This window comes from Ranitomeya variabilis, chromosome 7, assembly GCF_051348905.1.
Source record: "Ranitomeya variabilis isolate aRanVar5 chromosome 7, aRanVar5.hap1, whole genome shotgun sequence".
NCBI classification, from domain to species: domain Eukaryota; kingdom Metazoa; phylum Chordata; class Amphibia; order Anura; family Dendrobatidae; genus Ranitomeya; species Ranitomeya variabilis.
The window spans coordinates 8,639,163-8,783,341 of record NC_135238.1 but is presented as its reverse complement, the minus strand read 5'-3'; the positions used below and the strand labels follow the sequence as shown (position 1 = coordinate 8,783,341).

Sequence of the window (144,179 nt, the reverse complement as noted above, 5' to 3'; positions counted from 1 at the left end):
TATAAATGTTACAGTATATCACAGCGTTACAGACATCATCATCGCTGACCCAATCTACATTCCCTATCAGTCTTTGGAGTGTGGGAGGAAACCGGAGAACCCGGAGGAAACCTGCAAAACATGGGGAGAACATACAAACTCCTTGTAGATGTCATCTGAAAAGTAGTGATTGTGTGATTGAAATGAAGAAGCACTATAATCGCAATGGTCAATTAAATCTGCATTATTCTCTTTTCCTCAAACACAAATCTTCCTGATTGGTTGCATTGTCACACATCTATACTGTTTCTTCAGTGTTTACGGCTTTCTCTCCCTGTGGCTAAGCTGTGAGTTTTGATGTCCTCTCACTATCCAAATTAATTTTAAAATGTCTGCTGCATTCCCTGCCTTGGCTTTTATACAGGTGCTGATATTCCTTCTTGATCAGCTGTGCTATACCATGTGATGTGATAGCAAGACATGATGGGGAAAACTGGCCAGCTGAGGTCCTGTTATTCTCCTCTAGATGATGCAATTTTTGGCAATGTATAAAATAACAACAGCCTTTCACATATTTTTAAAATTCTCTGGCTCAAATAAGCAATCATTCTCCTCCTCCCTTCAACCTTTTTATTCTTTTAATATATTGCAGTCATCATACTTACAAACTTACAATTGCTCATTTTGCCCTTCTACCAGCTATTTCTTCTCTTTTCTCTGCTCTATGTAGAAACAGGAAGTCTCTTGTCCCTGCAGAAATCATTCCCCTCTTCACTCTTGAGCCAACTGCTCCCTTCTCCCCCCTGCCACTGACTTTTGCAGTGATGACTCATGCAGGGAAAATTCACCTCCTGTTTCTACATACAGCTTAGAAGGATTCAGCTCATCAGTTATTAATCACGTGATGTCATAGACCTAATGGAAAAGAGAAGAATTATCTGGTAGAAAGGAGGAATTAGCAATTGTAAGTACACAGTGCTATATAATATGGTGACTGCAATATATTAAGAGGATAGCAATTTTGATGGGAGGATGAGGAGGAGGATGATCTCAGTGAATTTCTAAAAATTTGACAGAAATTTGCATTGTATCGAATTACTCATCTATAGTAGAAATTGCTTTTAACATGATGAGATGGCAGCAGACTTCGGCAGTAAACCTGGTATAAGATGGTTCTGTCAGTCATCGACTGGCAGCTCTAAAATTGCTACCATGAACAGGGTTGGAGCAAGCTTCTACGTTGCCCAGAGCCCTGGGGTTGTCCTGGCCTTCACTCTTTAACCCTTATACAAAGATATGGACCTACACAAGGGTCCCAGGGCAAGGACCACAGAGCCAGCTGCTGTTCCGTGTCGCAGATTGGTAAGAAGGATAGTTAGGGAGCCAGGCCAAACCAAGAGGGCATCAAAGGTACAAAATCGTCAGGAAGGAGAAACGTCAATAAATAAACCAAGGTCAAAACAGGAAAGAACAAACAATATCTCAAGAGCAGAAGACACAGACCAAACCAGGGAAGCACAAGCTATATCTGGCAGCTTCCAGGAGTAAGCTGAAAGCTTAAATAGGGTGTGGTGCTTTCCAATTGGTGGGAGCAGGGAGCTGATAATTCCAGCTAGAAAGTACACACACCCACACTGCTGGACTGGACGGCTCTGCAGGTCTCAGCCATCCAAGTCTAAGAGGCCGGAGAGAGCCTGCGTCTTCCAGAGCCTCTGGTCACCAGCGCCACCCGCAGAATGAATACAGTGCCACCCGCCTGGTGACAGAAGCAGACACTGCAGGAAAAGGTCCTGGTGGAGATGTGACACCATTCGCCCATCTGCGTTACTCAGTCCATCATAAACATGAAATTACAATCCATAAATCGGAGGGTGAACTCGCAGCATCCAGAACAAACTTCTCACCTTTATTACATCCAGATAAAAACTTTTAAGCGCAAATCAGATTTACTGAGGAGTTTTTGATCTTTATGGTCCTTGTCATACTACTGTAAGAACCTTGTCCGCACAGGTCAGAAACGAGGCAGATAAGTGGAGAGCAACTAAACCTGCCAATATGTCATACGCATCAAACTATGTTACCCCACAAGGTTTATCACCAATTCTAAAGGTGCTAGAAAGGGTCACATCAGTATCAGAGCAAGAAAGCGCCTAAGCAACAAGATAGCGAGCCGCCATAGCAGTGCCAGGGGGATTACTCCATAATAATGTATTATTATAGACCATCAAATAATTTTCTGGTAGAATCCACATCAGGAAATATTCTGCATTTAAGGCGCACGTCTTTTTCAGGAGGATCTGCTCCGAAACCGCCTGAAAAAGCTTCAACGAAACATTCAAAAGAACAAACATATTCACTGCAATGTAGAAAGCAATGACTCGGAGATCACATGTTCTGCCTTTTCAGCATCTTTTAACGGCTTCAGGTTTCCAAAGAAACCAACCGGTGAGAAGAGACCTGACCGTTCTCCAGGAAATTCCCTGAAGACACCTCATAATATAAGACAATGGGAAGCCTCATAGGACGCCGTGTAGACATCCGGGATATTCATCAGCGTTTGTCAGTGTTCTTGATTGAAAAAAGTGCTGGTGTTTTTTCATTGTTGATTTGAGTTAAAAAAAAATGTGGACAACACCAGTAAATAATATGCCACAAAAATGGTGGAAAAAAGAAGAAAAAAAAGTCAGGTGGCCAAAAACTGCTGAGGAAACGACCATAAATATGATAGAAAAGAAACAGGAAAAAATGGCGGAGCTTCCTGAATTACAAAACCTGAAGCCCAAGAAACACTGAAAAGACCAAACAAATGAACAGCAAAATGGTTTAACTATAGCAATGAATGGGACGAGCTTTCAGAAGGTGTCAAACTGTGTTTTTCAGGTGTTTTGGGGCTGGACTGACTCAAAATACATAGTGTTACATAGGACTGCAGGTGGCATCTACTACATTATCTGTACTGAGTTATCACTGTGTTATCTGTGGTGTTACATAGGACTGCAGGTGACATCTACTACATTATCTGTACTCAGAGAGTTATCACTGTATTATCTGTGGTGTTACATAGGACTGCAGGTGACATATACTACATTATCTGTACTGAGAGAGTTATCACTGTGTTATCTGTGGTGTTACATAGGACTGCAGGTGACATCTACTACATGATCTGTACTCAGAAAGTTATCACTGAGTTATCTGTGGTGTTACATAGGACTGCAGGTGACATCTACTACATTATCTGTACTCAGAGAGTTATCACTGTGTTATCTGTGGTGTTACATAGGACTGCCGGTGACATCTACTACATTATCTGTACTCAGAGAATAATCACTGTGTTATCTGTGGTGTTACATAGGACTGCAGGTGACATGCACTACATTATCTGTACTCAGAGAGTCATCACTGTGTTATCTGTGGTGTTACATAGGACTGCAGGTGACATCTACTACATTATATGTACTCAGAGAGTTATCACTGTGGTATCTGTGGTGTTACATAGGACTGCAGGTGACATCTACTACATTATCTGTACTGAGAGAGTTATCACTGTGTTATCTGTGGTGTTACATAGGACTGCAGGTGACATCTACTACATGATCTGTACTCAGAAAGTTATCACTGAGTTATCTGTGGTGTTACATAGGACTGCAGGTGACATCTACAACATTATATTATATTATCTATGTTAATATTATATATAATAGTGCAGTACCAGTTCCACTACAAGTACACTGAGTGGCTTGGCAAGTGTTTCTGGCCAGCGACCACTGCCATCGACACCAATAACAGTTGATCGGTGGGGGTACCGGGTGTCAGACCCTGACCGATCAGACATTGATGACCTATCTTAAGGATAGGCCATCAATGTAAAAGTAGTGGACAACCTCTTTAAGGAATGACCTCCATACTGTGCCCCTCTACAGCCCTCCCAGCAGCTGCTCCCCAATCCAAGTCTTACTGGGGCCTTGTTCTCTGTAGGTGTCTCTTCTCCTAGGTGCAGGCCTTCAATGGAGTCTTCTTCTGGGTGCAGGTCTTCCTTGGAGTCTTCTCCTAGGTGCAGGTCTTCCGTGGAGTCTTCTTCTGGGTGAAGGTCTTCCTTGGTGTCTTCTTCTGGGTGCAGGTCTTCCGTGGAGTCTTTTTTTGGGTGCAGGTCTTCCTTGGAGTCTTCTCCTAGGTGCAGGTCTTCCGTGGAGTCTTCTTCTGGGTGCAGGTCTTTCGTGAATTCTTCTTCTGGGTGCAGGTCTTCTGTGGAGTCTTCTTCTGGGTGCAGGTCTTCCGTGGATTCTTCTTCTGGGTGCAGGTCTTCCGTGGATTCTTCTTCTGGGTGAAGGTCTTCCGTGGAGTCTTCTTCTGGGTGCAGGTCTTCCTTGTAGTTTTCTCCTGGGTGCAGGTCTTCCTTGGCGCCTTCTTCTGGGTGCAGGTCTTCCGTGGAGTCCTCCTTGGTGCAGGTCTTCCTTGGAGTCTTCTTCTGGGTGCAGGTCTTCCTTGGTGTCTTCTTCTGGGTGCAGGACTTCCTTGGTGTCTTCTTCTGGATGCAAGTTTTCCTTGGTGTCTTTTTCTGGGTGCAGGACTATCTTATACTGGGTGCAGGTTTTAATTTCATCCTTTTTCCATGTTGATATCTTCCGTGGAGTCGTTTTCTCTATTTCTGACGACTCGTCTTCTGCTGTTACTTGTTTTCTTCTCATTTCTTTACTCCTGGGAGAAACAATGAAGGAGCAGCTGCAGCTCAGTAGTTGCTGCCCTGTGACCACGGCGCAATCAGTGAGATCCCCGTTGGCTGCTTACATTACACTCCGCTGCCCCTCGCTCTTTGTTGACAGGCTGCAGCGGTGGTGTGATCCCTAGTTTCAGCAGTTTAATGTCGACTGCAACATCCTGACCATTGAGCACAGTGATTGACTGTAGCGCTGACCGGAATGCTGCTGCCAATCAACAGCAACCATATCCCGGGTAGAGTAGGTACAGCTCAGGTTGTTATTTACATATTTCTGACCTTATGTCAGTAGCTGCACAGATCTGTTACAATGTATCAGTCGGCAGCTGTTGTCCTGACTGGGTAGAATTTTCGCCATCTCTCAGCAGAGATCAGGACGGCTGTGTGCAGAGTTACTGCCTCTGAATGGAAACAAGAGAGGTCTCAATTCGCTGACAGCAAGCAGACACCTCCGCCCTGCAGATCTCCTGGGGCGGAAACTTCTGGCTCTTCTCAAAGTGAAAGTGAAAATTTCTCAGAGATGAATCATTCAGCGCAGCCTGCAACGAAGGGGGGAGGGGGATAATGACCAGAAACACGAAAAATATCTGAAAAAGATCAAGTGAAACTAGACAGATCATACAGTCATGGCGGAAAGTGTTGGCACCCTTTACATTTTTCCAGAAAATGAAGTATTTCCCCAGATGATTACAATTCCACACGTTTTGTTATACACAGGTTTATTTCCTTTTATTGGAACAACACACACAAAAAAAAAACAGAGAAAAAAAAGCAAATTGCACATAATTCCACACTAAACCCCCAAAATGGTCCGGACACAATTGTTGGCACCCTGACCTAAATATTTGGTCACTTCCTTTGGAATAAATAACTGAAATCAGTCGCTTCCTAAAACCATCCACAATCTTCTTACCCCTCTTACTTGGAATTTTGGACGACTCTCATATGTGAAGCCGCCTTCTCCCAACAGCAATTGTAAGATCTCTCCAGAGGTGATCAATGGGATTTAGATCCGAACTCACTGCTGTCACTTCAGAACTCTCCAGCTTTTGTTTCCAACCATTTCTGGGGACATTTTGAAGTATGTTTGGGGTCATTATCCTGCTGGAAGACCCATGACCCAAGGTGCAAACCCTGATTTATTGCCACCCAAAATCAGGGTATCTTGCACACAATCAAGGCCCCCAGTGCAAGAGGCAACAAAACAACCCCAAAACATCTTTGAACCTCCACCGTATTTGACTGTAGGTACGGTGTTCTTTTCTTTGTGGGTCTCATTCTGTTTCAGTAAACAATGATGTGCTTTACCAAAAAGCTCTATCTTGGTGTCATCTGTCCACAAGACCCTTTCCCAGAAGGATTTTGGCTTACTCATGTACATTTTGGCTAAATGCAGTCAAGATTTGTTACGTCTCTGTGTCAGCAGTGGGGTCCTCCTGGGTCTCTGGCTATAGCATTTCATTACATTCCCATGTCTATGGATAGTCCGCGCCGACACTGATGCACCCTGAACCTGCAGGAAAGCTTGGATTTCTTTGGAACTTGATTGGGGCTGCCCATCCACCATCTGGACTATCCTGCGTTGCAACCTTTCAGCAATTTTTCTCTGTCGTCCACATCCAGGGAGATCAGCTACAGTGCCATGAGTTGTAAACTTCTTCATAGCGCTGTGCACCATGTACAAAGGAAAATCAAAATCTCTGGAGATGGACTTGTAATCTTGAGATTGCTGACATTGTTCAACAATTTTGGTTCTGACAGTTCTCTTCTCCTCTTTCTGTTCTCCATGCTTAGTGCAGCACACATACACACAATGCAAAGACTGAGTGAACTTCTCCCCTTTTTATCTGGTTTCAGTTGTGAGTTTCTTATTTCCCACACCTGTTACTTGCCACAGGTGAGTTTGAATGAGCATCACATGCTTGAAACAAAGTTGCTTACCCACAATTTAGGAAAGGTGCCAGCAATTTTGTCAGGCCTATTTTTGGGGTTGTGTGTGAAATTATGTCCAATCTGCCTTTTTATCCCCTCTGTTTTTTGCATTGTTCTGCTTCAGATAGGTCCTAAATTGGATCGAAGTGTTGCCATCACTATGGGCGATTACAATTTTCTACTTTGGGAGTGTTGCCTTTATTTTCGTACGTAGATCGATAGGTAATAGATGGATAATACATAAATAATAGATAAATAATAGATAATAGATAGATGATAGATAATAGATGATAGATAGATAATAGCTAGCTAGATATTAGATAGACCGATAGATAACAGATAGATATTAGATAGATAGTAGATAGATAATAAATAGATAGATAACACAGGTCAACAAAAAAAAATTTTTTTTCTGGTGTCCAAAATATTTTAATGAATTTAGGGTATTTTTGGGGTGCTGATTCTGAATATGTCATCAGTTTTGCCAGATTGGCTCAAGTTTTTGACATTTTTGGTATCTTATTTATAGCACTTGTTGGTAAATGCGACGCATCATCTCATTAATTTCTTTGGATTAGTACTTGAACTGAGCAGTTCTCAATATAGTTTTGTGTTAATTAGTGTTCTAAAAGTTTGTTCATAGCTTGATTTTTGCACTAACTTTATGTTGTTGTCTGTTTTCCAGTGAAAAGCATGAACTCATCAAGAAGAAGTTGTCTTAACGATCCAGACTCATTCTGTTACATTTGTGGTGAATACACACTGCCAAAACATAGAAGAAACATAACAGACTTCGTAAAAAAAGTGTATTTTGCCTATTTTGGGGTTATGCTTGGGGACCAAGACAAGTTTTGGGCACCACACATAGTGTGCAAAGCATGTATCGAATTATTACGAAAATGGAGCAAAGGACAAAGAAAAAGCTTCAAATTTGGTGTTCCAATGGTGTGGAGAGAGCCAAAAAATCATCATGATGACTGTTATTTCAATAAAGTTAATGCGCGTGTAGCAAATTACGTCTTTTTTTGACACATTTTACGAAAAATCTCAAAAACTTGAGCCAATCTGGCAAAACTGATGACATATTCAGAATCAGCACCCCAAAGTTACCCTAAATTCGATGAAATATCTTTGGCACCAAAAATGCTGTTGACCAGTGTAATAGATAATAGATAGATAGATATATAATAGATAGATGATAGATAGATAGATAATAAATAGATAGATAATAGATAGATAATAGATAATAGATAGATAAATGATAGGATAAGTAGCATCTGGTGGATGCCTATTAGTTGTGATGTAAAAATTGAAAAATCGTCTATATCTCGGCATCCATGAAGAACGGCCGCACACCGATATTCCTGCAGTAAACATTCAGTCGTTTATTCGTCCGTGTGCAGCAACATTTCGTCTCTCAGCAGCCGGGTGTTTGTAGAGTAAGAACATGGTGGCTACTGATGACGTGTGAGGTCCATGTCACGTCGTATACAGCCAGTAGTCATATATATATAATTACGTAGTAATCACATGGGCCAAGAGCATCATGTGATCTCCAGCTCTCCCCAACTCATACAACTATAATAACTCCAATATAACTATGAATACAAGGAGTAGACAAACACACTGCCAGAAGGAATAAAAGAGAAGTCTTTTATTAAGTAGATGTAACAAACAGACAGGTACGACCTTTAAATACAAAGGACCACAAGATAAAATAAGGAGGAGACAATGCGAATACCCTGAGGGGATCGAACCAGTCAATAGTGTAACATGGGCAGGCAGGGCAGCAGCACTCGGGTGCAGACTAGTGTCCACATTATAATTTCAGTCACCCAAACACATATCATTCCATAGTGAGCACCATGTGCACAGCTGCTCCAAAATACAGCGCTATGTTAAGTGATGTGCTTATCCATAGTGAATCCAGACCGGCACGGATCTCCCCGCTACCCGACGCGCGTTTCGCATGCACGCTTTCTCAAAAGGGGAGGTAGCAGGTAATATATGTAGATGTAACATTGTTACTAAGTGAAGAACGATTATAATGACACAGAGAAAACTGTAATCAGTGATTGTTATACTGCACATATAGTGATCAGTGTCACAGCTGTACGTCATTAGTAATGAGGGGCCTCACCAGTCAGGTGACCAGAGCAAAAGTGTAATTAAATGCCCCCTATGTGAAGATCAAAGAGGCACCTACGGACAACATATCGCGGAGCTGGTGTGGATACATAAGTCCACACACCGTGTAAATGAGAAGATCTACACTGGTGCACAGGGGCGGCAGTCACACCCAGGTTCTTAGAGGTCCCTTCAGCATGTTGGAGAGGACTCATCCTACTAGAGACTTCTAGGAACGCTGTTTTGTGCTTTTATATTAATTATTTCCGCATTCTGAATTCTCTATACATCTGGCCGGCTTTAGCGTGGATCATGGTTCCCGCCATTTCGATAAGTGAGGGGGCAACAGCAGAGACCACGCTCTTCAACTTGTCAAGGACGGGCGTATACCATTGATGCTCCTCCATCTTCTTCTCCTCCTCCGCCTGCAAGTCCTGGATCTGCGCTTGGTACATGTTGGCTTGTTTCTGAAATCCCTGTCTCTCGTAGGAATCCCGCTCCTGTGCACACAATAACAATGGCTGAGTATAAAGCTACGGTAATGGAGCGTCCGGGAAGTCTAAGTCAGGCAACGTGTCGTGTGATCGGGGGTCTTAGAGGAGAATGAGTCAGCGCCGGTCCCTATCCGGGCAGCTTAACCCTCAGGATGCCACTCGCTCTGTCACCCATCCACCCCTCGCTATGTCAGTTGGGAGCCTAACGGTGACCTCCATGGCTTCCATTTTACTATTTCTATTACACAGTCCTAAAGGTTTGTCGGTGTTTTACTGTAAAGCAGCACAGAAATGCATTATACTGGTGATCCGCTGCTGCACATTCCCCGCTTATCCAGCTCAGGTCAAGTAAAATGAAAACGTGCGTGCTCACATCCTGCAGCAGTGTCGTTCCACCAGTGTTAGCCTCACTTTTCCCGGATAGCAGCAAAACTTGTTGTGACCGCTGCAGCCAATCGTCTGCTCTGATGAACTAGTAAAGGCTGCAGCTAAACAGCAGCCACTCATCAGCTGCAGAGATCACGTGGGACAGAAATTAATATCACTCACCGGGAAAAGCGATGCTGCGCTCGAGGTGAGTAGACATTGTTTCTATAACAATTGGGGTCCTCACTCGATTAAGCTGGGGTTGTGGAATAGTTTAACAGTGACTAAAGTAGAGAAGATTTAAAAAACAAACAAACTATGTAATAACAAAATGTTTAAAATTATCTAAAAAAAAGTCAAATTGCTGACAATATTAGACCGTGTGAGAACATTAAGGCTCCAGGGTCACACCGACGAATTCTCCACATCCGAGAAAATCGGTCCGACTATGCTAATCACACTTTGATCAGAGTTTTATCAGAGTGCGATCCGATTTTCTCGGACATGGAGACATCTTCTCTATAATGTCAGGCTGTAAATCTTGGACCACATGATGACATCCAAGTGCGGTCTGACTGTTTTTCACGGATCCATAGAGCTGGAGAGGCGAGTGCCATCCGATTCTCAGAGGCAAATCGCGCATGTTGTGTTTTTCCGCTGATTGACTTTGTCCATGGCCCCGTACAATAACATGCTGACGAGTGCTATCAAAACAATGGATAGCACTTGCCAACGTTATATTGTCATCTGCACAAGTCCTAACAATGGTTAAACCCAGTGGCCCATTAGTCCTGGTTTACATGGTGACTTTCTGTAGCGCTACGGATTGCTTTTACAATGACCGCTGCAGACCACAAGCTGAGCATGTCTTCAGGATATAGGTCACCAATATCAGGTAATTAGGGGACAACGTGCAGCACCCCCACTGATCAGTTGTTATCTGCTCTGGCGAGGGCCACTTCTGATCAGTGCAGCTTCCTTCAATGTGTAGTGGTCTCTGACGGATGCTGCAGATCAGCTCCTTCTCTTGACTACACTCTTGATCTCCAGTTCCCGGTAGCAGCTGCTACACAGTGAACGAAGCTGTCTGATCAATGTCTACATCTGGCTGCCGCTGAAGGAGTTATTAGGAATTAATGGTGTCATGAATGTCCTCCTACAAGGACACAGACGGCCAACACTCACCCTCTCCTTGTCTGCAATAGCTCGTTGAATTTGAGCAGCCATCAATCTATTTTCTTCGGCAAATTTTTCAAACGCGCCCATGACGTGGTTCCCTATATACGCCTTCTCGTCTTCAAGCTTCTGATTCTTCTGGGATTCATTCATTTCACGCACTTTTTGCTCCATCTCTTCAATTTTTTTCTTTGCCTTCTCCTCTGCAGAGAGAAGAATTAAGGATAGTACGGCTTTACCTGAAGTAGGGCGCCATATTGTCCGGCCCATCCCTACACAGGTTCCTAGACAAAGGGACATTTAAAGGATACTCTGCACAAGAGTTTTACATTTTCCTACTATATTACGTTTTCTCAAGAATTCCGGCCTGGAGATTTCCTAATGAAGGGACGTGGACTTGTCTTACCCTATTCCTAATTCTGAAGACAACAAAGACGCGCCATGTGAATACCGTTGGGTGGTTTTATACGTAGAAGTAATGTGTATCTAGTGTAATGTATTATGGTGCTGTACAGTATGTAAAGTGTTAATAAGCATAATGTGAGTACAGCATAAGATACAGAATAATGATAATAGGTTTATCTTATAAGATAGGAAATGGTTAAGTATAGCGTTAGTCCAGTGGGTGGGCACTAGTGCTGGGTGGACACGAGTGCTGGTAAAGGGGGGGCACTTCCTGGTAAGAGGGAGTCCAGTGTCAGTTGGTGAAGAGCCTAGTGAAGGCCAAGTTCAGGTGTGGTGGGCTGCTAGGGGCAGCATGTGTCGCTTGTTCCAGGCAGTGAGTGGTATTACTGCGTTCCTGTCACGCACGGAGCCTAAAGGTCTGGCATAGGGGCTGCCGGACACATCATGTCCTCTGAAGTACAGTGGAACATGGACAGGGACCCGCCAAGATTGAAGGGGATGGCCGGTCCCAGGTGCACTACCGAGGTGGACAAGAAATCCCTGAGACTAACAGAAACAGTGGACTTGGGGGTAGTCCAGGACGAGATAGGGACAGGAGTTCAGAGGAGTTGTGCTAAGAAGGTGGAAAACGTGAATTGCTGTGCCCTATCCCACCTGATGAATTCGGACTGTTTAGTAAAAGTTTGACTGTTGTAAAGAACTTGGTGTCCCATACATTGTGTGCAGCGGTTCTTGATGACAGAAACCTGGAGAAAGTGGAGGCCTGTGACCTACAAGTAAATGTTATGCACCCCACACCCTACTGCACACTGGGACTGGCTACCCCTTGTCTGTAAAGTGCCAGTGCGAAGCCGGACAGTAGCTCGGTCATGACTACCGCTCTGCGCCACTTTACTCTAGCTTTGCTCCACAAGAAGGTTATGTGCAGCCGGATTAGACCCGTGTACATGGACCATTACTTGGATATACTATGTGAAGATACGAGTCTCTGACATAGGATGAAGAACAGAGAAATGTACAAGAGAAATCATGAATGCAACATTGAGAAGCCAGAAGATCCTCGCAAGACTGTAAGAAGAACACCAACAACTATAAGTGATCCTTCACCTTCAAGCTCCTTCTCTTTCTCAGTCAAGGCTTCATCGGTCTTCAGAATATTGATTTCAATGGATTTCCAATAAGTCAGGTATTTCTGGAGCACAGTTTCAGCCTGCATGAATGAGAAATGTAAAAAATATAACAAATTTTGGAGAAATGATGAGTACCTAAACTATTTGAACCATGAGAAAAGCCAATTTGAATCTCGTCCATCACGCGAAGCATCAATGGCCATCAGTAGATCAACTGGAAAGAGTCAGCGATCACTTGATGGAGGCATCATACACATGTTGGACACTTAAGGTCCCCACACATATTAGATGGAAAGTATGTTGAACCTGACGATCAGGGCAGCACTGGACAACCATCTAATGTTTACAGGAGCCTCCTGACTCTCCTGAATAGATGGTGTCAGAGAAGGACTGAGCCATTGGCATTTCAGCACCTGATCCTTTTGTTTGCAGGAAAGATAAGCTGCTACCAGAAGAGTCCAACAACGGCTTTTTCTTCTCTGATAATTGAACGTTCAGTTGTTATTCTCTACCACCGACCTGAATGCCCTTTCCGGGTTCCATGTGATATTTTTCCTCCACTGCTTTCAAGTCTTCCTTGAATTTTTTATGGCCACCACGAACGCTATATGATCCTTTTGAAAAAGCTTCCTGGTTCTCCGCAGCATGCTTCTTAATCAGAACTTCACAAACTTCCCGGGACTTCTCCTCATTCATATCACAGAACTCTTTCTTCTTCTGTTTTATCACTTCCTGAAGGAAGAAAAACACAACCTGCAAATTTTAGCTGAATAATTGGTCTTAAGAGTCAAGCTCCAAGCACAACAGCCATATGCGGAGTATTTGGGACGTTTAAGGTCCAGTTGGAGATGGACCAGATTTGGTATGAAGGTCCCATTGTACATGTGGGTCATACTTTTGCATTGTTTACATCAGTTTTCCTACACACTTCTCTCGTAGTATTGATCATACAAGTTTCTCTTGACTACTTATCATGGTAGTCACCTGGACATGGTGTAGAGCGCTTGCGAGGAAACTCGAAGTACTGTGATTGTGAATTCCCAATAAAAGAAATATGACCTTCTCTAATTTTACAAAATATTTTGACCTAAATCCATTTTTTTTGTGATTCCCTTCCAGCAAAATTTTGAATCGAACTTTGTGGCCATAATTTCAGCAGATTTGTTGACCACTAGTGTCAGACTCACCATATATTCTTGGAGGAATTTTTGGTCTTTGTCTTTAAATGACCTTTTTAAGAAGATCGGAAGAGCTTCGTTCTCGCACTGCCGACTCAGCTCAAGGAACTCGCTCAGGGTGTCGGTGGGGAAGACGGCGCGTTCCTTCATCTTGTCTTCATAATATTGCGCAGCCTCCTGGATGGCCGCCTTGTTCTCGATGTCAGACAGGGTATGGGCCACGTCCTCCATGCAGGCAATATTAGACGTCATTATCGCCTCAGTGTACATATCCGCCAGTTTACCAAGCTCTGAATAAAATGGAATCAATGGATAAACTGATGAAGTCTAGAAGAAGAAGTCTACTCTCAGGTGGGGTAGTAGTCTGCTGTCAGGAGGGGGTGGGTGGTAGTTTGCTCTCAGGTGGGGGTGGTAGTCTGCTCTCAGGTGGGGGTAGTAGTCTGCTCTCAGGTGGGGGGTGGTTGTCTGCTCTCAGGTGGGGGTAGTAGTCTGCTCTCAGGTGGGGGGTGGTAGTCTGCTCTCAGGTGGGGCGGTAGTCTGCTCTCAGGTGGGGGTTGTAGTCTGCTCTCAGGTGGGGGTGGTAGTCTGCTCTCAGGTGGGGGTGGTAGTCTGCTCTCAGGTGGGGCGGTAGTCTGCTCTCAGGTGGGGGTGGTAGTCTGCTCTCAGGTGGGGGTGGTAGTCTGCTCTCAGGTGGGGGTGGTAGTCTGCTCTCAGGTGGGGGTGGTAGTCTGCTCTCAGGTAGGGGTGGTAGTCTGCTCTCAGGTGGGGGCGGTAGTCTGCTCTCAGGTGAGGGTGGTAGTCTGCTCTCAGGTGGGAGTGGTAGTCTCCAGTAATGGACTCCCTTTCGCACAGACATAACTCACGGCTTCCTGTAACTGTGATGCTGCCGATCACTTTCTTCGCTCCGGCTTCCTGGAAGACATAGTCACAGAAATTCTTTGTCTGCTGCAAAAATTCCGGTTTCAGTTCACTCTCGGAAATGTTGTCCATGTTCTGCAGATCTTCCGTATTTGCAGATGGCTGATCAAACACGAAGCACTTGCGCTTCCCGAAGTACATGCGCAGGCGTTTCCTGGGTCTGTTATAATCCTCGTCTCTGACTGTTTTTTCCGCTGCCGTGAAGAAGAGAAATGTGATGGAGAGAGAAGCCATCGCTGACTGCTGCCCCTGTAATCCGCTCCTTTATCTATAGGGGTCATCTCGATACTTACGGTTTCGCAGCTTCAGAGCGTTGTCCAGATATTCATCCTCCGTGATCGGTTTCCCGTCAACGTTCAGCTTCAAATGGAAATCTCTCACGGCCCAGATGAAGATGGGGAAATGCAGGGAGAATTCCGCCTCCTCGTCCTCATTGTCATGAGATTTCACCTTGATCAGTTCTGCCAGATCCCCCACAAATCTATTCATGATGGATAAGGAAATTACTTTTTGATTTTTTTGGCCGATGATGGAGCCAGTGGTTATCATCAGTGGAAAAAAAACACCCGATCGGTGTTTTGAATGATAACAATATTCGTTGGTTGGGCATCGGTCAAAATTCAATGAAAAGGTTGACAATCATCCATTACGTTGGAAATTGCCCATTTTGGCCAACTTTTATCTGAACTTTATTGACATTTGACCATTCGAAGGGCAACTTTTGAACTGCGCTCCTACATGGATGGCTAGCACTGTAAGGGAGTGACATAATGCTAGTTTGGTTATGCAATAGAATTTTTGCATAATTAATTGTGTGGTCATTCTGGCTGAACATTGTTTTTAACATAAAATGGTGAATCGGGTCAGTAGTTCTAAACCATCATCAATTAGAGTTTTAACCCCTTCCCAGCATAGGATGTAATTAATGTCTTATTGTAAAGGAGAGAAGCTGCCCACACTCCTCCCGAATATCTTATGGTTATATAATGCACTGTGCTGTTTTATATGTAGTTTTATCTGGTTTGAGTGTTGCAACAGCTGCAGACAGAGTTATTTATTGGAACCAGCCCAGTATGGGGGGGGGGTTACACACAGGGAAATGCAGCTTCCTATTGTTAAGGTACCGTCACACTAAACGATATCGCTAGCGATCCGTGACGTTGCAGCGTCCTGGCTAGCGATATCGTTTCGTTTGACACGCAGCAGCGATCAGGATCCTGCTGTGATATCGCTGGTCGCTGAATAAAGTCCAGAACTTTATTTGGTCGTCCGATCGCCGTGTATCGTTGTGTTTGACACCAAAAGCAACGATACCAGCGATGTTTTACACTGGTAACCAGGGTAAACATCGGGTTACTAAGCGCAGGGCCGCGCTTAGTAACCCGATGTTTACCCTGGTTACCAGCGTAAAAGTAAAAAAAACAAACAGAACATGCTCACCTGCGCGTCCCCCAGCGTCTGCTTCCTGCTCTGACTGAGATCCGGCCCTAAAGTGAAAGTGAAAGCACAGCGGTGACGTCACCGCTCTGCTGTTAGGGCCGGAGCTCAGTCAGTGTCAGGAAGCAGACGCTGGGAGACGCGCAGGTGAGCATGTACTGTTTGTTTTTTTTTACTTTTACGCTGGTAACCAGGGTAAACATCGGGTTACTAAGCGCAGTTCTGCGCTTAGCAACCCGATGTTTACCCTGGTTACCCGGGGACCTCGGCATCGTTGGTCGCTGGAGAGCGGTCTGTGTGACAGCTCCCCAGCGATCAAACAGCGACGCTGCAGCGATCGGCATCGTTGTCGCTATCGCTGCAGCGTCGCTTAATGTGACGGTACCTTTAGACAGACAGGGATGAGTACTTGAGAAGTAAATACGCAAAGTAAATACCTATGGTCTTGTTGCTCGCAGACATGTACATGAACGGGTGTTTGTGTGCCATAAGGGGAGACCATATATAGGATAGCACACTGTAAAGGAAACAAAAATTAAGTGGCAGAAGGATTCCTGATGTCAGACAAGGAGACCAACACTACGTCTGGATGAACGTATGGAGTGGGCTCAGGAACAGTGCTGCTATGGCTGATGGTGGCCTGCTGATGGGCTCCATGGCTGCCATGTTGGAAGTCCTGTGAAGCCCAGCCACATACTGAGCTTCATAGGAGATTGTGATTTTAGTTACATAGTTACAATTATCAGTATGGCAGGAAATAGAACAACTGATCAGATTAAATCAAATATTAAATAATACAATAAAAGAAAATAATTTTTTTTTTAATAAAATGTATCAATATTTTAATCACATGTTAATAAAGATATTTGGAATCGCATTGTCTGAAAAAGTCCAATCTGTCCAAATATAAAAGAAAAAAAAAGTCAAAACCTCAGACTTGCGCTTTTTCAGTTGCCCTCCTGTGAAAATGCAATAAGAAGCCATCAAAATGTTATGTGTCCCCAAAAAAGGTTGCAATAAAAATGTCAGCTCGCCACGCAGAAAACAGACCCTCGCACAAACTCCATGGATGGAAACATGAAAACATTACTCGTCTCACAAGACGGCGAGACAAATGAAAACTTTTTTTTTGCAAGTTTATGATTTTTTCCCCCCACATAAATAAACTATTAATCGCTATTTAAGACATTGGTAAATGAAAAATGTATAAACTTTTATATAACATCTTGGAAGGATACTTCAGCTTGTCTATGGCATCTTGGTCGATTGTACCCTTGCTGTTATACACCAGGGCACTACTCAGGAGGACGGCGAGGCTGAAGATCCAGATGTCATTTTTCTTGTCTCCCTGTTAAGACAAAAAAACGAGTCTCTTGGTCATAAATAATTCAAGAATGACTCGTGGATTACCAAGATCTGTCTTCCTGTGACTTCCATACAACCAAGGTAAAGACATGATCACGCAGGAATCAAATATCCTGCATATCTTATATATCCTTATGCTCTAAACATCGCTCTCGTTATTTTTCCATCCCTAAGTTATTAATGATTAGATGGTAGTCTAATAATAATAATAATGATAATAATTGAGAATGATCCCACCACTCGGGATCTCAAAATCCACCGATTTTGCGATCTCCGTGAAGACCATAGTTTCATAGTTTTGGTTAAAGGTAGACTTAAGTCCCTTGAGTTCAACCTATAGCCTAACATGTTGATCCAGAGGAAGGCAAAAACCCCATGAGGCAGACAAAAAACTCCTTACTGACTCCACATATGGCATTCAGACTAGTTTCCTTGATCAACGTCCCATCACAGAATCCAGTGCCCATAACCTGGATCTGAATATGTGTGTGGTTTCTCCTGTTGTCCAAGAGCTGATCATGGAAAACTCCTATACGTACTGTAGGGAAGCAGGAGGTAAGGTCCTGGATGGAAGGTATGTGTCACCGATGTGGGTGGTCAGGGTGATGTAAGTCCCAGAAAAGAGTGCTCTGGTAACAAGTTACTGAGAGAAATTTTAGTGGACCAGATTTTGGGTCTGGGATTTCAGAGTGACCAAAAGAGATTGGGTGGGAAAGGTCGCTCCCATACATTCCAGTCCAGGGCTTGCAGGTCCTCTATAAGGCAGCTTGGTTGGCTCAGGTGTGGTCTGTAGTGTTGGAGAGGAAAAGACCAATAACAGACTTGCCTGAGAATAAGCGGTGCCTGTACTGCTGGGTGGGTGAGATCGTGCTACTTTATGGTGCCTACCCCGAGAAAGGACAGTTTTTGTTATTGAATTTTTTTGCTAAAGAAAAGCTGTTTACTTTATTTTGAAAGTTTATACAAGAAAATAAACTTTACCCTGTTAGATACTAATAACCCGTGTCTGTGTGGACCCCAATGACTACCAAGGAGCGTGAACCCCTAGACTTCCTTACCTTTTCCACATCACCTAGACCTTCAGTGTCTAGCAGAACCAGCACGTGGTCTGGCTTCGTAGGATGAGGAACGCACCACATCCAGATGCCTTTGGTCTCGGCTTGGACATTGTAACCCAGGTTAAAACCTATGGAAATGAATTATTGAGAATGAATAGTTTCCTTTTTTGAGTAATTACATAAATCTAACTCTTCTTCTACATGGATTTTGGTGATTTTTTGTGTAAACCAATATATGCTATGATGTGGATTGATGATCTACTTCTTTAGTGAGCTCCCCACCTTTCTTGGCTCCAGCTAACTTGTTCATCAGGTAGGACTTCCCCGTTCGGTATAAGCCGACTATTGACACCACCACCACCGGCTGGGTGATCTTTGTCAGGAATTTTATGGCTTCGGGATTCACCATCAGCTTTCCTTCCTTGGTGTTCTCAATCAGACACACCGGGTTGTCCATCATAGCTGCAGTAATGAAGCGAGTGGTAATAGGAATCATAGCATTAGACACATCGATAATGAATTATATTATTACACTGTATCTAGTTTATGTACATTTCTGTAAATAGGTTCTCTTTGTACAGAGTGGCCCTTTATCTCTGTGGACAGAGAGATTAGTGCTGTCTCTTCGTGGTATGATTTCCACCCCAATATACGCAGTCATTTGGGTCATGTTGTCATTTACCACCCGACTATGGGGTAAGCGTTGTGCTGCGCCAAAATGACATGGCAAGAATGTAAAGTGGGTTTGGCGTTAAGGGACAGAGTGCGGATGATCTGATGTGGCTTGGAGTGCGTTGCACCGGGCATCCTATGTCACAATTTTCCATGGAACCAAGCCATGATGCTGACATTTCAAAATGAGGTCTGAAGAGCAGATGCTGAGTTGACCAAGAAATTAAATACTTTTGTGAGTAATGGGCTGCAGTGAGGTGGCGTGGAAGACTGCATTGTCAAACAGGGAAAGGCTTGGTTCTGGGAAGTCTGTTTGTTAGGTGAAGGACATAAGCTTAGTTAGATATGTACCTGGAAGAGGGTACAAGTTAGTGGAATAGGGAAAGTGTGGAACATTAGTCTGAGAAAAGCTGGTGGACAGCGTGTAGGGTATTATTGACTGTCCTGAGGCTTGTGGTGTGGTCAGTGAGGAGTATTTTACTGAGCAGGACTGTGTTAGGTGGGGTCCGGAGCTCGTAGAGATAGGGCCAGAATGTTAGTGACCCCCATCCTGTGTGTGCACTGCAAGTTATGTTACTGAGCTGAGTTTAGTGGAGGCAAGTGAAGGAGCACAGGTTCATAGAGAACCTGGCCTGTGTGGGGTCAACAGTGACCTGTTGTAGCGGTGGAATTCTAAAGAAGTGATGCCCCCTACTTCCTGAGGACCTGTAACACCTGATGAAGAAGAAAAGAAGACTGTCATTGCAAAAACATCTGGGTAGGAACTGATCGACTAAAGATGCCAATTTCTGTCTGATTATCACAGAGACCAGGACCCCGAGTCGTCTCGTTACTACAAGATGTCACCATAGATGTGGTCACATACACTACTACACTCTGAGACCGGAATAAACTTTGCCTCTCACTATAGATAATGCCAGCACCTAGCCTCAGCACCGAGCTTCAACATTGAGCCTCAATACCGAGCCTCAGTACCTAGCCTCAGTACCGAGCCTCAGAACCAAGCTTCAACAGCGAGCCTCAATACCGAGCCTCAGCACCTAGCCTCAGTGCCGAGCCTCAGAACCGAGCCTCAGAACCAAGCTTCAACAGCGAGCCTTAATACCGAGCCTCAACACCTAGCCTCAGTGCCGAGCCTCAGAACCAAGCTTGAACGAGCCTCAGCACCGAGCTTCAACACCGAGCCTCAGCAGCGAGCCTCAATGCCAAGCTTCAACGCCTAACTTCAGTGCCGAGCTTCAACGTTGAGCCTCAGCGCCTAGCCTGAATTCCCAGCCTCAGCATCTAGCCTCAGTACCTCATATGTGACTGTGAATCAGTGAATCCCCGGGTTAAAGGGAACCTGTCACACACACCCCCAGGCGTTTTTAACTAAAAGAGCCACCTTGTGCAGCAGTAATGCTGCATTCTGACAAGGTGGCTCTTTTAGTTCTGGGTGCTGTAACTGCAGAAATAACCAGTTTTATAATTTGTCCTAAATACCTTTTCTTCAGTCCTGGAGACCGGCGTTTCCCCCCTGCTGCAGACGCCACACAGCCGTCACTCAGGTCTTCTAGGCGCCGCCTCCTCAGAGCTGCGCTCTTTTCTCCTGCCTTGGGCAGGCACAGTGAGCGCTGCCCGTCTGGCCTCATATGCAGTCTCGCTGACTGCGCCTGCGCGGCCGCCCTGCCTGTGAATCCCAGCCCCGCAGTGACTTATGATTTATTCACATTATTCACATTGAGGCTCAGCGCTGAGGCTCGTTGTTCAAGCTTGGTTCTGAGGCTCGGCACTGAGGCTAGGGGGTGACAGGTTCCCTTTAACAGCGCAAAACAAATATGGAATTGTGGGGGTAAGAACGATACGGATGCGACGTTCCAGGGAAAAGGACGAGAAGCAAAAGAAAAAGTGATAAAATCTTATTTATGTGATATTCAGCGTTTACTAAAGGTGCGGTGCAGTCAGCGTGTGAAGAGTTAATGAGTGCTGATCTCCATACTCAGAGCGAAAGAGAAAGTGAAAGGAGAATGATCAAAGTTCAGGTCAGAGAAGAACTACAACACTCAGGAGAGCCAATGGCTGACCCTTGGGCCCTATGTCTATACATATTAGTCCCTCGCCCTCGGTGCTGCCCCCATCACTTGCTGCTGTTGTCTCGGGTCCTCACGTTACCGACCGCCAATCAGTTCAGAACGTGAGCCAGCGTCGCTCTGAGCAGCCGTCCATCACCCGGTACATGCACAGGTGCAGCAGAGCCGAGTCTGTCAGTCGGTGCTCCCCATTGTGATAACACTGCACGAGTAATGTCTGTAACGTCACATGACAAGCTCGGCTCTGCTGCACCGTCAGACAAGGGTCTCTCATCATAAGAGAGAAAACTGACAGGAGAAGCGATTACCGGAGGCCCCCAGCATGGCGATGTCCGGAGCGAAGGTGAAGACTCGGAGATCCCGATCCTCCGCCGCCCGAGAAACGAATGTGCCCAACGGAGGAGAAGGGAAAGTGAAAGGAGGGTGAGGAGGAGGTCACATCCTGATTACAGAGCATCACACCTCACTGGAAACCATAGGCAAGGCTGTGCCACTAGCCTCAGCTGCTGCAGAACATCACAGGATATCTCAGCTGCTGCAGAACCTCATCATACACCTCAGCTGCTTCAGAACCTCATCATACACCTCAGCTGCTGCAGAACATCACAGGATATCTCAGCTGCTGCAGAACCTCATCATACACCTCAGCTGCTGCAGAACATCACAGGATATCTCAGCTGCTGCAGAACCTCATCATACACCTCAGCTGCTACAGAACCTCATAATACACCTCAGCTGCTGCAGAACCACATAATATATACCTCAGCTGCTGCAGAACATCACAGGATATCTCAGCTGCTGCAAAACCTCATCATACACCTCAGCTGCTGCAGAAGCACATAATATATACCTCAGCTGCTGCAGAACATCACAGGATATCTCAGCTGCTGCAGAACCTCATAATACACCTCAGCTGCTGCAGAACCTCATATTACATCTCACCTGATGCAGAACCTCATAATACACCTCAGCTGCTGCAGAACCTCATAATACACCTCAGCTGCTGCAGAACATCACAGGATATCTCAGCTGCTGCAGAACCTCATCATACACCTCAGCTGGTGCAGAACCTCATAATACACTTCAGCTGCTGCAGAACATCACAGGATATCTCAGCTGCTGCAGAACCTCATAATACATACCTCAGCTGCTGCAGAACATCACGGTAAATGTCAGCAGCTGCAGAACCTCATATTACATCTCACCTGGTGCAGAACCTCATAATACACCTCAGCTGCTGCAGAACCTCAGAACGACATTACGTTGTGTCATATTCGGTGTTCGTATATGTGCAGCATTGTAGTTCTCTAGGCCACGCCTTCTTCATGGTCAGGTGACTAGAAGACATTCTATCTCTGCAGCCAATCACAGGCCTCAGCGATCAGGTGACCCCAGAACAGGAGGTTAGGAGCAGCAGTCACTGACAGCAAGCAGAGGTTTTCCAGCCTCACTGTGAGGAAGAGGAGGAGGAGGAGTGCTGCTGCTGCTGCTGCTTTCCAGGTAACGATGCCTCTAGTAATGTGCTGTGTTCACAAGAACTACAAGTCCCAGGTAAGGATGCGGAAACATAAGGCCAGCAGGCATCTTGTGACCGTGAGCGCTGTGGTGTCACTATGGCGACCAGTCAGATTTCGGCCTGTGGGGAGGAGGTCACTGCTAGGAGATGGAGGTCCGTGATTTCTGTCAGTTACACTGTTGTGGCTTCTAGTTTTCCCTCAGAGGTTATAAAATCTGTCAGAGGAGAATAAGATGGAGGCGGCGGGAAACTTGTTTTTCAGAGAAGTGTTTTGAATGTTGAGTGTGGACTCCAGGAGCCGCTGTGGAGGAATGATTGGCGGACTATATAGCTGGCATCAATCTCCCATCGACACCCCCACAACGCGATCTAGGGGGACCGATGAGCTCCGAAGAAGATCAAGATTGTCACCATATACCTCAAACTGTGGTGTTATAGTATATACTAAGAGTAAACGATCACGACCCCTAAAGGGACTAAAAATAATGTAAAAAATGAAGATAAAACTTTTTAAAAATGTAAAAAAAAATTAGAAATTCAAATAATTCCCCTATTTCTCCATTAAAAGTAAAGGAAAAATATATATATGCCTATGTGATATCACCGCGATTGTAAAAGTCTGATCTATCAAAATCCGGAATTAATTAACCTAATCGATAAACGCAGTAAAGAGAAATGAAGATGCTACAATTGTGGGTTATTTGGTCACTTCACCTCCCTAAGAAAATGTAATAATGAGCAATGAAAGCGTCGTAAGTACACAAAAATAATATCGATAAAAACGTCAGCTCACGAGGAAAAACACAAGCCCCATCCAACAGGAAGATAAAATGTAACAGGTCACAAAGGAAAAAAAAAAGTAATAATCTGAATTATTAAAGGGAACCTGTCAGCAGGATTGTGCTCAGTGACTACAGTGTCAGGTTGGTGCTGTTATACTAATTACACTGATACCTGTGATCAGGATTGTGCTCAGTGACTACAGACAGTGTCAGGTCAGTGCCGTTATACTGATTACACTGATACCTGTGATCACTATTGTGCTCAGTGACTACAGACAGTGTCAGGTCGGTGCAGTTATACTGATTACACTGATACCTGTGATCAGGATTGTGCTCAGTGACTACAGACAGTGTCAGGTCGGTGCCGTTATACTGATTACACTGATACCTGTGATCAGGATTGTGCTCAGTGACTACAGACTGTATCAGGTCGGTGCCGTTATACTGATTACACTGATACCTGTGATCAGGATTGTGCTCAGTTACTACAGTGTCAGGTTGGTGCCGTTATACTGATTACACTGATACCTGTGATCAGGATTGGGCTCAGTGACTACAGACAGTGTCAGGTCGGAGCCGTTATACTGATTACACTGATACCTGTGATCAGGATTGTGCTCAGTGACTACAGACAGTGTCAGGTCGGAGCCGTTATACTGATTACACTGATACCTGTGATCAGGATTGGGCTCAGTGACTACAGGCAGTGTCAGGTCGGAGCCGTTATACTGATTACACTGATACCTGTGATCAGGATTGTGCTCAGTGACTACAGACAGTGTCAGGTCGGTGCCGTTATACTGATTACACTGATACCTGTGATCAGGATTGTGCTCAGTGACTACAGACAGTGTCAGGTCGGTGCCGTTATACTGATTAGACTGATACCTGTGATCAGGATTATGCTCAGTGACTACAGACAGTGTCAGGTCGGTGCTGTTATACTGATTACACTGATACCTGTGATCAGGATTGTGCTCAGTGACTACAGTGTCAGGTCGGTGCTGTTATACTGATTACACTGATACCTGTGATCAGGATTGGGCTCAGTGACTACAGGCAGTGTCAGGTCGGAGCCGTTATACTGATTACACTGATACCTGTGATCAGGATTGTGCTCAGTGACTACAGACAGTGTCAGGTCAGTGCCGTTATACTGATTACACTGATACCTGTGATCAGGATTGTGCTCAGTGACTACAGACAGTGTCAGGTCGGCCCCGTTATACTGATTACACTGATACCTGTGATCAGGATTGTGCTCAGTGACTACAGACAGTGTCAGGTCGGTGCCGTTATACTGATTACACTGATACCTGTGATCAGGATTGTGCTCAGTGACTACAGACAGTGTCAGGTCGGTGCCGTTATACTGATTAGACTGATACCTGTGATCAGGATTGTGCTCAGTGACTACAGTGTCAGGTTGGTGCCGTTATACTGATTACACTGATACCTGTGATCAGGATTGTGTTCAGTGACTACAGACAGTGTCAGGTCGGTGCCGTTATACTGATTAGACTGATACCTGTGATCAGGATTGTGCTCAGTGACTACAGACAGTGTCAGGTCGGCGCCATTATACTGATAACACTGATACCTGGTGATGAAATCCGTCTTGTGGTTGTTATTTACTCTGGATTTTCAGTTTTGAGTTAATGATATGCTTGTGCTCTGGGGCGGGGCTTCATGTTTTCTTCTGATTAGGTATTCGTAATATTATCACCAAAAAGCCTTGCTCAAGGTATTAAATCAATGAGAGGGGAAGCGAGTATATTTAACCATAAAATGTTTTTTTTATTAAAGCACTTTTTTAAAAATAGCAACATTATTGAACAAATTAACACTACCAAGAAAACGCAGGACAAGGTGTGGGGTAAGAGTATGAGGGTATAGCCAAAAGACAAAAAATTCAATTTCATCAAATAAGTAATAATAAATAAATCAATATTCCAGTGACAGCTGACACCCCACAGCAATGCCCACGATTGGCGCTAGCAGCGATAACGGGCATTTAACCCCTTTGATGCCGCTGTCAGTAGTGACAGCGATATAGAGGGGCATCTCGCAGGGATGGGGGCTCCCTGCGTGCTTCCATCTGAATAACGCGATGTGATCGCGTTATTCTCATGGCCTCCATGGAGACCCCTGGCCCCAAGATGGTCGCAGGGTCCTTCCTGGTCCTGCAGTGAGGTGGCTTGTGAGCGCCTGCTGAGAACAGGCGCCGGCAAGCCTCCTACACTGCCTGTCAGATTGCCGATCTGACAATGTGCTGTGCAAAGTGTCAGATCAGCGATCTGATGTAATATAGTGATGTCCCAACCTGGGACAATGTTATAAGTTTAAAAAAAAATTAGAATGTGTAAAAATATTATTTTTAAAAATCCTCAAATAGAGAAAAAAATAAATAAATATTTTTAGAAAAAGGAACCGAAACGGCACATAATGAAATAAAAAGCTAAAAACACATAAAAAATGCCAAAACACGTAATAAATGTGATTTGTATAAAGAAACCCCTAGAAGTGAGTGGTGATACAAACCGGCCTATTTGGAGGTAATAATGCACATTAGTGCATAATGAGAAATAGTGCAAGAAGCCCCCTCAGGGTTAATAGTAAACGTACCTGTAGGTCATGTAGGCCACATAGGGCGGCTGTAAGTATAGAGGTGGATGGTGATATACAGGAAGCCGGGGTCCAGGTGCAGCGATACCAGGTATGAAGCTGAGCGTGGGGTCCTGCAGTGGAATGTCCGGCGTCTGGTGTGTGAATGGGATTACGGGCAGGCAAATCCGGAAATACTGCAGCACATTGGCGCTGCGAGGAGGCTGCGTAGAGCCAGGGAAAGCCCCGGCCGGTGGCATCCCTGGATACGAGCACGAGGGAAGATGGCCGACAGGGAACTGAGCGTGTGACGTCACAGCTACAGAGCGGTACTGGGACCAGATTGCTACCAACGCGTTTCAAAGGAACAGCGTCCTTCTTCGTCAGGGTTACCGGTACGTGGGTGCTCGAGAGAATTTACTCTAGTCACCTGTCAGTCAACCTCAAAAAAAGCCCGCCCATTTGCCTGGTTGCATGAATGGCTTATCAATGGCCATTCATGCTTTATGGATGGACAGAAACTATAGAATGACTTTTATTAAATATAAATTTTCCTTTAATGGCCCATCTCCATCTGAAACTATCAAACTAGGAACTTATTGAAATCCCTAGAAAAACTACTTCACACTGAAATGCGGGACATGTGGGAGGTGGCTTCCTTGGAGAAGTACGCCCAAGCCCACATTGTCCCTAAAGGCCTAACTATATACAAATCATTAGCGGGGGATTTTGGAGATTCCTCTATACAACATGAGTGGGAGAGCATGTTCAAGTCCTTTTCACTTAGAGCATTACAATTCATAATAGATGAGCGATTAGGGAACATTGGTAAAGCAAGCTGCCTGATTGAACAAACATTTGAACTACTCAATACCTGTAACCTTACTAAGGACACACAAGATTTAGCCGATAGTATTTTATATAGACTTAAGGAAAGAGAGAAGGAAATTATTAACAAGAAAATTAGAAAATTCCAAAGAGACAACATACCGGAGGAAGTACATATGAATTACTCAACACCAACTAGGTCAGGTGATATATCCAGTACCAACATAGAACAGAGACCTGAGGAGCTACTAGTGTTGGCCGAATATAATTTAACACCTACACCGAACAAAGCGGACCTTTCATTAGTATTTTCTACGTATGCCGAGTCCAATTCCACGCAGTACACACCGGTATTTACCCGGAACAAAACCCATTCTAGACCACCAGTCACCCCTAATCGAAATTCAAACCACGATAATACTCTGGAGATTTCTATATACCCCAGTACGCCCCTTCATGTGGACCCAAATGCACATGAGGACAATAATTTATGCCCTGCAGTCCCCACTCAAACCCCTTACAGATCTTCTCCATTATCTTTGGGTGAAGGCGGCGCTGAATCCACTAGACCACAAGTGGCTCGAGAAAAGCGCGCCAGTCCACGGAACACATCCCCCCAGAAGAGACCCACAAATAGATCAATAAGGGGAACCCATAGAACACCTGGGAGAAATATTAACAATGCTCTAGCTTCTGGATCTAGCAGAAACATATTACTTACAAACAGAGTTAAAACCAACATGCCTGACAGAAGCAAGAGGCCAAGCGCTATATCTAAGAATACAATAGCACCCAAGGCCCGCCTGCAAATTAATCGGGATTTTTTTCGGGTAAGACCCACAAAACCAAGTGAGGTAGGAGGGGGAGGAAACTCACCAAAGCGAAAGTGAACTCAACGTCTGATAACTCACAAAAGATATTCAACCTAAGTTCATATGAACTGACAACTAATGAAATTTCACTCCTCCAAAAAGGGCTTAAATTCGCACCCACTGCTAGTGGGAAACCCTTCGACTTGTATATATGCATGAAGAAGTTCTTGAGAAATGTGTCTGTAAAAAAACACTTTTTTAAAAAGGACAAACTTGTAACGGGACCTGTCAACCAAGATTCCGGAAATTACATTCGCACTTCCCTGGCCAATCCCTCCACCTTTAATCCCATCCAGGAACAGTCAGAGGCATTTGTAACCTTTGACAGGCTAGTTACTAATGACAAAAAGGAATTTCAATTCATATTAAACAAGGATCCCAGTGTAGCTATTTTTTACCACATCCCCAAAATCCATAAGAGCGCGACATTCCCTCTGGGGAGACCCATTATTTTGGGTATTAATAGCCTTACATCTAAACTGTCACGATACGTGGACATGCATTTGCAAAAATGCATGCAACTTATACCGGCCAACCTAAAAGACACAGGCCATATTTTACAAGTTCTTGAGAAGGTCGAGTGGAAATCCAACTACATCTTAGGCACTTTGGACATAAAATCCTTATATACGGTAATTGACCAAAAGATGGGTTGCCACATTGCAGGCCATTTTCTCCAAATACTGGGGACATATCCAGAAACCCAGGTGTCATTCATTAAGGAATGTATTGATTTTATCCTACAACACAATTATTTCTTGTATGAAGGGGAGTTCTTTTTACAGGTCTGGGGCACTGCGATGGGCACACGCTTTGCTCCTAGCTATGCCAATTTGTTTGTGGCCAAGTGGGAGGAGTCTTACATTTATACCACCAGAAATCTACGTCCAGGGTTAGTTCTTGATTCCAGCTGCTAAAGGTATCATCCATTTGATTAGCGCTTGTGTGTTTTCTTTTACACTAAATAAATATTTTTCCAATAAATCCATTTATGTAAAAAAAAAAGAAAAACAATAAAAGTACACATATTTGGTATCGCTGCGTCCGTAACGACCCGCTCTATAAAACTGTCTAAAAAACTAGTTAACCCCTTGAATGAGCACCATAAAAAAGAAATAAAAAAAAGGCAAAAACAATGCTTTATCATCATACCACCAAACAAAAGGTGCAACATGGTACCGCTGAAAACGTCAGCTTCTCCTGAAAAAAACAAGCTGCTATACAGCTCCATGAGCAGAAAAATAAAAAAGTTATAGCTCTCAGAATAAAGCGATGCAAAAATAATTATTTTTTCTATAAAATAGTTTTTATTGTGGAAAAAAGCGATAAACATAAAAAATTATATAAATGGGGTATCACTGTAATCATACTGACCCGAAGAATAAAACTGCTTCATTAATTTTACCACACGCGGAACAGTGTAAACGCTCCCCCCCAAAAGAAATTCAGGAATTGCTGGTTTTTGTTCATTCTGCCTCACAAAAATCGGAATAAAAAGCAATAAAAAATATATCATGTGCCTGAAAATGGTACCAATAAAAACATCAACTCGTCCCGCAAAAATAAAGATCTCACATGACTCGGTGGGCCAAAATATGGAAAAATTATAGCTCTCAAAATGTGGAGATGCAAAAACTATTTTTTGAAATAAAAAGCATCTTTTAGTGTGTGACAGCTGCCAAACATAAAAACCCGCTATAAAAACCAGCTGTAAATAATAAATCAAACCCCCTTTATCACTTCCTTAGTTAGGGAAAAGAAATAAAATAAAAAAAGTACTGTATTTTCTGGCGTATAAGACTACTTTTTAACCCCTGAAAATCTTCTTAAAAGTCGGGGGTCGTCTTATACGCCGGGTGCCGTCTTGTACGCCGAGTGCAGACACCAATGTGTATATGGTGGGTGGGGGGCGAGTGGTCCCGATGACGAAGAGGGGGCGTCTCACAGGAAAGTGTGAGTGGAGTATCCCCCTTACCTCATTGTAGCTGCAGCATGGGGTCTCTGTGCTGGGGAGAGGCGGCAGCTGCTGCTCCTCTTTGTGCCGCATGGGTACTGTGCTGTGGGGCGGTGGCCGCCGCCGCTCCCCAGCACCCCACACTGCAGCTACAATGAGGTAATGGGGGATACTCCACTCACACTTTCCTGTGAGATGCCCCCTCTTCATCATCAGGACCACTCCCCCCCAAAAGGCACATTAGTCACCGGCCCTATAAGATGACATACGGCATATAAGAAGACCCCCGACTTTTAAGAAGATTTTATATTTTAACTGGAAAAGTTGGGGGTCGTCTTATACGCCCAGTCGTCTTATATGCCGGAAAATACAGTATTTCCATTTTCCCATTAGGGTTAGGGTTGGGGCTAAAGTTAGGTTGGGATTAGGGTTAGGGTTGGAATTAGGGTTAGGGTTGGAATTAGGGTTAGGGTGGGAATTAGGGCTAGGGTTGGGATTAGGGTTAGGGTTGGGATTAGGGTTAGGGATTTGTTGGGGTAGGGTTGGAGTTAGAAGTGGGGGGTTTCCACTGTTTAGGCACATCAGGGGCTCTCCAAACGCGACCTGGCATTTGATCTCAATTCCAGACAATTTTGCAATGAAAAGTCAAACGGTGCTCCTTCCCTTCCGAGCTCTGCTGTGCGCCCAAACAGTGGTTTACCCCCACATATAGGGTATCATCATACTCAGGTCAAATTGCACAAAAAGTTTTTGGGTCCAATTTCTCCTGTTACCCTTGGGAAAATAAAAAATTAAGGGCGAAAATATTTTTTTTGTGAAAAAAATATGATTTTATATTTTTACGGCTCTATATTATAAAACTTCTGTGAAGCACTTGGGGGTTCAAAGTGCTCACCACACATCTAGATAAGTTCCTTAAGGGGGTCTACTTTACAAAATGGCGTCACTTGGGGGGGTTTCAATGTTTAGGCACATCAGGGGCTCTCCAAACGCAACATGGCATCCGATCTCAATTGCAGCCAATTTTGCATTGAAAAGTCAAACGGCGCTCCTTCCCTTCCGAGCCCTGCTGTGCGCCCAAACAGTGGTTTACTCCCACATATGGGGTATCAGCGTACTCAGGACAAATTGCACAAAAAGTTTTGGGGTCCAATTTCTCCTGTTACCCTTGTGAAAATAAAACAAATTGGATCTGAAGTAGTCTTTTTGTGAAAAAAGTTAAATGTTCATTTTTTTTACACATTCCAAAAATTCCTGTGATGCACCTGAAGGGTTAATAAACTTCTTGAATGTGGTTTTGAGTACCTTGAGGGGTGCAGTTTTTAGAATGGTGTCACTTTTTGGCATTTTCTGTCATATAGGCCCCTCAAAGTGGCTTCAAATGTGAGGTGGTCACTAAAAAAAATGGTTTTGCAAATTTTGTTGTAAAAATGAGAAATCGCTTGTCAACTATTAATCCTTATAATGTCCTAACAAAAAAAATTTATGTTTCAAAAATTGTGCTAATGTAAAGCAGACATGTGTGAAATGTTATTTATTAACTATTTTGTGTGGTATGACTCTCTAATTTAAGGGCATAAAAACTAAAAGTTTTAAAATTTGCGAAAATTTTCAAAATTTTTGCCAAATTTTCATTTTTTCACAAATAAACGCACGTCATATCGAGGAAATGTTACCACTAATATAAAGTACAATATGTCATGAAAAAAAATTGTCAGAATCACCAGGATCCATTGAAGCGTTCCAGAGTTATGACCTCATAAAGTGACAGTAGTCAGAAGTGTAAAAATTGGCCCGGTCATATAGGTGAAAACAGGCTTCTTCTCAAAGGGGTTAAATAGAAAAAAAAATACTAGTTTGGTATCACTGAAATCAGACTGACCTGGATAATGAAGCAGTGCAGAGGTAGAAAGGAAGTGAAGGTAACTAGCCCTCAGTTCTCATGCTTGGGGTGAGGAGGTCAGTAGATTGGAGGAGGCTGTTACAGGGTGTCAGACACATTACCATGATGAGAAATAAAGAGATAAGAGGAGTAGGAAAGTTTGTTGCAGTGAAAGTGTCCATTCAATAATATGGGAGAGGGAGCAGGTGTCTACACACTCTCCATATAGTGATTTACAGCGGTATAGCAGTGATACCACTGAATGTGCCCCCATGGCTGCCTTATTACACAGCAAATTACATATATCTGCCGCAGTGCTGGCGGTACAGTAGGGTGGGTGAGCATTGCTTTACTGCATGCTGTGCACTCCCCTCCAACAACTCTATATTTTATTTGGGATCTATTTAGCTCCGATAATAATGAGAAGGAACATGTAATACATTATTCCTGACTTCACGACAAACTGCTCACTGTCCAAAGGGTAAATAGGAAGCAGCCAGATTTCAATGTGTTCTCAGAAATCGAAACGTGACAGTTCGGCACTTCCTGTACATTCATGAAAACATCCAAGTGCCAAATCCATAGTCTGTGAAACATGGTCCAAATACTGCTGCTCAAATTTCTATGTAAAGCATCCTGGAATTAACAGTGCTTAGAGATTACTAATAATACAATAATAATAGATTGTAATGTTACATGCTATATGTTAGTTGTTATCTTGGTTTAGTTTGAGTGTGTTGTGACCGGTCGGAGCTGCAGGAACCTTGGAGATGCTAGAAGCAATTGCCTCCAAGAGAGTCTTGATTCAGAAACCAGACATATTGAAAGGAATGAGTCACCCCCAAATTTGTTTTTGAAGAAATGTAAGTTATTAATGTTATTAATAAAAAAAAAATTGGTATAAAATCTGAAAAATAATTTAGAAAGTGTTGATATTTTTCCCTTTTAAACACTTGGGGAACACGTGTGTTGAAATTTGCCATAAAAACTTAGTATAGTGCTAGCTTGCTAACGTGTCTGATGTCTCCTGCCCACCACTTCTGACTGTCTGTAGAAGGGACCTCCTGTCACTGCTCGCACTGAACACTGTGAGTGGTGACAGGAGGTGAGCTGTGAGCTACAAAAAATGGCACCTGGCACCCCCTCAGCTGTGACCTGGACAGCCCAAGGGACATACCCGGTTCACAGTTGGAGGTAGCCACAGTGTAGGAGATGCAGATGGACACTGGCCTAAGTCTACTATGCTCAGGGGCAGCTGTATTTGCAATAAGTGTCGTGATCAGACACTTGCACCCCAAGAAATACAAATTGTTACACCCAGAGGCTGTAGAAAGAAATAATAATTATACAGTTTAAGCAGTTAATTTTGTATTAGAAGTAATTGATTATCTAATCAATTATTAATACAAAAGTACAGGAAAGATATATATCTTGGTACCGTGTTAGCCAGTAGATAGAAAAATATTTAGAATTGAGAGTCCTCAGTGGTTGATACCTTTTAATGGCTAACTGAAAAGATGGTAACAAATTGCAGCTTTCGATACTACTCAGGCCTCTACATCAGGCATAGACTGAAGAGACCTGAGTAGTCTCAAAAGCTGCAATTTGTTACCATCTTTTCAGTTAGCCATTAAAAGGTATCAACCACTGAGGACTCTCAATTCTAAATATTTTTCTAATACAAAAGTAAAAATCATGGCACCTTCTCTTTAACTCATAACATCAAAGCCACCTCACATGTCCATAGAAAATTGTTGTCTTATGGGTTTTCCCTTTCCAAATCTCTATTGTTGGAACATGAGAATGGAATAACTCAGTATGAGGAAATTAAACCTACGATCCCCACAAGGTGGTGACATTCACCACTATACTAACGAGGAAGAACCACAACACAGAGAGGAACAAAACTAAATGTGGGAACAGAGCGCACAATAAGGTGACACCGGAGGGGGAGATAGTAGGAGAGGGCTGGTTACACTCACCTGGTGACAGGTACAGCTCCTCTGTAATCATTCTTGTTTCATTGTTGTTATTCGAAATAGTTGACCGGCTGGATACTTACCACTATACTAACGAGGAAGAAACACCATTGTTTAAAGGGAACCTGTCACCTGAATTTGGCGGGACCAGTTTTGGGTCATATGGGCGGGGTTTTCGGGTGTCTGATTCACCCTTTCCTTACCCGCTGGCTGCATGCTGGCCGCAATATTGGATTGAAGTTCATTCTCTGTCCTCCGGAGTACACGCCTGCGCAAGGCAATATTGCCTTGTGCAGGCATGTACTCCGGAGGACAGAGAATGAACTTCAATCCAATATTGCGGCCAGCATGCAGCCAGCGGGTAAGGAAAGGGTGAATCAAACACCCAAAAACCCCGCCCATATGACCCAAAACTGGTCCCGCCAAATTCAGGTGACAGGTTCCCTTTAATTGTTATTGTCTTCAGATCTAATGTTATCCTTGTTCCACTGTAGATTGTTATTATTCTATGTAATTGACCGGCAAGATACTTACCACTATACTAACGAGGAAGATCCACCACTGCATATTTCTTATTAGCGTCTGCCTTTACACTTGACCCTGATCATTCTTATTCCATCGTAGATTGCCATTATCTGATATAGCTGACTGGTGGGGGATGCGCATCACTATACTAATGAGGAAGAACTGCTATTGTTTAGTTCTTATTGGCTGACATCTTCATGGGTCCAATGTCCTCATTCTTGATCCATTTTAGATTGTAAAGTTCTGTATACTTGATCGGAGGGGACATTCATCACTGTGCTAAGCAGGAGGATCGCTATTACTCTATAGTGTTGGAGGGCAGGACACTCAACATTATACTAACAAGGAAGAACCACCACAGGCCCTGGACATTTTTGTTGGTCACTCCAAGTTTGTCTTTACCTCTATGTTTTGGCAGTTGTTGGAGTTTGTACATTTGGAGGATGACGCCCACAGAACTGAGTGTCTCAGAAATCACAACAAATCTTGAGGGCCTTTTTCTTGACAGTATCATTACAGCCGGCTGGAGATTCTCCCACTGAAGGCTAAATTATAAATGGAATCTAAAGATTGTCGCCAGTTCTTCAGCTCTCATCTCGACACCTCAGGATGGTTTTCCCTGGACCCTGGAGAAATGAGAAGAGAAGGTAGGAAATGAGAGTTTCTATAAAGATCTGCTGATGGTGGAAGGTCTCATTCAGGCATCTGTTTTTCTCATATGTGAATACTGATGTCTGTTGGGGTGACTGCGTGCTGGACCAGATTTTCATTAGTGTCTGGTCAGTGTCCGTTTTTACCATCAGTGATTTTTCTAGTATACAAAAGAAATTCAAAGCTTCTCCTGCGAATTATAATGTTAAAATCAGAGAGTGCATCAATTGCACACAGATGACATCCATATGCTATCCTATCAACGACCTATTTACTTCTATAGGTGATTTTGATCCATGAACAGAAAGCATGAAAACATGGACATAGCAAAAAAGAGAAAAGAGTAGACTGATGATGGTATGCACACCCGAAAATTAAACAAAATCAAAAAACTTTTATTATTACACCCCTTTTACATATATTTGAAAACATGGACATGTGAACAGCACCATAGGCTATAATTGGCATGTGATCTATCCATAAAAATACATAAACACATGTGAAAAAGGATGTCTGAACGAGGCCCTGCAAACACACGTTAACGGCCCGCTTCCCTTTCATCTATTATTTTTCAGTTTTCATATCATTGCCCTTTTACTTCTATCATTTCTTTCTGCTGTCTTTCCTGTCACCTTTTCATCTTCCTCTCTCATGCATTGGTCATTGCTTCGGGCAATGAGTTGGTGTAGTGGTCTCAGGCCCATCTCCAGGGTCACCACTGAGGTGTGGGAGGTTTACGGCCTGCTGTGGCTTCACTAGGTCTGTCTGTACTGTAAAGTAAAATAAATAAAACGACAATTATAAATAATTGATAAAATCTTTGCCCTGCACCTATATAATATTATATATCATGCCACACTAGATGCAGATATGGTCATTTTAGGTGAGAGAAATAGAACCGCATTCAGCACCATTTTCACTGACAATATAACGCACTCTTCTGCGAACCACGAAGGACCCCATTACTAGTCAGAAGGGTGTATTTGGTGGGGTGGTGTCCATCTGGGCCACAACACAGATATGAACAGTCTTAGGCCTCTTTCACACTTCCGTCGGTACGGGGCCGTCCCAAACCGTTGGCCCGACGTACCGACGAACGTTGTGCACAATTGTGCACAACGTGGGCAGCGGATGCAGTTTTCAGACGCATCCGCTGCCCATTGTGAGTTCCGGGGAGGAGGGGGGCGGAGTTCCGGGGAGGAGGGGGCGGAGTTCCGGCTGCGCATGCGCGGTCAGAAATGGCGGTTTTGACGGACGAAAAAACGTTACATTGAATGTTTTTTCATCACGACGGGCCGCAAAATCATGACGCATCTGTTGCACGACGGATGCGACGTGTGCCCATTTGTCGCAATCCATCGACAGTAAAAGTGAATGGCAAAAAAACGCATCCTGCCGGCACATTTGCAGGATCCGTTTTTTTTTTGCCAAAACGACGGATTGCGACGTATGGCAAAAAAGTGTGAAAGAGGCCTTTTTCCCACATTTCTTCATCCTTCAGTCTTCATATTGAGTTACATATAAAGTTATAAATAGTTTGTGAAAAGTTTTTTTTAAATTTTCCAATAAACTTTGTGGAGCGAGTGGATAAGATCAGTCCTGGTCACATGATGCTTGCATGGCTCGTTACAAGACATGGCTCGTAACTGGACGGTCTCAAACCCATGGGGAAGATTTATGAAGCGATTAGTTTTATGACCATTCTCACCTCTGTTTTGAAAACAGACAGAATAACAATCGGTCACATTTTCATCCTGAAAAGTGCGACTATTCTTTTCTCACCTGTCATCCGCATACAATCTGTTTTTACACTCAGCATCTATGAATCATTTACATGTTCCTAGGTTCTAGAATTGTTATGTATCCTTAATAATTAGATGCCATACTGTGGCTCTATACTGTGGCTCTATACTGTGACTCTATACTGCATCTCTATACTGTGGCTCCATGCTGTGGCTCTATACTGTGGCTCTATACTGCATCTCTATACTGTGGCTCTATACTGCATCTCTATACTGTGGCTCCATACTGTGGCTCTATACTGTGGCTCTATACTGCATCTCTATACTGTGGCTCCATACTCTGGCTCTATACTGTCGCTCTATACTGTGGCTCTATACTGTGGCACTATACTGCATCTCTATACTGTGGCTCCATGCTGTGGCTCCATACTGTGGCTCTATACTGTGGCTCTATCCTGTGGTTCTACTGGGGCTGTATACTGTGGCTCCACACTGTGACTCTATACTGTGGCTCTATCCTGTGGCTCCATACTGTTGCTTCTTACTGTCTATCCTGTGGCTCCATACTGTGGCTCTATACTGTGGCTCCATGCTGTGGCTCTATACTGTGGCTCTGAGCACAATCCTGATCACAGGTATCAGTGTAATCAGTATAACGGCACCGACCTGACCCTGTCTGTAGTCACTGAGCACAATCCTGATCACAGGTATCAGTGTAATCAGTATAACGGCTCCGACCTGACACTGTCTGTAGTCACTGAGCACAATCCTGATCACAGATATCAGTGTAATCAGTATAACGGCACCGACCTGACACTGTCTGTAGTCACTGAGCACAATCCTGATCACAGGTATCAGTGTAATCAGTATAACGGCACCGACCTGACACTGGCTGTAGTCACTGAGCACAATCCTGATCACAGGTATCAGTGTAATCAGTATAACGGCACCGACCTGACACTGTCTGTAGTCACTGAGCACAATCCTGATCACAGGTATCAGTGTAATCAGTATAACGGCGCCGACCTGACACTGTCTGTAGTCACTGAGCACAATCCTGATCACAGGTATCAGTGTAATCAGTATAACGGCACTGACCTGACACTGTCTGTAGTCACTGAGCACAATCCTGATCACAGTTATCAGTGTAATCAGTATAACGGCACCGACCTGACACTGCCTGTAGTCACTGAGCACAATCCTGATCACAGGTATCAGTGTAATCAGTATAACGGCACCGAACTGACACTGTAGTCATTGAGCACAATCCTGATCACAGGTATCAGTGTCATCAGTATAACGGCACCGACCTGACACTGTCTGTAGTCACTGAGCACAATCCTGATCACAGGTATCAGTGTAATCAGTATAATGGCACCGACCTGACACTGGCTGTAGTCACTGAGCACAATCCTGATCACAGGTATCAGTGTAATCAGTATAACGGGGCCGACCTGACACTGTAGTCACTGTGCACAATCCTGATCACATGTATCAGTGTAATCAGTATAACGGCACCGACCTGACACTGCCTGTAGACACTGAGCACAATCCTGATCACAGGTATCATTGTAATCAGTATAACGGCACCGACCTGACACTGTCTGTTGTCACTGAGCACAATCCTGATCACAGGTATCAGTGTAATCAGTATAACAGCACCGACCTGACACTGTCTGTAGTCACTGAGCACAATCCTGATCACAGGTATCAGTGTAATCAGTATAACGGCACCGACCTGACACTGTCTGCAGTCACTGAGCACAATCCTGATCACAGGTATCAGTGTAATCAGTATAACAGCACCGACCTGACACTGTCTGTAGTCACTGAGCACAATCCTGATCACAGGTATCAGTGTAATCAGTATAACGGCACCGACCTGACACTGTCTGTAGTCACTGAGCACAATCCTGATCACAGGTATCAGTGTAATCAGTATAACGGCTCCGACCTGACACTGTCTGTAGTCACTGAGCACAATCCTGATCACAGATATCAGTGTAATCAGTATAACGGCACCGACCTGACACTGTCTGTAGTCACTGAGCACAATCCTGATCACAGGTTTCAGTGTAATCAGTATAGCGGCACCGACCTGACACTGTCTGTAGTCACTGAGCACAATCCTGATCACAGGTATCAGTGTAATCAGTATAACGGCACCGACCTGACACTGTCTGTAGTTACTGAGCACAATCCTGATCACAGGTATCAGTGTAATCAGTATAACGGCACCGACCTGACACTGTCTGTAGTTACTGAGCACAATCCTGATCACAGGTATCAGTGTAATCAGTATAACAGCACCGACCTGACACTGTCTGTAGTCACTGAGCACAATCCTGATCACAGGTATCAGTGTAATCAGTATAACAGCGCCGACCTGACACTGTCTGTAGTCACTGAGCACAATCCTGATAACAGGTATCAGTGTAATCAGTATAACGGCACCGACCTGACACTGTCTGTAGTCACTGAGCACAATCCTGATCACAGGTATCAGTGTAATCAGTATAACAGCGCCGACCTGACACTGTCTGTAGTCACTGAGCACAATCCTGATAACAGGTATCAGTGTAATCAGTATAACGGCACCGACCTGACACTGTCTGTAGTCACTGAGCACAATCCTGATCACAGGTATCGGTGTAATCAGTATAACGGCGCTGACCTGACACTGTCTGTAGTCACTGAGTACAATCCTGATCACAGGTATCAGTGTAATCAGTATAACGGCACCGACCTGACACTGTAGTCACTGAGCAAAATCCTGATCACAGGTATCAGTGTAATCAGTATAACGGCACCGACCTGACACTGTCTGTAGTCACTGAGCACAATCCTGATCACAGGTATCAGTGTAATCAGTATAACGGCACCGACCTGACACTGTAGTCACTGAGCACAATCCTGATCACAGGTATCAGTGTAATCGTATCAGTGTAATCAGTATAACGGCACCGACCTGACACTGTCTGTTGTCACTGAGCACAATCCTGATCACAGGTATCAGTGTAATCAGTATAACAGCACCGACCTGACACTGTCTGTAGTCACTGAGCACAATCCTGATCACAGGTATCAGTGTAATCAGTATAACGGCACCGACCTGACACTGTCTGCAGTCACTGAGCACAATCCTGATCACAGGTATCAGTGTAATCAGTATAACAGCACCGACCTGACACTGTCTGTAGTCACTGAGCACAATCCTGATCACAGGTATCAGTGTAATCAGTATAACGGCACCGACCTGACACTGTCTGTAGTCACTGAGCACAATCCTGATCACAGGTATCAGTGTAATCAGTATAACGGCTCCGACCTGACACTGTCTGTAGTCACTGAGCACAATCCTGATCACAGATATCAGTGTAATCAGTATAACGGCACCGACCTGACACTGTCTGTAGTCACTGAGCACAATCCTGATCACAGGTTTCAGTGTAATCAGTATAGCGGCACCGACCTGACACTGTCTGTAGTCACTGAGCACAATCCTGATCACAGGTATCAGTGTAATCAGTATAACGGCACCGACCTGACACTGTCTGTAGTTACTGAGCACAATCCTGATCACAGGTATCAGTGTAATCAGTATAACGGCACCGACCTGACACTGTCTGTAGTTACTGAGCACAATCCTGATCACAGGTATCAGTGTAATCAGTATAACAGCACCGACCTGACACTGTCTGTAGTCACTGAGCACAATCCTGATCACAGGTATCAGTGTAATCAGTATAACAGCGCCGACCTGACACTGTCTGTAGTCACTGAGCACAATCCTGATAACAGGTATCAGTGTAATCAGTATAACGGCACCGACCTGACACTGTCTGTAGTCACTGAGCACAATCCTGATCACAGGTATCAGTGTAATCAGTATAACAGCGCCGACCTGACACTGTCTGTAGTCACTGAGCACAATCCTGATAACAGGTATCAGTGTAATCAGTATAACGGCACCGACCTGACACTGTCTGTAGTCACTGAGCACAATCCTGATCACAGGTATCGGTGTAATCAGTATAACGGCGCTGACCTGACACTGTCTGTAGTCACTGAGTACAATCCTGATCACAGGTATCAGTGTAATCAGTATAACGGCACCGACCTGACACTGTAGTCACTGAGCAAAATCCTGATCACAGGTATCAGTGTAATCAGTATAACGGCACCGACCTGACACTGTCTGTAGTCACTGAGCACAATCCTGATCACAGGTATCAGTGTAATCAGTATAACGGCACCGACCTGACACTGTAGTCACTGAGCACAATCCTGATCACAGGTATCAGTGTAATCGTATCAGTGTAATCAGTATAACGGCACCGACCTGACACTGTCTGTAGTCACTGAGCACAATCCTGATCACAGGTATCAGTGTAATCAGTATAACGGCACCGACCTGACACTGTAGTCACTGAGCACAATCCTGATCACAGGTATCAGTGTAATCAGTATAACGGCACCGACCTGACACTGTCTGTAGTCACTGAGCACAGTCCTGATCACAGCGGCACTTTAAACATAAGGTTCTGACAAATTTATACATAGCTCCATATGGGGCACATTAATACCCAGTGATATTAGATGAATTCAGCAGATCTGCTGAAATTGTTATACAGATAACAATGGTGTGAAATGTTGCAACCATGAAACAATAACAGGAAATTCACAGGTTGCTAGTAAGTGACTAAACATTTGCTGAAAACAGACACTGCTACTGATGAACTCTCCCAAAATAGCGAGATTTAGCATAAACATACTGAGGTGCAATGCCACAAAGCAGCAGTCACCAAGAAAATGATTTTATATGAACTTGTTAATTTGTGCATCATGTAAGTTTTTGTATCGATACAAGCAATGTATGTGTGCAGGTTTATGTATATGGTCCACCTAGATACAGTATGTCTCTGTACATACAGGATGTGAGTATATTTGTGTGTATATGTATGTATGTGTGTATATATAGATATATATTTGTGATTCTATCATGCCTATTACAAATGGCTGCATAAAATCAAGCACACAGCCACGCAATCTCGATTAATGCAGGTAGTAGTATTGGTCCTCTCGATTAATGCAGGTAGTAGTATTGGTCCTACTTAAGAGTTTGGCTTTACAGGTACCACAGTGTCATAATATTTAGCAGCACTAGGCTCCAGATTTTGAATTTGACTAAAGACTATAGTTTATGTAAAAGTCTGCACACCCCTGTTAAAATTCAATTTTTTTGCAATGTAAATCATAGCAAAAAGAATAACTTCTGAATTTTTTCCATATTTTAATGTCTCTCATAAGCTGTACAAATCCATTGGGAAACAAAGTAGAATCTTTTCTGATAGCAAAAGAAAATAAAGAAGTAAAAATAATGTGGTTGCATAAATCTGCACAACCAGAGACTAATATTTTCCATTTCTGACAGCATTCAGTCTATCAGGTGTAGAATTGGCAATCTCTATCCACTCTTCCTTGGAGTAGCTCCACATCTGTCAGATTGCGGGGGCATCTCATGAAATACATGAATGTATTACTGTGAATATCTTGCCTTTTCTAAGGGTTTCTTCTGGTCCCGAAGATCAGTTTATTAATTTGCTATATTAATTTGGGTTCTGCAATTGTTGATCCCAAACTTTTCAGCGTAGACTTTTGACTTGTTCCTGTACATCCCAACTGCTAGTTTCCACTGACCTATAACCGACCATCATCCATTCTAGTAATTTCCACTGTTTGTGTCTTGTAAAAGTCGTCTGTAGAGAAGGTGCGCTGTTACTGAGATATGTGAGATGGTTTCACACGTGGAGCTCTCAGACCTCCAATGATCAGACTTAGGATGGTTCTCCTGACAACAGCATTGAGGGGGTCTGTCGACACAGAATGACTTAAAACCTAGGTCAGGCACTTGGTGCACCCTTGGTGAGGCCAAACATTTAAGTGCCTTGTCTCACCTACTTGTTTTTCCTCTTGCTCTGTCATCCTTGTATTTGGTTGAGAGCTCTCTTTTTATAGAGCCAGAGCTGGGCAGAGATCGATGGAAAGCCGTAGATGGGAAGGTGCACTAAGCATGTGTATTAGGTTTGAACAGTCATTCTGTGCTCACAGACACCCCTTAAGTGAAATATACTCACCTTTCCCACTCCAGGATTCTTTAATTTCAGTTATTGTTCAGTTATACTGCTCCATTTGCCTTTAGGATTGACTCCATTTTCTAAACCAGCTTCTGTTCTACTCTTGCACTGGTGTATAACTCTTGGATGACCTTCTAGACTTATCCTTGGACTGCTTGACTTCTCTCTTGCCCAACATCCTTCCTAACTTCTGGAGTTGAACACAGCTATTCAATTATGCTATTAGATACATATTTTTATTAGTACTTATCTATCTGGTTCTGATCAGATTTATTGACACATTATCTCAACTCTCTCCACTGATGAGAAGTTACTCTGTGGATGCAACCCAGGTGCCCCTGCAGCGAAGGCTCAGTCTCTGAATAGAGTAAAACTAAGAGGAGTGACTAATGTCAACACTGTGGTAGCCTATTTGGGTTGACCGATACATAAAATGTAGCTTTTATCTTGTGGCTCTTTTCGCATTGAAGCTACATGATGAATCCTCTTTTGAGGAGACTTTTCATATCTGGTGGGTTAAGGTTGCTGTCTTGGAGCTACACTGAGGACTATACATGTGTGTTGGGCTCTATAAGGCAGAAAGTTATTTTCCTTTTGAAGATCTATTGCAACTAGTAGGAAGCCCTCAAGATAAATCTCCCAGGTAAAGTATATCTTTCAACTGTTTTCTTAGACCGGGGTCACACTTGCGTGTGTAATGCGAGAAACTCACAGGAGTCTCTCTCATCAATACCTGGCACTGCCACCGGCACTCGGGACCGGAGCGTTCAGCTGCATGTATTTCTATGCAGCCGCATGCTCCGGTCCGAGTGCTGACAGCAGTGCCGGGTATTGATGCGAGAGACTCCTGTGAGTTTCTTGTATTGCACACGCAAGTGTGACCCCAGCCTTAGGCCAGTCTCACACGTCCAGATAATTCCGGTACCGGAGAAAACGGTACCGGAGTTGTCCGTGTGTCCGTGTGCTCACGTGGCACATCAGTGTGGCACGTGCGGCAGCCGTGTGCCACCCGTGTGCCGCCTGAGGACCACACGGACCATGCAGGAGAGACAACGCTACAGTTAGCGCTGTCCCCAGCGTGTGGTGCTGAAGGCGGCATTCATCTCTTGTACCCTGCTCCCTATGGGAGGTGGAGCCGCATATTCATCACTGTAATGAGCGGTACCACATGACCGCTCACACAGGACAAGCTGCCGGCGCTGAGAGGAGGCATCGCGGGAGCTGGGTGAGTATTTCTCTGCAAGCGGGCGGGGGTGGGGAGGGGTGGGACACGGGAGGTGACCCCAAACTTTATTTTTAACAAAAAAACTTTATCTTTCATCCCTTCTCTCCTGCAAGCACTGTTTTCAGCCGAGCAGGACAGAAGGGATGAATGCCGGCTTCAGCACCACACGCAGGGGACAGCGCTTAACTGTAGCGCTGTTTCTCCTGCGGCGGGACGTGCACACGGAGAAGAGTGCACACTGTTCTCCGTGTGCACGTGTGCGGGACGCTTTGTGGACCGTGCTACCGGAGAAAAGCGGACATGCCTCCGTGTTTTGCACACGGACACACGGTCCGTGAAAACATGCAGGCATGTGCATAGACCCATTCATTTGAATGGGTCTACATGTATCAGTGTCTCCGGTACGTGAGAAAACTCACTACACGTACCGGAGCCACTGACATGTGAAACCGGCCTTAAGGAGAGATTTAATCTGTTAATTAGGTTGATACTTCAGGCTAGAGATATTCCTGGAAAGATAGATTAGCTATAATGCAGCAACATATTGTCTTAACTTCTAGAAAAAAGGGATTGTGTGGTCCTTGATAGCACCTTTTGAATTGCTTAATTGCCTCACATAAAGTAAAACAATATAAACGTAACTCCCAGATTGGCACCACTCATGCAATGTTGGCGTTTTGATTCCTGGCACACATATGACATTGCTTGATGTCACTTGACCGCTGAAGTCAATCTTCAGATTATTATTATTATTATTTATTTATATAGCACCTTTAATTCCATGGTGCTGTACATGAGAAAGGGGTTACATACAGAGTTATAGATATCGTTTACAGTAAACCAGTTTACAGTGACAGACTGGTACAGAGGGGAGAGGACCCTGTCCTTGTGGACTTACATTCTACGGGATAGTGGGGAACAGACAGAATGTAGGGGTGAGGTGGCGGCTCTGGCAGTGGTGAGGTGGCGGCTCTGGTGGTGGTGAGGCGGCGGCATGGTTATTGTAGGCTGTAGGCTTTCCTGAAGAGATGGGTTTTCAGGTTCCGTCTGAAAGATCCGAGGGTGGTGGATAATCGGATGTGCTGAGGCAGGGAATTCCAGAGGATGGGGGGTATTCGGGAGAAATCTTGGAGGCAGTTGTGTGAGGAACAAATAAGTTTGGAGGAGAGTAGGAGGTCTTGGGAGGATCGAAGATTATGTGAGGGAAGATATTGGGAGATTAGTTCAGAGATATAGGAAGGGGACAGGTTGTGGATGGCTTTGTTGATCAATGTTAGTAATTTGAACTAGATTCGTTGGGGAATTGGGAGCCAGTGGAGGGATTTGCAGAGGGGAGAAGCAGGGGAGTAGCGAGGAGAGAGGTGGATTAGCCGGGCAGCAGAGTTGAGGACAGACTGGAGTGGTGCAAGCGAGTTAGCTGGGAGGCCACAGAGGAGGGTGTTGCAGTAATCGAGGCGGGAGATGATGAGAGCATGCACAAGAGTTTTGGTAGATTGTGGGCTGAGGAAGGAACGGATTCTGGCAATATTTTTGAGTTGGAGGCGACAGGAGGTGGCAAGAGCTTGGACGTGAGGTTTGAAGGACAGGGCAGAGTCGAGAGTTACCCCGAGGCAGCGGATTTCAGGTGCTGGAGAGTGTGATGCCATTTACCATAATAGATCGGGTAGGGGGGATACGTGAGGTGGGGGAAAGATGATGAATTCGGTTTTGTCTACAGTGAGTTTTAGGAAGCGAGAGGTGAAGGAGGATATGGCTGACCGACACTTCGGGATTCTGGACAGCAGGGAGGTGACATCTGGGCCAGAGAGGTAGATCTGAGTGTCATCTGCATACAGGTGGTACTGGAAGCCATGGGACTTTATGAGTTATCCTAGGCTAAGGGTATAGATGGAAAAAAGTAGGGGCCCTAGGACAGAGCCTTGAGGGACTCCAACAGAGAGAGGGTGGGATGAGGAGGTAGTGTGGGAGTGGGAAACACTAAATGTGCGGTTGGACAGGTATGAGGCAATCCAGGACAGGGCAATGCCTTTGATGCCAAGGGAAGAAAGAATCTGTAGCAGTAGGCAGTGATCGACTGTGTCGAAAGCAGAGGACAGGTCAAGAAGGAGGAGGTTGGAGGACTGTCTGTTAGCTTTGGCTGTGACTAAGTCATTAATAATTTTTGTCAGGGCAGTTGCGGTGGAATGGTGGGGGCGGAAGCCAGATTGGAGGTTGTCAAGGAGAGAGTTAGATGAGAGGTGGGAGGAAAGTTGAGCATTGACATGCTGCTCAAGGAGTTTTGAAGCAAATGGGAGCAGTGATATGGGGCGATAGCTGGGCATAGCAGTTGGGTCAAGGTTAGTTTTTTTGAGGATGGGTGTGATGGTGGCATGTTTGAAGGCAGAGGGGAAGGCACCAGAAGAGAGCGATAGGTTGAAGAGTTGGGTTAGGGCTGGAATGAGCGTGTTAGTGAGGTTGGGGAGCAGGTGAGAAGGGATGGGGTTAAGTGCACAGGTGGTGAGGTGTGATTTGGAAAAGAGGCGAGTAAGCTCTCCTTCAGTGATGTTGGAGAGGGAGGTTATTAGGGAAGGGCAGAGGTCTGGTATATGGAGTGGTTGGGGTGGTGGACAAGTAAAGGTTTGCCTTGTTTGGTCGATCTTATTTTTGAAGTAGGTGGCAAAGTCCTCGGAAGAGATGAAGGGAGTTGGAGGTGGCATTGGTGGGCAGAGGAGAGAGTTAAATGTGCTGAACAGTTGTTTTGGGTTGTAGGATAGTGAAGATACAAGGTTAGTGAAAGGTCTGTTTAGCAGATGAGAGGGCTGATTTGAAGTCAAGTGTAGCTTGTTTGAAAGCGGTGAAGTCGTCTGGCAGGCGTGTTTTCTTCCAACGCCGCTCCGTGACCCTGGATGCTTGTCGAAGTTTGTTTGTGAGATTGTTATGCCAGGGTTGCCTGTTGGTTTGTCGCACTTCGCCATGCATGAGAGGGGTGACTGAGTTTATGGCTGATGTGAGGGTGGTGTTACAGAAAGCGGTGGCGCTGTCCGTGTCATGGAGTGAAGATATGGAGGACAGGGGTAGGAGAGAGTCTCAGAGTCTGTGAATGTCTAGGTTTGCGAGGATTCTGCAAGGATATGGTAATGGCTGGACCTGGGGGGCAGGTGAGGAGGACAAGGATGAGAAGGTGAGTAGATGGTGGTCAGATAGAGGGAAGGGAGAGGTTGTGAGATTAGATAAGGAACAGAGGCGGGTGAAGATGAGGTTTATTGTGTGTACATCTGTGTGGGTAGCTGTGGAGGACCACTGGGTGAGTCCAAAGGATGAAGTAAGGGCCAGTAGTTTGGAGGCTGCTGGCTGGTGGGTGTCAGTAGGGATATTAAAGTCGCCCATGATGATGGTTGGTATGTCGGCAGAGAGAAAGTGAAGGAGCCAGGTGGAGAATTGGTAGATGAAGGCAGTGGCTGAGCCCGGTGGTCGGTATATGACAGCCATTTGGAGATTGGAGGGAGCGTAAATACGGACAGAGTGAACCTCGAAAGAAGGGAGGATAAGGGAGGGTGGGGGTTGGATACGGTTGAAGGAGCAGTTTTTAGAAAGAAGGATACCCACTCCTCCACCATGTCTGTTGCCAGAGCGAGGAGTGTGGGTAAATTGGAGGCCACTGTAACTCAATGCTGCAGGTGAGGCCGTGTCAGGGGGCGTCAGCCAGGTCTCAGTGAGGGCCAGGAAGGAAAGGTTGCAGGAAGTGAAGAGATCATGGACCATGTAGAGCTTGTTGCAGACAGAGCGGGCATTCCAAAGTGCCCCAGAGAGGGGAAGTGTGAGGGGTTGCGATAGTTTCTCATAGTGTGAGAAGGATAGGGTGAGGATTAGTAATGTATGAGGCGGGGGGGGGGGCAGGATTGGGGGATGTGTAGCCAGCAGTGAGAATAAGCAGAGAAAGGTAAGCAGGTAGGTGAAGGAGAGTGTTGATTAGTGGAGCAAAAACGGTGGGGAAAATGTGAGCATGGTTAAAGAGCAGGGGAGGAAAAGAAAGGCAAGTCAATTTAGAAGATAGTGATTAGTCTTACCGTCTGGCCGATTTCTGGACTATTTCTGCTATATTTCTGATGACACTTAAAAGATGTCACATCTCACCAGGGCCATATCTGACCAGTACCATGCAACTTATACCATTTGAAGAGTCCATGAAATGAAGCCAGGTGAGAGAGGAAGAGGGAGGAGGAAGGAGGTGGGGGACAGTTCACAGCAGGGAGCAATTCACAGATTGCAGTTAACAGTACATTTGATTAGCATCAAGGTTGGTGAAGGATAGGATAAGATGGGAGGATAGAGCTAGGTGTGAGGAACATGTGCATATCAATATGCATTCAGCAAGCTTGAAGTATGAAACATGGAATTAAAGTCAGGGAAAAAGCAGCAACATACCAGCAGTTAGAAGATACTGATTGGCTGCAGCCTTCACTATTCTGTAAGCAGGGACAGAACACTGATTGGAGCAGCTGATCAGTGTCCATTAATTGGCTTCAGCCAGTCACTTGTCCATCAGGAATCGCATCCTCCAACATCTCACTGGACCCGGAGGTCATATTTGTATGCTATTTGGAGCACTTCAGTAGTGAAGACCGAGATTTCCAGTAGTAGACAACTTCTGTAATTATATGACCATGACTGAAATCTTCTCTTTTCCAAAACAAGTCGGATGGATACATGTAGGTAAAGTCTAAATTTGTAGCAAGTGAAGTAGAGCGAGCGTAAAGCGAGATAAGCCTCTCGTACCCACAGAAGACCGACAACATATGCAATCAAATAAACTGCTTAAGAGTGAATTTGTTTGCAATGTATTCTGAGCTCTGGGAAACCAAATCACATCAGATCTTGTGATATACAAGAGTTTAGGGATGTAAAGAGTTTTACAATGTTTAAAAAAGAATGGAAAAATTGCATAGAAATTAAACACATGTCGCAAAAAAATGGCAAAAAAAATGTGAATATCTGAATGAGAAAATTAAGAGCCACATTGCCATATATGGAGTTGGGAAGGCATTTTCCCCAAATATGGGGCAATTAGCATCTGCCCCATGGGTTTTTTGCCTTCCTCTGAATCAACATGTTAGATTTAATTCCATCGAGTTCAACCTGTAGCCTGACTTCAAAATATAAAAGTATGAAACTATGAAAAGCGCATCTACAATAAAACCTAAAAGTGTCCCTGGTCAGTAAGGGAGATAAATGGCCCAGTCATGAACTGGTTAAGGACAGGAACAGACAGCATTGCATTAGCATCGCTGTGCTCTTCACTAAACTGATAGGCCACCTGTCTAACCACTGACTGTAGCATCCGGTGTCGATGGGATCTAAGTGGATGTGGTCTATGGCAGACTTGGAGGCCTTTGTCAGTCCCCCAGTTTCCATAGCAACTCATTGGCACCCGCGATCATATTGTGGGGTTGCCAATGGGCTGACAGATGGATCGATCCCTCTCTCTAACTCCTCATTTGCTACCGTCACTCTTCACAGTGACCTATGAGGGGTTAAGCTTCTCAAATGGGCGAGAATGCCAGTCAAAGAAGTTAGAGCAGGAGCCTGACTGTAAAATGGAGGGCTAAGCGACCTCTGATAGATATATACATCAAATAGGGGTTCAATGAAGATTCTGTTATTCTAAAAAGCTTTTTCGGGAAAAGGGAAACGATCTAAAGTAAAGAAACAAGTCTTTTTTTACCATTTTAGTGCCCCGTAGCTGTAACATGAAGGCATTCAGAGCCAGGGACCACAGATAGTGCAGATAAATGTATATATTGTTATGTTTATTATGATATCTTTATTTTACATCATTCTCTACTCATGGGCATATATGAGAAAATCTTGGCACACCCCTTTAATAAATAATGGGGCCAATCCATTTACCCACTCCTGATATTGTAATAGCGAAAATATGTGTAACTTCTGTGTAACCAGCAAATTCTACATGTCATTACATTGTTTGTATGTGTGATGATCATATATTCACATGATCCATGGAACAAAACTGTACAACATCATAGCCAGAATCTATGAAAATGACACAAGTGATGATTTTGTAATGCTCTTTATTGTGCTTATAATGAGACGGCAGAATCAAAAATTCAAGCAGAATATCGTCCAGCAAGCTGCAACGAAATGGGGGAAGACGCAAGGGAGGAAAATGAAAAGCGGCCAGGTTTGTGCATTTACCATCTTTTCTTTTAAGAATCCAGATTGTCAAGGAAAGGCTGTGTTTTATTTTCCTAGTGGTGTTGACCATGTTCTTTCCATTCTTGAGACTGAAGAGGCTTTTTAATAGGAGGTAAATTGCAAAGTTGCTAGTTTTTACAAGCACTTCGCAATTTTACCCATTTCAAAAGTTTAGACATCATCTTTAAACTAAAAAAGGACAAGTAGTCATAAGATGCAACAAAGTTATCATAATTGGAAACAGTGAATAAAATAGATTTTTCTTTTCGGCACTCTCTCATGTTTAATGTCTTATTTCCAATAGTTATTATTTCCGTCCAGAAGGTATCTAGGACCTGATGAAGGTCCTGGTATGGGATCAAAATCATGTTTGTTCTCATGCACACTTTTATAATTACCACTGGTTATATGTCTGGTTTTATTTTTGGCCGGTAAATAAATGGTTTTATTGGAATTAAGATTTTATTGTAAAAGAGACAGCGCCGAATAAAACTCATTTTTTTCCACTGCTTTCAATATGCATCACACACCCCTATGTGATTCGGCAAGGAGATGTCTGCAGTCTTATTATTGCTCTGCTTTATTACACATCTCTCAAGGTGAGCACTTAGTATAAACATTTAGCCTGTTTTATCATTTTACCAGCAATAGTGGGAGCGTTCTTGTTTCTCTAATTATTTCTATAGTGACATTTATCATAATGGCGCACACAGACTCTTTTTCTACCACTGTTAATTGTCTTAAAACCAATTTTTTGCAAGGTTAGCGCATTTAAGCCCTGCCTTTTTTTCTCTAAGCCACACCCCCTTTACAAGGCTCTTTTCAATACCGTTTAGCGAGCCGCAAAGAGAGTCTAAATACATATTAAGAAATGTACACTTTTTTTGTCACAAACACAGATTTTTGACTCATTTGATTTGATCTCCTAAATTGTGCTTGAAACTAGGCCTACCAGATGATTATCTAGACGTTATCACCCAAGGTGTATACAAATGGATTGTACAACTGGGTGGAAACTCATGTCTACTGGGAGGAAAGCCATGTTTACTGGGAGGAAAGCCATGTCTACTGGGAGGAATCCCATGTCTACTGGTAGGAAACCCATGTATCCTCCACCTTATCTGCGTGCCATATTCTAGAGGTCATATATTGATACATATTATATGGTACCATTTTGCATTTGTTAATCCTCACCATATATTTTTGGTGACAATAAATATGGCCCCAGTGCTTAGGCTGTGTTCCCATGTCCAATAATAATCTATTAGACTGGATCCAGCCACAATCCATTCACAATAGAAGTTGGGAAAAAAACCTTGCTTTCAATTGGATCCTTTTTTAACACTAGTGTCTATGGAAAACCGATCTGTTAAATAGCCATCTGTTTTGCTCCATTTCAAACTGATCCAGTAAGCAAAAAAGGATCATTTTCAAATGAAAGGAAAATGGATGGGTATTTAAAAAAATGTCTGCACAACTTTTTGTCAAGGAATTGTTGCTGGATCCATGTCTAGCGGACAAGTGAACATATCATTAAAATTATGAAACCAAACATCTCAGAGAAATGGAAATAGTTATGGAAAAATAACGGATATAAAGCAAGAGATTTATATACCGTAAGTGCGGACTATAGCTCTGGACATAAGCACTAAATCTATGGGGAACATCGAACTCTTCTCTAAGCACTTGGCACTGAGATATAGTCCTGGCAAAGCGACCCATCGAGATGACTGACACAAGTAACCTTTACAGAGTATGAAACACTACCACGCTTTAGGTAACAAGTGTCAGAATTTTCACCAGAATTCAGAACTTTCTCACATCTTCCCAGAAAATCATCAGATCTGTTGTCCTCATCCCAAACCTCTACTGTATACATTTTATCTTCCCCGAGCCTTACAACTCCCAAATTAAAATTAATATTCCATGTTGGATTATTCTTATTCATGATCGTTGGGGTTCTTATGTCATTACCATCAAATTTAAATTTCACATAGGCATCTGTTTCTGACCAAAAGTCGCCTTTCAGGCCAGTGGCAGATATGATGGTGACATGAAGCTTCGCTGCTCCTTTATGAGTTGGGCAACAGTTAGAACTGGTGTACTTAGATGCTGGACATGTACAGGAACAGTCCTTCCCTTGATGGCGACCAGGGCATGAACACTTCTGTGTTAGAGCCATTTCATTGATATAATCACTTATGGCCAGTCTGAGGCTCTCTTTTTTAGGACCCTTGTTTTTCACCAAATTATGTATGGAATCTAAGGAATAGGAGACCAGGCCAGGGTTAGTCTTCAGACTTTCTATCCATCTCTTATAGACATCATCAGTGTTTTTTTTATTTGAGAGGAGATCAAAACTTGCGTTTCCTCCGATCACCTGTAAATGTAAATGAAAGTTTTATAATAAGATCATCACACAATGTCTTTCATACCTTAAAGTCTACAGGCAGTTGGTGTAATTCATGATGTAAGGGTGTTCGATAAATTACGACTAACATGATTATATATAGACATCTATTAATCATTGAATTTAGGTTTTTTGTTGATTCCCAGTGATACAGATGTATAACATCCAGCGCCATTGCCCTCCGGCGTATAATACCCATCCCCTTGCCATGCAATCTGCCCTTTATAACAGGCTCTTTCTGAAAAGCTCACTGAATTCTAGGTTGGTTCTGTAATAGGAGCGACCGGTGCAACTAGTCAGTTCATAACATTTATCATCATCTCCTAAATATTACACCATCACCTATGCATGCTTTCATCGTTTTTAGGGTTAGAGGTAGACAGAAGTACATAGAGTTCAACCTAAACTTTAACATGTTGATTCAGAGAAAGGCAAAAACTCTTCATGAGGTAGATGTTAATTGCCCCATATTATGGGGAAAATTCCTTCCTGACTCCACATACAGCGATCTGACGAGATCCCTGGATCAACATCTCATCACAGGATCAGTACCCATATCCTGTAATATATTTTCACGAAGGGACTGGATGCCTTTCTTGAAACTCTTTTTAGTGAATATACATTACAACATTCTCACTAAAAAATTGAAGGAACTGCAGCAAGTCAGCCACAAAGTGAAGACTATGCAACAGAGTTCTGAGGAGCAGAGGACATAAAAGTCACCGACACTCTGCTGACTCCATAACAGCAGAGTGCAAACCTCCTCTGGTATTACATCCACTCAAAAACTATGCCCCCTCTGGACGCTTTATGGCTGGGCAGCTGCGTATATAAGTTACCTGATAAAGCATATATAATAGCGTATGGTATTCAGTCTGTGCACAATTACTACTACCTCTTTCGTATCAGTCACTACCCGAGGGTGGCATACTGATCTGTCACCTGTGCTTCTGAAATTTAGTCACCACACTCTATTATATCTATTTGACATTACCATTAGTGGATGACACGTGTCCATCAAGTTGTGCCTGATGATATTACGTCCTAATACAATTTGCAGTTGGATCATTTTGTCCAAAAATGTAGGTTACTTGAACTACATTAATTCATCAATGCATCTTTGGTTTAATATTACTCATATGTTTGTGTGGTTGCATTATGATTGAGTTTATGTACCTATCACCTACCCTAGATGCTTTTACATTTTGTTACATCTTTCTTGGATTCTTTTAGATGTATAGTCATCACTGTTTTAAATGTTTTTATTAAGTATATTCTAGATTTGTAACTAATAATGGATATTTGATGTTATGCTTGATGTAGGCAGTTATTTCTTAAACGCTTAAGCTCAATCTTACTATATAGGTTTGCTGCCTAAATACTTTGTAGGGTTGATAAAGCTTTAGGATGAACTAGGACAGAGATTTTGAGCATAGCTCTCTGTTCCAACATCAATTTCTGACCTCACAAATGTTCATCTGGATGTTTGGATAAAAAATTCTTCCAAGAAGAGTGGACACTTTTATACCGTAGTTGAAAAGGGAAATAATCTACCTACGGATGAGCCAAGCCATTGAATTTTGGGTTCTGGTTCCCTACCCAAACTTTACTCTAAAGTTTGGTTCTGGTAACATAACCTTACCAGAACATGAACCATAACTTCCCCTGGAACTCCGAACATTGCAACGGACTTCCTGGAGAAGTCCGTGTTCGACGTTTACCACTGGACTTTGACTGGCTGTGTTTTAAATCTCAATCTTTTAAGTTCAGGTTCGCTGATCTATACTTCTTACCAATGCCTATTAATTTAGAATGAGGGGCATTGCAGCAGCTCATGTAGGTGTTGAAATACGTTTGTCCATATAGTGCATGTTCCTAGAAAAGTACTCTTTGTACATATCCTCATATAATGAAAAAAAATGTACAGTAGAATCAACAGGTCCAAGGAAAAAAAAGTTGTTCCAACGTCTGGTAAAATAGTTCTTTCTTTATTAAGCTGTGATGAAGAATGCAAGTGAGCGTTCGAAACGCGTCTTTCTCCCTTGCTATGTCTATGTAACCTTTGTAATTTTTGTAAATTTGTAATGGACTTTAAATAAAGAAAGAACTATTTTACCAGATGCTGGAACGTTTTTTCCTTGAGCATATTATCTGATGTGGATCCACCTGGTTCCGTGCAAGCTGGACTTCAAGTACTAGGGGAGCTGGCTTTCTATTTACTATATAATAATCAGCAGGAACAAACATACATTTTTATGAAATGTCAAAAACACTACACATACATCGACAAAGCACATTAAAAAGTTTGGAATGGAAATCATAAGGTGAGCCAAAGTGCTAAGAACCTCAAAACATGGAGCTCAAAGTCATTATTGAATCCTAGGTGGGAATAGGAAAAGTAGACATATGTGGTGGCGATATATATATGACTAAGAGATTGAATTCCTATAGTTATCAACCAAAGGCCCTGCAGGGTCAAGCATTGCTTGCAACTAAAACAAACCCACACCTAATGTACAACTCTAGACCCATTCCACTTTGGCAACAATGCACAAAATGTATTACACATGCAGCAATACCTGTAGTGTAGGATATAGCACACACCATAAAGGTACCTTCACATTAAGCGACGCTGCAGCGATACAGACAACGATGCCGATCGCTGCAGCGTCGCTGTTTGGTCGCTGGAGAGCTGTCACACAGACCGCTCTCCAGCGACCAACGATGCCGAGGTCCCCTGGTAACCAGGGTAAACATCGGGTTGCTAAGTGCAGGGCCGCGCATAGTAACCCGATGTTTACCCTGGTTACCAGTGTAAAATGTAAAAAAAACAAACAGTACATACCTTCGCGTCCCCCAGCGTCCGCTTCCTGCACTGACTGAGTGCCGGCCCTAACAGCAGAGCGGTGACGTCACCGCTGTGCTGTGCTTTCACTTTACGGCGCTCAGTCAGTGTCAGGAAGCGGACGCTGGGGGACGCGAAGGTGAGTATGTACTGTTTGTTTTTTTTACATTTTACACTGGTAACCAGGGTAAACATCGGGTTACTAAGCGCGGCCCTGCGCTTAGCAACCCGATGTTTACCCTGGTTACCAGTGTAAAACATCGCTGGCATCGTTGCTTTTGGTGTCAAACACGACGATACACGGCGATCTGACGACCAAATAAAGTTCTGAACTTTCTTCAACGACCAGCGACATCACAGCAGGATCCTGATCGCTGCTGCCTGTCACACTCAACGATATCGCTAGCCAGGATGCTGCAACGTCACGGATCGCTAGCGATATCGTTTAGTGTGAAGGTACCTTAAGACCAGACACATAGTTCGGCAGCTAGCCTTCTTCTGGGGTCACATATTGTACATATCATTAGGGGGAAAAAACTAATTCTCTAGTTAATTTTGTAATGTCAGTCTATATGTATGTGCTCCCGAAACAGCAGAAAATTCAACATGAAATCAGCCATAGAAGTTATTTACTTTGCAAAATATTAAAGCTCTAATATTTAACATCGATTCCATTGGACCAAAGGGCAAAAATAACCTCTTTCCACCTTATCATAAGATTTCTAAAGATTCAATTTACTAAAATTTTCAGTTGAACTCTTATGATTGAGGCAATATTCCAACACCAACACCAGCAGAATATATATATATATATATATATATATATATATATATATATATATATATATATATATATAAATTCACAGTGATTAGTATCCCTATGAGGGGAAAAAAATCCCAACAACTCACCTCCTCTGAATGTTCTTTGAATTTTTGGTGAAAATTACTTCCAAGTCCCAATTTTGCTAGTTTGTTTTTGCAATGTTCAACTTTGGAATCGATACTTGCTGATTTGCCCATTTTGGATGCCTCAATCTCCGCTTCAATGCTAAGGCAATCCTTGACTTCATCTATCTTTAACCCATTCATTGCCACTTGACATGTTTTCACTGCAGTGACCTCTTGGGCCAGACCTCCAACTTTTACATGTGTGATATAGTGTGTGCCAAACTTGGCTATCAGACGTCTGTATTCGCCTTTATTGCTTGCATTATAGAAATCTGGAAGTTCGTCCAAAGATTTTTGAAAATGAGGTGTAAATGAGGCATTTGATCCCAAACTAAAACTGAAATGAAAACAAAAAATGTTAAACCTTATGTGTATAATATTTCTAGCAAATATATAAAAATTCATAGCTACTGAATTGTACCCCCAATGCAGGATACATTAATACCTGTAAAAGGAACATTGTAGCTTGTGGCTCAGAAAGTTGTACTTGTCAACGAGACTTCTACTTTCTGCAAATTTGGCCATTTTGCTTTGAGAGCCTCCCAGAGCCGTGCTTGCCGACACCTGAACCTTCACATTCAGACCAACTTTCCAGTCATTCTGCACTACAGATGTGGCTTCATTAGCTACTGACACTTTAGACTGAGACACAGAGCTTTGTATATTTCTGGAGCATGAAGTTTCTGGTCTCCAGTCCACCACAGCCTTGGGTAGTTTCTGCAAGATGAAATTTTTATGAGGGTTCTCACAAACTGTGCATTTATTTTCAACTTCCTGTAGATCAAAAAGAAAATTTCCGGTTGTCTTCAAGGTGACTATATCTATGCCGTCTCCTAACAAAGTGTGGCCTGGAACAAATTTAGTATCTTTGCATTCTTTCATTGTGCCAGGTCTGCACCCATGTGTAAGGATAGGAGAGCACATAGAAGGTGCAAGATTCTGAAGAAGCAGAAACCAGAACAAAACACACAGCTTGTGGTCCATTGCTGAAAATGTCCTAGAAAGAAAAAGTAAAAAAAGAAGATGTAGGTTTTATCAGACATAATATGATGTTCAAAATATATTGTGGTACCGTGTTATCCAGACAAATCGATGTAAATACTTATTTATGCCCAAATATTACAAAAGTCTTCTTGGAGTGAAACCTTTATTGGCTAACCAGAAGATTTATGTTTGCAGCTTTCAGAGCACAGAGGCTCCTTCTCCTCCTTTGTAAACCTGCTTGAAAAAGGAGCCTCTGTGCTCTGAAAGCTGCAAACATAAATCTTCTGGTTAGCCAATAAAGGTATCACTCCAAGAAGACTTTTCTCATTTTTGGGCATAAAAGCATTTACATCATCAGACATTATAAAATATCCATGCATATGTATCACAAGGACAATTAAAAAATAGCTGTGGTGGTCAATGCATGAGGATCGTGCTAAGAATTTAAGAACTTTTTTGACCGACAGCTGTTGAAAAGATGTAATTTACACAATAATTGGATGTCTTTGTTGCATTGTAAACAGGGCTGTGGAGTCGGTGTAAAATGGAGTGACTCTGACTTCTATCATATATAACACATTGGGTGCAGTAGTACAATGCAGGATTCGCTGTAAATGTTTTCAGAAGAATTTGTGAAAGTTCTGAAATATCCTATGAATGTCTGTTCTGTTCCTGATCGGATCTCGGCTTTTAGTTGGGATGAATCTGCTGCACTTTAGGTCCATGATCAGTAATGACCACGGCTGTGGAAGCGGTATATAGGGATCGGGCCTATCACTAATGGTAGGAGCCATCCCACCCCTGTATATATAATATACAGGGCAGTGCTGTGGAGTCGGAGTTATAGAGTCAGAGAAATTGAGGAGTCGGAGGTTTGGCTTACAGACTCCATAGCCCTGATTATAAAGGATGGAATCTACCATGAAAATTTGCAGCATAAATTGACATGCTACCAAAATAAAATTGACGGAGAAGGTCACATTGGCTACATATTCTTGAGCAGTATGTAGCTGAGATTTGGCAGTGTCATCCATTATGCAGCTACTGTGATCTGCAGTGTATTCACATAGGAACATCCCCGGAGGTTCACAAGTAATTTGTCTGTTCAAAGTCTCTATTCTTTTTGCACTTAGAGACATACTGTAAATTGTGCCTTTTTGTTGCGAATATTTGGCATTTTTTCCTTTTTACGCAACTCGTTAGCTTTTTTGGTTTTAGTCTGGGTGAAGAGGAGAAAGTGTGTGTATATATAGTGTTGTGTGTGTGTGTTTATCTATATATTGTGTTAGTTTACAGAGATACCTTGGAAAAGTTTGTTAGTTTTATTTTTCCCATATCTGTCTTCATTTTGGACTTTTTTCCCTACAGACACATATTCCTTGTATATATCGTGTGTGTATGAGAGTGTATGTACTGTATATATATATGTGTGCATATATATATGTATTCGAGTTAGGGCACAGTCAGACGGTTATATAAAGCAGGTGGGGATTGGAACACAATGCTCAGATTGACCTGTGGTTCTCCCGACCCGAGCATAGTAATGACTGAAGCATTTATGCTGTGTTCAGGAGAGCCGGCGCCCAGTCCATACAATGCGTTCTGATCTCTGTCTGCTTTATATGGCTGTCTGACTGTGCCATTAAAGTAATTGATTTGCAGGACACTGTTTCAATGGCCATGCCAGTAGTCCATGGCTGGTGGACCAGAGCCCTGTAAGCCTCTTCCTTCATGCATCCTCAGCATCTCTTCTGATTGATAGGCCTGGTGTGATGCCATTGTTGTGGTTAGTGGGATGCATGATATTGCAATGAGGGATGCCAACAGGTCACGGTTTGCAGTGCTATGGTTTGGCGTCCGCAGATTAGTAACATGGCTGCTAAAACAGCGTCCTGCAAATATTTTTTGCACTCAATTCTAATACATAAATGTCTAATAATTTTAGGAAAAAACTGCTTTGTGTCACTGGAAGAACTGTCTGGGTCTAGCGATCACAAGACTGCTGGGTCCAAGAGAGGCAGCCGCTTTGCCTTTATTCACTACATAGCCGTGATTTATCTCTGTCTAGGTAAGGAGAATTGCACACTCCAGAGGTAGTGAGGTGTTAGCGGAAGGTGGTGTGAACCTCTCGTATACATAGATAGAAATTTCACATCACACTCTTATTTCAGTAATACAAACTTGTAATTTCAACATGTAGGCAATAGGCAGACATGTATGTGGGTGCAGGAAAGTGAGCGACATATGGTATTTTTCGACCCTATCCTGGGTCTTTATCACAAAGTCGCTGTATGGTAGGTGAAGCAGGGCACTGCCGTGCCTAAATAATGTCCTTTCACCTGACATACAGCAGCTTTATGATAAAGACCCTGGATAGAGTCAAAACATAAAATATGTTGCTCACTACCCTGAGCCTTATATGATGGCCACCAGACACATCATTGATGGGAGATATGTATCATGGAGGTGGTTGTCCTCAGTGGGATAAGCCCAGAATCAGTCGAGAGATGGGTGAGACTGCCTGGAGCATGGCATGGTAGATATAAGGATCATTATTGCAGTGAGTTGAGGTAAGAAGGCCTCCTGTATGATGTCTCCAGACTTAGCTGGAATATTGGATGCTATCCAGCCTGAGTGTCCTAGACTATCAGTACAGTGCTGTTTTTTGAACTGTTTACTTCTTGCCTGCTCTAAAAGGCCAGTTATTTCCTTTGCTTGTTGCATAGTTTATAGAGCCCTAATAAACCTGCCTGGATGTTTTACTTAAACCAGTTCCCGTACCTTCCTCAAACACATCCGAATGAGTAGAAACCTACATGTCTGAATAAAAAAATGGTATAGTTGAATTGAAGAGTGCGCGGAGAAATTCCTATCTACATTTGTCTATACGACAAGAGTGGTTGTACACCAAATACACCAATTCTGTGTTCTCACCGACTTCAGTTTTCCCCGATAGCCGGGCACCCCATCTGCGCCTGCTAAATTACCAGAGGTTTAAACTTCACAATTCACGTGTACAATGGCAGGGGATGAAAGCCCGTGAACATGCAATCTACATGTAAACATTATTTAAAATGTAAAAAAATACTAAAAAAGAAAAAAAATTGCCATAAACCATTTTTATTATGCCATAAAATAAACATAAAAAGAAATTTGTATGGCCATGTCAGCAATAAAGTACCGAAAGTTCTAAAACTATTATGTTATAAGCCAGAAAGGAAAAGGAAAATTGACAGAATTGCTGTTTTTGTTTAAAGAAATATTATATGTCCATTTTTATGGATTTCGTTGCAAATCAAGCAGAGCACAGTAAAAGATGAGGAAAAAAATTGGGTAAATAAGGGGTTTTATTGTGTCATTAAGTAACAAAGACTCGTTCCTCAAAAAACGAGGGTATAAAGGTATCTGCTTGGGAAAATGTAATGCTGATGCTTCCCAGAATTATTATTATATCTTGATGAGTACCTTAAAAGTAGGAGTTTTTAACCTGGGGTCACTTCTTGGCGGTTACTGTTCTGGTATCTTTTAAGAGCTTTAAAATATAACATTGTGCCGAAAAATAAATTCAAGAAAATCTACGCTCCAAACGTTAAGTGGCACTTTTGCCTTATGAATCATGCATGTACCCAAATATTAGTTTAAAACCTTATATTGCACTATTTTATGGAAAAAACTTATGTCAAAATGTTCACTACACCTTTACAGTAATTCCTTGAAAGTTATAGTATCCAAAATAGTTGTATTTTTGTGGATTTCTGCTGGACTTGTGCCTCAGAGGCTTTGAAAATGCAACATTCTACCTGAAGAGCTAAGTGACATTTCTTATAGCTTGTGACCGTGTACAAGGTACTGACGGAATTGGGAGAATTCACATAACAAATTATGAGAATCTTATGAGCATAAATTATTTTAAGCTAAAATGCGATATTGTTTGAAAACAAATTTACTATTAAAAAAGCAAAGCGAAATATGTCAAAAAGAAAAACATTATAAAAATTAGTGGAAAGAATAAAGTTAAAAAAGTTAACTACATAAAAAGGGTCAAGATGGATTTGAAAATGTGGGCTGCATCATTGGGGCCAAAGCCGTCTGTGGCATTAAACCAGGAGTGAGCGACTTTTCAAGCCTTCAGGAAACATTGTCATATTGAGCTATGTCTGATGGTCACTATGAAGCTTGAAGGGATATTACCTTTTGAGAGATTTATGGCCAATGTGTATGTTATAAATGTCACAGAGATGCGGGTTCCGCTACCAGGACCCTCACTTATATGGACAGTGGGGTGATTTTTTTCCACCATTTAGTTTTCGAGAGTGGAGAAGTCCCTGCACACATGTAACTCTCCATTGAAAACTATGGATATTGTAGTCGTTGGCGGCATTTTACAATTCCTTCCTCGGTTTTACATTTGCTTTTCTGGAGTGCAAAACAGGTCAAGGAACCCTATTCTCGTGATGTATAGGGGACCTGGGTCCATAGTGCTTGTTTCGTGCTTACTAATCCCTGCTTGTGAGCAGTGTGTAAGGGTACCGTCTCACATAACGATTTACCAACGATCACGACCAGCGATACAACCTGGCCGTGATCGTTGGTAAGTCGTTGTATGGTCGCTGGGGAGCTGTCACACAGACCGCTCTCCAGCGACCAACGATGCCGAGGTTCGCTGGTAACCAGGGTAAACATCGGGTTACTAAGCGCAGGGCCGCGCTTAGTAACCCGACGTTTACCGTGGTTACCAGCGTAAAAGTAAAAAAAAAAAAATGTACATACTCACCATCTGATGTCCGTCAGGTCCCTTGCCGTCTGCTTCCCGCTCTGACTGAGTGCCGCCGTAAAGTGAAAGCAGATCACAGCGGCGACATCACCGCTGTGATCTGCTCTCACTTTCCGGCCGGCAGACAGTCAGAGCGGGAAGCAGACGGCAAGGGACCTGATGGACATCAGATGGTGAGTATGTACGGTTTTTTTTTACTTTTACGCTGGTAACCACGGTTAACATCGGGTTACTAAGCGCGGCCCTGCGCTTAGTAACCCGATGTTTACCCTGGTTACAAGCGAACGCATCGCTGAGATCGCTGTCACACGCAACGATCCAGCGATGACAGCGGGAGATCCAGCGACGAAAGAAAGTTTCAAACGATCTGCTACGACGTACGATTCTCAGCGGGGTCCCTGATCGCTGCTGCGTGTCAGACACTGCGAGATCGTAACTATATCGCTAGAACGTCACGAATCGTGCCGTCATAGCAATGAAAATGCCACTGTGTGACGGTACCCTTACTCTTCTCTCTGACATGGACACTAATGTATACCAGATGTTGCGGGCCACAAAAATTGCATTGATGGCTGCATGTTGTGCCTGCACTAAATAGTAATTTCTAAAATTTGAGGATTAAAACCTATCCAAAGGAAGGGTGATACCTTGTGGATTGGTGGGGCTCATATTGTTGGTTGAAGGTATCAATAGTTTTAGTAATAGAGCTACCATGTTCAAGCCACAGCCACGTTCAAAGTAATAATTAGTGATGAGTGAGCGTGCTCGGATATTGTGTTATTTGATCATGCTCGGGTGTTATCCAAGTATCTTGGGCATTCTTGAGTAATATGTTCAAGTCCCCACAGTTGCATGTTTCACATGTTTAGGCAATGCCCGCACGTGTTGTGGATGTCTAACAGCTGCGAAACATGCAGCCGCAGGGACTTGAACACATTACTCGAGCACACCCAAGATACTCGGATAACACCCGAGCATGCTCAGATAACACAATATCTAAGCATGCTCACTGATCACTAGTAACAATCATTCAGGTCTTACAACTATTGAGGAGAACACTTACCTTGATGACTTTGGTGTAAGGATGACTTCTGCTGAGTAGAGACAATAAAATCTGAGATGAATCCCGCTCTATATATAGCAAGAATATTAATGAAACTGCTTCCATAAATGGTCTTTTCTTAATTTAGAACACCTTATTTTGTAGCCTAATGGTTAACCGTATCAGAATAGCACTTCTTCCAACCCTTCCCTAACGGTCTCCTCCCTAGTATTGTATGACTTGACTTCTTGTTCTTGGTTTGCGTGTTACGATTCTGAAGAGATGTCTGATATGATAAGAATTGTTTATTAGAAACCTAGATCTTTTTTAGGAGGAAACAAAATAAAGTTTTTGTTAGATGGTTAAACTGTGAAAATTGCGCTTCTGGAAATCACTCGTTCTTCTAGTAACGGTATTAATATGTCTGGACATCATATCATCAACTCTTGAACTCACTGGAGATTGATCTGAGTCTTAGGGTACTGTCACACAGTACCATTTTGATCGCTACGACGGCACGATCCGTGACGTCGCAGCGATCGTATGATTATCGCTCCAGCGTCGTAGACTGCGGCCACACGTTGCAATCACGGCGCTGGAGCGATGCCGAAGTCCCCGGGTAACCAGGGTAAACATCGGGTAACTAAGCGCAGGGCCGCGCTTAGTAACCCGATGTTTACCCTGGTTACCAGCGTAAAAGTAAAAAAAAACAACCGTACATACTCACCATCTGCTGCCCGTCAGGTCTCTTGCCGTCCGCTTCCTGCTCTGACTGAGATCCGGCCGTACAGTGAGAGCAGAGCGCAGCGGCGACGTCACCGCTGTGATCTGCTCTCACTTTCCGGCCGGCAGACAGTCAGAGTGGAAAGCAGACGGCAAGGGACCTGACGGGCAGCAGGCAGCAGATGGTGAGTATGTACGGTTTTTTTTTTTTTACTTTTACGCTGGTAACCACGGTAAACATCGGGTTACTAAGCGCGGCCCTGCGCTTAGTTACCCGATGTTTACCCTGGTTACAAGCGAACACATCGCTGGATCGCTGTCACACACAACGATCCAGCGATGTCAGCGGGTGATCAAGCGACGAAAGAAAGTTCCAAACGATGTGCTACGACGTACGATTCTCAGCAGGATCCCTGATCGCTGCTGCGTGTCAGACACTGCGATATCGTAACGATATCGCTAGAACGTCACGAATCGTACCGTCGTAGCGATGGAAATGGTACTGTGTGACAGTACCCTTAGGAGAGAGTGAAGAAAGAATAATGGGGGAAAAAAAGAGTAAAAAATACAGTAAGAAATATGCCTGGCAAATCCAATCTTTGGAATAGTGAGGAGTCTAAACTATGAAATATTTCTGATTCTTTTACTGTTTTTAAATAGGGAAACGGAATACCGTATATACTTGAGTATAAGCCGAGACCCCTAATTTTGCCTCAAAAAACTGGGAAAACTTCATGACTCGAGTATAAGCCTAGGGTGGGAAATGCAGCAGCTACTGATAAATTTCAAAAATAAAAATAGATACCAATAAAAGTAAAATTAATTGAGACATCAGTAGGTTAAGTGTTTTTTGGATATTCATATTGAATCAGGAGCCCCATATAATGCTCCATACAGTTCATGATGGGCCCCATAAGATGCTCCATTCAAAATACGCCCCATATAATGCCGCACAAAGGTTGATTATGGCCCCATAAGATGCTCCATAGAAACATTTGCCTCATACAATCCTGCATAAAGGTTGATTATGGCCCCATAAGTTAATCCATAGAAAATATGCCCCATATAATGCTGCATAAAGGTTGATTATGGCCCCATAAGATGCTCCATAGAAGATGTGCCCATATGCTGCTGCGATTAAAAAAAAAAAAGACATGCCCAACTCTTGTCCAGAGCAGACGGGGACACCGCCACTTGTGATATTCACCTGACCCGGTACCACCGCCGCGCGCCGCTCTACCGGGTCCCTGGCAGTTTCTCCGCGATGGTCTCTGACGCCGACAGCTTGTTCAGCTGTGTTCAGCGGTCACGTGGTACCGCTCAATAAAGTAATGAATATACGCTCCACCCCTATGGGAGTGGAGTCGCATCCATATTCATTACTTTAGTGAGCAGGACCAGTGACCGCTAAACACAGAAAGAGCTGCGGGCACCGGAGAAGCAGGGACATGCAGAGATACACCGGGAACAGGTGAGTATGATGGACAGCTGCTGCTCCCCCTCCCCTACCGACCCCCCTGGGACAATGACTCGAGTATAAGCCGAGAGGGGCCCTTTCAGCCTAAAAAAATGGGCTGAAAATCTCGGCTTATACTCGAGTATATACGGTATGTCTCTTTTCTGAATCACAATCATATATTTTTTAATTAAATACGGTGCTGCTCACCATTATTACTACCCTTCATTTTTTCATAGACTATACAATATCTTCAGAAATTAATGGAAATGTACCAAAGTTATATCCTCAGGATTTTTTAATTACCGTCGTTGTCCAAAGTAATAAAACAATAAAACATTGTTTTTCACCTTACATATTGCAATTTCAAAGAAGAAACAGAATAACCAGCAAGTGCAGAAATAAAGGCACCCTAATTAGTACTTGGTTGCCTGTTATGATCCTAATGGCAGAGGATCTCAGGAGTACCAGCTAAGTCTGCAAACACAAAAAACAGCTCATAGGGAAGTGGTAACTTGGCTGACCGTATACCTGATCCTAGCACAAACAACTAGCAGTAGCCGGGGAACGTACCTACGTTGGTTCTAGACGTCTCGCGCCAGCCGGAGAACTAACTAACCCTTTTAGAGAAAATAAGACCTCTTGCCTCAAGAGAAAAGACCCCAAAGTTATAATACAAGCCCCCAACAAATAATAACGGTGAGGTAAGAAGAAATGACAAACGTAAGAATGAACTAGATTTAGCAAAGAGAGGCCCACTGACTAATAGCAGAAAATAGAAAGATGACTTATACGGTCAGCAAAAAACCCTACAAAATATCCACGCTGAATATCCAAGAACCCCCGCACCGACTAACGGTGTGGAGGGAGAATAACAGCCCCCCTAGAGCTTCCAGCAAAATCAGGAATCACATTTTAAACAAAGCTGGAACAAAATAAGGGAAATTCAAATGCACAAAAATAAGAAAGCAGGACTTAGCTTATCTTGCAAAATCAGGAGACAGGAGAAAACAGACTAGGTCTGATAACAACGAATCCAGGCACAATACAGAGTATCCAGGAAGTTTATATAGGCACACCCAGGCCAAACGAAGCAGGTGAGTGCCAACCTGGGGAAAGACACTCCAAGTGCCATACCGCTAAAGACCACAAGAGGGAGCCAAGAACTATAGTTCACAACAGTACCCCCCCTTTAAGGAGGGGTCACCGAACCCTCACCAAGACCACCAGGGCGATCAGGATGAGCAGCGTGAAAGGCACGAACCAAATCGGCCGCATGAACATCAGAGGCGACCACCCAGGAATTGTCCTCCTGACCATAGCCCTTCCATTTGACCAGATACTGAAGCCTCCGTCTAGAAATACGAGAGTCCAAGATCTTCTCCACCACATACTCCAACTCGCCCTCGACCAACACCGGAGCAGGAGGTTCAACAGCAGGAACCATAGGCACCACGTACCGCCGTAACAAAGACCTATGGAAAACATTGTGAATGGCAAACGACACCGGAAGATCCAAACGAAACGACACCGGATTAAGGACTTCCAAAATTTTATAAGGACCAATAAAGCGAGGCTTAAACTTAGGAGAGGAAACCTTCAGAGGGACATACCGAGAAGACAACCAAACCAAATCCCCAACACGAAGTCGGGGACCCACACCGCGGCGGCGGTTGGCAAAGCGCTGAGCCTTCTCCTGTGACAACTTCAAGTTGTCCACCACAAGATTCCAAATCCGCTGCAACCTATCCACCACGGAATCCACCCCAGGACAGTCAGAAGGTTCAACATGACCCGAGGAAAACCGCGGATGAAAACCAGAGTTGCAGAAAAATGGCGAAGCCAAAGTAGCAGAACTTGCCCGATTATTAAGGGCAAACTCAGCCAGTGGCAAGAAAGTAACCCAATCATCCTGATCCGCAGAAACAAAACATCTCAAATAAGCCTTCAGCGTCTGATTAGTTCGCTCCGTTTGGCCATTAGTCTGAGGATGAAAGGCAGATGAAAATGACAAATCGATGCCCATCCTAGCACAAAAGGATCGCCAGAATCTGGACACAAACTGGGATCCTCTGTCAGACACTATATTCTCAGGAATGCTGTGCAAACGAACCACATTCTGAAAGAACAAAGGAACCAAATCGGAAGAGGAAGGCAACTTAGGCAAGGGCACCAAATGGACCATCTTGGAAAAACGATCACAGACCACCCAGATGACAGACATTCCTTGAGACACCGGAAGATCTGAAATGAAATCCATGGAAATGTGCGTCCAAGGCCTCTTCGGGACGGGCAAGGGCAAAAGTAACCCGCTGGCACGAGAACAGCAAGGCTTAGCCCGAGCACAAATCCCACAGGACTGCACAAAAGATCGCACATCCCGCGACAGGGACGGCCACCAAAAGGACCTAGCCACCAAATCTCTGGTACCAAAAATCCCAGGATGCCCTGCCAACACTGAACCTCGGAAATAACTACTGGTCCATTTATCAGGAACAAACAGTCTGTCAGGTGGGCAAGAGTCAGGTCTACCAGCCTGAAATCTCTGCAACACACGTCGCAAATCAGGAGAAATGGCCGACAAGATTACTCCCTCTTTAAGAATACCCGCTGGCTCTGCGACTCCAGGAGAGTCAGGCACAAAACTCCTAGAAAGAGCATCAGCCTTCACATTCTTTGAACCAGGCAGGTACGAGACCACAAAGTCAAAACGGGAGAAAAACAAAGACCAACGAGCCTGTCTAGGATTCAGGCGTTTAGCGGACTCGAGGTACATCAGATTTTTATGATCAGTCAAGACCACCACACGATGCTTAGCTCCCTCGAGCCAATGACGCCACTCCTCAAATGCCCACTTCATAGCCAACAACTCCCGATTACCAACATCATAGTTCCGCTCAGCAGGCGAAAACTTCCTAGAAAAAAAAGCACATGGTCTCATCACAGAGCAACCAGAGCCTTTCTGCGACAAAACAGCCCCTGCACCGATCTCAGAAGCGTCTACTTCAACCTGAAAGGGAAGTGAGACATCAGGCTGGCACAAAACAGGCGCCGAAGTAAACCGGCGCTTCAGCTCCCGGAAAGCCTCCACGGCCGCAGGAGCCCAATTAGCAACATCAGAACCTTTCTTGGTCATATCCGTCAAAGGTTTTACAATGCTAGAAAAATTAGCAATAAAACGACGGTAGAAATTAGCAAAACCCAAGAACTTCTGAAGACTCTTAACGGACGTGGGTTGAGTCCAATCATGAATAGCTCGGACCTTGACTGGGTCCATCTCCACAGTAGAAGGGGCGAAAATAAAACCAAAAAAGGAAACCTTCTTCACTCCAAAGAGACACTTTGAGCCCTTCACAAACAAAGCATTATCACGCAAAACCTGAAACACCATCCTGACCTGCTTTACATGAGAATCCCAATCATCAGAGAAAACCAGAATATCATCCAGATAAACAATCATAAATTTATCCAGATACTTCCGAAAAATGTCATGCATAAAGGACTGAAACACTGAGGGGGCATTAGAAAGCCCAAAAGGCATCACCAAGTACTCAAAATGACCTTCGGGCGTATTGAACGCAGTTTTCCATTCATCTCCCTGCTTAATGCGCACAAGGTTGTACGCACCGCGAAGATCTATCTTGGTGAACCACTTGGCACCCTTAATCCGGGCAAACAAGTCCGACAATAGTGGCAAAGGATACTGAAATTTGACAGTGATTTTATTCAAAAGCCGATAGTCTATACACGGTCTCAAAGAGCCGTCTTTCTTGGCCACAAAAAAGAATCCCGCACCAAGAGGGGAAGAGGATGGACGAATATGTCCCTTCTCCAAAGACTCCTTAATATAAGCACGCATCGCGGCATGCTCAGGTACAGACAGATTAAATAGTCGTCCCTTAGGAAATTTACTACCAGGAATCAAATCTATAGCGCAGTCACAGTCCCTATGAGGAGGAAGGGCACTGGACCTGGACTCACTGAATACATCCTGATAGTCCAACAAATACTCAGGGACTTCAGAAGGAGTAGAAGAAGCAAGACACCGACGAGGAATCGCAATGAATTCCCTGACAACCCCAACTTGACACGGGCATTGCCTTCCAATCCAAAACTGGATTATGGGTCTGTAACCATGGCAGACCCAGAACGACCAAATCCTGCATTTTATGCAGAACAAGAAAACGAATCACCTCCCGATGTTCAGGAGACATGCACATGGTCACTTGTGTCCAATACTGCGGTTTATTCTCCGCCAATGGCGTAGCATCAATTCCTCTAAGAGGAATAGGATTTTCTAAAGGCTCTAGGACAAAACCACAGCGCTTGGCAAATGATAAATCCATAAGACTCAGGGCAGCACCTGAATCCACAAATGCCATAACAGGGTAGGAAGATAATGAGCAAATCAAAGTCACAGACAAAATGAACTTAGGCTGCAAATTACCAATGGCGACAGGACTAACAACCTTCGATGGCCGTTTAGAGCATGCCGAGATAACATGTGTAGAATCACCACAGTAAAAACACAGCCCATTCTGACGCCTATGATTTTGCCGTTCGGTTCTAGTCAGGATTCTATCACATTGCATTGAGTCAGGTGTCCGTTCAGACAACACTGCCAGAGGATTAGCAGTTTTGCGCTCCCGCAAACGCCGATCAACCTGGATGGCCAGAGCCATAGAATCATTCAGACTTGTAGGAATGGGGAAACCCACCATCACATTCTTAATGGCTTCAGAAAGGCCATTTCTGAAATTTGCAGCTAGAGCACACTCATTCCATTGAGTAAGCACGGACCATTTCCGAAATTTTTGGCAGTACACCTCAGCTTCATCCTGGCCCTGAGAGATAGCCAGCAATGCTTTTTCTGCCTGTATTTCAAGATTGGGCTCCTCATAAAGCAATCCGAGCGCCAGAAAAAACGCATCAATATTTGCCAATGCCGGATCTCCTGGCGCCAATGAGAAAGCCCAATCCTGAGGGTCGCCACACAAGAAGGAGATAACAATTTTAACTTGTTGAGCTGAGTCTCCAGACGAACGAGGTCTCAAAGATAGAAACAATTTACAATTATTCCTAAAATTCCCAAATTTAAATCGATCTCCAGAGAACAGCTCAGGAATAGGTATCTTAGGTTCTGACATAGGACTGCTAATAACAAAATCCTGAATGCCCTGCACACGTGCAGCAAGCTGATCCACACTAGTAATCAGAGTCTGAACATTTATGTCTGTAGCAGAGCTTCAAGCCACTCAGAGATAAAGGGGAGGAAGAAAAACAAAAAAACTTCTTTTCTTATAGTCCCACTTCAGCAAAGCACTTTTTGGCCTGGATTACTGTTATGATCCTAATGGCAGAGGATCTCAGGAGTACCAGCTAAGTCTGCAAACACAAAAAACCAGCTCATAGGGAAGTGGTAACTTGGCTGACCGTATACCTGATCCTAGCACAAACAACTAGCAGTAGCCGGGGAACGTACCTACGTTGGTTCTAGACGTCTCGCGCCAGCCGGAGAACTAACTAACCCTTTCAGAGAAAATAAGACCTCTTGCCTCAAGAGAAAAGACCCCAAAGTTATAATACAAGCCCCCAACAAATAATAACGGTGAGGTAAGAAGAAATGACAAACGTAAGAATGAACTAGATTTAGCAAAGAGAGGCCCACTGACTAATAGCAGAAAATAGAAAGATGACTTATACGGTCAGCAAAAAACCCTACAAAATATCCACGCTGAATATCCAAGAACCCCCGCACCGACTAACGGTGTGGAGGGAGAATAACAGCCCCCCTAGAGCTTCCAGCAAAATCAGGAATCACATTTTAAACAAAGCTGGAACAAAATAAGGGAAATTCAAATGCACAAAAATAAGAAAGCAGGACTTAGCTTATCTTGCAAAATCAGGAGACCAGGAGACAGGAGAAAACAGACTAGGTCTGATAACAACGAATCCAGGCACAATACAGAGTATCCAGGAAGTTTATATAGGCACACCCAGGCCAAACGAAGCAGGTGAGTGCCAACCTGGGGAAAGACACTCCAAGTGCCATACCGCTAAAGACCACAAGAGGGAGCCAAGAACTATAGTTCACAACAGTTGCCCATCCTTTGTCATTAACGATAGCATCCTTTCTTGTAGCCATCTATAAACTTTTTGCACTTCTCAGCTGGTATTTTCTCCCACTCTTCCTTTTGCAGTTTGTTCAAGCTCTTGAATGTTTGCAGAGTTCTTTTTCCCAATGGCAGATTTCTGCTCACCCCAAAGTTTTTCAATGGGATTGAGGTCAGGACTCATTGATGTCCATTTTAAAACAGTCCATTTTTTCTTTTCAACTATTGTTTACTTTTGGATGTGTGCTTTGGGTCATTGTCTTGCTGGAGGACCCATGATCTTCGACTCACCAAGTTTTCTTACACTGAATAGGACATTTCACTCTAAAATCTCTTGATATTTTTCTGATTTCATGATTCCTGTGAGATGGCCAAGGCCTACAGTACCAGATGCAGCAAAGCAACCCCACAGCATTATAAATCCTCCACCATGCTTAAATGTTGGTAGGGTGTTCTTTTCCTTCTATTCTTCACTGCGCTGTCTGTAAACAAACTGTTGTTTTATATTGCCAAAAAACTCTATTTTTGATTAATCTGTCCACAAGACATTTTACCAGAAGGATTGTGGTTTGTCAAGGTACTCTTGGGCAAAAATTAGTCATTCCTTCTTATATCTTACCTTCAGCAATGGTTTCTTCCCTGGCCTTCGCCCTTTAAGCTCTACTTGGTTTAGTGTGCGGCGTATGGTACTTGTTGACACCATGACCCCAGACTTTTCAAGGTCGGCCTTCAGGTCTTTGGATGTTTAACATGCTATTTTTTTCCTCTATGCGCACCAACTTTTGAAGACATCTCTTGTCAATTTTCCTCTTACCCCACATACAGGAAGGTTCATGATGGTTACATGCTTGGCAAACTTTATAATAACCGTGTGCACCAAGGTATTTGGAGATGGCCTTATACCCTTTGGAAGTCTTGTGTTTGCTAATAATAGCAGTTCTGATGTCCTCGGACAGCTCCTTTGTCTTCACCATTGTGAAAAAGGGTCTATAATTCAGCTTTTTAAAACACTGAAGTCATCATTCCTTGGCTAATTCCTGTCACATGGGCACCGACAATTAATTGCAGGTAATTCTCATTGGTGATTTCTAACAATGTGTTTCCATACTAATTTAGTGTAAAGGGGTCAATACCAGTGTCACAGCAGCTTTAGGTTTATCTATTTTCCCCTCCCATTGCTTTTTGTTTTAAATTATTGTCTATAATTTGTTCTTTTATATTTAACACGAGTGCGCGATACAAAAAACTGCTTCGCTTGATTCATTTTTTTAGAGAGATACAGTTGTGCTCAGAAAATAAAGAACCTCATCCACAACTACCACAAAAGACTTCAAGCTGTCATTGATGTTAGAGGGGGCAATACACGGTATTAAGAAATGGGGTATGTGAACTTTTGATCGGGGTCATTTGGATGTTTTGGGTTGTCACTATGATTTAAAAAGAGAAAACACAGTAGTCTGACAATAAATGGCTTCACCCAACCACTATCCATGAGTGGAGAAAAAAGTTTTGGTTTTATCATTCATATTCTCTGAAAAAAAGGCCAAGAAAGCAATAATTCTGCCGGGGTAAGTAAACTTTGAGCACAACTGTATTCCAAATCATGTACTTGTACATCATGGGTGCCAATAGCGATGAGCAGGACTGTAAATACAAAGACATAATGATCGGGAATTTAGATTGAGGCTGCTTTTGAAGAAAGATTTCATGTTCTTATGCCATTCCACCCGAGAAAAAATAGTTTTCTTACATAGTTTTCAATTGTTTCATTTCTCTATTTTCACTTCCTCAAATGTTGACTAAAAGGCTGTCACGGCCCATAACGCTGTTATTATTTTCATCTCAAATTATGCTTTTAAGTCATTTATATAGCCTGCTGATAGAGAATACATAAAATCATGGGTTGAGGGCCATGGAAGGATAAAGTTAAGTGAATCTTTGAAAAAGCTAGCTGCAAATCTAATTTTTTATATTGCAAAACTAAATTTTTCCTTCTTTATCTAAATGTTTGACCCCGATAAAATAAAAAAAGCCTATAGTTTCACTAAGAATTAAACATGAGGAGGAAGTCAGAGATCATCTGCAGCCTGGACTTCCTCTTCATGTTCAATTCATACGAAGGTGGGGCCAGTGATGCAAGTGCTGATTGGGAGTCGGGCTCGCGTGTCATAAACGCATGAGATTCCCGGAGACTGCGAGTGCAGACACCACTGGAAAGGCGCCGGCACAGAAGGAGAATATAAGCTTTTTTATTTTATCTAGGCCACACATTTAGACCAAGAAGGAGATGTCCCAGAAGTGGACAATCCCTTTAAGACAATACACTTGAAAGTATTGATTAACATTTTACACTCCAAAGTTGTATATAAATGAAATCTCACAAACCTCTGTTTGAATTTAATGCATTAATGTTTTATTTCAGTTGTACTAAGTATGTTAATCTGCAGATATAAAGTGGCTTGTAAAAGCATTCACCCAATTGGCATTTTAAATCTGTTCCTGCTCCTTCACGTTAGATGTTTTCTCTATTGGTCAGTGATCTTCAAGTCTGACTGCAGATTCTCAATTGGATTAAGGTCTGGGCTTTGACTCTGCCACTCCAGAACATTTACATATTTTCCCTTACACCTCTTGAGTGTTGCTTTAGCAGTATGCTTTGGGTCACTGTCTTACTGGAAGATGAACCTCCATCCTAGTCTTAAATCACTGACAGACTGAAACAGGTTTTCCTCAAGAATATCTCTGTATTTCGCACCATCCATCTTCCCCCTCGACTTGGACCATTTTCCCTGTCCTTGCTGCCGAAAAACCTCCCCACAGCATGATGCTACCACCACCATGTTTCACTGTGTGGATGGTCCTCTTGGGATGATGAGCTGTGTTGATTTGGCACCAGACATTGCATTTACCTTAGTGGCAAAAAGTTCAATTTTGGTCTCATTTGACCACAGCACCTTCCTCCTTACATTTGGGTTATCTCCCACATGTCTTTTGGCAAACTTAAAATGAGCCTTACTCTTTTTGCGTGTAAGCAAAGGCTTTTTTTCTCTTCCATAAAGGCCACCTCTATGGATTTTGTGGCTTATTATTATTATTGTGGTAGTATGGACTGATACTTCAGTCTCTGCCTGGTAACGCTGCTGCTCCATCAGGGTTTCCTTTGGTCTCTGTTGCCTCTTTGATTAATGCCTTCCTTGCCAGTGCTGACAGTTTTGATGGACGGCCCTCTCTTGGCAAGTTTCTTGTGGTACCATGCTCTTTTGATTTGATGATAATGGATTTGATGGTGTTACGGGGGATTATCAGAGATTGGAATATTTTTTCATAACCCAATCCTGACTTCAACTTCTCAACAACTTCATCCCTGACTTGCTTGTTCTTGATGGTGTTGTTTGGAGATCTTCCTGGTCTTCATGGTGTTGTGTGGAGATTTAGGTTTTCATGGTGGTGTTTGGAGATCTCCTTGGTCTTCATGGTGTTGTTTGGAGATCTCCTTGGTTTTCGTGGTGCTGTTTGGAGATCTTCTTGGTCTTCATGGTGTTGTTTGGTTAGTGGTGCTTCTTGTTAATGGTGTTGCAGCCTCTGTGGCCTTTCAGAGAAGGTAAAGTGTATATCCTCACAGACATGTGACACTTAGATTGCACACAGGGGGACGTCCAGTCACTAAGCATTGAACTTATGAAGACAATTGCTTGCACCAGAAATTGTTAGGGGCTTCATCGTAAAAGGGGTGAATACATATGCACATGCCAATTTTTTAGTTATTTGATCCCATAAATTTAATTTATGCCTATATTTTTCTCAAAATTGGTAAAAAAGCCGAGGGGGTGAATACTTTTACAAGCCACTGTATGGTCCTGTCCTCAGAAATCTTTTAGTTAAGGATTCAAACAGGAAAAGACTTGCTATTTTTTAGTATTGTGAAATACTACTTTGTCTTGTTGTTTCTAATCAACTCCTTGTCTTATTTTTGAATAAAGATTGTTTAGAACCACGTGTAATGGAGTCTGTGACTGGAATTGGTAGTTTTAATAATTTTTTATTTTTGTGGTTAGCTTTAAAAATACAAGAAATCATTTTTTATTAAATGTTAATCATTTATTTATTACAACATGTATTGATCAAATACGTCTCAATGTCCTCAGTGACCCTGATTAATGTCTATTACTTGTATAGTCTGAGTATCTTTTGTACTATAGCAGGGTTTCCCAATCTCCAGTACTCACAGCCCTCACCAAGTCATGTTTTCAGGATTTGTTACTGTTGCACAGGTGGTAGGAGTAAAATCAAGACATCAGGAATTTTCTAACCTGTACAATATTATGGAAATCCTGGAAACATGGCCTGTGGGGAGAACAGGACTTTGGGAAACACTGTACCATAGTAATATCAAATAATATCATATATTTTACTAGAGCCAATAAAAGTGTCTTTTTTAGTCACAACTAGACTTTTATGTATGACAAACACGTTGCATTCTTCCATTTTTAATACATTTTGAAATTTATAAACATTTAATGAGCATTTTTAAAAACCAGTTTGGTACATGAAACTTCCCATCACATAGCTACACCGTATTCTGTCTTAATTTGAGCTAAATATTGTAAGCTTCTCTCAAACTGCAGAGAGCCTGATCTTGAGTAATTGTCTTCCACTCATCTGGGATTTCAGCTGGCTCGGCAGAATAGAAATCAGCAAATTTAGCATTGAACTCCCTGAGAACAAATTTCCAGTAGTCTGAAGCTCGAATACTTGTGTCAGGTTGAATTCTCCATTCTGGATAGATTCTTCGATATTCTTTGTAATAGCACCCATCTCCTCCTGTGTCTGGATTTACGAACATGTCATTGGACAGGACATCAGTGGTGCAGATGGAGTTACAGAGAGTGTTGCAGTCTGACCAGGTATATTGGGCCAGTCCCTTTGGTCGATGAGCTGATGCAAAATGTTCCCTGTGATTAAAGCCTCCAGACTCGCAGGGAGCTCTGCAAAATGGACATTTCTTGCCACATCCGATCACAATCTTGAACAATTCTTCTTGAGGAGTGAATTTTAAATTAAAAAGTGATTCAAGGTTCACCGATTTCATATCTGACATGAATTCTTCTTCCAACTCATTGAGATACAATTCCACATCACTGGAAAACTGAGAGATGTTCACAGTATTTTGGAAAGACACTAGTTTTATATCATTCTGTGTTATCACCAAATAATTGCTCAAAATTTGGCAAACTCTGTCAAAAAATGTTAATATATCAGGACTTTTTTTTACATATGGATCTCTTAAAGCAAATTTAATTTTTTTGCAAATTGAAGAGATGAGATCCTGAATCAGTATGTGCAATTTAGAAGAATCTTCATACCTCTTTACAACATATTCTGAAATCCAGTTTCTTATGTACATTTCGTGTTCATTAATGTATCTGGCATAGTTGTGAAAGTTTTTCATTTCCAGTAGCTCCTTTAGGACATTAAACTGGAAATACTTTGGGTTCTTGAACTGGATTCCATCCGTGCTGCTCAAAATAGAATCTACAACTTTTCTCCCAAGGTTCTTGTAGATGTGCACTTTCATTGCAGGCTTAAGAGTTTGCTGGCAGAAGCTTTTAGCTCTTGGTTTTGATTCATCCTTGGGTTGGAACTTGCTTTTAAATATTGAAAAATACCGCTTTTTTAAATTATTTAGAAAATGGTTTGGATCATTTTTCGAGCAATAGTTTTCATGCATCTTCTGAAAGTGAGGGACGGCTATTCCCAAAACATGTAACATTAGGTATACCTCAAACTGAATGTTGGGATGGAGCTTTTTCACCTCTTTCTCATTCAAGCTGTGATTTATCATGGTCATTAATTCTTGGCTGTAAATTTCATTATAATCATCATTTAAAGTTAATATATTCATGACATAATCTTGGCATTTGTTTGTGATTGACATGGCTACATCCTTTAACTTTATAAAGCAATCTTTTGTGAAGATCTCTTTAAGTTTACTCCATACATTGTGATCAATGTAAGACTTTTCCACTTTAAATGATCCCTGCCCATATCCTGCTAGAGACCTTACATTCTGCAGTATTTGGTTTGCTGCAGCACCTCTTTTTCTCATCTCTCTTTTGAGTTGTTCTAGCATTTCACTCTCTATGTTTCGCTTCTCCACTTGATGTACATGTAAACTGGACAATATATTTCCCCAAATAATTTCATATTCTTCCTTCAGCTGATCATCAGTCAGATTTTTCGGCTTTCTCTCAGTTGTTTTCAAATATCGGCAGATTCTGTCTTCGATGATCTCATGGATGCCACTTTGCATTTTTCGAACTTCACGTGTCCTGTTGTGTATTTGAACAGTTTCCCAAAATTTTGTTAAAATAAGAACACTGAGGTCCCGTTTAAGAAATTTGGAATAACCAATGAACTCTTCCTTGTGTCTTTCTACAAGGTGAACATTATTGTGACCACTGCTAAATATATTTTCCAACTCCTGGGTGATTTGTGCTTGTTCCTTGTCTAACATTTCTTCTCCTGAAGTCTTAACAGATTTCTCTATTTCTTCTATCGCAGCGTTATTTTGTAAATGATTCTTAATTATATTTTCTTGCTCCACCAACCACAGTTGAACATGTTTTTTGAAGTTCCATTCTAGTTCTGAATATCTTGTTAACAGTTTATCGTATGCTTCTGCTACTAGAATATTCCTGAAATTGAAAATGAAAGTTTCATATTTCACAGCCATCCATAAACTCCTAATCCATTCATGAAATGTGTTTAGCTTCTGAGGAGCAGGAGATCCCGGCTGTTGCAGAGATTCAAGGAGTTTTGTTTTCAAATCAAAAATGTTTTCACTGTATCCAGAACTAATTGATGCCATTGGCGGTGCACCGAGGAAAAGATTAGGAATGTAGCAGGTGTTGGTTTCTGGATTGTAGTCAATAATATCTGTAAATTTCAGCAGTTTTGACCTTTTTTCCATTTCTGCTGCTTTAATTGTCATTTCATTCAAATCTTTTAGAAGTTTTGTTCGTGCAGTCATATTATTATAATCAGCAGAAACATCCGGCACATTCTGATGTATAAAGTGACATTTGGGCCTTTTTCCAACTTCATTCATTCTAAGAAATGCATGGACAACAACCTGTAAGGTGTCTTTCATATCTGATACATTTTCCATAGATATGTTAATGAGGGTGACATCACTCAACCCAACTACAAGTGTGGCCAACTCATTATCATGCTCATAATTGTCAGCTAAAGATTCTTGTTCAGGGGTTTTTAACCCCTCAGTGTCAATCACCAAAATAAATTCACAGCCATATACCTTAGGGAATTTATCCTTCACTTTAATCAGAGTCATGAAGGCTCCTCGTGTGCATCGACCACTGGCCACAGGGAACTGTAGACCAAACATGGTGTTCAGGAGGGTGGACTTCCCTGAACTTTGCACCCCCAGCACAGTTATCACTCTCATCCTGCATTGACCTCCGGTTTTCTTATCCAGCTCAGTCAGGACATCAGTTATCCACTGTAACGGAATGTTGGAGGCATCTCCATCAATCAGCTCCAATGGGAACCCATCCAACAACAGTTCTGCTGCTATTCCTGGGAGATTATTGAATTGCCTTTGATTTGATGATACTTTTCCTTCTTTGACCACAGAGCACTCAGCCTCATAAAACTGACTCATCTCTCGTAGAAAATGTTCCAACCCTAAAGAACTCTCAGAAATTTTCTGACCTATGTTTTTTAGTTCAGTTTCATTTGATGTTTGGTTGGTGATTTTCTTTTTGAAGTCCTCACGTAGAATTGATAGATTCTTTCTAGCAATGCCATCAAGGAAGAGTTTCATCCATTTAAAAAAATAACGTCTTTCTACTACATTAGATTTTGTCAGCACCTCGATGAATGTGTGGACATCATTCGAGACTTTACTGTTATATTGTTTTTCTTGTATCTCTTTGCATTGCATCAACAATTTGTTCTTGTAGTCCATACTCTTCATTTTACCCTGGTCTTTCATTCGGCAGATTTCTTTTTCAGTTTTTGACAATTTCTTCCACAGCTCCCCCTGTAGTTTTAATCTTCTGCTTTTATAATCTGCCACATTCTTTATTTCCTGAGTGATTGACTGAGCGTGTTTTTTAGCTTCTTGGCATTTAATATTGAATTCATCTACTTCTATGCCAAGTCGATGAGCTGTGTGTGACATGTCAATCAGGCTCAAATGATGAGACTGTCTTTTTGTAAAGTTTTCAATGTATCTCTGGAGTTTCTTGCTCAAATCTGCTGTATTCCTTCCATTTAGAATTTTACAATTCTGGAATGTATCGATCATGTCCTCGGTGTGTTTCGCAACTTGACTGTTGGTGATTAGGTAAAAAGTGACATCTTTACTCTGATATTCTGAAAGAAACTTGACATTTTTATCTGTAAGTTCTCTGCAAAAAATAAAAACAGCTGATGACACTTCTGTTAAAAAGGTGAATTGTTTTCTGTTGTAAGTAATGTCTCCATGTAAATTGCTAAGAGCAAAAGGTTCTGGAAAAGAGTTTGATGCACCAGGAAAAAAGTAAAATGTTTCAACTAAGCCACATGAGAGTGTTTTCTGAACATTCCCACTTTCCATGTCTGGATTCACAAAATGGTCATAGTGGGTTTGTCCCTGATTCAGAATGCTGTTAAGAAATTTAGATTTTGATACACTGCAATCCCCCAGTCTCACAAAAGAGAAAAGCGGCGCACTAATGTTCACCAAATTGTCTTCTCTAAAACCTCTGTTTTCTGCTAATGCTTGTGGTCTCCATCGTTTTACAATGTCTCTCATGGCCCAAAGCAAGAAGGTAAATGTCTTCCCATCACCACAAGGGAGCAGCAGGGGAACAGCAAACTGACACATGGACATCTTTAACATTATCTCTTGTTGTAAAAAGCTGTCGGAACAATGCAAGATAGCGCACACAACATCTAATGGGTGGATAGGGACTTGTGCCGCGTCGTCATCATCAAGCAGAAAGTCACTATTATTTCTACACAACTTTTCATGGTCTTGTGCTTCCTCTAAAGCTGTGCTTCTTGCTAATGGATTAAGGGCCATGATCTTTTGTAAAAAATGCCATGGAATATCTTCAACAGTATTACATCTTATATCCTTCATGGTATCTGGCCCGATATCCAAAATGTCACTGCTTGTAAACTTAGATGTTGCATATTTTCTGATTCTTAGATGCTCCAGAGTTGCTGAAAGTGTAGATGAGCTTCCTGTAACAAAAGAATATAAAGTTCTGTTAAACTTGTATGCTTGAAAAGTATAACATTGGTTATATGGGCTGCACAGGTGTATAGGCCTAATATACATTTCCCTGAGAAAATGTTGGGCTGGTACAATATGAGCACCTTCAGTTCTGGAAGTACTGGGGCCTACTCCTTCCTGATCTTCAAACATTAGGGCCTTGATTACTACCTCTTGGATCTGAAGGTACATAGCTGCCTGGCCTGCAGATTGTGATAGCTGGAAAGTGTTGTACATTTCATCTGTACGAAGTGTACAGCCAGCATCTTGTACCACACCTTGTTTTTTCTCATGGCACTGTACGGCTGGAGGACTTGATCAGAGAAATGAACTCCCACCATGTTCTTTTACCCCAGTACACAGTCTGGTTTTTAAACCCGTGTAGAGCAGCGGTGCTGCCATCACCATGTATGGTCGTCAAGAAAAGGACATCTCTCTTGTCCTTGTTCGTTACCACCAGCATGTTGTTGCTACATTGGTCTCTGCGCTCACCCTTCGTGAACTGCTGCTCACTTAGTGTCTTAGGAAGGCCTCTCTGATTTGTGTGGACAGTACCGCAGGTTGCGGTAGCTCGCACAGAGAGGGACTTGAAGAGTGGGATGCTGATTTAAAATGATCTACGTAGAGGTGATAACCTTGATCCAGCAATGTGTGCACCATATACCACACAATTTTCCACTCAATCCTAGGACAGGGGAGCATTCAAGGGGTTCAATCCGGGTGTTGTTCCCTTCATAAACTCAAAAATTGTGGGTGTACTCTGAGGTACTCTCACACAGTTTGTAGGGCTTAATTCCATACTTGGCCCTTTTACTGGGCAAATATTGCCAGAATTTGAGCCTCACCTTGAAATGAATTAGGGACTCATCCACGTAAATGTCCCTTTAGGGCATGTGGACCTCAACAAACTTGTTACTAAGTGATTAATGACCAGCAAAACTTGGAAAAGGTTGTCAAAGATGGGATCGTCTCAGGGAGGACAATCTGCATTATCATTGTAATGCAAACATGTGGATTGCCTCAAGTCATTTACGGGTCATGGTCATGCGGAATACTGGAGTGTTTTACAAAGCGTCAACACTCCAACCTTGCCAAAGCTCTGGCTTCTTCACTCTCCCCATATGAAGAACCAGGATCCAAAACATCATCATTTCTACTACATCTACAGTGGTTCAGTAAGAAAATGATGAAGGGTGGTTTTGTGCCAAAAATTGCTATGCGTCTCACTCACAGAAAAAGACTTTGAAAAAGTCCATTTCTGTGAGGTCAGTGGTGTCATATAGGATTCCTGATTGCTCCACAAAATCAGGAACCTGTGGTTCATAATCTTCGGGAAGTGAGGTCCATACAGAGTCAGCAATAGTGTGCGATGGTTCAGTTTCTGCTATCAGTTGTCTGCATAAAGTATAAAAATATACCGTATTTTCCGGCGTATAAGACGACTTTTTAACCCCTGAAAATCTTCTTAAAAGTCGGGGGTCGTCTTATACGCCGGGTATTGCCTTGCCGGGTGTATATGGTGGGTGGGGGGGGAGTGGGCCTGATGACGACGAGGGGGCGTCTCACAGGAAAGTGAGTATCCCCCATTACCTCATTGTATCACTGCAGCGTGGGGTCTCTGCTGGGAGCGGCGGCGGCGGCTGTGCTGTGGGGCAGCGGCTCCTCTTCTTCAGTGTGGGGCCTCTGTGCTGCTGGGCGGCGGCGGCGGCTTATCTTCAGGCAGTCGGGGCTCCTCCGGTATCTCCTTAAAGCCCGGAGGCCCTGCCGGCAACTCCATCGGTGCAATGCAGTGGCCTCCGGGAACATGGCCGCTGCTCAGATTCAGATCTGAATCTGAGCATGCGCCGCCCCCAGCGGCCATTTTCCCGGAGGTCACCGCATAGCAGCAATGGAGCTGTCTCCGGGAAAATGGCCGCTGCTCAGATTTAGATCTCGTCCCCGAGATCTCGGGACAAGATCTGAATCTGAGCAGCGGCCATGTTCCCGGAGGCCACTGCATTGCACCGATGGAGTTGCCGGCAGGGCCTCCGGGCTTTAAGGAGATACCGGAGGAGCCCCGACTGCCTGAAGATAAGCCGCCGCCGCCGCCCAGCAGCACAGAGGCCCCACACTGAAGAAGAGGAGCCGCTGCCCCACAGCACAGCCGCCGCCGCCGCTCCCAGCAGAGACCCCACGCTGCAGTGATACAATGAGGTAATGGGGGATACTCACTTTCCTGTGAGACGCCCCCTCGTCGTCATCAGGCCCACTCCCCCCCCCCCAAAAGGCACAAAAGTCACCGGCCCTATAAGACGACACGGTTTATAAGAAGACCCCCGACTTTTAAGAAGATTTTACATTTTAACTGGAAAAGTTGGGGGGTCGTCTTATACACCCAGTCGTCTTATACGCCGGAAAATACGGTACTTTAGAAACCTGTGCCTACTACAGTAATTTTTACTAAATTTAGTTAGGGTTAGTGTCAGATAGCATGGAAGAAAAGAATCATATCTGTGCATCCCACAGCTGTCGAGCGCTGATCACTGATGCACATCAGTGATCAGCCTCCGGTTGTTGCTTTTTTTTTTGGTGTGATACAGGTGACTACTACAGTATTGTCTACTGAATATAGTCAGTGTTCATGTCAGATAGTTGCGGAACTCAGTAATTTATTTTTTACTGACATCCATTTAGTAAGTTTGTTGTCTATTTTACCAAATTTTTATATTCTTTATTTTATTTTTATCTTTTTATCTTTCTAGACTAATTTTTTTGTCTCCTATAAATAAAAAAAAGTTTACACCAAACACTTGTACACACACAAACTCTGCATTAATGAAAAAATGTTGTCCCATTCATCCCAAACCTGGTCTTCAGTGGAGGAGGCATACGCTATTGCTTGCTTCTGACACTGATAATGAGGGAAAAGATCCCACCTTCTTACATTTTTCCCACTACTTGCTCCTCTTCTTCAAGCGATAGCAAACTGCCACGCAGATGCCTCAGGACTGAAAATGAGCCAGCGCCCACCGTTAGTGACCCTCTGTGGACCTCATCTCCTGAATATTATGAGCCACAGATTCCTGATTTTGTTGCGCAATCAAGAATCCAATTTGACACTACCAGCCTCACAAAAATTTAATTTTTCAAAGTATTTTTCGATGAGGATTATGTAAATTTCATGCTGACTGAGACAAATTTGTTCGCTTCGCATTTTTTTATCCCAAAATCCTACTTCATCATTTGAAGACTAGACCTCTGTAGACACCATAGAAATGATTAAGTTTTGGGGTTTTCTTCCCAAAAAGAAGAAGCCAGAAATTCCACAATATTAGAGTGTGGATGTTTTGCATACCGCTCCTTTTCCACATGGCTATGCCCCAGATATTCTTTGAGGCCATCCACAAATTTTTGCATTACAGTGGTAATGCACAATGTCCTTCCCAAGATGACTCCAACTTTGATTGACTTTTCAGAGTTCTGCCGGTCATTGACCATTTCAGCAAGAAGTTTGCTGAGGTGTACATTCCCCAAAGGGACATCTGTGTGAATGAGTCCCTAATATAGTTCAAGGGGAGGCTCAAATTCTGGCAATACCTCCCCAGTAAGAGGGCCAGGTATGGAATTACAAGCTCTACAAACTATGAGAGTACCTCAAAGAGCACTCAAATATTTAGGGTTTATGAAGGGAAGGACACCCAGATTCAGCCCCCTGAATGCCCCTTCTGTCCTCTGAGTGAGTGGGAAAATTGTGTGAGATTTGGTGCACCCACTGCTGGATTAAGGTTATCACCTCTATGTAGATAACTTTTATACCAGCATGCCATTGTTCAAGTCCCTCTCTGCGAAAACTACCGCAGTGTGTGGTACTGTCTGCAAAATTCAGAGAGGACTCCTTGGCACACTAATTGGGCAGCTGCTCTGAAAGAATGAGAGCAGAGCCCAATGCAGCGACAACATTCTGGTGGTCAAGTACAATGGCAGGCAAGAAGGAGGTCTTTTTCTTGACAATCATACATGGTGATGGCAACATCCCAGCACTGTATGAGGTACCTCTACACAGGTCCACAAACCATGCTGTGTACTGGGGTGCAACAAGAACATGGGGGAGTTGATCTATATGTTCAAGTCCTCCATCTTTACACTGCCATGAGAAAAGCAACAGTGTGGTGCAAGAAGCTGGCCATGCACATAGTATAGATGGCAATGTATATGGTAACTCTTTCACGATGTCCAGGCCAGACCAGGACCTTCCTTCAGTTTCAGGAAGTAGTGATCCAGACTGTAATATTTGGCAGTCAGGAAGGATTGTGCCCCTGTGCTTCCGGAACTGAAGGTGCCCGTGTTGTATCTGGGCAACATTTTCCCAGTGAGGTCCCATCCCTCAAACTACAAAGAGAGAAAAGTCACAAAAAAGTGCAAAGAGTGTTACAGGAGGGGGATGCGAAAGGACATCATTTATCAGTGTAACATCTGCCCTGACAAACCTGGTCTGTTTATTAAAGACAGGTTTCAAGAGTCTACCACTCATCCATGGACTAATAAATTTATGACTTACTCAACTTGCATATGCCAACCTACTCACTTATGCCACCACATAAAAAATAAATATCCCAGGAATGAATTAGATTAAATTCCATGTAGGATCACTAGTGGGAGGTTTCCACTGTTTATGCACTTCAGGGGCTCTCCAAATGCGACACGACACCTGCAGACAATTCCATCAAAGTCTGCATTCCAAAATGTCACTCCTTCCTGTCCGAGCCCTGCCATGTCATGTGCCCAAACAGTAGTTTTCCCCCATAATTGTGGTATCAGGAGAAACTGCACAGCACATTTTTTTTATCACAACTCAACATTATACATTTCTGTGGTTTTCCCCCACATATGGGGTATCTGCATACTCATGAGTAATTGCACAACAACTTTTGTGGTCCTTGTCCTCCGGTTACCCTTGTGAAAATAAAAAAAATCAGGGCTAAAAGATCATTTTTGGGATAAAAATGTGATTTTGTTTTTTTCCCAAAGCTCAATGTTATAAATTTCTGTGTAACACTTGGGTGTTCAATGTGTTCACCACGCATCTAGATAAGTTCCTTGGGGTTTCTAGTTTCAAAAATGGGGTCACTTGTTGATGGTTTCCACTGTTTACGTACATCACGGGCTCTACAAACGGGACATGGCATCAGCTATCAATTCCAGCATATTTTACGTTCAAAAAGTCAAATGGTGGCGCCTTCCCCTCCAAGCCCTGCCGTGCGCCCAAACAGTAGTTTTCCCCAGGCATATCAGCGTACTCATAAGAAATTGAAAAACCAATTTTGGGATCCATGTTCTAATGTTACTCTTGTGAAAATAAAACAAATTTGGGTCTAAAGTAAACATATTGTGAAAAAAAGTTAATGTTAATTTTTTCCTTCCACATTATATCAGTGTCTATGAAGCACCTGAAGGGTTAATAAACGAAAATGCCAAAACTGGCCCATCTAATGGACGTTCCAATTCTGTAATGGCTACAGGCTGTTATTTTTAGGCTGGGAAGGGGACAATATCAATGGACCTTCCCAGCCTGATAATATCAGTCCCCAGCTGTCTGCTTTATCTTGGCTGGTTATCAAAAATAGGGAGGACCCCACGTCATGTTTTTATAAAATGATTTATTTATTTAGTTCCCAGTAGTAACCTGGGAGTCAGAGATGTGTCTTCCCCATGATGTTTCCATTCCACTTGAGTGCTGTTTCCATCCATTAGAGCTATTTTCTGCCCCCTCCCTAACCCTTCTGTTATGGTTTGCCATAAAAAATGCTTGAATTTCCCATTGACTTCCATTATATTTGTTCCTCTAATAACAAACTCTCTGCTCATGAGAATAGATGATTTTTATTAAGAATTAAATGTAAAAGTTGCTTATTTTTATAAGGACATCACAAGTTAATGCATTTAAGAGGGTGAGACAACACCTTTTAATCATTTACTGCCCAATGATAGATATATCTGTTACGTGCTTGTACTAACACACAAATGATTACTATAGCTCTCATGATGATCTTGTATTTATTGCATTATGTCCCACAATATTGCATCATGATCTAAAATAGAAAGCCAGGCTTTGGCCTTAAAGCATGGAATTTAACCCCATACATGCTGTTAGCAGGAGGTATGACATCTAAGTGGCAGACAGACCTCCCTGTCTTGTTGATGGCATCTCATGATGTGAGCTCGGGAATCGGGGTGGTAATGTAGTGAGGTATTAGTGTCACCCTGTCTGACCATCACTTTGCTCATACCTGGAATATTCGCTGTTCTTTCTGGTGCTGGAGGAGATTTTTCTTTTCCATACATCTCCATTGAAGGATTTCCATCAGCTGTAAGAGACAATAGGAAAATGACAAAAATAAAGTCGTTCATACTGATAAATGAGGACAGAAACCTTTAGCTGAATTGGCTTCATATGAATTATAGGAAGGCTCTGGGCAGAATATAGTGTACGCCATCTACAGGGAAGGCAGTGACGTATGCAATCAGATTACATCACAGCAAATCCATGTTTCATGGATTTTAGCTCCTGTGAGCCATGAACTAAGAACTCAGTTTATTCTGCGATGATCGTTTAACCCCTTCACCTCGAAGCCTGTTTTCACCTTAATGAGCTGACCAATTTTTTCAATTCTGATCACTGTCACTTTATGAGGTAATAACTCTGGAGCTTAAATGGATCCTAGTTATTCTGAGACGGTTTTTTTCATGACATATTGTACTTTATGCTAATGGTAATATTTACTCGATATAAATTGTGCTTATTTGTGAAAAAAAGCGGAAATTTGGTGAAAATTTTGAAAACGTAGCAATTTTCGAACTTTGAATTCTTACGCTTCTTAAACTAGAGAGTCATATCACACAAAATAGTTAATAAATAACATTTCACATATGTCTATTTTACATTGGCACAGTTTTGGAAACATAATTTTTTAGTTGTTTGGAAGTTATAAGGGTTAAAAGTTGACCAGCGATTTATCATTTTTGCAGCAAAATTTACAAAGACATTTTTTAAAAGACCACATCACATTTGAAGTGACTTTGAAAATACCCAAAAGTGACACCATTCTAAAAACTACACCCCCTCAAGGTGTGGAAAACCACAGTCAAAGTGTTTATTAACCCTTGAGGTGGTCACAGGAAAGCTAAAGGTTTGATAAAGATCTGGTTTCAGATCGAAACGTGTCACTTTAAACCTCTCCCCCTTTTTGTCCACACTGCTGGAGGAGTTTTTTCATCATTATCAATTTTACTATGGATTAATAAAGACTGAGGATTTTTAGGAGCTGGAACGCCTACCTTTCAGCCTTTCCAAATTTCATATAGGGAATCAAATTTAGGATCGTCTCAGGGAGGATACTGCGCATTATCATTATGATGAAAAAATTTGTGTATCCCTTCAAGTCGAGTCCTTGCCATGGCCATACGGAATACCGGTGTGCCGTAGAGATTATAGTCCCATAGATTATATAGTGTGCTGTAGAGTATATCAGTACTCCAGTATTGCCGAAGCTCTAGTTTTCTTGAGCTGCCATTGAAATCCGGAATGACGGGCTGATAATTTTTTGGGGGTGCAATCCATATGGAATTGATTGCTGCAAGAGTTGAAGGGTCCTAGGGAGACTTGCTGGGAGTCCTTCCTTACTATATGAGGAGGATGAGGAATAGAGGAATGTGGGATCTCCCTCACTGGCTGAATCTGTTTCGGAGGCAAGGAAAGCTTATGCCTCCTCTGGTGAATAGCGTCTTCATGACAAATGGGCCATTTTTATTTAGCTTTTCAAAAACCCTCGGTGTGTGTGTGTGTAAATGGTGCTTTGCAAGTGCAATGTGTAGGGCTTGTGTATAGGGTACTATTTATTATAAAAATAGAGACAAAATAGAGGGAGAACCACAGAAAAAAATGAAAAGAAAAATCAGATGTAAAAAAAAAAGTTTTGTATAAAAAAAATTACACTATTGCCCTCCCTATAAGTTTACCAGGTGCTAACTATTCTTTTTATTTTGCAAAAAAACAAACAACAGACGTCACCAACAATGTGACATACGCTACCCTCTGCACTAGAAATTATGCGGCGATAACAATTTTTTTAATGTAAAAGAAAGCCACTACCTCCCTACCTATCCAGTGACTCTGTACAATTGTTTTTCTCTAAGGCCGGTTTCACACGTCAGTGGCTCCAGGACGTGAGGTGACAGTTTCCTCACGTACCGGAGACACTGACACACGTAGACCCATAAAAATCAATGCATCTGTTCAGATGTCATTGATTTTTTGCGGACCGTGTCTCCGTGTGCCAAACACGGAGACATGTCAGTGTTCGTGGGAGCGCACGTATTACACGGACCCATTAAAGTCAATGGGTCCGTGTAAAACATGCACCTCACACGGACGGTCTCTGTCTGGGGTCCGTGTGCATGCAGGAGACAGCGCTACAGTAAGCGCTGTCCCCCCCACATGGTGCTGAAGCCGCGATTCATATGTTCCCTGCAGCAGCGTTTGCTGCAGAGAAAATATGAATAATAGTGTTTAAAATAAAGATCTATGTGTCCGCCGCCCCCCCACCCCCTGTGCGCCCCCCCCCCGCTGTTCAGAAAATACTCACCCGCTCCCACGTTGGCTGTCACTCCTTCCTCTCTACCCTCCTACTGTATGCGGTCACGTGGGGCCGATCATTTACAATCATGAATAGTCGGCTCCGCCCCTATGGGAGGTGGAGCCACATATTCATGACTGTAAATGATCGGCCCCACGTGACCGCATACACTAGAAGCTGCGGCCAGACCAGGAAGCAGCGAGGGAGGCGGGAAAGTATTTTCTGAACAGCGGGGGGGCGCACAGGGGGTGGGGGGGCGGCGGACACATAGATCTTTATTTTAAACACTATTATTCATATTTTCTCTGCAGCAAACGCTGCTGCAGGGAACATATGAATCGCAGCTTCAGCATGATGCAGGGTACCACACGCGTGGGTACCACACGCTCCGTGTGGTACCCACTCGCCATACGGGCGGCACACGTGTGCCGCACGTATGGCCTACGTGAGTTCCCAGGCACACGGACACGGATAACTCCGGTACCGATTTATTCCGGTACCGGAATTATCTGGACGTGTGGGACAGCCCTCAAACAAAATCTGACATCACCAAACACTGTGACGCCCACTACTTTAACACGCTACCTCGCTACCTATGAAACTACACTGTACTAACAACTATTATTTTTTTTTACATCTGCTAGGCTAGCTAGCAAAGAAAAAGTCCCTTGACGCAGTCTCTGATCAGCAGCGATACTGATCAGAGTGCTGTGGACACGGGAAGAGCAGGAATGCTTAGTGCAGGACGCCGCATACACAAAAAAAGCACAAAAAAGTGGGCTAAAAATTAAATTGGTAGGAAATGGGAGAAGAGGGTAGCCATCTTAATCCGGTCACCGAGTGATGCAGCACGGTGACCAGAAATAGTGGCGCCGTAAATACTTTGCTTTGCATGTACAAAGCTCCCATGTGATATCTGTGTGACTCGTCCCAGAAAGAAATGGTCCAGGAAAAAAAGCAATGAAGTTGGCTTTATTCCCAAGTCTGGGTGCTGATTACAACTGTCATCATCCCTGCCTGGTCTCCCTGATCATCGAGACCAGGCGACCAGTTATAATCAGCACCAGTCAACTAGGAATAGCGTGCATTAAATAAATAATTACATTTAAAAAAACAGCTTGGAATCCCCCTATATTTTAAAACCAGCGCAGATAAAGCAGAAAGCAGCTGGATTCTATTATCGGGCTGAGACAGTCCATGGTTATTGGCCAGTCCCGAGCCAAAAAAAATAAGTCTACAGCTACCCCAGAATTGGCAGGTCACATCAAATCTGCCAATTATAGTGTTTTACTCAGTTCATCTTGATGCCCTGATTCATTGGGAATTGGGGTAATATATGGGTTTGATAACCACTGTGATTTGTCAAAAATCACAGCTGCCATCCAGCCCTTGGATTAGTAATGGAGAGGTGCAGTCAAACCCCCCCCATTACTGACACGTTAGTGAAAAAAAAACAACAACACATCATTTTTTTAGCGTTCCCTCTTTTTAATAACCTGTGAAGGCTAAGCAGACAGCTGTGAGCTGTTATTAATAGACTGGGTAGCTCCATGGATATTGGCCCCTTCCCTGAATAATCTATCCATATATCTAACATCTATTTATCTTTCTATCTCTATATTTGCACATCTAACACCTAAACATCTGTCATTTGTATTCTTCATTTTATTCCAGTGCTTTTCACACTGGTGGTGCACATGAACAGCACACAGATGATACATACAGACACGTACATAACGTATGCCACAAGGATGGTGTCACACTGATACAATGATGGCATCCGGATGCAGACCACGGACCTCACCAGTACTGTTTTTTCCAGTACTGGAATCACCAGGAAGTGTGAAGAGGGCCTAAAGGAAAGAGCTTGCCAGTGCTGCACTTCTTGCGTATTAGCCCAGCCACTATTGCAGAAGTGGCCGATAAGCTAAGCAGTAAACTACAAAATAAAAACAACATCAATTTTCCAGAGCGGAGAGGATTTTACAAGCACTTTGTAATTTTATCAATTTAAGAAGATGAGACAACCTCCTTAATCCTTAAATAACCAATGTTGGGAATATACTGTATCCATTATATTGATCTTGTCGCTACTGTCCAATACCCCACAATATAGTAGCCGGCAGGAGTTGGTATTCTCAGCCATGATCCGGCCTTAAATGTAACCCTTTACACGCCGAACCAAATAGCCACTATGACATCTAAATCGGTTAGCAGTGAGAGCGGGCGCTGTGTCTTGCTGACGGCACCTCATCATGTGATCTCGAGATTGTAATATAAATGGTCTCATTAATTGTGAATCATTTAGCTCATACCTGGAATATTCCGTGGTCTTGGGACTGGGGGAGGTTTTCCTTTTCCACACATCCACAATGGAAATTTGTAAGAGACAAAATGAACAGTATAAATATAAGAAAACTTTGATATTTGCAGATGATGAACAATAGCCTCAAATTAATTGGCTTCATTTAATTAAGGGATCCCTCTGGGTGGAGCTTATCTCAGTCAGTCGGCCCGACATGGAGGGTAATGACACATGCATTCAGAGTACAAAATAAAATTAGTAGACAACCAACGAGATTTATTTATATATTTGGTAAGTTATTTTCACTCCTATTTTTTTGGTTTAAAATAAAATTAGTGTTGTGCTTTCCTCACAGTGGACTGTTTGCTTAAAAAGTAACTTGATTTAATTTTTCACTTAATAAATGAATCGTTCACCTGAAAATAAGCAACTTTGTAAGCCATGCACTCTGAAGTAATTGGCTTATGTGCCAGAAGGTCTGCCCTCTCCTGTGGCTCTCTCTGCACAATCCAGTGGTAGACTGGCAGACTCAGGAGGTGGTAAAGTGGATGTGAGTATCATCAAGGACACTGCATGGGTAACTGGCTAGCTAGGGTGGATACCCAGTCTTTTCCAAAATACCTGACTGATTTTGGGGATGTGTTCTCTAAGCAGGGGTGCCAATAACTTCCTCCCTATCAACCTTATGACTGCGCCATTTATCTTTTTCCTGGGGTCAAGCTGCCTAAGAGTAGACTGTATAATATTTCTGGTCTAGAGAGGCAAGCCAGGAAGGACTATATCGCTGAAAAATTTGGCAAAGGGTCATATCAGACCATCCCCATCCCCCATTGCTGCGGGGTTTTTCTTTGTAAAGAAAGTCTTGGGGTTACGCCTATGCCTAGATTTCTGTAAACTCAATCTGATCACGGTCTGGGATCCATATCCGCTCCCTCTCATCCCTGACCTCTTTAAGCAGATTGTAGGAGCAAACTGGTTTTCAAAAGTAGACCTCAGGCATATAATCTCATTCACATTAGAGAGGGGAATGAGTGGAAGACAGCTTTCAATACACCTGAGGATCATTATGAAAACCTGGAGATGCCATTTGGGTTGGAGAACACAACCGCCGTCTTTCAGCACTTTATAAATGACATCTTTAGTCACCTGGAAGGCTGATTTGTGGTAATCTATCTTAATGACATGTTAATTTATTCACTTGACCTTGAGTAAGGTCAGGAACATGTCAGGCAGGTCTTACAAATACTCAGATACAATAAATTATTTGTCAAACAGGAGAAATGTATGTTCTCAGTTGAGGAGATCCCTTTTCTATGATATGTGCTATCGTAAACCAGTTGTTGCATGGAACCGGCAAAAGTCCGGGTGGTACTGGATTGGGATCATCCTGAGGATTTGAAAACATTACAAAGGTTTTTAAGGTTTCATCAAATACTACTGTAAGTTCAGCAAAAACTTTTCGATTGTAGCCAAACCACTGACGGATATGACTAGAAAGGGGACAGACTTTTCCAAGTGGTACAATCTGGACAGGAAGGCATTTGACACCTTGAAGAGGTGTTTTGTATCTGTGCTGATCTTCATATAGCCTGATGGCACTCAACCTTTTATCGTCTAGGTTGACGCGTCTGAGGTGGGAGTGGGGGCTGTACTGTTGCAGGGTGCATTTCATGGTAAATGGCGTCCATGTGCATATTTTTTGAAAAAGCTGTCATCTACTAAGAAAAATTATGACATCAGTAACAGGGAACTCTTGGCAATAAAGTGGGTTTTTGAAGAGTGGCGTCATTTCTTGGAGGGAGCAGTTCATCTGGTTATGGTGATCACGGATCATAAGAATCTTGTATATTTAGAATCTGCAAAATGTCTAACGCCTTAACAAGATAGGCATTGTTCTTGACCAGGTTTAACTTTTTTGTCACATATAGATGACCAGGGAACAAAATATTAAGGCAGATGCCTTATCTTGTTGTTTTCCTTGGGGTGGAAATAATTGTGAACTGGTTCTTATTCTACAAAAAGGGGTGGTTATATCATCTATATGCTCCGATCTTGAAAAGAAGTTGTCACTCAGAGGTATGCCCCTGCTGCCTACCAGCTTGGTAAGCTATTTGATTCTGTTTAATCTTAAGAATCCTTAGTGAACATCACAATTTGGTCTTAGCCGGACATCCTGGTAATAGAACCACCACTGATCTTCTTACTCTGAGTTTTTGGAGGCCAGAGGTTCATCAGGGTGTCGGGGAGTATGTAGCCTCCTGCAGTGTCTGTGCATGTTCTAAGACCTCTCATTCTCACCCAGTCGGGGTCTCTCCAACCATTGGAGATTTCCTGTAAACCCTGCACTCACTTGCTGGTCAATTTTACCACGAATCTACCTGTGTCGGCATGGAATACTGTAATTTAGGTGGTGGTGGATAGATTCAGTAAGATGCCTCATTTTATTGCAATACCAGCTTTACTGAATGCCAAGTCCTTGGCGCAAATTTTTTTCAGGGAAATTATAAAGTGACTTGGGATCCCGACTGATCTTGTTTCTGACTGGTTTATTTCCATGTTTTGGAGGGCGTTTTGCACCCGTTTGGGAATCCACCTGTCGTTCTCTTCTGCATTTCACCTGCAATCTGCAATCTTGAGACTTATCTTGGTTGTTTTATGTCTCAGAATCAGGAGGCTTGGGTTACCTACTTACTTCTAGCTGAATTTGGGCTAAATAATAGTAGTGACAAGTTTACTGGTAAGTCCCCGTTCTTCAGGGCATACGGGTTTCATCCTCAGTTCAGCTCATTTAATAAGAATCACCTGAAAAAGAGCAGTTTTCATCATCTATTACATCTATATGGCAAAGGAATATTGATAATTTGAAGAAGATGGTATCAAATATAAGAGTGTGGCTGATCGGAGAAGTTTGGTGGGTTCAGACCATTGTGTTGGTGACTTGGTGTTTCTGTCCTCTAGGAACATTAAGTTGAAGGTTTCATCTTAGAAACTGGGTCCCAGGTTTATCAGTCCTTATAAGGTCGTAGCTGTCATCAATCCCGCAGCATTCCGACTTGCTCTGCCACCTACCTTTAGGATCCATAATATGTTTCATCAATCTCTCCTCAAAATATATATTGTGTCTTCTGTACCATCACCGCTACCGCCATCCTCTGTCATTGTGGATGGAAACTTAGAATTTCAGATAGCAAAAATCATGGATTCTCGCTTATTTCGTCAGTCGCTTCAGCATCAGTATGGGTTCCAGCATCTGACGTCCATGCGGCTAGACTGATCCAGTCTTTTCATGTGGCACACCTTGATAAACCTGGTCCTGAGGTTCCGGAAGTCCCTTGTAGAAGGGCGGTACTGTCACAGGGGTACCGTGACAGATAGAGGAGCCAGAAGACCGCAGTGTCTGATTGCTCCTACTCCTGCCCTGAAAAGAAGCACTTCACCTTCTTTTTAAACAGTGTTAATTTCTTTTGGTGGTACAGGGGTTAATCAGCCATGTTGGGAGCTCTGGGAGTCTGATCTCTCAGCTGAGCTCGGTTAGCCACTCCTATCCCCTATATAATCTGGGTCCTGACTGACACACATCGTCAGAGTTATCTTATGCTGCATGGCTTGGAGGAGAGGTGTTTATATGAGAAGACATTTGGTGGGTTTATCAGTGACTGTTGGTTGGTTTAGTAAGTGTGATAATTCCCTTTCCTTCTTCTACTATGGTTTTTCCCCATCCTCCACTCACTGGAAAATTCCTCTGTTATATGCAATTGAATATTTGTATGCCTGGTATTCTCATTGCCCTTGTTCGTATTGCCTTGTTCGTATGGTTGGTGTACTGCGGTGCACGGCAGCTCCCGTCTTCCCTGGTTGGGGGAAAGGAACAGACGGAGGGTGAATACATGAAATATGGCAAGGTACGTGGCCCCAGCAGCTTCACCTTCAGAAGTAACATGGGGAATAGGAAGAGATAAGGCGCCCCCTTAGAGTTAGGAACAGGGAAGCAGTCCCTGGTCCTTAGTCACCTGGCAAATGAGCTGTGACATTGGGATTGTAATATAAATGGTCACATTAATTGAAAATGATTTAGCTCATACCTGGAATATTCCGTGGTCTTGGCACTGGGGGAGGTTTTCCTTTACACACATCCACAATGGAAATTTGCAAGAGACAAAATGAACATTATAAATATAAGAAAACTTTGATATTTGCAGATGATGAACAATAGTCTCAGCTTAATTGGCTTCATTTTTAATTAAGTGAACCCTCTGGGTGGAGCTTATCCCTGTCACACGGCCCGACATGGAGGGTAATGCACATGCATTCAGAGTAGAAAATAACATTAGTATTGTGCTTTTCTCACAGTGGACTGTTTGCTGAAAGAGTAACTGTTGATTTCATTTTCACTTAATAAATGAATCGTTCTCCTGAAAATAAGCAACTTAGTAATATATTTTATTAGAGAAATCCATTTCTTTCTCCTCTTGGACCGATCATTCATTCTCAAAATACTCAATTCACAGGTAAAATATGTCTTCAGTGAATACAGGTTTTCCCGTTATGGGAGTTAACAGTTGGTGTTCTTAAAGTTCAGTGTAGATGTGTAACTGTCATTTCAGGAGAACTTGCAGCAGAATGTGTCGGCCTCCAGAGCCGCATTATCCCTCTCCTTCCCTCGCCATAGAATCTTATAAGCACCAACTGCCATCTTCTATTTCAGTAATATGAATTTTTGTCTTCAGTGAATATAGATTTTACCCATGAATTTACACTGAAGGATCAGTCAAGATGGAGCAAGATGCAGATGTCTATGATAAGGCATAGTTGTATTATAAAGTTCCTTATTTTCATGTGTGCTATTGATTTATGAAGCAAAAATTAAAGCAGTTATTCTTTAACTCTTAACTGACCAGCAAAGTAATATATAAAGGTGAAAATATAATATCGCAGAATAATGCACTATGATCTGTAACACACAGCCAGGCTCCTGCCTGAAACCATGAAAGTTTAACCTTAGATGTCGCCGATAGTACAACTATGGAATAAGGAGCGATGGAGCCCCTTCTGGTCTCGTTAATGGCACCTACTGATGTAAACTTGGGATTGTAATTAAATGAAAGATGTAATATGGTGATTGACAATCCTTTAGGACACACCTGAAATGTTGGGTGGTTTTTTTGGCACTGGTGGACGTTGTCCATCTCTAGACATCCTTACTGAAGATTTGTTAGCTATCAAAAGACACAAGATGAAAATGACAAACATATAAAAAATAACAATGTTTTTATGAAATGAAGGGTGATACTCTCAGATTAATTTGCTTCACATAGATTGAAAGGGTCTTTAACCCCCGTGGCTGATGTGTTGGTCTCTCCAATGTTTTGCGCCAGGATGGGAAGAGATGTTCTTGGTCATGGTCTTTGCTCAGTTGACTGCCGGGCTTGTGATTCGCTTCAGTGATCGAGTGACTGTAATGATCCAAGACCCATCTCATGGCATCTATTCCAGCCAAATGACTGCAGCTTTAATCATACATTGAGGAAATTTAGTATTTGATACACTGCTGATTTTGCAAGTTTTCTCACCTACAAAGAATTGAGAAGTCTGTCATTTTTATCGTAGGTACACTTTACCTGTGAGAAACAGAATCTAACAATAAAAAGCGCTCCTACTCTGCACTGATTATTACCTGTATTAACTGCATGTGTCTAAACTCATTACCAGTATAAAAGACACCTTTCCACACACTCAATCACACTCCAACCTCTCCACCATGGCCAAGACCCATGAGTTGTCTAAGGACACTGGAGACAAAATTGTAGACCTGCACAAGGCTGGGATGGGCTACAAGACAATAGGCAAGCAGATTGGTGAGAAGGCGACAACTGTTGGAGCAATTATTAGAAAATGGAAGAAACACAAGATGACTGTCAATCTTCCTTGGTCTGGGGATCCATGCAAGATCTTGCCTCGTGGGGAAAGGATGTTTCAGGGAAAGGTCTGGAATCAGCCCAGAACTACACGGGAGGACCTGGTCAAAGACCAAAAGAGAGATTGGACCACAGGCTCAAACATTACCATTAGTAACACACTAGGCAATCATGTATTAATATACTGCAGGGCACGAAAGGTCCCACTGCTTACGCCATCACATGTCCAGGCGTGTTTAAAGTTCAGAAATGACCATCTGGATGATCTTTAGGAGGCATGGGAGTTGTGGTCAGATGGGACCAAAATAATAGAACTTTTTGATATCAACTTCACTCTCTGTGTTTGGAGGAATAAGGATGAGTACAACTCCAAGATCACTGTCCCAACCGTGAAGCATGGTGGAGGAAACATCATACTCTGTGGGTGCCTTTCTGCAAAGGGGACAGGACGACTAATACCGTGTTGAAGGGAGGGTGGATGGGATCATGTGTCGTGACATTTTGGCCAATAACCTCCTTCCCTCAGTGAGAGCATTGAAGATGGGTTATGGCTGGGTCTTCCACCATGACAATGACCCAAAACACACAGCCAGGGCAACTAAGGAGTGGCTCCGTAAGAAGCATTTCATGGTCCTGGAGTGGCCTAGCCAGTCTCCAGACCTGAACCCAATAGAAAATCTTTGGAGGAATCTGAAACTAAGTGTTACCCAGAGAAAGCCCAGAAAACAAGGATCTGTATGGAGGAGGGGGCCAAAATCCCTGCTGCAGTGTGTGCAAACCTGCTCAAGAACTACAAGAAACGTCTGAGCTCTGTAATTGCAAACAAAAGTTTCTCGACCAAATTTTAAATTCTGTTTTTCTGTTGTTACAAATACTTATTTCATGCAATAAAATGCAAATTAATTATGTAATAATCCTACAATGTTATTTTCAGGATTTTATCTTTAGATTTTGTATCTCACAGATGAAGTGTACCTAGGATAAAAATGACAGACCTCTCCATTCTGTGTAGGAGGGAAAACTTACAAAATCTGTAGAGTATCAAATACTTATTTTCCCCACTGTCGGTCTCAGAAGACAGGTGACTATAGAGCAGGAAATCTTTGTTTCCTGCCTCAATGCAGATCAGATACAGACTCCTTGCAGTTGCAGATGATGTCCTTGCATAGATTCAATCCCCAGAGGAGCTCAGAGCTGCAGAGGAGCAGCGCTGACCACTGAGCTAAGAGCTGCACTCCAGGACAAACTCGAGGTCAAAGATGAAATTGTGCTTACATTGATGATGCAGACGCTCCTGCTCCCCCACGCTGTTGTCTGAATTCTGCAAGACAAAATTCTTATTTTATCAAAAGGACATTTTTTTCTGTAATGTTCTGTACTTAAATTTGTTTTACTAATTTGTTGTGACTGTAATTAAAAATAATGATCAGCCGTTACACGCACTCCCGAAGTTCATGCATCCTCTGCCGCTGCTCTGGTGCTTGTGCTGCAGCAGCTGATTTTATTATTTTTACTATAGCTAATACAATGAAGTAAAAAAGAAGCTGAAATCGTAAAACCCCTTTAGGGTATGTGCACACGTAGAATGGTCCACTGTGGATTTTTCTGCAGCAGATTTGATAAATCCGCAGGGCAAAAACACTGCATTTTTCCTGCGGATTTATCGTGGATATACTGCAGTTTTTGTGCGGATTCCACTGTGGTTTTACATTGTGGAACAGGTGTAAAACCGCTGCGGATTCCGCACAACGAATTAACATGCTGCGTTTCCGCGCATTTTTTTCCGCAGCATGTGCACTGCAGATTGCGTTTCCCATAGGTTTACATTGTACTGTAAAAGCATGGGAAACTGCTGCGGACCCACAGCTGCAGAAACGCTGCGGATCCGCAGCAAAATCTGCAGTGTGTGAACATAGCCTTGAACTTTGCAATGTTTCTAGTATTTAGCATCAATAAAAGTTCATTCGGAGTCTGCAGTTCCAAAGCACAGGACGTTTCAAGTCTGATACACTTCTAATTTGATATAAAAGAAGATTCCCCCCAAAGTAACCCAATTAGGCTGGAAGCACACTAGCATTTGACATTCGATGCGATACGCTATTGACCCTTGGCTCAAGCTCTGCTGCGAGCGGGATCCGAGTGTCTATGCTCTGTGCTCAGAACTCTCACATGAAACAATGGCAGCTCAGCTGATGGTAAAAGTAATTTCTCCATCTCCTCCATTGCCGGTCTCCGCGCTTATCAGACTGCACTGGGATGACATCTGAGTGCAGTCTGATGCTTCACATGAATCCATAGACTTCTATGGGTGTGTGTGAGCGGAGTCTCGCTGCCAGTCAGCATGAGACAATAATCGCTGATCTGCACTGCCCCATAGTATAACACTAATAAAACATCAGACAGCAGTCAGCCATGTTATACGCCTGCGTGATCCCGGCCTTATACAAGCTATAGCCCCATGGATTTAAATAGGAATGCAGTCAGAATGTTGATACAACAGGCGCTTCACAAAACTGTATACATCAGGCTGTGAAGAGAGAAAAAAAATTAAGTTTTTCACTAACATGACTTTTTAACATGAGTACGCCATCATAAACCCCACCCATCGGCGGCCCATCACATGATCGTGGGGCGCCGATGTGTTGGCATGACAACCAGGGGTCTGCAGGAGAGCCCTGTGGTTGTCATTGCAGATCTGCTATGCTGAAGCCCTATGTGTAGCAGAGGCGATCGGATGATTGCAGCTTCTAGTCTCCCAAGAAGACTATTGAAAACAGTGAAAATTAAATAAAAAAGTTTAAAAAAAAATTAAAAAAATTGAAAAAAATATAAAAGTTCAAATCGCCCCCCTTTTGCCCCATTCAAAATAAAAAAAAAAACACATATTAGGTATCGCAGTGATCAGAATCACCGATCTATCAAAATATAAAAGGAATTAATTCGATTAGTAAACGGTGTAATAAGAAAAAATTCAAAACAGCAGAATTACATTTTTTGCGATAACCGACAATAACAAGTTCAAAATGGTATCAATAAAAATGTCTGTTCAGCAAATAAGCCCTCACCCAACCAAAGATCCCAAAAAATGAAGACGCTATGGGTCTTGGAAAATGGTGCTTTTTTTTTTCTTACAAATTTTGGATTTTTTTTACCACTTTTTTTTTGCAATTTCACCGCATTTAGATTGTGTTTCCCATTTTCCCGTACACTATATGGTAAAATCAATGGTGTTGTTCAAAAGTACTAATTGTCCTGCAGAAAATAAGCCCTCACACGGCCATATTGATGGACAAATGAAAAAGTTATGGCTCTTTGAAGAAGGGGAGCAAAAATGGAAAATCCCAAGATAATGAAGGGGTTAATGCTTCTATATGAATGTGGCCCATCTAAGGGTATGTGCACACAGGCCGGATTACATCCGGAATAGCTGCGTGGAGCCGCAGCGTTCAACCCGCAGCATCCAGATGTTACAGCATAGTGGAGGGGATTTTATGAAACCCCGTCTCCACTATGCGTGGTAACACTCATCCGGCGGCCCTGCGATTCCAGACATGCGGCGCGTCTTTTTAGATCGCAGCATATCTGTTTACATTGCGGCGACGCTCCGTCTCCGCAAGGTAAATAACAGGGCCCTATGTATGGGGTGCGGAGATTCCGGATGTGTGCAATGAACACATCCGGAATCACCACGCGTACAGAAGGGGGCGGAGCGAGTTTTCTGCTCCGGATAGTGGAAACAAACCCTTACTGCTGTACTCCCTTCATCAAGACTGGCACCTGTACTGACGCACAAAAGCCTGGCTCGATGAAGTCTGAAGGTATGTGCACACGTCAGGATTTTATGCAGAAATTTCCTGAACCATACCGGAAATTTTCTGCAGAAAATCCGCACGCGTTTTACTCTCGGTTTTTGCACGATTTTTGTGAACAATTTTTCGCATTTTTTTCCGGAGCTTCCCAATGCATTAAATAGCGGGAAATGCACGAAAAATCCGCAAAAATAATGAACATGCTGCATATTTTTTCGCAATGCTTTTTTATCGCGGAAAAATACGCAGCATGTGCACAAAAATTGCGGAATGCATTCAAAATGATGTGATGCTTAATGTTTGTGTCTTTTAAGCGTTATTGTTGCGGAAAACCGCCGAAAAAATGAGCAAAAAACATGAAAAATTCTGGAACGTGTGCACATACCCTGAAACATCTGTCTACCACAGGTAGTAATGACTGATACAATGGCAGAACTCATCACTGCATAGTACGGCTGAAAAATGCATAGGTCCACCGCAGTTAGAAAAGCTGAAAACTTTTATGTGATGACTAGTAATGACAATTAGTTATAAATAATATTTTACATATACAAGGGGTTGAGAGATTGTAAAGAATGAGTTACTCGTTTGGTATAATTAGGAGGAGGCTTATAATCCAGCTCAGGTGAGACCCAGCTCAGCCTGGATGGGGTCTTGAATATGGATTCTGCTTCACCTGGGGTCTTCACCTGATGTTTTACCTATAGCTAAAGAAGTCTTAATGATGTAGACAGCACCGGGACTTATGTAATAGTTGGGGTCATGGCATAAAAATCCTGTAGTGCAAAGAGTGCAAAATATAAAAGATCCAAAACACCATTGTTTTCTATTATTCCTCCAATCCTAATGACAATTCAATGCTCATAAGACAGACTTACCTGGAAGGCAATGGTTCGTCCAAGTACTGATGCTAGCAATAAGTCATTGAATGTTCCTGCCTTGGGAACAAACCACAGGGTTTACCTTCTCCAATAATATGTGGCATTGTAAAGAAGAGACATCTGGATGCAGCTTCAGGTAGTGACAGAAGAACATTTGTGGACATAAATGATAACATTTTGCCTGTGTTGCACTACAGAGAGATAACATGAGGAATTTTGAACTTTATCCTTCTGAAGTTCTTCAAGGAAGAAGCCGGAGAAAAATCCCTTCTCATTATCTGTGACTGTAATGCAAATTAGATATCATAAAATTTCATATCGGTATGCCTTATTGGGGCGAGTCTAAACGTAACGGATAAATAGTTGTTTTTTGACCTGGATTTAATCTTTGAATGCACGTTGAATATACCTTATTAGCACGTAAGTCTGAAAAGAAAAAGTAGTAAAGTGAACCCAGAAGTCAATGCATAAATGTTATGAGAGTGGAGTAACTCACTCAGCAAAATAGCTAACACTAAAAAGTGAAACTGACCCTGCCGGGTGCTGTACAGACTAGAGATCCTGACTAGAGATAAGCGAATATGTTCAGGTCCCTCATTCGACAATCTATAGCGCTTACCGAATAAGCTGCAGAGGGAACCCGGATACCTGGATTGCTCCGGCTGATCAGCTGTACATGCACATGCATGGAGAGCCCAACAAACCGGCTCATGTGCTGTGACAGTGACACTGCCGCGACACATGCAGCTGTGGCCCCGAACAGCTGATCAACAGGAGCAATCCGGGTATCCGGGTTCCCTCTGCAGCTTGTTCGGTAAGCGCTATAGATTACCGAATAAGGAGGGACCTGTGATCTGAGATGGCCGTAACCACCGACTAGACCATAGCAACTTGGACCTATGCTGCCCCAAAAGCCATTGAGCACTTCACATTCCTGCTGAAGAACCTGCCAATCCATGCCCCTAGGGTGGGGATATGAGAGCAGTCATTCCCACCCATCTCTTTTGACTGCTCATAAAACCTGGCCTGCCATGTGCTGATTTATAGCACAATTTCACAGGTTAGTGAATTTTCTCACTTTTTATAACATTATTGTTGTACAGAGTACATTTTTCCTTTCCTCTCGTTGTAAGTTAATAATGTGATTGTTATGCTCCTAACAATCCAATGGTCCATGGTTTGTGGACCCACTGTGCCACTGACCAGACTTACCCTGGATGGGTGTGACCCTGGGTGTGTCGTGTTTGCTGGAGCCTCTAGTGGTGAGGCCAGACTTGTGCAGCAGATAGCTACCTGGTGCCACTCCAAGGCGATGTCCGGCAGTAGCTGCTGACCCCAAAGGGCAGAGATTCTAACACAATGCAGGACATCCTCTTGGGACAATTTCTGACAGGACAGCCACTTGGGACAAGTTCACACTGTGCGGGCAGGACGGCCACTGGGACAGTTTCCGCAGATGTTGTTTAAGGATTCGGACACTGCTGAAGTGGTTGCAGGAAACAAGGGCTAACTATGGTGGACAAACGGGAACACAGGATATGGGAAATGGGACACTAACAGACTAGGAAAGGAGGACCTGGCAACATACAGTTGCACATCAAACCACCTAACTGAACTATATGGGTTGCTCAGGCATCTCCCAATAGGGGAAGGTGCCTTATATACAAGGTGTCTCCCAGCAATTATATATATTGATGGTATTTTCCATACTAAAACCCACTTTAGGCCCACTGATAACAAATCATAAATTGATGCCACCAGTTGCCAAAGCCATCGTGGCTTAAAAAATATACCAAAATTGCATTTTTTTATGTTTAAAGGGACACTGTCACCCCCTCCAGCCGTTATAAACTAAAAGAGCCACCTTGTGCAGCAGTAATGCTGCTTTCTAACAAGGTGGCTCTTTTAGACTTTTGGTGCATGTATTCCCAAAATAAAGCGTTTTATAACTTCTCCAAAATACCTGTCTTTCGCCAGGTAGGCAGGTACTCACCCCCCTGCTTGAAACGCCACACTGCCGTCACTCAAATCTTCAGGGGTGCCGGGCACCGCCCCCTCCGTGCTGTTTTCACATGAAATCCGGCGCCTGCGCTGTGTAGTACTGTCTGGTGCAGGCGCAGTGAGCTTTGGCCGTCTGACGTCACAGCCAGGCTTGCAGACTGCGCCTGTGCGGCCGCCCTGCTTGTGAATCCCGACCCCGCAGTGTGTTATGCATTATGCAGAGTGCGGGGCTGGGATTAAACCCTATGGAAACCGCAAACCGCAGTGTACGCAGCGGTTTACAACCCGCATGTCACTTCTTTGTGCAGAATCGCTGCGATTCTGCACCCATAGGAATGCATTGAACCGCTTACTTCCCACATGGGGCTGTGCCCACGTTGCGGGAAGTAAGCGGATAATGCGCGGTTGCTACCCGGGGTGGAGGAGAGGAAACTCTCCTCCAGGCCCTGGGAAGTATAAATAGTGTAAAAAAAAGAATTAAAATAAAAAATGATGTTATACTCACCTCTCAGCGCTGCACGTGGCCGTCCCCGGTCTCAGTTGCTGTGTGAACAGGACCTGCGGTGACATCACGGTCACATGACCGTGATGACGCCGCGGTCATATGACCGTGACGTCACGAAGGTCCTTCTCGGCACAGCAGAAAAAAAAAAACGGATCCGTTTTTTTTGTGACGCATCCGTTTTTTTCCCCATAGACATGCATTAGCGATGGATTGTGATGGATGGTCGTCCGTTCCATCCGTCATGCGACGGATCCGTCAAAATTTGGCGGATGTCATCTAGACATTGACGGTCATTGCAACGTTTTTTTGTCTGCGTTGAAATGGCGGATCGCGACGGATCCGTCGCGTCCGTCATTTTATAGAATGGGCGCCTATGGGCGACAGATCCGTCGCGACCGTCATTTCGACGGATCCGTCGCCCCAATCCGTTTTTTTAATTGCGCATGCTCCAAAAAGTATATACAACCCCCGAGTAACGGATCTGTCAAAAAAAACGATCCGTTACATCCGTTTTTTCAACAATTGTGACGGATCCGTCGATCCGTCACTTTGTCGGAAGTGACTGACGCCAAACGACTGAAGTGTGAAAGAAGCCTAATAATGTGGATCATGGAGTGCGATCCCGGTAACCCTATGGAACCCCTAATATTTGTTTGCCGGAGTTCCTGTTTGGCCTCCAGTATGTGGGCAGACCTATGCACAAATTATAGGCCAGGCTTAGGGAACATGTTTACAGCATTACATACATTAAATGGAATGAAAAAATGTTTCATGCCAGATATGGTCTTATTTATGCAGTTTGTACACCTATCGCTAGTGCCGAATATAAGAATATACATATTATTTGCAATAGTTAATATAATTCAAAATTAAGCGCAATAGTCCAGGGTAGAAATATAAATAATGCAGAATGACAGATCACATCCTGATATCTTCATTGAGACAGATCATAGAGATAGTGCTGGTTTAATGAGGGAGTGAAAAGGGGGGAAGCAGGTCAGAAGCCTCAAGACCGAATCCCTTACAAAGCAAAAAAGAACAGTTTAATCTCAGCTATCGTCTTTCCTTTAATTCAGATTAGGGAGGAGGATAGAGGTTTAGGTGGGTCAGGAAACATCGTGAAGATGGTGGGCTTTATTCAGTGGAGCTTACTGCAAAGTTCTTCAAAGCTCATACTGAGAAAGCATGGGCAACTAAGTGGTGCCACTGTCCACATCAGCAGGTGCTTTACTACAAGAAAATCACTTCTCAAACTCAAGTGCAGCACATCTATAACAGGTGAGGGTAAAGACCAGCAGATGTACCTACTACATGCCAAAAGTATCTGTCCTAGGACAAATTTCAAAGAATCCTATGGGCCTTGTAGACACTGGATAAGGCAGCTGAAGAATCAACAGGGTCCTCAAAACTTTACAGGAGGACAATGGAATCTACTAGTGGCAGGGAGGCAATTAGTGCAGTATGTCACGTCATACGAGTGTGGTGAATTGGGTTGGGGAAGAAAAAAAAGCGCCATTATTAACATAGGAAAACTATACGATCGTTTCGATTTTAATCTGTTGATACAGTGGGGCAAAAAAGTATTTAGTCAGTCAGCAATAGTGCAAGTTCCACCACTTAAAAAGATGAGAGGCGTCTGTAATTTACATCATAGGTAGACCTCAACTATGGGAGACAAACTGAGAAAAAAAAATCCAGAAAATCACATTGTCTGTTTTTTTATCATTTTATTTGCATATTATGGTGGAAAATAAGTATTTGGTCAGAAACAAACAATCAAGATTTCTGGCTCCCACAGACCTGTAACTTCTTCTTTAAGAGTCTCCTCTTTTCTCCACTCATTACCTGTAGTAATGGCACCTGTTTAAACTTGTTATCAGTATAAAAAGACACCTGTGCACACCCTCAAACAGTCTGACTCCAAACTCCACTATGGTGAAGACCAAAGAGCTGTCAAAGGACACCAGAAACAAAATTGTAGCCCTGCACCAGGCTGGGAAGACTGAATCTGCAATAGCCAACCAGCCTGGAGTGAAGAAATCAACAGTGGGAGCAATAATAAGAAAATGGAAGACATTCAAGACCACTGATAATCTCCCTCGATCTGGGGCTCCACGCAAAATCCCACCCCGTGGAGTCAGAATGATCACAAGAACGGTGAGCAAAAATCCCAGAACCACGCGGGGGGACCTAGTGAATGAACTGCAGAGAGCTGGGACCAATGTAACAAGGCCTACCATAAGTAACACACTACGCCACCATGGACTCAGATCCTGCAGTGCCAGACGTGTCCCACTGCTTAAGCCAGTACATGTCCGGGCCCATCTGAAGTTTGCTAGAGAGCATTTGGATGATCCAGAGGAGTTTTGGGAGAATGTCCTATGGTCTGATGAAACCAAACTGGAACTGTTTGGTAGAAACACAACTTGTCATGTTTGGAGGAAAAAGAATACTGAGTTGCATCCATCAAACACCATACCTACTGTAAAGCATGGTGGTGGAAACATCATGCTTTGGGGCTGTTTCTCTGCAAAGGGGCCAGGACGACTGATCCGGGTACATGAAAGAATGAATGGGGCCATGTATCGTGAGATTTTGAGTGCAAACCTCCTTCCATCAGCAAGGGCATTGAAGATGAAACGTGGCTGGGTCTTTCAACATGACAATGATCCAAAGCACACCGCCAGGGCAACGAAGGAGTGGCTTCGTAAGAAGCATTTCAAGGTCCTGGAGTGGCCTAGCCAGTCTCCAGATCTCAACCCTATAGAAAACCTTTGGAGGGAGTTGAAAGTCCGTGTTGCCAAGCGAAAAGCCAAAAACATCACTGCTCTAGAGGAGATCTGCATGGAGGAATGGGCCAACATACCAACAACAGTGTGTGGCAACCTTGTGAAGACTTACAGAAAACGTTTGACCTCTGTCATTGCCAACAAAGGATATATTACAAAGTATTGAGTTGAAATTTTGTTTCTGACCAAATACTTATTTTCCACCATAATATGCAAATAAAATGATAAAAAAACAGACAATGTGATTTTCTGGATTTTTTTTTCTCAGTTTGTCTCCCATAGTTGAGGTCTACCTATGATGTAAATTACAGACGCCTCTCATCTTTTTAAGTGGTGGAACTTGCACTATTGCTGACTGACTAAATACTTTTTTGCCCCACTGTATATATGGAAGAATGGGCCAAAATCACACCTAAGCAATGCCTGCGACTAGTTTCTCCATACAGAAGGCGTTTTGAAGCTTCATCAACAACAAAGGCTTTTGTATCAAGTATTAATTACATTTCGCTAACTTGTTCAATACTTTTCCCCTGTGTCATTTTCATTATTACATATAATTTATGGACATCTGTTGTGATTTCTTTCTGGTGTGGATCGGACAGGATGTTACCGACATCTGGGGAGAATTTCATGTCAATAGCCTCTTTGCAAATAGATTTACTTAGAAACTTGACATAATAGTTATTTGACCCACTGTAAATGCGGATGGCACGCAGACGTAAAATATGAACACACAGATGACAATGTGGATGAAAATCGTCAGATTTGAGAGGATTGGATGATTTTTATATGCTTGTCTGAATATGGCCTAAGAGAAAGACAAATGAATAATCATTTCACAGCGATTTTTTACTACCTGCAGTTATCAATATGAAGTCCAAACATCAGACCAAAGTGAAGCGAGAGAGGAGGTTGGAGGAGATTTATCCGAGAATCCAGACTGCATATAAATGTCTTATGCAGAGCACAGTGTAATGATATAGAAAGGCAAATCATAGGGAATCGAGCAAATTGTGCTCTCTGAACAGGACACCAAACGCCCTTAAAATGAGCAAAATGATAATTCTTTGAGGGTAATAGATTTTATGTTGACTCATTAATCAACGAACGATTTTATCCCCTGCAGATCGTCCCAGTAACGAGATATTCTATGTGCACAGAACGATCGCATCTCATGACAAGATATTTTTATATATTCTGCATTCTCAGATAAAATCTCCATAACCTTCTGCCTCGCTTCCCATTAACGATGGTTCTGCACCCAGAGATTTGCGCTCTTCTGGCCTATACAGGTTATTAACCATCGATCAGCACCATGCAGGTGATCAGTTGACTCATGTAAATCCATTAGAAGGATGATTCGTTCTCTTCCCAGGAATTGCTCTGATATCGGCCACTGCTCTGACTCTTCACTGCCGGTTATACATTAACGCGGAGTATTTTTTAGTGCCATTTTCTGCTTTCCTTATTGCTTTGTGCTTTTTATGACCTGATTTGTAGTGAAGGTTCATACCTGTATTCAGAAGGTAACACTAAAGATGAAGTGAAGAACGTCCGCGCAGATCTAGAGAAGCGAAGGTAAGAGGCTAAATCACTCACAAAGACATGAAATATCCGCAGGAAAGTCCATAAATGCTTGATGGCTGCCGGTCTCTGTTCTGTCTTGAGAATGGGACCACAGTACATCATTCGCTTCTTTTGGATGCTCCAGGATATGGACAGGCTGTAATCTGTGTGTTTTATGATGGTGTCTGACCTTCATAGATGTTACAGTGAATGTTTAGCATAGAGTCGCATCATCACTGTATAAACGCTGAGCCTACAGAAAGAATTGCCCACCAAGAACCTTACTATACTTAAAAGGTAAAGTTTTATTCAAGACAGAATAGAAAAAACATATAACACTTAAAATTACTTTAGTTTGATACAGTTTGATATATTGATATAACAGTTGTTTATATGGAGTTGCTATGAGGTCGGAGGCCATGACTCCGAAATAATTTTTCATTATCCGCGTTTGTGGCTATTAGCCTTTTTTCCTTCCCACTTCCTTTTTGTTTTTGCTTTTTTGCATATAATTTTTGTTATAAAAAGAGATCTGGTCTCACTTATGTGTGAACTGAGTTAGTAAAAAAAAAATATCCCACCATTTCGTTACTTGGTACACATTATTAGCTGTAGTATCTCATGACATCCAGTGTAATCTTAGGTTGATGTGGTCATTAATTTTAGGTGTTTCAAATATCTTAGTTTTTTAACTCTACAATTATTTTAAAATGTGTGTGTGTATATATCTAATATATAAAGCTGAATGTATGTATATGTGTGTATGTGTGTGTGTATGTCTGGGATTGGCATCTGAACCGTCGCAGCTACAGGCACAAAATTTTGCACAGTCACACGTCTGGACCCCGAGAGCGTCATAGGCTATGTTGTGAGGTGAAATTTTAACCCCGCGCGTTCCAATTCACCAAACAATTTTGCCCCTATCTACATAATGGGGAAAAAATGAAAGGAAAAGTGTTGGAGGCAAATTAACAGCTGCCAGATGTGAACAAGGGGGACTTAAAGAATGAGAGCGATGGCGCCAAAGAGTATATACTGTACAGTTACTAAGGTGGGGCCCCGACATGGGATACTCACCACACCACCACGGGGATATGAACACACACACAAAATGCGCCACACACTACCACGTGCTCGAACACATATACCACCCTCAGCGCACATTTCACCACACATACACCAACCTCGCCACATAAAAGTCGAAACACATAAGTCGCCGCTCAAAACTCGCCACGCGCAAAACTCTCCACATGCAAAACCCGCCACGCGCAAAACTCTCCACATGCAAAACTCGCCACGCGCAAAACTCTCCACATGCAAAACTCGCCACACGTGCAAAACTCACCTCATGGAAAACTCGCCACACGCAAAACTTGCACACGCGGAAAAATTGCCACATGCACAAAAGTTGCAACACATGCAAAAGTTGCCTCACACAAAACTTGCACATACTCAAAAGGCACCACACATAAAACTCGCCACGCGCAAAACTCGCCATGCGCAAAACTTGCTGCACACAACTTGCTACACTAACCTGTCACATGCAGCTCGACACACAAAAGTTGCTACACGCATGTCGCCACACAAAACTCATCTCACAAAAGTCGCTACATGCATGTCGCCACACGCAACTCAACACACACAACTTGACACACGAAACTCGCCCTAAAACACACACAAGTCTGGTATTATCCTTCAAAAATAAAAATCTGATTAATAAGCAGACAAACTACAAGAGCAACAAATGTACCATATAGGAATCCGGCAGCTGTCAGTCACATGACCTGTCACATGTGTATGTGTGAGCTAATATATACTGCCAGGGGGTGGGCTTACTGTTGGCTGGGGATTTATCAGGCTGCCAATTTAGCTTACAAATACTGAGGTAAAAATACTGACCAAATAACGTGTGAACGAGGTCTAATACAGGAGGAGATGACATACAGATATATACTATTTACAGTGGAGATGACACACAGGTATATACTATATACAGGAGGAGATGACACACAGATATATACTATATACAGGAAAGATGACACACAGGTATATACTATATAGAGGAGGAGATGACATACAGGTACATACTACATACAGGAGGAGATGACATACAGGTATATACTATATACAGGAGCAGATTACCTACAGGTATATAGTATATACAGGAGGAGATGACATACAGGTATATGCTATGTATAGGAGGAGATGACATACAGGTATATGCTATATTCAGGAGGAGATGACACACAGATATATACTATATATAGGTGAGATGACACACAGGTATATACTATATACAGGAGGAGATTACATACAGGTATATACTATATATAGGAGGAGATGACATACAGGTATATACTATATAAAGGGGAGATGACAGCAGGTATATACTATATACAGGGGAGATGACATACAGGTGTATACTATATACAGGAGATGACATACAGGTGTATACTATATATAAGGGAGATGACAAACATGTATATACTGAGGTGGAAATGAGAGGTGTGAGGTGAAAATGAAAAGGTGTGAGTGCAAAATGAGAGGAGTGAGGGAAACTAGTGGAGTGATCGGAAAATGACAGATGTGAGTTTGAAATGACAAGTGTTAGGGGGAAATGAGAGGAGTGAGGGGGAAAATAAGGAGTGAGGGGGGAAAATAAGGAGTGAGGGGGGAAAATGAGAGGTGTGAGGGAGAAAATGAGAGATGTGAGGGGGAAAATGAAAGATGTGATGGGGAAAATGAGAGGCGTGATGGGAAAATAAGAGAAGTGAGGTGCTATAACTAACCACAGATATTTACTATGCCCAGGCAACGCCGGGCTCTTCAGCTAGTATATATATATATATTATATATTTTATACTATGTATATGTGTATATATATATATATATATAAACACACACACACACACATGTAGTGAGGAAAATTAGTATTTGATACACTGTTGATTTTGCAAGTTTTCCCACCTACAAAGAATGGAGAGGTCCCCCTGCTCACACCAGCACATATACAGGCCCATTTAAAGATCACCAATGACCATCTGGATAATCCAGAAGAGGGATGGGAGAAGGTCCTGTGGTCAGATGAGACCAAAATAGAACTTTTTGGTATTAACTCCACACGCCGTGTTTGGAGAAAGAAGAAGGATGAGTCCAAGAACACTGTCCCAACTGTGAAGCATGGTGGGAGAAACATCATACTTTGGGACTGCTTTTCTGCAAAGGGAACAGGACGACTGCACCGTTTTGAAGGGAGGATGCATGGGGTCACGTATCACAAGATCTTGTCCAACATCCTCCTTCCCTCAGTAACAGCATTGAAGATGGGTCGTGGCTGGGTCTTCCAGCATGACAATGACCCGAAACACACAGCCAGGTCAACTAAGGAGCAGCACAGTAAGAAGCATTTCACAGTCCTGGAGTGGCCTAGGCATTCTACAAACCTGAACCAAATAGAAAATCTTTGGAGGGTGCTGAATCTCAATGTTACCCAGCAACAGCCCCAAAACCTGAAAGATCTGGAGAAGATCTGTATGGAGGAGGGGGCCAATATCCCTGCTGTAGCGTGTGCAAACCTGGGCAAGAACTACAGGAAACGTCTGACCTCTGTAACTACAAACAAAGGTTTCTGGACCAAATATCAAGTTATGTTTTCTATTGTATCAAATACTTATTTCATGAAAGAAAATACAAAGTATGTAACAATGTGATTTTTGGAATTTTTTTTAAGATTCTGTCTTTCACAGTTGAAGTGTATCTATGATAAAAATGACAGACCTCTCAATTCTTTGTAGGTGGGAAAACTTGGAAAATTGGTAGAGTATCAAATACATATTTTTCCCACTTCCTCCAAACACGACGAGTGGAGTTGATACCAGAAAGTTCTATTTTGGTCTCATCTGACCACATGACCTTCTCCCATGCCTCCTCTGGATCATGGTGATCTTCAAACAGGCCTGGACATGTGCCGGTGTGAGCAGGGGGACTATGTGTGCCCTGCAGGATTGTAATCCATGACTGCGCAGTGTGTTACTAATGGTAATGTTTGAGACTGTGGTCCCAGCTCTCTTCAAGTCATTGGCCAGGTCCTCCCGTATAGTTCTGGGCCGATTCCTGACCTTTCTCAGAATCATCCTTACCCCACGAGGTGAGATCCTGCATGGAGCCCCAGACCGTGGAAGATTGACAGTCATCTTGTGTTTCTTCCATTTTCCATAACTATTTATTTTCCGTCAATATTCTAGGACTTGATTCTTGCCTGCCAAGTTGTACTTTTGAACAACTCCATTGGTTTTAACATATCGTGTACAGTGAAAAAAATCCAAGTGCAATGAAATTGCAAAAAAGTGCAATTCCACAGTTGTTGTTGTTTTTTTTACCATGTTCACTAAATGCTAAAACTGACCAGCCATTATTTTTTGAACAGTGTTTCATGTTGACCATGCTCCTTTTAGATAAGATGGGCCCATTTTCAGAGTCCGCGCACCTTCAGAGGAAGGGTGAAGAATATTCCTTCATGACCCTCCCTTACACAAGCACTTATGTTTTTATTGGGAGTCGGGGAGTATGTCGCTGCTGTGGACACTTCTGTCTCCTCTAGACCCCTCTCTCACCTTCAGATACTTGTATCTCTCTCCAGACATTTATGTCCTCTTCATACCCATCTGTCCCCTGCTGACACCACTGGTTGTTTCCAAAATTTCTGTTGCGATCCAAAAACCACTCTTATCCCTGTTCAGACATTTATGTCATCCAACCTGACACCTCTGTCCTCTCCAAGCTTCTATATCTCTCCTGAGACTCATCTGACTCATCCAGACACCTGAGGTCTCACTCCATTCTGTGCCCCTGCAGTGCCTCCTGTACCCTCCAAACTCCTCAACTCCTATCCAGACCCCCTTGTCTCTCAGGCTCAATCCAGTGAATTTTGAAAAAAACGGATCTGTTGCAAATTGTGAAAAACTGATGCGATGGATCCATTTTTTTTTGCTGGATCCGACTAGGTTATCTGGAAGGGGGAGAGAGAGAGACCCTAGAATGGAAAATGCATGTCGAGCGCCCCCACTGCCGCAGGGCCGAGGGGTACCCGGTACCGGGCCTCTGAGTCTCTGCTCTGGGGTTGTCACGGTGGCTAGACCCGGTCCGTGGCCCTGCTGAGGGGCGTCCAGTGAAAGGTGGTGCGAGGTAGTGTTATTATGGTGTGGTGTTGGTCGCAGTAAATAACGAGGACACCAGGTTGCAGTCTCTTTACCTCTTTACTGAAGGCTTCTGGATCCTCAGTCCGGAATACGGCTAACCGGGCTGCGCAAGTCCGGCCGGTCCGATGGCACCTCCAGAGTTCCCTTTGCAGGTGGAAATCTGTGCCTACCTTCTAGCGCTTGTGTGTTGTGGTCCTCCCCTGCTGTGCTTACGGGATAGTCCCCACAACTGTTGTGTCTGTTTCTGAAGTTCCCTCACAACTCGATTATGATGTTCTTCTTCGTCCCCCAGATGATATGGCTTGGACGCACCCGTATGACAGGTGGGCTCGGAGTTCTTCTTGGACCCTCGTCCCTCCCTTCTCCTGTTGTTGCCCCCCTATGTCTTCATAGGTGATTTGGGTGAGACAGCCCGCCTATAACTGACTGTCCTGCCGTAGGTTTGAAGTATTGCTTGGAGCTTAGTACTTCCTCGGCGTTCCGGCCACCGGCTACGCGCCTCAGTAGGATGTTGCCTCGTCTTACAGCACGACTCCTACTGGTATTCTCCTCGTTGCGTTGATCTCGTTTCTCACTCAGCACAATAAACCTCGCTTCTTGTCCTTTCTTAGGGCACCGCCGCTATCTCGTGCAGCGCGGTCCCATAACGTTCTCTCTGTTCGCTAGGTCTCTGTCAGGATCCCACCCCTGACAAGGACCCCCCTGAGTCTCTCCCCGCAACACCCTCTGCCACAGGATGTTGCCTGTTCGATCCCCAGTCAGCTTCTTTCTAACTTCCTATCCAAACCCCAGTTTTACCAGACTGAGGAGTGGCCTAATACATAGCACCCTTAGCTCCCCCTGGAGGCCAGACTGTGAAGTGTATTGGTGTCTGTGATACCTGGTCAGGTGAACTCCTTCAGTGCCATCAGACGTACCATAGCCCCCCTTAGCGGCGGAGCGTCAGTACTGCAACGACCAGGACTCTGGGGCACTGCACATGCGTAGTTTAAAAAAATGGAATCTGTCGCCGGATTCCATCATTTGACAGATCTGGTGCCATAGGGTTCCATTATAGCTAACGATGGAGGGCGACGGACACAAAAAACGTTCCTATGTCCGTTTTCTCCAGCTGTCAGAAAAACAATTTTCGATGGATCTGGCGGAAAACGGATAAAATATGAGGCCATCCTCTAATACAAGTCTATGAGAAAAAAATGGATCCGGCGGCAACTTTTGCCAGATCCGTTTTTTTTTCAAAATTTGCCGGATTGTGCCTGATGGCAAAAAACTGATGTGTGGAAGTAGCCTAAAGTAGAAATTCCTTTTATGCAGGAGAAAATATGAAACCATAGGATCATTCACATAAGCACTAGAAGAACATAAAAAGTCCAGCAGATAAGGCCGCTGATTAAATTTGAACCCAGGGGACAGTGCTGCAAACCATACATTATTTAACCCAGGATGTAATATTAGCCATCTTTTTTGAGCACAGGATATTGTAGTAAACGCCATCCACTATTGAACACAAGATGTTATAGTATACGCCATCCACTATTGAACACAAGATGTTATAGTATGCACCATCCTTTATGAGACAGACAATATTGTAGAATGCACCATCCTTTATTGGACAGAGGATGTTGTAGTATACGCCATCCTTTATTGGACAGAGGATGTTGTAGTATACGCCATCCTTTATTAAACAGGATGTTGTAGTATACGCCATCCTTTATTAAACAGAGGATGTTGTAGTATACGCCATCCAATATTGGACAGAGGAGGTTGTAGTATACGCCATCCTTTATTGGACAGAGGATGTTGTAGTATACGCCATCCTTTATTGGACAGAGGATGTTGTAGTATACGCCATCCTTTATTAAACAGGATGTTGTAGTATACGCCATCCTTTATTAAACAGAGGATGTTGTAGTATACGCCATCCAATATTGGACAGAGGAGGTTGTAGTATACGCCATCCTTTATTAAACACAGGATGTTGTAGTATACGCCATCCAATATTGGACAGAGGATGTTGTAGTATACGCCATCCTTTATTAAACAGAGGATGTTGTAGAATACGCCATCCAATATTGGACAGAGGATGTTGTAGTATACGCCATCCTTTATTAAACAGAGGATGTTGTAGTATACGCCATCCTTTATTGGACATTGGATGTTGTAGTATACGCCATCCTTTATTGGACAGAGAATATTGCAGTATACGCCATCCGCTTTTGAACACAAGATCTAGTATACGCCATCCTTTATTATAAAGAGGATGTTGTAGTATACGCCATCCTTTATTGGACAGAGGATGTTGTAGTATACACCATCCTTTATTAAACAGGATGTTGTAGTATACGCAATCCTTTATTGAACAGAGGATGTTGCAGTATACGCTGTCCTTTATTATAAAGAGGATGTTGTAGTATCCGCCATCTCTTCAAAGACGCTTACAACCTGTAATGACCACACGGCCACATCAACACCATTGGAGCTCCTGCAGCCCTCGATCTACTGTCTCCTTCCCAATAATCCTGTAGAATGTAAGCCCGCAAGGGCAGGGTCCTCGCCCCTCTGTCATTGTTAGTTTTGGTTACTGCAAGTGATATTTGTATTTTGATGTAACCCCTTCTCATGTACAGCACCATGGAATTAATGGGGCTATATAAATAAATAATAAAAATAATAATCCTTTATTAAACAGAGGATGTTGCAGTATACGCCATCCTTTATTATAAAGAGGATGTTGTAGTATATGCCATCCCTTATTGGACACAGGATATTATAGTATACACCATCCCTTATTGGACACAGGATGTTGTAGTATACACCATCCCTTATTGGATAGAGGATATTGTAGTATACCCCATCTTTATTATAAAGTTGATATTGTAGTATACCCCATCATTTAAATGTCAGTTTTATATGCAACAATCAAGACTAGGACACTTTTGTAGAAAGGACTGCAATTAGTCAGATTGAGGTGTGCGACAAAACACTCCGGGATCGCCTTTGCTGGGGTCAAAGGTCACGTGGTTTGTGCATTGAATTCTGAGGCGTACAGCAGGTTTCACTAGTAGGCTGACCGCAGGTCAGATTTATTAAAGTGAAAACAAGATAGGAAAAACAAAACATAAAAATAAACCCTAGCCTGTCCGGCACTAACTAAACAAATATGTTGCTAACTTAACAACTGGGGGGGCTACTCCCACCCAGCTAACATCACACAGTCCTTGAGCACAGCTCTCACTCATGTTTGTTTCACACAGACAGGCAATCTGTGTGCCCCAGGCTGACACTGAAAACCCCCAGCTGGTCATCCTTTATTCCTGCACTTATTAACCCATTAGTATCCTGAAGATACTGAGCGGCCTAATTCACATAGGACAAATACCTGGGCGAGACATATCTGCCCCCGACTACCAGACCGACATGACTCTTACATGTGGTACTGGACCACTCCACTCCATTCAGCTGCCTCTTCCTGGTAGGTGAGAACTTTAAGGTGTTACTTTATGTAGACCGCAATAACCCTTTAAGGAAATGAAAAAAAATTTAAAAAACAAATACTATAAGCTTGAGCTTAATGAATGACAGACTGGTGTAATCTCAGTGACCTGTGTGGAGTTCTGCTCTTAGTACTAAAGACCTAGTTTCTTTATGAGTGTCGTTCAGATGATAATGTGGTAAAATGTAAGCTGTAGATAAGCCGAAGTCTACTCTGACCTCACACCCCGATCTGTACAATCTGCTTCTAGGTTCTAGAGCTTCAAAATGGACAGTCAGGAGAAAACGAACCAAAATCCATCTCCAGGTGCGAGGTAACTCATGTAATTATTGCTTTGTCACATTCTGTATGTTTCATTCTATGCAGTCAAAGTAAAGGACACGAGAAAGGAAAGAAAAAAAAAATCATTCACACGGCATGTCATCACTCGGATCAGAGCCTTAATTTGATACCCAAATCTTACAGTCCGATAAAGGGGAAAAATGAGTGAGAACAATATTTTCTCAGCCCATACAGTTAGGTCCAGAAATATTTGACCAGTGACAGAATCTCCGTGATTTCAGCCCTGCAGGTCGCTATATTGCTATTTTGGATGTAAAATAAAACACCTGAGATGTGACTCAAGTGAAGACTTTTAGGTTTACTTAAAAGTGATGAACAAAATTATCCTGTGAAACATTTAGGAATTGTAACAATTTTTCTACAAACCCTTTTCATTTCAGAGGCTCAAAAGTAATTGGAAAAATGTAATTAATCATAAATAAAATGTTAATTTTTAATACTTTGCAGAGAATCATTTGCAACAATGACGGCCTGAAGTCTGTAGGCCATGGACGTTACCATTGATCGGTTCCCTCCTTTGTGAGGCTTTGCCGCCTTTACTGCAGCTGACTTCAATTCTTTCTTGTTTGCGGCTCTTTCTACCTTAAGTTTTGTCTTCGGCCTGTGAAATGCGCCTCGATGGGGTGAGAACTGATGATGATGTGGTCACAGCAGAATAGTCAACTTCTTTGGTTTTGCAGAATGTTTTGGGTCATTGTCCATCTGTCCTGTGAAGCGCTATCCTATCAACCTTGCTGCCTTTCGTGGAAAAGTAGGAAGTATTGCCCCAAACACACACAATTCATCCGACTACTTTTATGTTCAGTCACATCATCAATAACCACTAATGACTCGGTGCCATTGGCAGTCATGCATGCCCGCACCATCACATGGCCTCCACCATATGTTACTGAGGATGTGCTGTTCTTTAGGTCATGAACCGTTCCAAACCTTCTCCACACTTTCTTCTTCCCATCATTCTGGCACAGGTTGATCTTAGTTTTGCTTTCCCAAAACTGGGTGTCTTTTAGATGTTTTTGTAAAGTATAATCTGGCCTCTGTATTTGCTCTCATGAAGTCTTCTTGTTATGGTAGACATTGATATTGAGACACTGATTTCCTGGAGAGTGGTTTTCACATGGGAGGATGTTGTGAAAGGGATTTTCTTCACCTTTGTGTGGATTCTGCAATCATCCAACAATGTGGTCTTCTATGGATGTCCAGGCCTTTTTGAGTTCCCGGGTTCACCAGGGTTCTGTTTATTTATTTATTTTCAGAATTTAACAAACTGTTGATTTGGCTGCTCTTAACATTTCTGCTATTTCTCTGATGGATTTCTTCTTTTTTATTCAGCCTAATGATGGTCTGTTTCTTTTCCACTGAAAGCTTCTTTGACTTCATGTTGTGGGTTCACAGCAACGGCTTCCAAATGCACATGTCACACCTGGAATCAGCTCCAGACCTTTTACCTGCTTAATTGATGCAGCCCAATAAAGAGCTTTTGACATAATTGTCCGATTACTTTTGGTCCCTTGAAAAGCTACTGTACATATTAAAGAGCTGTAATTCCTAAACCCTTACTCAAATTAGGATGTGACTACCCTCAAATTAAAGCTGAGAGTCGGCACTTTAAGCCCAGATTGATTATAGAACTATATCTTGAATATTATTTGTAAATGGCTAAAATGTCAAAACTTGTGTCACTGACCAAATATTTCTGGACCTAACTGTATATGCCTGGCATTGACGTGAGGCTTCAGAATGATTTCTTGTACCAGATTTCCAGAATGAAAGTGAGGTATATGTATTGTTTTAAAATAAGTGCAAAATGATTTCTTATTTAGACCTAACAATGCTTTCATTCATAAATGGTCAAAATAAAAGATTTGCTAAATAAAATCATAATGAGTAGATATCGGGGCAGACAATCATTCCAACTTGGTATAATTATTACGTTTATGTATGAGGCCTTTTTTTCTCTGATTATGATTACATTTCATTAATCTGCAATCAGTCATGCAGTCTAAGTTACTATCCTAAATCCAATAATCACATTAGTCGTCATTAATCTTTTTGAGTCTTTTTTATAATTTGCCCTAAACTTTAGCAGACATGATTTTGCTTAATTTACATTTACAGACCATGGCAAGGAAAAGGAATATTCCGAAGCGTTTCTGCCCCTCAGGCAAAAAAAGGAACCGAGGCTCTTCCGAGAGGTAATAAATGTGTTATCTCTATATTCACCATTAAACACCACGTTAGACTCTATTCACACGTCGAATTTGTCAAAAATGGATGCAAAATGCAAACCAACTGTTATCATCTGTTTTCCATAGACTTTAATGTTTAAGAAATCAAAACTGATCCGGTTGCTTTATCTTTTTTTTTGGATGGAAAAATAGTTGTATAGACTGATTTTTTTTTCAATCCATCTAAAAACAGAAAGCAGCTGGAAGGAAGGCAAAAGGGAGACATTTTATGACACTTCCACTCCCAGTCAGTAGAATGGATCCTGTACTGGATCATTATATTTCCATTTTTATGATCCCAAATGAATCCATCACAGAGAGATGTAGGGAATATGTGAACAGAGCCTTACAGCGTGCATACAGAATAAACCTCACATATTGTGACCTCCACTACGGATACTGGAAGCCTGTGCTAGCATTTCTTCTGTGGTGTTGCTATCAGTGTGTCCAGAGTGGGAGAAGAGGGTTGCATTGACAATCTAACACAATGGGCAGCACTTTGAACACATTATATAAGTGGTCATAAACTTGTAAATAACTCATGAAAAAATAAAGTTACGTTAAAACCAATCACACCATTGTTTTTCTTGTGAAATTCTCAATAAGATTGATGTGTCACATGACCCTCTTCCCATTAAAAAAAAATAAAATTGGATCCAAAATGTCTGACTTCAAAATGGCCGCCATGGTTACCACCCATCTTGAAGAGTTTTCCCCCTCCATATACTAATGTGCCACAAACAGGAAGTCGATATCACCAACCATTCCCATTTTATTTAGGTGTATCCATATACATGGCCCACCCTGTAGTACCAGTTTTTGGAAGGACTCGACAAGAAGTGATGAATCTGTTACATCTGGACATTTCTAACATTGTAGGGATTGTGGGAAATGTCCTACCTTACCTAAATCATAAAAAAAACCCAACAACAACAAACTAGTGAAGGGAGAGTAAAAAGACTGAATTAGAAAAATGTTCATTATTGCCCCAGGTTCTGCACCTCAGAGCATACATTGAGGGAATAAATTACCAAATGGGAATTTTATTTGTACTCTGTGTGATTTTACTGCACGATGTATGCTTTTTAGTATGAAATATTAATCCAACATGACTATAAATGAAATGAGGCACTAAATATAATAATCTGATAGGTCATTTTTAGCTTTCAATAACTAAGAAAATATTTAAAATCAATAAAAGGTGATAAATCCAGCCTAAGTACAAAATATACATCTGAGTGACAAAGAAAGTTAAAATAGATTATTTAAGCAAATGAATGGCTAAACCCAACTAGTTCAAAGCGTGTAGGTCCACTAAATAATGGTAATGGGCAACAAGCGAAAGCAGAGATACCAATGGGGTTCTCTAGCTTGGGGCATACAAACGAAGAAAGATGAGGCAGTGCAGGTTGTGGAAGAACTGAGGATTAGAGATGAACCGGATCAAGAGAAATTTGATTTCCCCTGTTCATGCAGATTTTCGATTCCCAGGGAAGTTATTTTCCAAAAATGTAATGTCTCTTATAATGCTTTGGGGTCTTTCAAGACGCCAGAGCATAATAAACGTAAGATGTAAAAAAAATCCTAATACCTCACCACTCAACTTTTCCCCCCATCCAGTCTTCATCATCATCGGTCTGGTCCATGCTGCATCTTCAGATCGCTGCCGCTCGCGTTAAAACATCCCGGGCCTTTCACAGTGCTATGGCACTTCTGGGTTTGATTATGCTTGGGAGGGTTCTACACAAAATTCTTCTGGCCTAGTCAAATTTGGAAGCCCTGGCCTAGACTGAGAAACCCTGGGGATCTCAGCACAATCATTGGCAATCTGAAGATGTGGCGAGGACAGGGGGGTGACGGTGAGTAGAGGAGAGGCCAGATAGGTGAGCAGTGAAGTGAATTAAGTGTTTTGTTTTAAACATTTTAATTACATTTTTCTGAATCCTCGGTAAAAGGAATTACAAAAAAAATCTGCATTTTCCACTTGAATTTATTTGCTAATCTCCTCTGAGGATGCCTGTGCTAGTGCTGAGGAGATGACAAATGATATGCTAATGCTGAAATGCTGAGATGATCTAGACTTTGCCAATGCTGATATGCTCATGTGAGGAAGGACAGTTCTGAGGAGCATCATCTGACAGGGGAGGGTCAGGAGGCCACCAAACATATTTCATGGTTGTCTGCTGTGGTCAAAATCAGGTGCTTTGTCCAATTATGATACAGCCTTAAGTTATTAGTAAAATAATTTAAAACATTTGAAGAAATAGCTAAGAATATAATAAAACTTATTTTTCAGCTTCCAAAAAAAAGGAAAATGATCAAGATCTTCAACTTCAAAGCAAAAAAAGCTTACACTTGGATCAAAAAGAGGAGTCTTGTAAAAATGGTGGTAATAAATCAGATCAAGGAAAATCCTATCTCTCCATAACTCACAATAGAGCAGCATCTCCAGAATCTGACACGTCTCACCCCCAACATAGAAAAGACTCCCCAACATCTTTTGCAGATAATCCTCATAATTTATCACCCACAACAGACCCAGAAAATATAGAAGTTTATAAATCCATAAAAGCAACCACATTCAAGAAGAAAGGATCACCTGGAGGAGAACAATATAAAGCCAGAGATTCAGGTGGGGAATGGTGGTCAGAAGAAACGACAGTAGACACTTCCTCAAAAACAAAACGATGTAACAAGGATGACTTCCCATTACATAATCAAGAGGAGACCTTAGAACATGATCGTCAATGTGTAGGAAATAATTTAAAGTATGCCGGTAAAAGAACACTCTCAGAACAAGAATCCTCTTTCCCTGATCTCTTTCAAGACACAGAACTATCCTCAATTCCTCAAGGTTTGGAGTCTCAATATGGAAATGAAATTGCTAAGATCCACCGCTTACACAATGAAGGACATTCCTTGACTTCTAACCAATTGAAAGAGAATGTAGGTACCAGTCACTGACACTAACAGTAGTTATGAGTGAATGACACAACGTCTACAGCTTGTTCATTTGGATTCGTGTTTGGATTCCAGAGAATTTTTCCTAAAAGTCGGCCAAAGTTTGGTAAATGACCGAGTTCACTAAGGGATCTTCCAGATGTCTGTGTTTCTGTTAGCAGCACGGGCCGCAAAATGTTCCGCACACGTGCACACTGATGACACACGGATGATATCCCTTTGTCTTTAGTGTGACACGTACTGGTGCCTGGGAATCAGCAGTACTGTTCACACTATTCCCTGGCGCCGGGTGCTGAAGTGAAGACAGCTCACATTGCGGTACCCTGCTAGCACTGCGACCAGCGCTAGCAAGAGACAATGTTGAGAGTTGTATTCAACTGTTAACGGTGAGAGCAAGCAGCGCCAGATGGGAGTATTCATCAGCTGCCAGCTGCGCTATAAATAAATAAATTTTAAAAAATGACATGGGGCTCCCCTGTATTTTTGATAACCAGAAAAGGCGCATCTGTTAGATGTGCCAATTCTGGCACTTTGCCCGACTCTTCCCACATGCCCTGTGGCGGTGGCAAGTGGGGTTCATATTTGTGGAGTTGGTGTTACCTTTGAATTGTCCGGTGACATCAAGCCCATGGCTTAGTAATGGAGAAGCCTCTACAAGAGAGAGGATAAATATTTTAGTTAGGTGGGTAGTGACAACCAGGGAGAGAGACTGAAGGAGATGTGAGGGAATGGGGTTAATGGTGCAGGTTGTAGGGCAAGAAGAAGCGAAGAGCCTGGTAACATCCTCTTCTGTGACAGGTTGAAAGGTGAAAAGTGAAGTTGATGTATGTAAGGGAAGGGGATCCAAGCTCTTTGGAGACTGGGCACAAATGTCCTGACGAAGCTGATTGATTTTTTTTTATTGGACGTAAGTGGCCAGATTGTAAGCTCTGAGTTTGGAGATGGGGGTCTGTAATTTAGGCTCAGAAGTGAATGATAAGGTTTGAGGTTTGACAAGTCATTTTGGATTGTTGGTTAATGATGTGATGAAGGCAGTGAAATTGTTTGTTTGGCCATATGGATAGCAGAGTTATAAGTTTTCAGAATGAACTTATAGTGGATGAAAAATTCTGCTAAAACTGATTTGCACAACACTGACGCTTGGCACGTGGGGCACAACTGGAGAATACGTGTTTGCAGCGTGTGCCAGGGTTGTTATTGTCCATGTTGAGTCTTTCTGCGTGTGGGGAAGGCTGCTTCATCTATGGCATTTTCCAATGTCTTCTTATAATGTGACAATGCTAGGACAGGAGAAGGAGGAGATGGGAGCCGAAAACAACTGTATGTTGTTCAAAAACTGCTGGATATTGATGGCACGTACATTTCTATATGTGTGATAAATGGAGGTGTCCTGAATAGAGTTGAGCGAATTTGTTCAGATTTGGTTGATGAATCTGAATTTGCCATATTCGTGCCATATTGTTACTCAATTTGTGCCAAATGTATGTTTGCTGATCGGTTCTAAACATATTCGGAAATTTCTACTCTCATTGATTCTAATGACGTTCGGCTGTGTTTGACGAATATTGCAAAAACAATATTTGCAGCTGATCGTATTCAGAATGGAATCCAAACAAATTTGTTCAACTCTAGTCCTGAACAGGGCGATTGTTTTCGACAGGGAAAGAAAGAAGGTTGTGGTCATAAAGCGGCAGAGGGGATCTAGTAGTCAAGCACTGAGCTGAGCCAGGAGAAAACCAGGTACTGGGTATTCCAGTCTTCATGTGTCTTCAAAAGGAGATTTGTAGTTAAATTTCCGCGCTGCTGCTAAGATGAATTTCAGGAGAGTATAGTTGATTCACAGTGGTTTTATTCAACGCGTTTCAGGGGTCTCATGCCCCCTTCATCAGGAAATACCACACAGAATATACAGGCATCACCTCTATTCTCCTCTATGTAACGTGGATAAGACCCTATTGCGCTTTTTGTCTCCCCATTGTTTTACAATAGTCTTCATGTGTAGCAGAGTTAGCAAGTTGTGAAAGGCCTAAAGAGTAGGTTAGAGAAAGAAGATAAGTAGCAAATGCAGATAATTACCAATGGGGTTCTTAAAGTCCCCCATGGTGAGTGTGGGAATATCACAGGATAGGAAGTGTGGAAGCTAGGTAGCAAAGTGATCCAGGAACTGGTTGGTTTTGCCTGGGGTACAATACACAACTGCCACTTACAAGAATAAGGGTTTGAAAAGTCTAATGGTGTGGACCTCAAAGGAAGGTAACGTAAGGTTGGATAACCTGAAAAGCACATTGTGTTGAAAGCACCAGACCAGCATCTCCACCTTAAAATAGAAAAGTAGCAGCCGATAGCACTTCAGATATTAGATTGCACTGGTTCCACTGGACCCAAATGGAAGAGTACATACCAAAAGATAGGGAAGAACAGCATCCAATCTGGGTGAAAAATTAAAATTAACTCTTTATTTTGCCAAAATAAAGAGTTAATTTTAATTTTTCACCCAGATTGGATGCTGTTCTTCTCTATCTTTCAGCATCTCCATCTTGTCTGCTCTTAAGAAAATTATAACTTACCGTGTGAGAGAGCAGCAGTGGTGGTGGTGGTGTCCAACTGCTGGATCCAGGTTTCTGGAAGAGCCAGAAGGTTAAGGGAATTGGAAAGGAAAAAGTCATTGAAGTAGGGGAGGTTGTTGCATACTGTATGTGCGTTCTAGAGAGAGAGCTAGGAGAAGGTGAGCACTGAATATTAGTAAGATTAGCAGGGTTTCTACCTGCAGCAGGAAGAGCGTTATATAAAGTAGTGGAAGGAGGGCCCATGTTAGGGGATATGTCACTAGTGACTGAGAGAAGGAGAACAAAAAGAAAGAGCAAGTGATTCTGTGATTTGTGTGAACGATTCGTGTTCTGTATGGTGGTAGTGGATGGCTTGGATTTTTTCAGAAATGTGAGTAGAGCCTAATCCCTTAACATGGGAGGGAGGAAGAGAGAGGGACTGATGTGGAGAGAGAGCACAAAGTGTAAAAGGTCAGTGAGTGCCTGAGCTGTTTCGATAAACTGATGACTAACTTCTTGTCTACTGATATATTTTTTTATGGTTTTGTAGGTTGATCAGACTCATCATGGTGGTGCAAGACAAGGTAAGGGATATGAAATATAGATAGAGTCCATGTATTTATCCTTAAAATTTTTATGTGTTATTTTTGTTTTTTTAGGAAAACAAGGATTTATGATTGATTGTGGCCTACCAGTGATCAAAAAGGTATTACAAATGGTGCTGAACCTCCAGGACTTTGCTGGGTTTGAGTTGCTGAGATGCAGAGAGGTGGATGATGATTCTCCCTATGTAATGATTATTATTAGGGATGTGGGACTTTATACTGTTCATTGACTGGTAGAATTAGACTATTTCACACTTTGCTTGTTTTGCTGCTTTTTTAATGCAAATTAAAATTCTTTTTATAGAACCAGCAAAAGCTATGAGATTTGAGAAACCTGCACATGCTTCACTTTTTCTTGACTGAATTGGAAAACTGCACCTGTTACTTCTAAGAGTATTGTGCACACGTTGCGGATTCGTGTGCAGATTTTTCCATGCAGATTCTGAAAAATCAGCAGGTAAAACGCAGGGTGGATTTACCGTGGTTTTTGTGCGGATTTCACCTGCGTTTTTACACCTGCGGATTCCAATTATGGAACAGGTGTAAAACGATGCGGAATCCGCACAAAGACTTGACATGCTGCTGAAAATAAACCGCAGCATTTCAGCGTGGAATTTTCTGCAGCATGTGCACTGCGGATTTGTTTTTCCATAGTTTTACATGGTACCATACAACGCATGGAAAACTGCTGTGAATCCGCAGCATCAAATCAGCTGCGGATCCGCAGCCAAATGTGTGAAACTGAATAATATATGGCCGATCAATGTGGGAAAGTAAACCATGTCCGACCAACAAAATGCTCTGCTAATGTCTTGGATAAGCTATGCCTGACCGATCCAACTGTCCCTGCTCTTTTTACATTTGCAATTGTTTATTTTTTCATGAACTTGTGAACTTTTTTGTTCAGAAAAGTCGCTATTTTTTCAGACATAAAAATCTTTTTCCACTACATAATTTGATCAAATTGCCCCTTTTTTCCAAAAATGTTTTATGGTTTCACACATGTCTTCCATTGGTGGCCGAACACTTTGCATTGTTTCTGCTTCTATGGTGGAACCAAAGCTGAAATTTGGGATCCTGAAAAACGTACCAAAAAATGCAGCAAAAAGAGAGCAAAACCTGATTTTTGTCTGCAGCTTTTTACGGCTAAGGCTAGTTTCACACTAGCGTTTGGAGGAGCTGTGGAGGGCTGCAGACTTCCTCTGTGAAGCTCCGCCCTCAGCCGCACCTCCGCCTCTAGCTCCGCCTACTTCTGCATGCGGCCTGCATGTGGCCGGCGTACCTATCTTTAACATTAGGTACGCAGGTCGTGCCGCTGTATGCGGATGCTTCTGCATGCGTCATTTTGACGATGCGGAAAAAAAAATTGCTACAAGCTGTGTCCTACGCTGGTCACCGCATTGTCAAAACGACGCATGCGGAAGCATCCGTATACAGCGGCACGACCTGCGTACCTAATGTTAAAGATAGGCTTGAGAATGGCTCAGATGGAGCCGAAACGTCGCCCAGTGAAGTGGGTTGATTAAACCTTCCATATTTTCACAAAAGGAATGGAGTGCTGCCTCTTTTTTAAGCTTTTGTAAACTTGGTGCAATTGTTGGACTAGTTGCCTGAGGCCCTGCACCCGAAGATAAGTATATAAAGAAGTGTTGTGCTGTTCCCTTTTCTCTCACTAATGTTAAAGATAGGTACACAGGCCGCATGCCGGCCGCATGAAGAAGTAGGCGGAGCTAGCGGCGGTGGTGCGGCAGAGGGCAGGGCCTCATGGAGGAATTCCACAGCCCTCCGCAGCTCCTACAAATGCTAATGTGAAACCGGCCTAAGATATCAGGTTTTGGCTGCAGAAAAAAAGTAGCAAAAAAGCAATATGTGAACATAGCCTTATAGTTTGTTCCTCACTGATTTTTTTTACACCTGGCAGGAAATAACACCAAATAGAAGAAAAAACCTTAACTAAAACATTCCGGACTCCTACAGATTAATAGGATTTCTAACTCAGCTGCATTATTCCTTGGCATCACTTGGCCACAGCCATAGTCAGTGACTCGGACTCACTTCATTGTCGGTCCCAGGTCCTTGCACTGCAGCTCTGCTTATTCTTTTTGGCTTCCTTAAAGGGGTCGTCCAGTCTTCTGATAAGTCTACAGTTGTGACTATGTGACTGCAGAGTATGGAATCCTAACTGTGTGTGATGCGCACTCTGCCAGGATTCTGCATTATTGCCAGTAAGAGCGGCAGTTTCATGATTCCTAGTACTTCTGGCCGCATTTGGCTAGATGTGCTCGGCCGCCATCAATACAAGTGAATTGAGTGAGTTTGAGCACATATAGAGGACATGTTATTGCATATAGGCAAATTGCACGCTTACGGTCACATGACTGCCTGTTCTCCCCGGCAATGCTGGAGAATCCTGACAGTGTGCATCACACACTGTTAGAGTTACTGCAGACTTCGCTGATATCGACGGGTTTCGGTTGACAATCTAATGTGCATGGTGGCACCGACCGATGATCGGAGATGTCAAGCGCACATGTCCAATTTCCCATTATAATGTCAGATGAAGCTTTACATTATATCAAAGACAAAATAAAAACTCGAATCCAAAAGCAATGAAATCCAGTGCACTGACCGAGCCCTGGATGTCCCCTTCATTACATACATAGAGCGTTGATGAGCAGGGAGACGTTCTTCAGCTCTTCAGGCACAGAACTTGTGATGACCATGTCTCCATTTGTGTAGGAGCTGAAGATGCACTTACGTATGAGTGATGTCAACACTAGAAATCAAACCTTCCAAAGCAATGAGAACGCCATAAGTGAGTACATACCTCCATGATTATCTTATCTGGTTTTGATTTGTTTCTCTCTCTGTCTTTATGGTCGTTGCATTGTGGCTTTTTTGTCAGTTATAAATTATGCAGAAGTGAATCTAGGTTTTACAGCACCCGGAGCAAAAATTCCATTTCATGCGCCCTCCTATACACAGCTTAAGTGGTTTGAGTAGACTTCACGCGACCGCTCAGATGCAATCTGCACACTTACAGTAACGCGCTAACGAGCTGCTTTTCATAATTTACTCAATGTTCAGTGAAATACTACAGCCCCCATTTCACTGAGAGAAGTAGGGAAAGAAGCATGTTGGCATGTGACCGAAAGTATGAAAATCATATATGAATGATCTTGTGATGACTCCCAGAACCGATTCCTGCATATATTGCACACTGTTAGGATAGGATATGCTACAGTGCTTAATGTTATAGTTATTTCTTTTATATATATATATATATATATATATATATATATATATATATATATATATATATATATTTCTAATGTTATACTTAATGTTACTAACATAAATACAGATGTAGTAACCCTTAACAACTTGTCAGATGGCACAATACTTTAACATAGACATGTATCACGCTATCTGACAAGTTATGATTTGTTACATGTGTACGGGATCAGAACCAAAAATATTACAGGAATGTATCACCAGAACCACCAACAATACAGAAATATACTACCAGATCCACCAGCAGTACAAAAATACATAATTAGAACCACCAGCAGTACAGAATAACATTACCATAACCGTTATCAGTACAGGAATACATCACCAGAACCACCAATAAATACCAGAGTACATCACCTGAACTATCATTAATATAGGAATACATCATCAGAACATCCAAAAATACAGGAATATATCACCAGAACCATCATCAGTACATGCATACATCACTAGAACAACCATCACCAGACCCATCAATCAGTACATGAGTACATCACTAGAACCATCATCATAATATAAATATATCACCAGACCACCATTACTACATGAATAAATCAACAGAACTGCCATTAGTATAGGGATACATCACCAGAACCACCAATTTGTATGTGAATACATCACTAGAACCACCATCAGCGCATGAAAACTCCACCAGAAACACCATCAGTAAATTAATACAACCACAGAACAACCATTAGTACAGGAATAGATCACCAGAACCACTTATCAGTACAGGAATGCATAACCAGAGCCATTACTAGAAGCACCATCAGTACATGAATACAACTCCAGGACCACCAAAAGTACAGTTCCAAGCTTAGTGCAGTGATCAACCACAGGACTAATGAGACGTAGTCAGTATTACAAATAAACATTTTCATGCAGGTACCTTATAAGTTACCTCTTCTCTGATTTGGAGTTGTTCGTCTTTGCACACTACCCTCTTCTCTGGTCTTCTGCAGCACATCTCAATTCAGTGCCTTTAAAAATAAATCATTATAATGACTGAATAAAGATATCTGCCATACACTAATAATAATTGTCTCGCACTGTGCTCCCTATGCCTAGCCTTCACACTGTCCTCTTCTTTCCATGCCGGACCTCATCTTCACACTTTTACCGGACTTCACTCTTCTCAGACTGTGTTCCCCCTATATGACCCACTTTCCATACTGTATCCTCTTCTCAAACTCCCCTCTCTGCTTAATATATACTCCATACTGTGCCCTCACATTATCCCCTATGCTGCCTCTATCCCTATCCATACTGTGCCCTCACACTGTCCCACTACACTGCTCCCTCTCTATACTGCCCCACCACACTATCCTCACACTATTCCCCTCAATACTGTCCCTTCACACTTTTCTCCCCTATACTGTTCCCTCACATGTTTTCCCCACTTTCCCCCTATGCTGCTCCTCTCACTACAGTCTCTATGTTGTACGTCCTAACACATTTCTCCCTCCATAATGTCCCCTGACACATTTCTCACCGATACTGTCCCCTGACACATTACCCTGCTCAACTGTACAGTCTTCTCACACATTTATATCCCCAATACTGTCTCTTTACACATTACTACCCCATCCCATACTGTTGCCTGACAAATCCCCCATCTTCATAACATCCCCTCACACAATTGCCACATGCTCTCTCCTCACACATTTACCACATTCCACTTATCATACTGTCTCCTCATACATTTCCCCATACTTCCCCCTCATATATTCTCTTTCCCCATACTGCCTCCTTACACATTTTATTCTCCCTACACTGTCTCCTCATTTAGTCCTTCCTTATACTGCCTTCTCACCCTCCCCATCTTTCCTCTCCCTATACTGCCTACTCACACTTCCCCTCCCAATATTGCTTACTCACAATCCCCGACCCTCCCCATACTGCCTCCTCATATAATTCCCTCCCTCCCCATACTGCCTTCTCACACATCCCGCTTTTCCAATACTGCCAACTTACACATTTCCCTATTACATATTTATATGCCGATATGATCACTGCCGACTCCACAGTAATAGAAGGAAATACAGTAGCTGCCACCATCAATTGTTTATACAGGCCGATTGGACACTTGCTGAGCTAGCGTATTGTTTCAGCGGTGCGGTTTACAGAGCAAGAGGAACAGAACTATTACATTTTATATATTTAAGCCGAAAAGAAGGCAGTGTTAAAAAAAAAAAAATCTACATACAGGTTACAAAATGGGGACAAAACAGTATGGTGTTTACAATAACATAGAATAAAAGGGATAACAAAAGAAAAGTACTAAACCTGTGTCACGGAAATGGCTCAGCGTTTATCAAAGGAAAGCACTCCTTAGAGCCAATCCTTAGGGCAACGGACAGAATCACAGAGTACTGTGTGTTCCAGAACTGACAAATTACAAAATCTCAAACTCTGATTTTTAAATCAAGGTTATGCCCACATACTTCCCATCGATGAGCTCATATTGGGGGCTGGTCGTGGGATATGCTTGGTCTTTAGAAGACTATAAGATCCCCAACTTTCAGGATATCTTTACTCCTGCAGGTCCCAGGTGGGAGATACTGTTGTCATGTTTCGTATCACGATATTACCTTTCTATAGAGCTGAAATGTTGCATACATAGCATCATCCTGGTGATGTGAATGAATGTGTTATATTCATCCCTTTGTTATGACATCGAATATATGTCCCATAAATATTGGATCAATGCAAACCCCAAAATTCATCACTGACTATAGGCTCCAGAGAGTCTGAGATATTTCCTTTGCACAGAGGAAGCCCCTGTTCTGCTCCACCTCTGACTTGGTGTGTGGTTCTCAACAGATCTCCTGTTGTAATTGCCTGTTCATGGCAGGAGGTCCTATTTCAGTGGAGGATGAATTATCAGCTTTTTCTTTACCTAGTTATAAATAATCCCATATGTTCAATGTGAGGATGATATGTCCCCTCTCAAGAGATGTTTTCATGGATTTTACAATTTTTTATCTACGACAATCCTCTATATACTACACCACACAGGACAGATCTTCTATATACAACACCACAGAGAACAGATCCTCTATGTACCAGACTACAACTTAGCAATTATAGATCCCTTTTATTAAACAAGACATAATAATGAACAGACCCATATATTTTAATGTAGACAATGAAATATGTCATGAAATATTTTTTGTAGTGTCTATTACATTAAGCATTTTCTGATTTTTGTCTTAGGAGAAACAAGTTCAGCTTATGAAGTTCTCAATCGACTGGATAGAAAGAAGAATTTAGTAAAAAGGCCTCGCACGTTCACTGTTCATGATGTGCTGGTCATAAGACCTGCTTGCATTGAGAAACATGCCCTTAATGAAGATATTATCTGGCAATTTCTGCAAAAGTTAATGGCCTTGAATGCCTCCGCAAGGAATACAAATGTTCAGGAAAGCACAGAAGTCGGATCAAGAAGTGTTATTGATGTTGCAGACATTAGTGTTTCAGCGTCTATACATCCTCTAGATATAGTTTGCATTCTCCTACATTCTTCGGACATTTTTTTACAACAGGAAATTTTGTCAAAAATGTACTTGTGTCAGTACGCCGTCCCACTGCTGCTCCCGGCCGGTAATGGCCACAACTGCACTTTCATGCTGTGGGCGATGAGAGAGATCATTGTAAAATGGATTTCTTGCAGTAAAGACCTCAGAGAAGATAATTTAGTGAACATAAAGATGCCAACAATTTCCTTCGTAAGACTTGGAGAATCTGGATTTTCGAAGTCCACAATTCTTAATAACTTGCTTTCTTCGTCGATGTCTCGCTTTGAAATGTTTTTCAGCTGTGAAATGGAAGGTGGAGATCAAGCTAAAACTGTATCTAATGGTCTGGCGGAAATCTCCTGGTACTTTCCCGGCAAACAGCAGAATTTACACTCTGAACCTTTTGCAGTTACAAATTTACACGGAGACATCAGGGACCATTACAAGCAGTTCAGATTTATAGCAGAAATATCGTCCGTGGTGTTCCTGTTTATTAAAGATGTGACCGATGCAAATTTTAACTTCTTATCTTCCTGCAAAAACACGCATTTTTTTGTAATTGTGGAAGAAAGCACTAAGGAAAAATCAACAGAATTACTTAAAAATTTGGAAATGTTATCTAAAACCATAAACCTGAAGATGTGCAAGATCAGCACTAATAGAAATAGAGAACTGGTAAAAATGGTGCGGTCACGTGTGTCAGAAATTGTTAAAACCACTGACAAAAAAATGTGCTTGGTCGACATGGCTCCCACAGCTGAATACTTAGACATTGAGGTGGACGAAAACAATGGACCTTGCCAAAAGGCGAAAGAATATGCCCAGTCAATAATTCAACATATAGAAAGTACACTTGACTATAAGAGCGGTACAATGAAACTGCAGGGCGCTCTATGGAAGGAAATATCTAAAATAGACAAGGAGCTATGTAGACAGAAATACCAAGGGGACACAGATGACGCAGATCGCAAGAACCGACTAGTCAGTAGGCGCTTGGAAAACCACAGAGCTCAGTATCAGCAGGCGGTTCCTCAGGACATTCACTCCTTTATTAGAGCAATGAAGGAGTTGGACATGACAGAAAAATGCTATTTTCTAAAGTGGATGAAAATTTTTCTTGATTCTCTTGCTAGAAAAAATCTATCCGTTCTACGTACAAAATTCAAACAGAAGCAGAAGGAGTCATCAGCGTTTGACAAAGGGATATTGTATTTGTCTCAAGAGATCTCTGACAGTTCGCTGGGTGTTGAACACTTTTTACGTGAGTTGGCGCAATATTATGAGGCTGAATGTTCTTTGGTAAATGTGGAAGAAGTGAAAGTGAATCAGAGAAAGTTTACAGATCTTCCAGGAATTGCCGCCGATCTCCTGTTGCATGGTTTCCCATTGGAGCTGATTGATGGAGATGCCTCCAACATTCCTCTACAGTGGATAACTGATGTCCTGACTGAGCTGGATAACAAGACCGGAGGACAATGTAGGATGAGGGTGATCACTGTCCTGGGAGTGCAGAGTACGGGGAAGTCCACCCTCCTGAACACCATGTTTGGTCTACAGTTCCCTGTAGCCAGTGGTCGATGCACACGAGGAGCCTTCATGAATCTTTTGAAAGTGGAGAAGAACTTCCAGAAAGAACTAGGTTGTGAATTTATTCTGGTGATTGACACTGAAGGGTTGAAAGCTCCTGAATTGTCTAAACTCGATGAGAGTTATGAACATGACAATGAGTTGGCCACACTTGTGGTTGGGTTGAGTGATGTTACCATAGTCAATATCTCCATGGAAAATACATCAGACATGAACGACACATTGACCATTGTTCTCCATGCATTTCTTAGAATGAATGGAGTCGGTAAGAAGCCCAACTGCCAATTTGTACATCAGAATGTAAGTGATGTGAGTACAGATGACAATACCATGATAGGTCGAGCACAATTTTTGAATGAACTCCAAGAAATGATCAAAGTAGCTGCAAAAATGGAAAAGAAGGATACAAACATACAGTTTTCAGATATCCTTGACTATGACCCCCAGAAACACAGCTGGTACATCCCAGGTTTGTGGCACGGTGTTCCTCCGATGGCTTCAATAAATGTTGGATACAGTGAAACTATTTATGAATTAAAAAAATACATGTTCACATTCATGACAGAAAAACATCATGCAGGTATCCATAGCATTAGATCTTTTACCAAATGGACAAATACGTTGTGGCAAGCTATAAAGTATGAATCTTTTATCTTTAGTTTCAGAAACATCCTGGCAGCCGAGGCCTATGAGCAGCTGTGTAACAAGTACTCAGAACTAGAATGGGAATTTCGGAGGCAGGCCTACAAACTGATCTCCAAGTTTGAAAATGCAATCAAGAATCAATCAATCGAAAGTAATACTCAGGGACAGTTAGAGCAAACATTAAATGAATCAATGGATCAAGTCTTGGGGCAAGGGGAGAAAAATATGAACAGTCAACTATCAACGTTTTTTAAAACTGGAAGCAACAATCCTCATCTTATAGAAAGGTACAAAGAAGAATTTTTTAATTCTGTGAAATGTCTCAGGAGAGAGCTGCAAAATCTCATCACAAGCAAATTTACAGAAACTATGTCAGTTGAAAAGGGAAAACATAATCTTGAAATGATACTGAAGCAGTATCTCCAAAATATTGACGGCCAACTCAAGAGTTATAAAGCAAAGTTAGCTGGTCTGCGCGACGTCAGAGAGCTGGAGGAAGAGTTTGAGTCCATATGGCAGGGTATAATTGGAAACCTACAGCCACACACCATAGAAAAACTGAATGTTGGCAGCAGAATGTTAAAGCAGCTTAGAGATGAAATGAGGAACAGAGGAAGCAATGTCAGCGGGATGTTACATAATGTGGGGTCTCTTCAACAATATCAAGAGAAAAGCTTTTGTGTAGAAGACAAGCACACAGATATCAGTATTTTACAAAAATGTGTTAATTTACTGAAACGTAACAATGCCAAAGACCAACTTCAGAACTGTGCATCAACAATCACTGACCTTTGCCAAGATTACGTTACAGAGAAGGTCAAGACTGGAGAGGACTACAGTGACATGTACAGCAGAGAATTACTAAACATCATAAATGGACACCTAGAGAAAAATTCTGGAAAACTGTCCTACAACCATTTGTTCCAGGTAGAGCTCAAGCTTCATATTTTGGGTAGAGCAGCTCCTCAATTTCAGAAGATGCATGACCACTATCGGGTGAGAAATGATCCCATCTATCAAATTCGAGCGCTGAAACCAAAGTATTTCAACATACTTAAAAGTAAAATCATCCATACTAATGAAACAAACGTCAGAGCAAAGAATTTTTGTGAGCAAGGATTAATTCCGGCTATAACGGCCTACATTTACAACAATCTCGGGAGACAGATAATCGATGATATTCTCAAAGATGCAGATGGTGCAATATTTAAAAGTAGAAAATCCTTCCATTACCATCTCTTGGCAGAGATGCTTGACATAGACTCCTTCGAGAGGTATAATATGTACATTAACAATTACAAGACCTACGTTAAGAGATGGATTTACATGTACATTCTACAAAAATATCAAAACAATGATACTTTATCAAAGCTGATAGATAAAAACCTAAAGTCAATTCTTAAAAAAATAAGATGTGCCATCGGAGACACTCAGGCTCAGCCCTTTGACAACATGTCAGAATTTCTCCAATATTTCTCTATGGTTTTAAAGCAAGACTTGGTGATTCCACGGATTGAGATGGAAATGACCGCCTTCCAAAACAAAGCAAATATGTCCCAATTCTGGCGAGACATTGAATCGTTCCTCTTTGAGATTAAAACTCAAATTTGGGCCAATCTAAAGACTAGCAGCATTGCGTTTCTCCTTTGTAATCTTCGTCTACAGCCTCAAACGGCATTGGCTTCTAAGGTTGTTGGCTGCGACCAGGAATGTCCATTCTGCCATGTTCCATGTGAAGCAGAAAGTGTTAACCATAAGGAACATTTTGCAACTTGCCACCGACCTAAAGGAATGGCCCAGTATACATGGTCGGAAACCAATGCTCTGTGCACTTCAATTTGCACCAACGATGTCGTTTCCGATGACTGTTTTGCAAATCTACACACTAATGGAGAATGGATTCCTTATAAGAACTACCAAATGGTTTATCCAGAGTGGATCATAGAGACTGAGGAGAGGAACAATTCTTCAGATTACTGGAAATTCATCTTCACAAGCTTCAATCTTGAATTTGCTAAATTATACGATGTTGAGCCAGCTGAAATACCGGAGGAATGGTATCGAATAACAAAGAAGCACGCTCTGCGTAACTTGAAGGATGCGTATAACATAGGAGAAAAGAGGGAGAAATACAAGTTCATTAACATTTAATTAGGAAAAAATAGCACAGTTGTTATGTATGACCAATTAGATCCATCTTTGGAAATACTGTACTAATCTGAATAAGGCTTTACTTAAAGGGGTTGGCCACTACTTTGCAAGTTCATATCGTGTGGACTGGCTGCCATAGATAAGAACTTTACTAAATACCTTGCTTTCCTAAATCCTGCTGTTACCTGAGCTTCTCCCCTGCTCAAATAATCTCTGGCCCATTGACTATCTGCGATGTCATGTAAATTTCTCCCCAAGATCATGGCTTTGGAATCTGATGGGACATCACAATCATGTGACTTTTCTTGCTGTGTGAGTAGGCGAGGTTGCATTCAGCAGAGCTCACTCAGTTTCTGTGCATGCTGCCAGCCTCCTCCTGCAGCCCCAGCTCTTTCTCCTATCTGTATGTATATAGCAGGGTGAATATACATGTACCCACACTGCTCTATACCCTGTGTAATGTATATATACACTGTTGTATTCCATTTACATAATGAATGCGTTAATATTTCTCTCCCCTCCCATTCACCCATCCATCTGCAAGTGACGAGAAGTAGGGAATAATCTTTATTACAGGACTGCTGTTCTGGTGCTTTGTGCATGACTTGTCTTTCCTGTGGCAGCGTCCTGTACGGTAGATTTTGCTAGGGCTGTGTGTGAATCTGGGGGGAGAGTGGGAAAGGTGTAGATGGAGTCACAGGGGATGTGCTCGCTGGTGGCTTGCAGCCCAGCACAAGGAATTCTGGAAAATTGTATCAAAAGGGAGTGGAAAATTCTGAAGAAGAAGTGAAGGCAGTAACTACAGAGCTGGTGGTCAGGGGACAGGAAATGACACAGAAAGGCATAAAACAAAGTAACATAAAACTTGACAGAAAAGGTCTATGGTGTTTAGAGGCATTATCCTTAAGCATTTATGGCAAAACCAGTAACCGATTCAGGGTAGTGGACAAGCTCTTTAAGAGTAGAACTAAAGACTTTCCACTAGATCAATTTTATAAAGTATTTGCCTAAGATATCCCATAAACTTAGACAATAAGTTTTCAATGCATTCTATGATATAGAATAATGGAAATTGCAACGTGTAAAAGTTTGTAAAATGCAATAAAACTACAATAAGTGGAGTGGTCCATAGTTGTGGAAATTCCTTTATGAGGTGCATTTAGCTTGTATTGTTCCACCAGGTAACGTTGCTGCCGTGCGTCATGTTTCTCTTGAGTTTCTTCTTTCTATATCATTCTGATATACAAGCCGTGAGCAAAGACGTTGGCCTCATTTGCCAAACCATCCATGTTTTAAGCGTTTGGCTTACAGTCTGCACCATTGCCACCACGCTCATGGCTTCTCTTTCTTTTTCAGCTCTTTTTTATGTACTGTATATAACAAGAACAAATTCCAGAACACTTTAAAAAGATTGTCATCATTCATACTTTTTAATTTCCCTCCTTGGGCTGACAATGTAAAATAGAAATGGACGTATAAGTATCTTTCACGTACTTTTACATTACTGAGACAGGAGATAAGTGGTGAAATGATCCTAGGAGAAAAAGCGTGGCGCTCTCTAAGCATAGTAAAATTAGATTAAAGGGAAAGGAGAGTTGTAACGGAAACTCGCTCATCTAATGAGGTTGTGCAATCTCAGGCCAACTCCCGCTGTGGCATGTTTTGGGTTTATTTTTTTAGAAGCGACTGCTGCCAACCTGGTGGGGTGGGAAAAGCCACTTCCAGGGATTTCTCACAATGTGAAGACCAAGGTGAAAATCCATTTCCAGTCATTTCTAAAAGATGATGGCTTGAATGTCTGACCATATGGAGTAGAGACAAAAGTAAAAAGAGGATCAGATGAGACATTACTATGTAAATAAACATCTACTGAAGTAACCTGAAGATTTTCACCTTGATTCAACTCAGTGGCAAATACAGCGCCACTCGATGGATTTTCACCTTGGACAGCCCCACACTCTCTCATTTTTCACTTTGGTCTGAGACAGCAGATGGCAGCTGGTGATCATGAACGTCTATGGAGATGGGAGGAGGACAGAGCTAGTGGCAGAATACAGCCTCTAGGCAGGGCTTAGGGCTTTGCAGTCTGTTATTAAATATATAGCTGCTGCATGTGATCATGTGTATATATTTTTTTTTTTTTGGAGGGTGGGTGGGTGAAAAAATTGACTATATTGTCATCCATAGAGTTTAGTGTGGTTAGTGTTACATTATGTAGGTATTTAAAACTACAAAAAGTTCAATTTTTTTTTCTATATTCCGTTAGTCATCCATACTGTGTAATGTGCTTTGGGTTACAATATGGTGGTATTAAACTCCAAAAAAAAGCTTTGCCTGCTGCAGACGACCATTTTTTTTTTCACAATTAAAAATAAACTTGGTTTCCAGAGACCTAGCAATTAGAAAATACTTAAGTCATGCTGTATGGGATGGAGAAGTGCTGATGATGGTGCACACAGACACCGAGGACATGGGGCAGGTACGACTATGCCTGTTGCTGGAGCACAAGAAACATACCCATCCACAACACTTAGCTTACTGTCCCACTTTGCAGGGAGGCACGGGACACCACTTCTGAAGCCACACCAGTGTGTAAAGGTGGTCAGCTGGATAGCAGATAATGCTTCAAGCAGGCTTGGCAGTGCCACACAGCCTTCCACACTGTCCAGTCTCATCAGCCTATAGTCTAGATAACTTAATTCTCACCTTGATCCTCCTTCCACGCACTATGTCGAGTTCGAAGAGTCCAGCGATCCCACAATAGGACACTCCGGGAAACTGTTCACAACATAAATAGCTCCTATATATGAGGGAACAGGTAGGAGAGCGGCCATAGCTTCTACACGAGGGAGCAGGTAGGAGAGCGGCCATAGCTTCTACACGAGGGAGCAGGTAGGAGAGCCGCCATAGCTCCTATATATGAGGGAGCAGATCGGAGAGCGGCCATAGCTTCTACAGGAGGGAGCAGGTAGGAGAGCCGCCATAGCTCCTATATATGAGGGAGCAGATCGGAGAGCGGCCATAGCTTCTACAGGAGGGAGCAGGTAGGAGAGCGGCCTTAGCGCCTATATTTGGGGGAGCAGGTAGGAGAGCGGCGATAGCTAATATATATGAGGAAGCAGGTAGAAGAGCGGCCATAGCTCCTATATATGAGGGAGCAGGTAGGAGAGCAGCCATAGCTCCTATATATGAGGGAGCAGGTAAGAGAGCAGCCATAGCTCCTATATATGAGGGAGGAGGTAGGAGAGCGGCCATAGCTCCTATATATGAGGGAGGAGGTAGGAGAGCGGCCATAGCTCCTATGTATGAGGGAGGAGGTAGGAGAGCGGCCATAGCTCCTATATATGAGGGAGGAGGTAGGAGAGCGGCCATAGCTCCTATATATGAGGGAGGAGGTAGGAGAGCGGCCATAGCTCCTATATATGAGGGAGGAGGTAGGAGAGCGGCCATAGCTCCTATATATGAGGGAGGAGGTAGGAGAGCGGCCATAGCTCCTATATATGAGGGAGCAGGTAGGAGAGCGGCCATAGCTCCTATATATGAGGGAGGAGGTAGGAGAGCGGCCAGAGCTCCTATATATGAGGGAGGAGGTAGGAGAACGGCCAGAGCTCCTATATATGAGGGAGGAGGTAGGAGAGCGGCCATAGCTCCTATATATGAGGGAGCAGGTAGGAGAGCGGCCATAGCTCCTATATATGAGGGAGCAGGTAGGAGAGCGGCCATAGCTCCTATATAAGAGGGAGCAGGTAGGAGAGCGGCCATAGCTCCTATATATGAGGGAGCAGGTAGGAGAGCGGCCATAGCTCCTATATATGAGGGAGCAGGTAGGAGAGCGGCCAAAGCTCCTATATATGAGGGAGGAGGTAGGAGAGCGGCCATAGCTCCTACATATGAGGGAGCAGGTAGGAGAGCTGCCATAGCTCCTATATATGAGGGTGGAGGTAGGAGAGCGGCCATAGCTCCTATATATGAGGGAGGGCATAGGAGAGCAGCCATAGCTCCTATGTATGAGGGAGGAGGTAGGAGAGCAGCCATAGCTCCTATATATGAGGGAGGAGGTAGGAGAGCGGCCAGAGCTCCTATATATGAGGGAGGAGGTAGGAGAGCAGCCATAGCTCCTATATATGAGGGAGGAGGTAGGAGAGCAGCCATAGCTCCTATATATGAGGGAGGAGGTAGGAGAGCGGCCAGAGCTCCTATATATGAGGGAGGAGGTAGGAGAGCGGCCATAGCTCCTATATATGAGGGAGCAGGTAGGAGAGCGGCCATAGCTCCTATATATGAGGGAGCAGGTAAGAGAGCAGCCATAGCTCCTATATAAGAGGGAGGAGGTAGGAGAGCAGCCATAGCTCCTATGTATGAGGGAGGAGGTAGGAGAGCAGCCATAGCTCCTATGTATGAGGGAGGAGGTAGGAGAGCAGCCATAGCTCCTATATATGAGGGAGGAGGTAGGAGAGCAGCCATAGCTCCTATGTATGAGGGAGGAGGTAGGAGAGCAGCCATAGCTCCTATATATGAGGGAGGAGGTAGGAGAGCGGCCAGAGCTCCTATATATGAGGGAGGAGGTAGGAGAGCGGCCATAGCTCCTATATATAAGGGAGGAGGTAGGAGAGCGGCCATAGCTCCTATATATGAGGGAGGAGGTAGGAGAGCGGCCATAGCTCCTATATATGAGGGAGGAGGTAGGAGAGCGGCCAGAGCTCCTATATATGAGGGAGGAGGTAGGAGAGCGGCCATAGCTCCTATATATGAGGGAGCAGGTAGGAGAGCGGCCATAGCTCCTATATATGAGGGAGCAGGTAGGAGAGCGGCCATAGCTCCTATATAAGAGGGAGCAGGTAGGAGAGCGGCCATAGCTCCTATATATGAGGGAGCAGGTAGGAGAGCGGCCATAGCTCCTATATATGAGGGAGGAGGTAGGAGAGTGGCCATAGCTCCTATATATGAGGGAGGAGGTTGGAGAGCGGCCATAGCTCCTACATATGAGGGAGCAGGTAGGAGAGCGGCCATAGCTCCTATATATGAGGGAGGAGGTAGGAGAGCGGCCATAGCTCCTATATATGAGGGAGCAGGTAAGAGCGGCCATAGCTCCTATATATGAGGGAGCAGGTAGGAGAGCGGCCATAGCTCCTATATATGAGGGAGCAGGTAGGAGAGTGGCCATAGCTCCTATATATGAGGGAGGAGGTAGGAGAGCGGCCATAGCTCCTACATATGAGGGAGCAGGTAGGAGAGCGGTCATAGCTCCTACATATGAGGGAGCAGGTAGGAGAGCGGTCATAGCTCCTATATATGAGGGAAGAGGTAGGAGAGCGGCCATAGCTCCTATATATGAGGGAGGAGGTATGAGAGCGGCGATAGCTCCTATATATGAGCACTTTCTGACCGGAGTAGACCTTTGCACCTGACTGTTGGGTGGCGGGTGTGATATAAAAGATGGAGCACGTGGGAACGGGGCTTTTGGTGGGTACCCAGCGTCTTCTACAGGAGAAGGTTGACTCCCTCTCCGCTGACCGACGCCAACTGACAGGCCCACTTTGCAGCGCTCCAACCCCCACGCATACAGACTGTGCATCTGGGTCGCCCGCCAGGGCCGTGGGGTACCCGATACCGGGTCCAGTGTTCACAGGGGGATGTCACGGTGGCGACCCGGTCCGTTGCCCTGGGCGCCCATGTAAAAGGGAGATTGAATAAAGTTTATGTTAGTGATGCCACCTGTGGTATTTGGTCAGTGGGGACCGACGCTGCTTTAAGGGGTCCTCTGGGGTGATGTTATGGCAGCTAGATGGTGTACCTTCCCACAGGTGAAGTGTGTCCCCAGGGCTCCCAATGTGTAGATGGAAAATGATGATGAAAGGTGCAGTAAAGAACGAGGACACAGGTTTGCAGTCTCTTTACCTGATTTACTGAAGACTTCAGGCAACCGCAGTCCAGGTCACCAGATCACAGGGCAGGCAGGGTCCGGCCAGCTTAGAAGCGAATCCAGAGTCCTCTTTACCAGGTGGAGTTAGAAGCCTTCCCTCTAGTGCGGTAGTGTTGTAGTCCCTTACTGCCTATGGCTTCAGATAAGGTCCTCACAGTTCTTCTTCGTCCCCCATATAGGATAGGACACAAACCTAGTATGCCAGGTGACTCGGGCCTTTTTATAAGGTCTCTATCATAACCCGGGCTCTATGCGTCACTGTGCCTGCTGGGTCTTAGGGCAGACAGGTAACTTGCAGTTCAGCTGTCCTGCCGAACTCTGCTGTAATGTACTATTTGATGGTTAGCACTCGACAAATAGTGTGAGTATATGGTGCTAGTGAAAAAGGACCACTGGCCCCATAATTACAGGTTCAATTATAGAGTCACTGCACACATACTATAGAAAGTTTTTGCTTTAGGTGAATATTTAGTGATTTAACGGTGATGTGTAAAGCGTCAGCTGACGTTTCGGCCAGAACAAGGCCTTTATCACATAGTCGCCCTTTTCCTTTTTTGAATGGGGAATCACCGAGTGGGTAATGTCACTGCTTATGTAAAGAAACAAATAGCACAATGTCCAGTTCTGCTGGCTGTTCAGTACGTGCACTGGTTTCCCAGGAAATCGTTGTCCTGGTATTTTGCCCAAGAGTCATTGGTGGCGTGGTGTAGGATGCAGACACACTGCTCGGAGGCCGCTGTGATTTCAGTGCTGAGATCTCATCTCTCGAGATCTTGATCCCGAAACCACCATCTGCGCATGCGCCGCCCCCAGCGGCG

The 144,179-nt window shown here is 42.9% G+C and overlaps 4 protein-coding genes across 9 annotated transcripts; 1 reads left to right on the top strand and 3 right to left on the bottom strand.

Annotated features, from left to right (window-relative positions):
* Positions 1–8,258: 8,258 nt before the first annotated feature.
* LOC143785150 (guanylate-binding protein 1-like) lies at positions 8,259–22,324 on the bottom strand. 2 transcript variants are annotated; one of them, XM_077273839.1, is made up of 11 exons: positions 22,226–22,324; positions 18,562–18,741; positions 18,280–18,407; positions 17,095–17,204; positions 14,713–14,900; positions 14,365–14,613; positions 13,511–13,791; positions 12,843–13,055; positions 12,301–12,403; positions 10,798–10,991; positions 8,259–9,252 (listed from the first exon to the last, which is right to left on the bottom strand). In XM_077273839.1, exons 2-11 carry the CDS (start codon positions 18,737–18,739, stop codon positions 9,013–9,015), a joined length of 1,884 nt encoding a protein of 627 aa, XP_077129954.1. In that variant the 5' UTR covers positions 18,740–18,741; positions 22,226–22,324; the 3' UTR covers positions 8,259–9,012. The 2 variants fall into 2 exon arrangements, with proteins under 2 accessions (XP_077129954.1, XP_077129953.1); XM_077273838.1 differs by lacking the exon at positions 22,226–22,324 and adding an exon at positions 21,329–21,427.
* Positions 22,325–49,775: 27,451 nt separating this feature from the next.
* On the bottom strand, positions 49,776–62,956 carry LOC143785149 (perforin-1-like). Its single transcript, XM_077273837.1, has 4 exons — positions 62,934–62,956; positions 56,558–57,109; positions 56,074–56,449; positions 49,776–52,289 (listed from the first exon to the last, which is right to left on the bottom strand). Exons 2-4 carry the CDS (start codon positions 57,094–57,096, stop codon positions 51,588–51,590), a joined length of 1,617 nt encoding a protein of 538 aa, XP_077129952.1. The 5' UTR covers positions 57,097–57,109; positions 62,934–62,956; the 3' UTR covers positions 49,776–51,587.
* A 12,719-nt stretch (positions 62,957–75,675) lies between these two features.
* Positions 75,676–120,042, bottom strand: LOC143785148 (up-regulator of cell proliferation-like). 4 transcript variants are annotated; one of them, XM_077273835.1, is made up of 7 exons: positions 102,007–102,161; positions 98,595–98,640; positions 96,546–96,620; positions 95,487–95,525; positions 91,415–91,453; positions 86,754–86,831; positions 75,676–80,456 (listed from the first exon to the last, which is right to left on the bottom strand). In XM_077273835.1, the coding sequence occupies exons 3-7, from the start codon at positions 96,598–96,600 to the stop codon at positions 75,799–75,801; spliced, it is 4,869 nt and encodes a 1,622-aa protein (XP_077129950.1). In that variant the 5' UTR covers positions 96,601–96,620; positions 98,595–98,640; positions 102,007–102,161; the 3' UTR covers positions 75,676–75,798. The 4 variants fall into 4 exon arrangements, with proteins under 4 accessions (XP_077129950.1, XP_077129948.1, XP_077129951.1 ...); XM_077273833.1 differs by lacking the exons at positions 98,595–98,640; positions 102,007–102,161 and having other exon boundaries at positions 96,546–96,746; XM_077273836.1 differs by lacking the exons at positions 91,415–91,453; positions 96,546–96,620; positions 98,595–98,640; positions 102,007–102,161 and adding an exon at positions 120,038–120,042 and having other exon boundaries at positions 95,487–95,527.
* LOC143785147 (interferon-induced very large GTPase 1-like) lies at positions 108,817–138,565 on the top strand. Of its 2 annotated transcripts, XM_077273831.1 has the most exons (8): positions 108,817–108,882; positions 117,812–117,874; positions 120,022–120,098; positions 122,428–123,077; positions 126,189–126,222; positions 126,298–126,344; positions 128,983–129,058; positions 132,754–138,565. In XM_077273831.1, the coding sequence occupies exons 2-8, from the start codon at positions 117,828–117,830 to the stop codon at positions 137,436–137,438; spliced, it is 5,616 nt and encodes a 1,871-aa protein (XP_077129946.1). In that variant the 5' UTR covers positions 108,817–108,882; positions 117,812–117,827; the 3' UTR covers positions 137,439–138,565. The 2 variants fall into 2 exon arrangements, with proteins under 2 accessions (XP_077129946.1, XP_077129947.1); XM_077273832.1 differs by lacking the exons at positions 108,817–108,882; positions 117,812–117,874; positions 120,022–120,098 and having other exon boundaries at positions 122,773–122,985; positions 132,754–138,559.
* Positions 138,566–144,179: the final 5,614 nt, after the last annotated feature.

Coding starts and splice junctions, on each gene's coding strand:
- LOC143785150 (XM_077273838.1), bottom strand. Junction 17,205..18,279: donor GTCTAGGTGATGTGGAAAAG/GTAAGGAAGTCT, acceptor TTGTCTTAACAG/GGAGACAAGAAAAATGACAT. Junction 14,614..14,712: donor CGCTCTGAAGCTGCGAAACC/GTAAGTATCGAG, acceptor TCTTCACGGCAG/CGGAAAAAACAGTCAGAGAC.
- LOC143785149 (XM_077273837.1), bottom strand. CDS start 57,096: ATGGACCACAAGCTGTGTGTTTTGTTCTGGTTTCTGCTTCTTCAGAAT. Junction 56,450..56,557: donor CTACAATGTTCCTTTTACAG/GTATTAATGTAT, acceptor TTTTCATTTCAG/TTTTAGTTTGGGATCAAATG. Junction 52,290..56,073: donor TCAAAGAACATTCAGAGGAG/GTGAGTTGTTGG, acceptor TTACATTTACAG/GTGATCGGAGGAAACGCAAG.
- LOC143785148 (XM_077273833.1), bottom strand. CDS start 96,654: ATGTTTGTCATTTTCATCTTGTGTCTTTTGATAGCTAACAAATCTTCA. Junction 95,526..96,545: donor AAAACCACCCAACATTTCAG/GTGTGTCCTAAA, acceptor ATGTGTGTAAAG/GAAAACCTCCCCCAGTGCCA. Junction 80,457..86,753: donor AAGAACAGCGAATATTCCAG/GTATGAGCAAAG, acceptor CTTTTGTTACAG/GAAGCTCATCTACACTTTCA.
- LOC143785147 (XM_077273831.1), top strand. CDS start 117,828: ATGGACAGTCAGGAGAAAACGAACCAAAATCCATCTCCAGGTGCGAG. Junction 120,099..122,427: donor AACCGAGGCTCTTCCGAGAG/GTAATAAATGTG, acceptor CTTATTTTTCAG/CTTCCAAAAAAAAGGAAAAT. Junction 129,059..132,753: donor AAGCAATGAGAACGCCATAA/GTGAGTACATAC, acceptor TTTTTGTCTTAG/GAGAAACAAGTTCAGCTTAT.